Source organism: Chrysemys picta, chromosome 6, assembly GCF_011386835.1.
Source record: "Chrysemys picta bellii isolate R12L10 chromosome 6, ASM1138683v2, whole genome shotgun sequence".
Taxonomy (NCBI): domain Eukaryota; kingdom Metazoa; phylum Chordata; order Testudines; family Emydidae; genus Chrysemys; species Chrysemys picta.
Window position 1 is genome coordinate 34,945,820 of NC_088796.1, and position 144,179 is coordinate 35,089,998.

The 144,179-nt window shown below is 43.0% G+C and overlaps 1 protein-coding gene across 4 annotated transcripts; it reads right to left on the bottom strand.

Annotated features, from left to right (window-relative positions):
- Window positions 1-37,906: 37,906 nt before the first annotated feature.
- Window positions 37,907-98,889, bottom strand: ANKRD55 (ankyrin repeat domain 55). 4 transcript variants are annotated; one of them, XM_008172789.4, is made up of 11 exons: window positions 98,463-98,889; window positions 80,732-80,854; window positions 78,750-78,880; window positions 76,955-77,064; window positions 71,629-71,689; window positions 67,415-67,543; window positions 57,886-58,070; window positions 56,056-56,223; window positions 53,735-54,402; window positions 47,838-47,939; window positions 37,907-38,995 (listed from the first exon to the last, which is right to left on the bottom strand). In XM_008172789.4, exons 1-11 carry the CDS (start codon window positions 98,500-98,502, stop codon window positions 38,712-38,714), a joined length of 2,001 nt encoding a protein of 666 aa, XP_008171011.2. In that variant the 5' UTR covers window positions 98,503-98,889; the 3' UTR covers window positions 37,907-38,711. The 4 variants fall into 4 exon arrangements, with proteins under 4 accessions (XP_008171011.2, XP_042713472.2, XP_065455045.1 ...); XM_042857538.2 differs by having other exon boundaries at window positions 38,562-38,995; window positions 53,653-54,402; window positions 98,463-98,838; XM_065598973.1 differs by lacking the exon at window positions 37,907-38,995 and adding an exon at window positions 41,730-41,936 and having other exon boundaries at window positions 98,463-98,633.
- Window positions 98,890-144,179: the final 45,290 nt, after the last annotated feature.

A 144,179-nucleotide genomic window follows, 5' to 3' on the forward strand; every position in this document is an offset into this window, starting at 1 on the left:
TGACACGTTCTCTCTTGTGCCCCATACCTCTCCTGTACTAGTCTAGTGTTTTCCCTGCTTCGAGAATGCTGCCTTGCACAACGGGAGGTTTGCTTACATGAAGACAGCAGGATTAAGCGTGATTCTATGATTTTGCACTTCATTGATTTCCACCATCTCTGGCCTGAATGTGGCAATTGTTTAACAATGTACAGCCATGTACAGTCACTCAGCACCTGGCAAGATTAGGTCCTTAACACATAAGGACATGTGACCAGCATAAAAATACTCCGTGAATGTTAGAGATCAGAATGACATCCAATACAATTGTAGATGCAACTTTCAACTTTGCACAAAAAGTCAGTTAAATGACTGTGTACCTTACACTGAAGCTTTTCTGGTATCTGTCTCACACTCTAATTTCATAACATGCAGGTGTTTTTCCATGCAGTAAGTACTCTATGTACATACCATTTTGAACATAATTGTTTTTTCTATGCTGGAAAATGCACTGATGAATCTATTTAAGCATTTCCTGGAAGAGACGAGGGCTTATAAACTCAGCCAACAGAGAATATCACGCAGCCGTAATGGGCTACTTTAAACATTTGTTTTAATCAAAGTAACTGACAGGATGAAATTCAGCATCATGAAAATATCTAAACAAGAATGCATCTGTGTCCTTAAGATAGGCTGCCCTTTGGTGTTTTATAATGTACTGCATCCTTATATGGTGTAAATACTTTTCTTTCTGTGTCTCTGCTGTATCTTTACAGATATCTGCGATTTACAGTGGTCATTATGTAGCTGTTTTGGGCCATTTAAATACGTTTAAAAATATCTACATTCAAACGTACAGTTCTTTCAAAACTGCTACAGCATCTTCTGGTTCTTGATGCTGTTAGTGTTAAGATAATAAATGAGAAGTGTTCTCTGGCAGGTAGGATCTAATGCTAGTAGAGGAAATCTTTCCTGACCCCAGAAGTGATCAGCTTAGGCCATGAAACATGATATTTGATACTGCATGCCCATTTTTCAAAGGGACCACAACCCAGCCTCTAGTTTGCACACACATCATTTCCTTAAGCCATTTTTGCACATTATTAATTGTACACACAAATGTTAGAATTCATATGCAACAACTTTGAGCTTGATTTCTGCATACAAGTAGGATTTTCTGCATGCAAATGGATCATTTGTGTGCACAAAAATTGCTTCCCTGAGTAATTGTACACACAGAGTTGACCATGTACAAATAGAAGCCTTCTGACAATTTAGCTCAGAAAGACCTAGTGTTTAAAAGGAGAATTAGGGTAAATCCTGGTTTGCCATTGACTTTAATGGAAAACTAAGGGTGAAATTGTGGCCCCATCTTAATATAGGGCTACATGTAGTTGCAGTCTGACAACAGTAGGATGAAGAAATTTCACTTTAACAGACTTTTGGTTTTGGTTCCTTTAAAATCCCAAAATGTTGAATATAATATGGTTTTGCAGCTATTAAAAAGTGTGAGTTTTGAACAGCAATGATAAGAAGCCAGTGCCAATTCCTTTGTGAAAGGAATGTCAAGCAAAACAAGAATGTAGAGGTCCAATGACAGGATGCCACTACCTACCTCATTTGTTTACCTGCTGCTTGAATGGAAAGGAAACACTCCAAATAGATCCACTTCCTACGCTGGTGCTAAAAAAAGAATAGGTTGATAACAGCAAAGCAATTTTCTGACCAGGGGCCACATTTGTCATGTTTAAAAGAGAAACAAGCCCCAAACAACCAGATTACTGTATGGTGTGCAATAGTTAGCTTTGCAATTTCTGTTTTAGCAGTTTTAACAATCTTTGGATGAAGCAGGACTTTTAGATTATTTCTACAGAAAAAAAATCACTGTTCACTTTATTTTAAAACTGTAGTACATTTTCTGGAATATTTTCCTAAACATTTCTTAGATTGAAGCCCATTCTGTTTCTTCTTTTAAAACACCTGGGGCCTCAGTCAGCTTCCCAGTCATAAAGTAACTGCACACATGGGCCCAGCTCACTCTTGTGTGAAAAACAACTTTGTTTATCCAGTTATCAATGAAATCTGTTATTTTTATTAGGTGACTCTATGCCTTCTTGGAGTAACTCCTGCTTAGCCTACTTAGATAAATAAACGTGTTATTCCTACTCCTTAGTATAACAACTTATTTTTGAATTGCAAAGCACAGACAACACAGCCTGACACACATGAACATGTAGACAACTCCACACAAGAGACAGGGAGAGAAGGAGCTACTGGTGCTCTCCTAGGTTAAGATTAGGCAGGGCGCTCTTTTATAATAAGTTTGTACAGTGTCTAGTACAATGGGCACTTGCACTGGTGCTACTGTAAAACAAATAAAATAACAAGTGGATAATAATGCATATCTGCCTTTGTAAAATGCTTTGAGATCTACAGATGAAAGTACGATATAAATGCTAAGTATGCCTAATGCTGGTAGGGGAAAATCCTCCTGACCACAACAGTTATCAGATTATGCCATGGAGCATGAGATCTGATAATCTTATTATTTTAGCGTGTGCAGTGAAAGCTGTAAGTGTTATTATTAGTAACAGAATATATCCTATCCTGCCCTCCTTAGATAATGAAGGTCTTGAGGGGTGAAAGAAGCAAGGAAGAATAGATATTTTAAACCAAGGCAAAATACATTTAAATAAAAAAATTGAGTTAGCTAATTTTGTAAGTCTACAGTATTAATTTTTCTTTATAAACTCAAGGGTATAAAGCCAAATTATAGAGAAATTATTGTCTCTAGGCCTCATAGAGTCTATTAATTTTTCAATTTTAAGGACATTTTTTATTTTGCTAAGCCAGAGCACCAAACTAGGGGCTTGTGTTCACTACTAATTGTGACTAGCCATCTGGCAGATATTAGTAGATGTAGTTTCCCAAACTATAATTTATTTTAATTGCTATGACAACAAGGGCCCCTCTGTGGGCATCTCTTGTTTAAAAAAAAAAAAAAAACATTTCCAGTATGTCATCCCCATACTTACCCCAAAATAAATAAGGCTGTTATTTCCAGCAAATGTGGAGGAATGCTCTTTTCCTTCACATTCAGCAAATTTCCAAAGAATGCTGATGTCGGTTTCTGGCAGTAACAGAATAAGATACCACTGGAATAATATTTCGTAAGTTTTCTTTGACGGTTCCACATACTGATGAGCCAACGGCTGTTTCTGACTTAATGCTATTGACTCAGACTCATAGACTAAGGTCAGAAGGGACCATTATGATCATCTAGTCTGACCTCCCGCATGATGCAGGCCACAAAAGCTGACCCACCCCTTTCCCTTGAATCAGCTGTTCAAGTCCCCAAATCCTGTGATTTAAAGACTTCAAATCGCAGAGAATCCTCCAGCTAGCGACCCCCACCCCATGCTGCGGAGGAAGGCGAAAAACCTCTAGGGCCTCTGCCAATCTACCCTGGAGGAAAATTCCTTCCCGACCCCAAATATGGTGATCAGTAGAACCCCGAGCATGCAGGCAAGATTCTCCAGCCAGACCCTCATTGACCATTGATACTATTTACCAGCGATGGCACGCTGTTGATTAATTGACTAAAATCACGTTATCCCATCAAACCATCCTCTCCATAAACTTATCAAGCTTAATCTTAAAGCCAGAGAGGTCTTTCGCCCCCACTGTTTCCCTCGGAAGGCTGTTCCAAAATTTCACCCCTCTGATGGTTAGAGACCTTCGTCTAATTTCAAGCCTAAACTTCCCCACGGCCAGTTTATATCCATTCGTTCTCGTGTCCACATTAGTACTGAGCTGAAATAATTCCTCTCCCTCCCTGGTATTTATCCCTCTGATATATTTAAAGAGAGCAATCATATCCCCCCTCAGCCTTCTTTTGGTTAGGGTAAACAAACCGAGCTCCTCGAGTCTCCTTTCATACGACAGGTTTTCCATTCCCCTGATCATCCTAGTGGCCCTTCTCTGTACCCGTTCCAGTTTGAGTTCATCCTTTTTAAACATGGGAGACCAGAACTGCACACAGTACTCCAAATGAGGTCTCACCAGTGCCTTGTATAACGGAAGCAGCACCTCCTTATCCCTACTAGATATACCTCACCTAATGCATCCCAAGACCGCATTAGCTTTTTTCACAGCCACGTCACATTGCCGACTCATAGTCATCCTGCGGTCAACCAGGACTCCGAGGTCTTTCTCCTCTTCTGTTACTTCCAACTGATGCGTCCCCAGCTTATAACTAAAATTCTTGTTAGTCATCCCTAAATGCATCACCTTACACTTTTCACTATTAAATTTCATCCTATTTCTATTACTCCAATTTACAAAGTCATCCAAGTCTCCCTGCAGAATATCCCGATCCTTCTCCGAATTGGCAATACCTCCCAACTTTGTGTCATCTGCAAACTTTATCAGCCCACTCCTACATTTGGTTCCGAGGTCAGTAATAAATAGATTAAATAAAATGGGACCCAAAACCGAACCTTGAGAAACTCCACTGGTGACCTCCCTCCAACCTGACAGTTCACCTTTCAGTACGACCCGCTGCAGTCTCCCCTTTAACCAGTTCCTTATCCACCACTGGATTTTCATATCGATCCCCATCTTTTCCAATTTAACCAATAATTCCTCGTGCGGTACCGTATCAAACTCTTTACTGAAATCGAGGTATATTAGGTCCACCGCATTTCCCTTATCTAAAAAGTCTGTTATTTTCTCAAAGAAGGAGATCAGGTTGGTTTGGCACAATCTGCCTTTCGTAAAACCATGTTGTAATTTGTCGCAATTGCCATTGACCTCAAGGTCCTTAACTACTTTTTCCTTCAAAATTTTTTCCAGGACCTTGCATACTACAGATGTTAAACTAACTGGCCTGTAGTTACCTGGGTCACTTTTTTTCCCTTTCTTGAAAATAGGAACCACATTAGCTATTCTCCAGTCCAACAGTACCACCCCCGAGTTTATAGATTCATTAAAAATTATCGCTAACGGGCTTGCAATTTCTCGCGCCAGTTCCTTCAATATTCTCGGATGAAGATCATCCGGTCCGCCCGATTTAGTCCCGTTAAGGTGTTCAAGTTTGGCTTCTACCTCGGATACGGTAATGTCAATCCCCCCTCCTTTATTCCCCTCTGTCACGCTGCCACTATTCCTAAGCCCTTCATTAGCCTCATTAAAGATCGATGCAAAATATTCGTTTAGATATTGTGCCATGCCTAGATTATCCTTAATCTCCACTCCATCTACAGTCTTCAGCGGTCCCCCTTCTTTCTTTGTTTTCTTCCTATTTATATGGCTATAAAACCTCTTACTATTGGTTTTAATTCCCCTCGCAAGGTCCAACTCTACACGGCTTTTGGCCTTTCTCACTCCATCTCTACATGCTCTGACCTCAATAAGGTAGGTTTCCTTACTGATCCCTCCCCTCTTCCACTCTTTGTACGCTTTCTGTTTTTTCTTAATCACCCCTTTGAGACGCTCGCTCATCCAGCTCGGTCTAAATCTCTTGCCTACTAACAGTTTTCCCTTTCTCGGGATACCGGCCTCCGACAGCTCCTGCAACTTTAACTTAAAATAATCCCAGGAGCCATCTGCCTTTAGATCCATAAATATTTTAGCCCAATCCACTTCCCTAACCAGTCCCCTTAATTTATTAAAATTAGCCTTTTTGAAATTGTAAACCCTAGTCTCTGATTTAATTCTGTTAATCCTTCCATTTAGTTTAAATCGAATTAGCTCATGATCACTCGAGCCAAGGTTGTCCCCTACAACCATTTCCTCAACGAGGTCCTCACTACTCACCAAAACCAAATCTAAAATGGCCTCCCCCCTCGTCGGTTCAGCTACTACTTGATGAAGGAATTCATCAGCTAGCACGTCTAGGAACATCTGAGCCCTATTATTGTTACTAGCATTTGTTCCCCAATCTATATCCGGGAAGTTAAAGTCTCCCATGATTACACAGTTCCTATTAGTATTTACTTCCCTAAAAACATTAAATAGTTCTCTGTCCATATCCAGGGTAGATCCCGGCGGTCTATAGCACACCCCAAGCACTATCCCAAGGGAGGCTCTAGTAGTTCTTTTACCCAGTGTGAGTATTGCCCAGACAGACGCTGTCTTATCCATTCCATCAGTTAATATTTCTTTACAGTTTACCTCATTATTGACATACAATGCTACCCCCCCACCTTTACCTTTGTTCCGGTCGTTCCTAACTACTGTTCAGAAACTACTGCCTTATCCATCTCTTATGACTCACTTTTGAGCCAGACTGTGCTCTTAAGGCACAGATATGTGTTGGAAATGGTGTAGAGCCACTCACAATACCTCCTGGAGCAACTTGGTGCATAGAAGAACCCCCATTCCTATTATACTACCTATCAAGGCCATTTCTACATTAGCAAAAAGCATGTTAACCATGACCAGCAATCATGTTTTTTTTTTTAAACTCAGCTGTACCTGTCTACACGAACGACAAATTCATGTTCAACATTGTGCTACTTAAAACTGTTTTAAAAACACCATGTTTTTTCCTAGTGTAGACATGACTTAGAAAGGCAAATTGCACATTATGACTGAGACTATTTGCTATAGATTCTAGTGATTTAACATTAGACGCCAATAGTATGCTTTGCACTTCTATAGCATCTCAAAATCCTTTACCTATATTAGCTAAGAAAATCCCACAACACACACTCTGGTACAGTATGAATGTATGAATCACCACTATCACCACAAGATTAGAAAGCACCAGCTCTTTAAGTTTGCACAGCAATTCTACACAACCGTTTGGACCAGGCATTTTAAGTGTAGGATATCCAATTGAAACTGCAAAGGAATTTTGGCTGGTTGTAACTTGCTAAATTTGAATTTGGCAATGAGATAATCCAACACTCTTCTTCTGACTTTTAACTGGAAGGGGGGGGGGGGGGAGAGGGAGGAATCACCTTTATACTGCAATGCTGCTGAAAAGAAAAAAATGGAGCATTTCGATAAGCAGTTTGAAAACTGATTTAACCTCTTCCTTAGAGAGATTAGACCAGAGATATGGGTTTTCTTAGTTACCAAGTTAGTATATTCACAGTAAAGAAATATTGTGCTGAACCTAAGGCGTATGAGCAAGAAAGACAGTAGTAACACGTGTCTTATCTTTGTGGTTAAATACTTGTGGTAGCAGAAAGTCTGCTTTCCCAGATCTCTTCATCAGCCATTTCATTCAAATCAACAGTTCTAATCATCTGGGTAAATTCGCTGGCATTTAGAAAGCTGGCACAGGGCTCTCTGGCACACTTAAGTCCCATAGCAAATTTAAGGCTATGTCTATACTTGCAATTGAACGACAAAACTTTTGTCTTTCAGAGGTGTTAACCCCCCTGCACAGGGCCGGCTCCAGGCACCAGCCCACCAAGCTTGTGCTTGTGGCAGCACCTGGAGGGGGGCGGCGCGGTGCAGCGCTCCGGCTGCCGGGGAGAGCGGAGCCACAGTGGGCTCGCCACCCACCCCCCGGCGCTCTGGCCGCCAGGGAGAGCGGAGCCCCGACCAGGCTCGCCGCCCTCCTCCTGTGGCTCCAGCTGCCAGCGGAGCCGCGGCGGGCTCGCTGCCCTCCCCCAGCACTCCGGCTGGTCAGGGAGAGCGGCCCGCGGCCGGGCTCGGTGCCCTCCCCTGCTGCGCTGGCGGGAGGGGGTGTGTGTGGCAGGAGGCTTTTTTGCCTTGGGCGGCAAAAAAGCCAGAGCCAGCCCTGCCCCTGCACACACCCCGAAAGACAAAAGTTTTGCTGCGACAAACACCAGTGTGAACATGTTGTTGGCAGGAGTGCTCTCCTTCTGACAACAGAAATGCTGCTCTTTGGGAGTGGAAGTGTTTTGTCGGCAGGAGAGCCAACAAACAGCGGCTATGCTGCACGACTTTTAGCAGCACAGCTGTAGCAATGCAGCAATGTCGCTAAAAGCTGTGTAGTGTAGACATAGCCTAAGAAAAAGGCACTGTGGGTAGAGTGGCTGCTAATTAGGCTTCCGCAACCTCTCTAGATAAGGGAGGCCTAGACAGACAGAGAGGCCAACATGAAGATGGTATAGTTGGGTGGGGGGAGCCAAAGGACAGCCCATGGGAACTGTGATAATATTTCATGGTTTCCAACCTTCACGGGGGGGGGGGGGGAAGAAGCAGCTGCTATTCCAACCCATACTCTGGAGCAGTCGGTGTGGAAGGACTGCGTTGCTGTTCCTCAGGCTGCCTGCCATTCTCACACACACCTTTGGGCCTGGTCTACACTACGGGTTTAGGTCGACTTTAGCAGCGTTAAATCGCATTAAGCCTGGACACGTCCACACGACGAAGCCCTTTCTTTCGACTTAAAGGATCCTTTAAACCGGTTTCTTTACACCACCTTCGACGAGGGGATTAGCGATAAAATCGGCCTTAGCGGGTCAGAATTGGGGTAATGTGAATGGAATTCGACGTTATTGGCCTCCGGGAGCTATCCCACAGTGCTTCATTGTGACCGCTCTGGACAGCACTCTCAACTCAGATGCACTGACCAGGTAGACAGGAAAAGACCCGCGAACGTTTGAATTTCATTTCCTGTTTGCGCAGCGTGGAGAGCACAGGTGACCACGCAGAGCTCATCAGCACAGGTAACCGTGATGGAGTCCCAGGATCGCAAAAGAGCTCCAGCATGGACCGAACGGGAGGTACGGGATCTGCTCGCCATATGGGGAGATGAATCAGTGCTAGCTGAACTCCGTAGCAGTAAAAGAAATGGCAAAGTATTAGAAAAGGTCTCCAAGGCCATGAAGGACCGAGGCCATAACAGGGACACACAGCAGTGCCGCGTGAAAATTAAGGAGCTACGGCAAGCCTACCACAAAGCGAGAGAAGCAAACGGAAGGTCCGGGGCAGAGCCGCAAACTTGCCGCTTCTACGCGGAGCTGCATGCCATTCTAGGGGGTGCAGCCACCACTACCCCAACCGTGTGCTATGACTCCGTCAATGGAGAAACACACAGGGAAGAGGATTCGGGGAACGAGGAAGATGAGGATGGAGGTAATGTAGGTAGCTCACAGCAGCAAGGAAGCGGAGAAACCGGTTTCCCCAACAGCCAGGATATGTTTGTCACCCTGGACCTGGAACCAGTAACCCCTGAACTCACCCAAGACCCTGAGGGCACACAGGAGACCTCTGGTGAGTGTACCTTTGTAAATATTACACATGGTTTAAAAGCAAGCGTGTTTAATGATTAATTTGCCCTGGCAATCGCGGCCAGTACAGCTACTGGAAACTTCTGTTAACATGTATGGGGATGGAGCGGAAATCCTCCAGGGACATCTCCAGAAAGCTCTCCTTCATGTACTCCCAAAGCCTTTGCAAAAGGTTTCTGGGGAGGGCTGCCTTATCCCGTCTGCCATGGTAGGACACTTTAGCACGCCAGGCCAGTAGCATGTAGTCTGGAATCATTGCATAACAAAGCATGGCAGCGTATGGTCCTGGTGTTTGCTGGCATGCAGACAACATCCATTCCTTATCTCTCTCTGTTATCCTCAGGAGAGTGATATCATTCACCTGGTTGAAATGGGGTGATTTTATTAAGGGGACATTCAGAGGTGCCCGTTCCTGCTCTTCTGAACAGAAATGTTCCCCGCTGTTAACCACGCGGTGGGGGAAGGGGTGAAGTGATCATCCCAGAGAATCGGGTGTGTGTGTGTGGGGGGGGTGGTTTACTTGCGTTTGTGCTGCATGTTAACCCGGAAACCGCAGCCCCTCCTTTTACATTGAAAACCCATTTTAAATGGCCAACCCAATTCATCCTTGATATGGGAAATGCGCTGCTGTTTGAAACCATTCCCACATGTTAAGAAGGTTAAAAAAGCCAAAAGACTGTGGCTTACCATGGCTGCCTGCAAGCCGAAATCTGTTGCCTGGCACTGCGTGAGTGATCTCTCATACCAAACCGGCAGGCAGAGGAAAAATGTGACCTTGTAACGAAAGAGTGTACCCATTGTTCTCTAAAATGTGTTTTTTTTTTTTTAAAACCACCTCTCCCTTCTCCTCCACCAGTTGCAAATGTTTCTCCATGGCATTAAGGGGTAGGCTGTGTCCCCAAGGATCACGATAGGCATTTCAACATCCCCAACGGTTACTTTCTGGTCCAGGAAGAAAGTCCCTTCCTCCAGCTTTCGAAACAGACCAGAGTGCCTGAAGACGCGAGCATCATGTACCTTTCCCGGCCATCCCACGTTGATGTTGGTGAAACGTCCCTTGTGATCCACCAGGGCTTGCAGCAGCATTGAAAAGTACCCCTTGCGGTTTATGTACTCGGTGGCTTGGTGCTCCGGTGCCAAGATAGGGCTATGGGTTCCGTCTATGGCCCCACCACAGTTTGGGAATCCCATTTCAGCAAAACCATCCACTATTGCCTGCACGTTGCCCAGAGTCACTACCCTTGATATCACCAGGTCTTTCATTGCCCTGGCAACTTGGATCACAGCAGCCCCCACAGTAGATTTGCCCACTCCAAATTGATTCCCGACTGACCGGTAGCTGTCTGGCATTGCAAGCTTCCACAGGGCTATCGCCACTCGCTTCTCAACTGTGAGGGCTGCTCTCATCCTGGTATTCTGGCGCTTCAGGGCAGGGGAAAGCAAGTCACAAAGTTCCATGAAAGTGCCCTTACGCATGCGAAAGTTTCACAGCCACTGGGAATCGTCCCACACCTGCAACACGATGCGGTCCCACCAGTCTGTGCTTGTTTCCCGGGCCCAGAATCGGCGTTCCACGCCATGAACTTGCCCCAGTGACACCATGATTTCCACATTGCTGGGGCCTGTGCCTTGTGAGAGGTCTATGTCCATGTCAATTTCCTCATCACTCTCTTCGCCGCGCTGCAATCGCCTCCTCGGCTGGTCCGGGTTTCGCCTTGGCATGTCCTGGCTCTGCATATACTCCAGGACAATGCGCGTGGTGTTCATAGTGCTCATAATTGCCACGGTGATCTGAGCGGGCTCCATGATCCCAGTGCTAGCTATGGTGCCTGGTCTGAAAAAAGGCGCGAAACTAGTATCTGACGGACCAGGAGAAGGAGGGAGGGCCGAGTGACGACATGGCGTACAGGTACAGGGAATTAAAATCAAGAAAGGTGGCTGTGCATCAGGGAGAAACACAAACAACTGTCACACAGAATGGTCCCCCCAAAGATTAAACTGAAAAGCCTGGGTTTAGCGGGCCGTTGATTTCACGGAGGGAGGGGAAGCAAATGAATACAGAACAAATCTATTTTTTACATCTTAAGCTGGCAGCCGACGGTGCAGCATGACTGATAGCCTCTGCAGTACGATGACGATGGATACCAATCGTAATATACCATCTTCTACCAAAAGGAAAGGGGCTGCTGCTGTGTAGCAATGCAGCCCCACGTCTGCCAGCCCCACGTCTGCCAGCACCCAGATCGCCCTCGGCCTCTTCTGGGTGCTTAGCAGACAATACTGGGCAATTGGCAGAAAATAGTATACTACAACTGATAGCCATCATCATCGAGACAGTAGCATGTCTGCCCAGGTGCCCATGATTGACAGCCACTGCAGTACGACGACGACGGATACCAGTCGTAATATACCATCTTCTACCAAAGGGTAAGGGGCTGGTGCAATGCAGCCCCACGGCTGCCAGCCCCACGGCTATTAGTCATGCTACACCGTCTACCGCCAAAAGGCAGTTAGCAGCTGCTGCGTAGTAACAATGCAGTCCCACGTCTGCCGGCACCCAGAGGACATATGGTGACGGTGAGCTCAGCTGAGCTGAGCGGGCTCCATGCTTGCCGTGGTATGTTGTCTGCACAGGTAACCCAGGTAAAAAGGCGCGAATCTATTGTCTGCCGTTGCTGTGATGGAGGGGGAGGGGCCTGACGACATGTACCCAGAACCTCCCGCGACACTGTTTTGCATCATCCGGGCATTGGGATCTCAACCCAGAATTCCAATGGGTGGTGGAGACTGCGGGAACTGTGGGATAGCTACCCATAGTGCAATGCTCCGGAAGTCGACGCTAGCCTTGGTACTGTGGACGCGGTCCGCCGACTAAAGCACTTAGAGCATTTTATGTGGGGACACACACAATCGGCTGTATACAACCGATTTCTATAAAACCGGCTTCTATAAATTCGAACTAATTTCGTAGTGTAGACATACCCTTAGTTCCTGGCATGTAACCTGTTTTTTTTTCTTACTTGGAGGAGGGAGGGGTAAATTTCACTATGTGTAGGAATGTACCCTCTGTGTACAATCCACTTGACACCGCTGCTGAACACTTGCCACATTTTCTAGTTGGACTTAAAGCCTCAAACGGTTTGACAGGCAAACTTATTTCTGGAAGTATCAGGGTGCATAAAATCTATATCTGAGCATCTTTTATATAGATCCTAGAACTACACAGGCGATTTGGGTGAGGCCCAAATTGGAGTTTGTCCTTAAAAGAAAAAAAAATCAGTATTATTTGATGAACAAGGTGTTTTTCTCTCTATTTTCTACATGAAAAATATCAGAGCTTGTGGGTTCTACTTATAGTATTTCCTCTTTGTTTCTTGTAACCCTGCTCTTCAGTGCAAACAGCTCACAGAATTGCTGCCACAAGCATACCTAAAGTGTAGAAACAGGAAAGGTTTTTCTTTTTTGCTTCCTTTGACAGCGAAAGGTCAGGGTGCCTGGAGAGGTAAAAGGAGATGTGTGGCAGGGAGGAAAAAGAAGAGATTAAAACAAAACACCCTACAAAAGTCATGGACCCTACTAGCCTCAGGCCAAGCCTCCACTCAGTTGCTTTGCATCCCATGCCCAATCCCTTATTTTTCCCCCTCTACTTATGCCTTGATTCTACAATTTGATCCATACGGGCAGACTCTTTCAGTGTAGTCAATGGAGCTCTGCACTGGTGCAGAAGTCTGCTTGTATGAATGGATTGCAGAGTCAGGGCCTTTTACTGTAAACTCACTGGGCCAAGAACTTGTTTTCTTAGATGTCTGTAAGGTGCCTAACAAACTAGGAGTACTATTGCCCAATTCTTCAAAGCACTTAAGTACGTGATTAAATAGGTGATTAAGTCACATACATACATGATTAACTTCAAGTAAGTGCTTTGCTAAATGTGTGTATAAATAATAAAATAATATTCTAAATGTCTAAATTTAACCTAATTGATGTCACTTCTCATGATTATTTAATACCATCAATAGAACTACTAGATACAATCTAAATTATATAAAGACAGACAAGCATCTTCATGATAGCAGATAATGATGCTAGAGAGAGACCTGAGCCACAGAATTTGGATCAGATTCATTATTTTAAAGTAACATCTGGAATTAATACTGATAAGGGAGTAATTATTCAGAGTAGCTTAAGGAGGGAAGTAAAACAAAGAAATAGCTTGAAAATGAAAGAAGGAAAATTTGAGACACATTTATGGCCTATTCCAAAGCCCTTGTAGTCAGTTGAAAGACTCAGTGACTTCAGTGGGCTTTGAATCATACGCTTGGTCCTGGCACCCATTTGAAGCCAGAAGGAGATTTACTGAGTAAGGGATATAGAATCACTCCCTAGAATATTCTTAGCCACAAAGCCAGGCAGGGAGTGGAGTCATTTACCCAGGACAGAACGTTTAGAGGTCATTCTTAAAGAGCACAAGTGAGAAATAGATACAAAACCAAGAGAAATAGAATAGAGGAAGGGGGGGGGGTGGACTTAAATGGCCAAGGTCTCTTCCAGCCATAAAATCTATGATTCATTCATCCTAATTTGTCACTGAGGCAGGGGACATCTCTTCTGGCAAAAGGCAAACTTTGTACTTTTATTCACCAGAGGAATGCAGAAGAAAGGAATGGCAAGAAACATTATATAAAAAAATAGTTTAAATATCCTACAGCTCAGTGACATGAACACATAAATAATACTAATAACAAATACTAGTCTGCATCTTGAGGTCCTGGTGACATTAACAAAAAGAGGATTCCATCCCCTGCCTCCATGATTTCTACACGTTACGCTGGTAGCGGACCATATTGACCGTGCCTTGGATCCACACACAGCAGCTCTTCCAGGAGTTTTACAAACATTGATTGTAAGTTGCTTACAACATCTGGGACAAAGTCTTCAGCTCTGGTCTGCCTGAACCAGTGCAGTCTATAATGGCCTCATACCAGTGCGGACAGAAAACCACAGAAGTTGCAGCTGCATCAATTCAGCCAGTCTTCCTTATTCTATAGCACAATACAGTCCCTTCCATTTTGCAGATTACCCAGAAGGCCCTGCTCCTAGAAATAGTGCTGTGAATTCTAGGAGCTTCAGGAGTTTCCTGAAAGAATGGTGCAATTGCAGTTACAAGGGATGCTGTGCATGGGTGGATTAAAATGGTTTTGCCAAAATGTGAAGCTGTGTAGACATGCTAAGTCACTGCAAGAACAAGCATTGCAACAAACCGTGTCTTGCAAAGTGGGACATTGATTGCCCACTGTACATTCACTTCTGCAGTAGCGTCCTTATGAGGTGCTCAATCCATTATCATCATCCCTTTAAAAATTATTAATCTTTACAACAAGCCTGAGAGATTCAGGTACATATGAGGATTATATTTTAGCCACCTCTGGGATGGAACTCAGCAGTTGTGTAACAGCGCACATCAGCACTACAAATGTCATATACTTTAATGCAGGAGAGTGTAATTCAGGAAGCAGGGCCGGCTCTAACTTTTTTGCTGCCCCAAGCAGCAAAAACAACAAAAAAAAAGCGCCGCGCCGCCCCCCGCCGAGAGCCACGCCGCCGGAGGCCCCCCGCCGAGCGCCGCCGGAGCCCGCCCAGAGCGCCACGTCCCGCACCGCCCCCCCGCCGAGCACCACGCTGCCGGAGCCCGCCGTCCTCCCGCCGAGCCGCCGGAGCCCGCCCCCCCCGCTGAGTGCCGCGCCGCTGGAGCCCGCCCACCACCCCAAGATTGGCCTCCCCAAGCATGTGCTTGGTTGCCTGGTGCCTGGAGCCGGCCCCATCAGGAAGGCTTCTGGACTCTCATTCTCCAGGCCACTGGACTTTGGGAGAAAGCAAATACTAGTAAAGTTTTACATTCAGGGTCGGTAGGATGTCACCATGTGTGTCACCCTTGTTCACCATAGCAATGTGTTGTGACAAAGTTCCTCCTCTATCTTGGTGGGTCCTGCGCTTATTGGTGGATTTTCTTGCCTCAGAGATTCACCATGTCGGTTGGGGAACAGCCCAGAGACCTTCCCCTCTGGAAGAACCCACAGTCCAGGTCAATTGGGAGGTTTGTGGGGAACCCAGGCCCACCCTCTACTTCGGGTTCCAGCCCAGGGCCCTGTGGACTGCAGCTGTCTATAGTGCCTCCTGAAACAGCTGCATGACAGCTACAACTCCCTGGGCTACTTCCCCATGGCCTCCTCTAAACACCTTCTTATTCTCACCACAGGACCTTCCTCCTGGTGTCTGATAACGCTTGTGCTCCTCAGTCCTCCAGCAGCTCACTCTCAGCTCCTTGCACCTCTTGCTCCCAGCTCCTCTCACACACACCACAAACTGAAGTGAGCTCCTTTTTAAAGCCCAGGTGCCCTGATTAGCCTGCCTTAATTGATTCTAGCAGCTTCTTCCTAATTGGCTTCAGGTGTCCTAATTAGCCTGCCTGCCTTAACTGGTTCTAGCAGGTTCCTGATTACTCTAGTGCAGCCCCTGCTCTGGTCACTCAGGGAACAGACAACTACTCATCCAGTGACCAGTATATTTGTCCTCTACCAGACTCCTGTACCCCACTGGTCTGGGTCTGTCACAGTGTATAATGCGTAACAGGGTGGAAGCAAAGACTGTGTGGGAAATGGAGATAAAAGACCACATCCAGAGGTAAAATGAGTGGTGGTGTAAGCCAGGGTACATTCATGTATATCTTAAACACCAAGGGTTTGATTCCCATTTATACTAGGCCCCCGTGCACTGCCAGAGCACTGTAAAGGAGAGTTAGTGTAAATAAGGCTCAGATCAGATCTCCCAAGGGAGCCATGTAGCAGGGAAAACAAGGAACAGGCAGGTGTAAGAATGAGTAAGCAGGTCCCTGGTACTCTCACTAGTTCACCAAAATATAATTTAAACTACTACTTATGCCAACTCTGAACATTGCTCAAAGAAAAGAAAATACAGCTCAGAACAAAGCCCCGGAGAAGCTGTCGCACTTTGAGTTCCATTTCTCAGGCGCTGTTTTAGGAAGAAATGAGCAAATACTGCAATACATTCTCAGTGAATATACTCTGATTGGCTGGTAACCAGAGGCAGGTGGTGTAGCTATGCTCTCTGCCCCCTGTTGGGCATAGTCAGGCCCCAAAGAAACATTTATATTCATTTTATACTTAGACTCTTGAGGCTGACAGCTAACGGGCAATTCCACTCCCCCGTGCCCAGAAATCATTATCTGGGCCAGATGCTGGGAAGGTCTGCAGGGGAAAGCTGACAGGAATGCCATCCTCAGGCTGCTGAACAGCCATGGGATTGTGCCTCGTAAGCTACACCACTCTAAGAACTAGAGCAGTCTGTGTCCTTAGCACCCCATTCAATTGTAGAGAAGCACTGGAAGACCTGCCCATCACCAAATTCCCTTTGCCTATCCCAATTCAAGTCCCATACCTGCATATGGCTATACAGGGGTCACTCTTGCAGAGGGTCTCTCTGATCCCATCTCATCCCCTCTGCACAACGGAATGCCAGTGGTTCTCTGAAGTTTTCTGCACCTGCAAAGGCAGGGGCAGCCAGAGAGGAGTGAGTTGCAAAGATGACATTAGTACCCAGAAGCTCTCAGCTCACTGGCCTGTACTTAAATCACTAGACCACAGGCACCTTTCCCTTTTCTCTGTTCTAGATGAGAAAGAAACGGAAGGAAAGGAATGGAGAAAAAACAATTACTCACCTTCTCATAACTGTTGTTCTTCAAGATATGTTGTTCACATCCGTTCGAATCAGGTGTGCGCGCTGCGTGCACAGTCGTCTGAGAGTTTTCCCTTAGCAGCTCCCGTCGGGTCAGCTGTGGAGCCCCCTGGAGTGGCACCTTCATGGCACTCAATATATAACTCAGCTGACCCGATCCCCCTTCAGTTCCTTCTTGCCACCTACTCCGACAGAGGGGAAGGAGGGTGGGTATTGGAATGGACGTGAACAGCACATCTCAAAGAACAACAACTATGAGAAGGTGAGTAAGTGTTTTTTCTTCTTCGAGTGCTTGTTCACGTTGATTCCAATCAGGTGACTCACAAGCTCTCCCCCAGAGGTGGGGTCGGAGTTAAGGAATCGCTGACTGGAGCACCGTTCTGCCAAATGCTGCATCATCTCTGGAATTCTGGGTGATAGCATAGTGAGTGGTAAACATATGCACCGATGACCAGGTTGCTGCTCTGCAGATCTCCTGAATAGGGAACTGGGCCAGGAAAGCCGCTGACGAGGCTTGTGCCCTTGTGGAGTGTGCCGGAATAGCTGGGGCTGGGACCTTAGCCAGCTCGTAGCATGTGTGGATGCAGTCCGTGATCCAGGAAGAAATGCATTGGGAAGAGACTGGGAGCCCTTTCATTCGGTCTGCCACTGCAACGAACAGTTGGTTCAATTTCCTGAAAGGCTTAGTGTGCTCGATGTAGAATGCTAGTGCACGCCAGACATCCAGTGAGTGAAGTCTCTGCTCCTGTGCACAGGTATGAGGCTTAGGATAGAAGACTGGTAGAAAAATGTGTTGGCTAGTACAAAATTGGGACACCAGCTTGGGAAGGAAGGCTGGGTGAGGCCTGAGTTGCATCTTGTCCTTGTGGAAGATCATGTAGGGTGGGTTGAAAGTTAGTGCTTTTATCTCGGACACTCTCCTAGCCGATGTGATGGCGACCAGGAATGCCACCTTCCACGACAAATACAGAAGGGAGGAAGTCACCAATGGTTCAAAAGGGGACCCCATTAGTCTGGAGAGGACCAGATTAAGGACCCATGCAAGCACAGGTTGTCAAGTCTGTGGATATAACCTTTCCAGGCCCCTGAGGAAACACCGTACCACAGGGTTGGCAATCACGGAATTCCCCAACTCTCCCAGGTGGAAGGCCAAGATAACAGCAAGGTGTACCCTGATGGATGACCCTGCCAGGCCCTGTTTCAGATGCAGGAGGTACTCCAGGATGAGTGGTATAGGCGCCTGGAATGGAGGTGTGCAATGTTGGGCAAACCAGCAAGTGAACCTCTTCCACTTAGCTAGGTAAGTGACCCTGGTGGATGGTTTCTTACTGCCAAGGAGAACCTGCCTTACCGGTTCTGAGAACAGGAGCCCCCAGTGGGTTTAACCATGAAGCTTCCAAGCTGTGAGATGGAGGGAATGGAGTCTGGGTGGTGAAGGCGGCCATGGTCCTGGGTGATGAGATCTGGGTAAAGCAGTAGCAGGATAGGGGTGTCCACAGACAGCTCCAAAAACGTGGTGTACCAATGTTGGCATTGCCATGCTGGGGCCAACAAACTTATTTCTGTCTTGTCTCTGTAGATGTTGAGCAGTACCTTATGTATGTGTGGAACCGGTGGAAATGCATACACGAGGTGGTCCCCCAAGGATAGCATGAACGCATCTGAGATCAAGCCCAGGCTGTGTTTCTGGAAAGAGCAGAACATTGGGCACTTTCTGTTGCCCCATGTGGCAAACAGATCTACCTGGGGAAACCTCTACCTTTGGAAGATGGAATGTATGACATCCAGCCGGAGGTGATCCGCTAGTTCGTTCTGCACTCCCGGGAGATATGATGCCTCCAACTCCAGGTGAATGGAGTGGGCTATGCAGAACTCCCATAGTTGATGGCTTCCCGACATCGGGGGAGGAATGGGCTCCATCCTGTTTGTTGATGTAGAACATGGCAGTGGTGTTGTCGGTCATCACTGCCACGCACTGGCCTTGTAGTTGGGACTGGAAGGTCTGGCAGGCTAGTCGCACCACTCTGGGCTCCTTGATATTTATATGGAGTGAGAGCTCATCCTATGACCATAGGCCTTGTATTTGGAGATCTCTCAGGTGAGTCTCCAACCCAGAGTTGATGTGTCCATTACTAGGGACAGAGAGGGTTGTGGGCTGTTGAAGGGGACTCCCTCACACATTGACCGAGGGTCAAGCCACCATTGGAGAGTACTTGCTCTGACACAGTGACCACTGAGTCCCGGCTATTGTGCCCTGGGTGGAGACCAACACAAGCCACGCTTGGAGGGGTCTGAGCCTCAGTCTGGCATGTCGGACCACGTAAGTGCAGGCTGCCAAATGGCCGAGGAGACTCAGGCATCCCCTTGCTTAGTGGTCGGTTATTGCCTGAGGTTTTGAATAATGTCTGTTATGGCGTGGAACCGGGTCTCTGGCAGGAACGCCCTTGCCTGTACTGAGTCCAGTACTGCCCAGATGAATTCTATTCTTTGGGTCGGTGATAAGGTCGACTTGTTCACATTGAGGAGGAGTCCCAGTCTCTCGAAAGTGAATCAGACTTGAGAGTCTACCTGTTCTCTGGAGCGCCCCCTTATTAACCAGTCATCGAGGTAGGGATATTCCTGCACCTGCCTCCTGCGGAGGAAGGCTGGTACAACTGACATACACTTGGTGAACACTCGGGGAGCCATTGATAGACAGAATGGGAGGACTGTGAGCTGACAATGTTTGTGGTTGACCACAACCATAGGAACCGTCTGTGCACAGGCTGAATGGCTATGTGGAAGTACGCATCTTTCATGTCAAGCGCTGCCTTCCAGTCACCTGGATCCAGGGAAGGGAAACCATGTGGAACTTAAACTTTACCATGAACTGGTTGAGTCCTCACATGTCTAAAATAGGTCTGAGACCTCCCTTTGCCTTGGGGATTAGGAAATAATGGGGAGTAGAATCCCCTGCCCCATAGGTCCCGAAGAACCTCCTCCACTGCCCCTGTGGTGAGGAGTGATTGCACCTCCTGGATAAGGAGTTGCTTGTGAGAGAGGTCCCTGAAGAGGGACAGGGAAGGGGGGTGGGAGGGAGGAGAGGAGCAGAATTGGAGAGAATATCCCACCTCTACCATGTGAAGGACCCAGTAGTCTGATGTTATTTGGGACCACGCATGGTAGAAGTAGGATAGACGATTCATAAAACAAGGGGAAGGATCCGGTGCTGTGGCAGGTGCACAGTCCTCGGGCATCCCTTCAAAAGGCCTGCTTAGAGCCCAAGGAAGGTTTGGTCGGGCCCTGGCCCTGACCGGGGGTGCGATCATCTGCACCTGCCATTGCTACCCTTCATTCTATAGAAGTCCCATCTGGGTTGACGAGGGTAAGAACGCTGCTGTTGAGGCTGTGGTTTGAAGTGTTCACGCTGGGTTGCAGGGGTGTGCATACGTAGTGACTTCAAGGTAGCCCTGGGGGTCAGTCAGCTGTGCAGCTTGGAGTCCGTCTACTCCGAAAATAACCCTGTGCCCTCAAACAGCAGGTCCTGAAGGGTTTGCTGCACTTCAGGGGGCAGCCCAGACTCCTGCAGCCATGAATCCCTTCTCATGGCTAACCCCAATGACAAGGTGTGGGCGGCAGAGTCCGCTGCATCAAGGGAGGCTTGAAGAGAGGTTCGTGCCATCGCCTTCCCTTTGTCAACAATGGCTGTGATTCAGCCCTGGAGTCTGATGGAATTAGCTCCTTGAACTTCAACATGGAGGCCCACAAGTTGAAGTTGTATCTGCTGAGGACAGCTTGTTGGTTAGCTAAACTCAGCTGCAGGCCCCCCGTTGAGTAGACCTTTCTACCAAAAAGATCTCAACTTTTAGACTCGTTGGCTTTTGGAGTCAGTCCTTGCTGGCCCTGCCTCTGGCTGGCTGTCGGGGCTGTAGTTGTGGTTGTGTTGACGGTGTCCTGGACAGGCTGCGGGCCCTGTGCTGGCGTTGTTTCTGATCCCCAAGGCACCGGGCATCAAAGCAATCTTTATGTGGCTGGGGTGCTTGGGCATCAGAGGCTACTGACCGGGTGCCCCTGGAGAACGAGCCCTGGACCTGGTGATAAGCCCAGGGAGTCCAAAAGGGTCATTGAGGCTGTGGCTGCCAATGTGGAGGCCATGCTGCCGGTGCCTCAACTTTGCACCGATGCAACCTGCTGCGGCGTGATTAAAATGAGTCTGCGTCCGAGTCAGACGACACTGATCTAGATCGTGACGACCACGGCGGCACCAAGTGCTATTGAGCTGGGGACTGGTGCCGATGCTCCCGCGCCGGGGATCAGTGCCGAGGGGCCGATGATGGGGACCGGTGCCACTCCGCTGGTGCCGGAGACCAGTGCTGCTCCGTTGGTGCTGGAGACTGAGCCAGGGAACCATGCACTGGGTCCCGAGCTGGGGAACAGTGTCTCAGGAATGGTGAACCCGAGCGGTGCCGAGGTGAATGATGCTGTGCCGGGGAAGGTGATTGCCGCATCATGGTTGGCTTGCCCCTAGATGGCCCTGGGCATGGTGGTACTGGGCGCTTGTCCCTGATTGCCCCTCAGCCTCTGGCTGTCATTGCTATCAGGTCCCTGGCAGCTTTGAAAGTGTCCGAGCGGGCTGTGGACAGAGAGCAGATGCCATCAGAAGTTGTTTCAGACAGAAATCCCTCTCTTTCTTTGGAAAGACCATCAGATTTTGCACCTGTCTGTTTGGTGCTCTTCCCCCAGACTCTTAAGGTCCCGCAAGATTTAAACCCTTGGCCCCGAGGCATGCCCAGAGCCGAGAGGAGGTAAGGGATATGGGATGACCCTGCACCCAAACTACTATATACACTAAACTAACTACTAACTGAAATCGAGACTAGAAAACTACAAGTTAAATAAGAGAACTAAGGGAAGCACTTGCAAGGCAAGCGAATGCAGTTCCAACGTCTGTCACGGATGGTAAGAAGGAACTGAAGGGGGATTGGGTCGGCACAGTTATATATTGCGCACCATCAAGGCGCCACTCCAGGGGGCTCCACAGCTGACCCAATGGGAGCTACTAAGGGAAAACTTTTCTATGACTGCCCGTGGCTCGTGCACACCTGATTGGAATCAACATGAACAATCACTTGAAGAAGAACTCTTGTTATAAAAATAAACACACCTTTTACCAAATAGTGCATTTATGTAGCTTTTTCCCCCCTCTTTCAAATCTTTTTCTGTATCAATTTTTGGCATCCTCCTCTCCAGTTATAACACATCCAGAAATCACTGGGAACGTCACCATCCAATATTTTTAGTCCTAGCCCACCGAGACACTCAGTAATCATCACTGCAGCTGATCACACTGCAGGTAGGATAATCATAAAGATGTTAAGTGGAATGTACCAATATGATCACTGGCAAGAGGGGAGAGTGACACTAGTACAAATTACAATAAAAAGGAAAAATGACAAATCCTTCCCAGTGTAGGATGTTATGTGTCAATTTACTATTTGTGTTAGGAGGTAAAAGGCCAAACAAGCCACTTCACAGATGTAATAAAGAAATGTAATGGCAATAAGCAGAACAGGTGTCTCAATGGGGGAACAGCTAACTTCCTGATGAGCTATTTCAATAACCACACAATATGACCAGCATTAAGTGATTACCACAAAGGAACACCACTGTTTTCAGTCCAAGTTACAAGCAGGCAGTATAATTTTGATTATACAAGGCCAATCAGTAATGTGGGGTACAGAACTGGGAGTCATGTCTAGTCCTGGCTCTGCCACTGATCTGCTGTGTGACTTTGAACAAGTCACATCACCGCGGTTTCTTTTCCCACCCCTTATCTCTCTTGTCTATTGATTGTCAGTCTTTTGGAACAGGGAGTGTCTTTTATTATACTTATACAGAGCCTGCCTCAATGATGTCTTGATCTCAATTGGGTTTCCAGGCGCTACTGTAATTTAAATAGATAATTTTGTATCATACACTCACATTATATATATACACACACATATATGGCCAGTAGTGAAATCAGCATCTAATTGAACAAGCACTAATATGTTACGGGTGTATCTACATTACAGCTGCTACGGTGCTGCAGCTGTAGCCCCATAGCATAGAGGCTTTCTACATTGATGGAAGGTGATTTTCCAGCCATATAGTTAATCCACCTCTTTGAGAGGCGATAGCTAGGTCAATGGAATAATCCTTCCGTCAACCTGGCCATGTCATCTCCAGTGCTTAGGCTGACCTAACTACAGTGCTTGGCACAAAGTTTTTCACAAACCCAAGTGCCATAGCTAGGGTGATCTAATTTTTAAGTGTAGATAGGCCTATATATTAGTCTGCAGCATGGGAAGGCATGTGTATAGTTTGGTGCTATGCCAACTCTTGCCACAAGCTGTATTTCTGGAAACAGTGACTAATATGCAGGGTATTTCTTTTTATTGTGTAAACCAGTCACATGAGCTGCTCCCTAAATGGTTTATCTTCTGTAAACTCAAGTGCAACTTACTACTATGTGTCCTGTTGCTCTTGTACATTCCACAGCCTCATAAGCATAAATATTGGTGACCCTTGCTACATACAGGCAAGAGCTCCTGCCAATAAGAATTGTGGTGTCATTTTGATGGAATAAGTGGGTCCAGAGAGTCAAAGAGGTTATCACGACCTTGTCACTGTGCAACATTACACAGTTCTACATGGTTCAGGGTTTTAAATATAGAGACCTTGGCCTGCTTAGTCACATGGCAAATGCAATAGAAAATTCATGCCAAAGTTTGAAAATTTATTGATTAAGATACACAAGGATAAAAGAATAAAAAAACAAAACAATTCAATGCTTTTGAATGGTTATGCAAAGCCATCAAAACTTATCAAAATCCCTTTTTCAGAGGGAGGATATCAGTTACAGTCTCTTATTCTGTCAAACAGTCCTTCTTAGTGGGGAAGAAAGGGTTAGTTCTGTTGAATTTTGAGTTGACCACTGTGAACAGTCATTACTTTTCCTGCTTTTGACCCTCACTTGACTCACAGTGGAACACTCCAGAATACCATTCCAACACTCTTTTTGGTTTTTGGCACTTGAATGGTTTTTTGGTACTTCTGCTTGCCCCAGGCCAGGCAGCTCCTTTCCCCTCCCTGGCTGCAGAACATTCCCTGAACTGAGGGGGGGGGGGTTAGTGGTGGGTCAGTGTGGAAGGAGCTGGGGATGCTGCAGCTAGGACTAAGCAGAGGGATGTGAGGGCTGGAGCTGCTGGGAGCCTGGGGCAGAGCTGGGCAATGTCAGGAGCTGGGTAGTGAGGCCACCTGGACAGTGGACCTGCCCCCTGGGGAGCAGAAGCCAGGCACAGATAGGGAGGCAGGGATGGGATGGGCTCTCTGTCAGGCTGGGTTGTAGCTGGCCAGCCTAGTGGCTGGAACCAGATGTCAGGAATTGAAATCGTGGGTCAATCCAGTCAGGAACCAAGGACCAGAGTCAGAAGCCAGAAATTAGAAGCAGGGGACAAAGCCAAGTCAGAAACCAGCCTTTGGAGCCAGGAGATAAAGCCAAGGTCAGGAACCAAGGATCAGAAGCAGAAGACAAGCTGCATCAGAAACTAGGTATTGGAGCCAGGAAGTAGAGCCAAAGTCAGGAACTAGGTATCAGAAGCAATGCAAGTAAGCAAGATCTGTAGCAGCAGCTAGCTGAGGTTCCACCTATGTGCACAGACAAGTTTCCTGTAGCCTCCCTGGGCTGAAATAGTGTCTGGGCCAATCAGGAATGGCCTATCATTTGGGCCATCTGGGCGGTGGCACATCCTGCAATGTGTGGGGTCCTTAAGGCTCATGACCTGCCAAGTGTTTCTGCTACCAGGCCTTGTTAGATGGCAGTGTGGCAGTAGCTGCTGCCTAGGGAAGCTGCAGGCCTAGATTCTAGATCTGCTGCTCCTTGTCCTTTGCTGAGCCTCTCACTGCCCTGCATTCTAATACTTTTTTCCTTTAAGACCCCAGCACAGCTTATGACAAACCAGAGAGGCAAAAAGGGAGAAGAAATAGGATAGTAAAGGTGGTAGAAATATAGATTTTGCCATTGCTCTTGGGCAGCTGGTCAGTCACGGATGGTTGGTCTGGGCTGGCAGATTGGCCATGACAGCTGCCATTCTGGACCCTGGCTCACTTCCTAGGCTGGGACACTATCAGGCTGGTCTGGTTAGGTCCCTCTCCTTCACTGGTCATTCTCGGTCTGAGCTGAGATGGATGGCTGTTTTATCCCACTACACTGGAGACCTGTTGTGCAGTTGGTCTCAGGATCAGGTGAAAAGACAAGAAAGAGAGATGGACAGAAGGAAAACAGTGGGTGATGGAAAGGAACACATGAGGGAAGGGAAGACAGAGAAGCCTCTCACATATATTGGACTAGGGTCCTTGCTGGTCAGGCATCCTCATAAGTGTGCTGGTCTAGACATCCCACTGACCAAGGCTCAACAATATAGGATGAAATCTTTGGAGCAAAGCAGAGGCCTATTGCTCTTTCTCCAGGGAATCCTCCAGGAGTTCAGTCCCTATCCCAGAGTCTCTCTAAGGACCCCAAAAGGTTGTTGTTTGTGGGTAGATTAGCCCATCCCCTCATTATTTTGTCCACCAGTTAGGCCTAATTTTTGACAGACCCAATTTTGGTCCATTATTTCCTGATCAATTCTTTTCTTGTTTGCTAATCGTGATCTCAAAACGGTCCTTGGCTTCTATCATCAGACTATTCCAGTTTTCCTTTCTCCCTTTTAAATACCCTTTTCTATCATAATCTGGAGCATGAGAGCACAGTGAGATTGTAACATTTTATGAATTTCCACTCACTCTCCAACAGTTGAAGTAGGCACAAATCCTCCTAGGGTGCATGAGAGACATTCCTCCCCACCTCTCCCAGTTAGCTGTGTTGTGCTGGAGGGTGTTAATGGCTACTAACAAGTGAGTCTATGATCTATGGGCAATCATAGACCTCACTCGGTGTGCCTACCACTTTTCATTCAGGTTAAATGGAAGAAGCAATTAAGTTCCTTTATGGACTAAGATATCTGAAACCATTGCCCAAGGCATTGGACTACATGGGAAAGCCTGAGCAAGACTTAATTCAAAGAATAAGAAAGGTTTCCCTGGGGACTGATTGTAAATGCAGGGCACTAATTGGTTGCTGTGTGGGTGTGTCAGAAGCAGCAAGCAAGCAGAAAGTGACCAGAAAGCCAGGAAAAGGCCCAAGAAGCACTGGTAGTATGACCATGAGAGGGAGCAGAGACAACTCCTCAGTGCACAGGACTGGGTGGAAAACAAGGCTTGGATTTCTGAACAAGGAACCTACCTCTTAATTGGCTTTGTTTTCTGAGCATTTCGACACTCACCTAGTGTTCTTTTCCCAAGAATAATAATTAAAAAAAAAGAAAAGAAAAGAAGAAGAAGAAAAAAAGAAAGCACCAAGTGCTCTTGTTCAATGGTTTCTTACTAACCACACAAACAAGTTTAGACACCCTTGGAAATTTGCCAGTGAAGATTGGGAAACATGCACAAAAGATACAAAGAAAACAAACAAATGGAGACTAAGTTTTAATTTGTAAAAACACAGCCTGAACAAATAGAAGTGATTGGCTGCAGGTGGTATTCCAAACCCTGATTGTATAATTGTATAATCAAAGTTCTACTATTCTGGAACATGCTACTACATACAGCAGTTATTCTGACTTGTTCCTTTATTCCTGACCACGCTCCCTCTTGACCATATTCAGCAGAGTGCCTCTATAGCAGATGAGAGGGGAAAGAGATGGTTATATGGTGGAGAAGAATTTAACACACAACCATCTTCCCCTCCACCATATACCCACAATCTCCCTTTATGGAGTTAGGGACCTTCCGTTTCCCCTCTACTGGCTGTACATCGAGAATGACATATGCCTTTGGTGAACAAGTTCCATTAAAGAAAAAAGCTTACTAGCTCACTGGTAACTTAATCCAAATAAGTAAAAATAAAATGAAAGAGCTTATAGAGAAAGGAATATTTTAGATTTCCGGAGCTGGACTGAGTTAACTTATCTATAATAATTGGCTTTGTTTTCTGAGCATTTCGACACTCACCTAGTGTTCTTTTCCCAAGAATAATAATTAGAAAAAAAAAAAGAAAAGAAAACACCAACTGCTCTTGTTCAATGGTTTCTTACTAACCACACAAACAAGTTTAGACACCCTTGGAAATTTGCCAGTGAAGATTGGGAAACATGCACAAAAGATACAAAGAAAACAAACAAATGGAGACTAAGTTTTAATTTGTAAAAACACAGCCTGAACAAATAGAAGTGATTGGCTGCAGGTGGTATTCCAAACCCTGATGAGTGCTAAATTATTACAACTATTTGATGCTGCAGTTTGGTTGATTATGAGTTGTCACAATACATTTAATTAACACAGCTGATTAGTTATTCCTGGTTCTTAGCACCAAAGAATTAACACTACCCTTCCCACCAAGTACACAAATTCAATCATCTGGATGATCAATGCTGACTGCTTCCAAGTTTCTCAAGTGTATGGCATAAAAAAATTGAACTCTAATTTTTCCTGAGACGTACATAAGGCTAATTATGTGTTCTCCTAAAGATATCGCTATAATGTTTTTCCTAAGAGGACTTCTTGAGCTCGTTTCAAGGCCTGATTTCTGCTGTGCAGAAGACATTTCAAAAAGTTTTCAGTGTAAGTTGCTCATCTTGAATCTAGCATTGATTTTGTTAGTGACTGAGGAAGGGGTTTTCACCTGTAGCTCTGCCTTGTGTAAGGCTCTTAACTGAACAGAGATCTGATATGTTTAAGCTACAGAGTGACCTTTTTAAAAAAAAATAAAGAAAAGGAAAAAGAATTTGAAATACAAATTGACTTGAGAGACTGTAAATGTAACATGTCTTGCTTACACATAGGCTATACCAGAAAACAGAAAATACCGCATGGAATTGGGAATCTTACTCACACACACAAGTTAGAGCAAATTCTTCTGCTAACATTGAGACAGAGAAGCCACAGATGAACTACAGAGACTTGAGAAGCAGGGCACAGATGATTAATTAAATTAAGATTATATTAAGCTAATTGGAAATTCAAAAAAAGACGTGAACTGCATATCAACACAGAGGTTAGCACTATAAGGACTTTCTCCAGTACTTTATGAAAATATATCTATTAAAGGCAGTTTGATTTATAGATGAAAACAACCCCTACTTGTCCATCTCAAACTGAAACTGATGTTTTAAAATTCTGGTTAATACACAATAGTATTACAGAAATATTAGGTGCTTTAGCTGGGGTCTGGATGGCTGAGTATTGGTAATGGGATAACAAGCTTTTAAGTTTGGGTCACTCGTTGAAATCCAGCTCAGGCCACTAGTTACTAACAGTTATCATCTGATGACTATTTGGTGACCTCTATGAACCGAGTTGATGATTTCAGTTCAATTCTCAGAGGACAGTTGTATGCATAATTAGGGTTGGCACCCTGCTGGCAGTGTCATAAGAGCAGAACATGGAAACTGAACTAAGATCTTACCCCAGAGATGGTCCTTCCAATAAATCAGGGGTGAGACATTGCTGGGAAATTTGCTATACTGTTGCCTGAGCTGTAGATAAAAGATCTCATTGTCCAGTGCTGTTAATTTGGCACCTTGTATGAATGAAAACAATATGCCTATGTCCTTAAGAAGAGAGTGTGTTGGAGGTGGCAAATATACAATGTGATGATGAGCCGTGTCAGATTTGGTGTCTCCAGGATGGCAATGTGAAAAGACAGAGTTTTAGTTTGGAATTTGATTTTGATTTGGAGAATGGAAGTCTGGCTGTGAAGATGGTATAAAGACTGGGAAATAAAGCTATTCACTGGGTGAATGGCTGTTGCATCTCCTGACTGTGCCTTCACCTTGTGGCTAACAGTCACTGCATATTGATTTTATCCTTTGTTCGTTTTCTCCATAAGCTATTGTAATTGCTAGATGATAGGTTCAGGTGACACCCTCTTCTCACAGTTCCTCAGCCTGTCATTTTCTCCATAAAATCTTCAAGTGCATTCAACTTGCATATGCTTCGTACACAAATATTGTATCTAGTAGCAGAGGTGCCAACTTTCTAATTTCCCCTGGGGGTGCTAGACTCCCGTTCTGCCCCAGGCCCTGCCCCCACTTCACCCCTTCCCCAAGGCCCCACCCCACCCCTTCCCATCCTGTTCCGCCCCCACAGCGCACCCTGCCCTTGCTGTGCCTCTTCCTGCCCCTCCCCCTACCACCTCCTGCACGCCACTGAGCAGCTGATCATGGCAAGTGGGAGGCGCTGGGGGAGATGGGAAGGAGTTGATTAGCAGGGCTGCCGGTGGGTGCTGAAGTGTGTGCTCTAGCCCCAGAGCACCCATGGAGTCAGCGCCTATGTGGCAAGGAGTTGGTAGGGGAACCCAGGCCTGCCCACTCCACTGGATTCCAGCTCAGGGCCCTCAAGCTACACAAGAAGGACCAGGATTTGCCAACTCTGACAGTGACTTCCTTTCCCCGGGCCTCTGCAGCTCTCCAGCTTGTTGGTCTGTTTCTGGAGTGTTGTCCTTGGGCGGCTCCCTAGCAGTCTGCCAACAGAAGTTCCTTCCTCAAGCATGCTCACGCCTCTAGTAGCCACCTCACCCCTCTGCTTCTGAGCCCTTTTATCCTCCTGCCGTGAGGCTGTGAATCAGCAGTGGCCAGCAGTGCCTATATTAACCCTTTGGTTGCTGGGCTACCCCATGACAGGCATTTTTTGCCAAAAAGGTTTTGTCCAAAAATTCCTGACCAGCTTTACTTTTTATCTGTCTGTCAGAGGCAATGAGCCTGAGGAACTATCCCAAGTATAATAGAAGAGGTGGTGCTGGAATTCTCCATGGTTGTTTCTTCCAAAGGGTTCAGAGAAGATGCAGCTGCAAGTCTTGACTCACTAGTTCTTTCACATCCTTTCTTCGACACTGATTATTACAAACCATGCATCAGGAATAGTATGGGGAAAGGTCTGAGTTATGCTTTAAAATAGTTGTAGTAGAACAGCAGCATGTGAGATAGAATTGCACAATAACCACAACTCTGGGGGTAAGAGCTGATCCTGCAACAGGCTCAAGTTTGGAAAAAAGGGAACTAAAAGCAGATGTTACTTAGCAGTAACAAATCTGATCATATACTAGAGGGAAGCTGAGCTGTGGAACAAGTTCTTCCACATATTATGTTCCCCTAGGGAGCCAGTAAGATTTCTGAGTAGAAATTCGCATGCAGATATCCAGCTTTAACTGTCCTGGCGGCAGTAGGGCATAGACATGTGTCTTGTGAGAGAGTTGCACGATAGAGCCAGTTTTCTTAATGGATGTCCTGCAAGGTTTAAAGCCATAACTCCTTCTCAGCCCTGCAAGACTTCAGGGAGAATTTCTTGGAAACTGGCAGCTCAGTCTTGGTTTTTGAGAACTCTCCCCCATGTTGGTTGTTTTATGGAAGGGAAACATTTTTTCTTCTTCTTCACATGATGGTTAGCAATAAAGAGAATAACCAAGCGCAGAATGGAACTGGCTGTTACAAACTATGACCTTATGGTCTAGGACAATGTCTGTCAACTGCTTCTGGTTGGTGACCCCTTATTTGAAGTAAAAAATGTTCACGATCCTCTTACATTTACTATAAAAGTAGAAGTCAAGAATATAGCAATGATAACAATAAGCCTATATATGAGTGTTTCGAGTGGTTGACAGAGAATACTTGGCCTTTAAGAATAAGTGTGTGTGGGCAGTGGAGAAGCGAGATTTTCTTTACTTTAGATTGTATTAAAATGTTCAATACCTTGCGACCTCTCTGATCACCTTATGGGACCCCCCCTTGGAGGTCTTGACCCACTGGTTGAAAAACACCAATCTAGGAAGTCATGAAGTCTTGTTTTCCATGGTAATAGTATTTTGAGAAAATAAGGAGGTAGATTTATTAATTGAAAAGGGACCAAGGTAAGAAATCATAATTGTGTTCCAGAGCCTTGAGAGCCCCTCACAATTCCAAACATGTAATAAACGGTGTCAGCTGCCTTCTTGGTTGAACCACGTGTGTCTCAAATAAAAGATGGGTTAGGTCCTATCCCCCCAATACTCCACAAAGGGGGCATGCAAGCCTTAACCCTGCAAATGGTTTTACCTGGTGTTGGGGAATCCCTTGGTGGTGGCATAACCAGCTCTAACCCCCTCTCTCTCCATCTCTCTGGCAGAGAGGACATGTGTGCCCAGGAGGTGCTGGCATATGTAGAATGCCGCAGTGCTCCCATGGTCCTTGAGTAACATAATGGCCTATGAGGGCCATTAGTTGCTGGCATAAATATAGGCATTTTGAGGCAGTTCTGATTTACATTGGTTAGTTCTTGGGAATATCAGGGATGTTCTCCCTTCTGCTCACTTTTAGGGCTTTGTGCTGAGTGCAGTGTGGCCCTATGATTCAGAAATGGTAACCTTAATTAAACTTCTCCACTCGGATAGCACAACCTCAGTACTGCCAATGAATAGTGCTCTCACTTGCAAAAGAATGAAGTATATCTGTGAGAAAAAGACCCTAGGGACAGTGATAAAAGATTATATAGCTTTCTAAGCTACTGTGGTATGTGATTCCTCATGTGTACTGAAAAATAGCCACACTGAAAATGGAAAAAGGACATACTTGGAAAACTGTGGAGAGACATTAGACACGTCTATTTTTTCAAGAGAATCTGAAACCGCAAACTATGAATACATTCTACACTATGACTTTTAAAGATGTTCAGCTACTACCCAGTAAGGGCACCAGACACAGAACACCATAAGTGTTTGTAAGAGTTCCATGGACAAAGCAGAACTGCCCCTTAATTGGGTACATGAAGAAATTTTAACAGTGGGAAACTTTGTCTGTAGAAGTATGTCTTTTTAGTGTGACTTAAGCTTTTGCTAGTGTGATTTTAAGATCTTTTTAATAGTCTTCTCTTCCCCTTATTTATATGGGGCTCATCTACAAAACATAGATCCAATACTTTGTAATTTTTCAATTGTAGCAAAATCCTCTTGTACCTCAGAAAGTTTTCCCTCTTCATACCTTTCAACATGCAGCCTTATTTTGGAAGGTTTTTTTAGCATATAAGAAATCAAATTATGTTCCAGGTGAGCCAAAGCTTCAGCAATAACAGGTGTGTTGCATCGTAAAGTCACCTCCTGGAACTAGCATCAGAAGGATGAATGACTAATTTAGGTCCTGGTCCTGCAAGCTGCCTGTTTTAAAAGCATATTTCAATGTGGTTGAAATGAAGTTACTACAAAACCAACTTAGAACATGATTTGTCCAGCCTTGTATGGAGGGAAGTCAAGCCATGTAATAAACCAGCTTTTCTCCAACTGTATTTGAAACATATTTAATTACAGGGGTCTATCCATGCCAGAGGAACTTGCAGGATTGAAAACACTTTTGATTATTTTCCTCAGATCTGTTTTCCTTTACTTTTGCTCGTAAGTGCAAGAGGCAGAGCAGTTTGATTTTGTGGTTAGGCATTCAAGATTAAGATCTAAATCTGGTTCTGATGTAGGAAACCTGGTGCAGGAGACAGTCTAGTTCAAGGGCTACATGTCCAGTATAAAGGGCATCCTTCCAGTGCAGGGGAGAATGGATCAGTGTGGGCCATTGTAGTACAGGCGAGTCTTATCTTATGCAGGGGTTCCGTTCCGCAGTTAGCACATAAAGCGAAAACCACGTATAGTCAAAATTACATTGAGCTGAATGGCAGGCAAAATCACCCACACTACAGGTACAGTATTAAAATTGTTATTTTTTTTTTAAATTTCTTTTGCCTACTGTGTAAAGCTGAAATCGCGCATGTTAAATACGTGTAAGATGCAACAGACCTGTACATTGCAATATGCTGGTCACGGGATGACCACTCACCGTTGGACTGGCTTCTCCTCCTAGTACTCCGAGGATTACTCAAGGCTGATGCCCTGTCTGCAATTTGCATACCATCACTCTGTCACTGCTATCCACCTGTGGCCCCTCTTGCAGTCTCAGAAACAACAGTGATCTTTCTGTGGCTCAGCCCTCTGGCCACGTCACTGTCTGCATTCCCCCCTTGCAGGAGAGGTTTAGCTCCTCAACAGCCCTAGGCAGTCTTCCCACCCACTACCTCGGTACCATTTGCCCAGTGGCTGGCAGGGGAACCTCTCGGAGTTCTAGCCCAAGGACCCTCAGCTCAACAGTCTGGGCCTTCTCTCTCTGACCTCATTGCTCTATCTCTGGGCTGCTTCCTGCCACTAGTTCCCCTTTTCTGGGCCTACTAGTTCCCTAAAGCCTCCTCCCTCTTCCCAAGGAGCAATTGCAGTTTCCACTCACTCTTTCCTTTTCCCAACAGCCCCTTCTTCTTTCAGCTCCTGGACTTTATAGACCACGCACATTCCTGCCCAGCTGAGTCTCCTTAATCAGCTGCCTAATGGGTTAATTGGTCTAGCTGGTCTGTATTAAGCTCTGCAGGGTGAGTATGGAGTAGTCCCCCCATCATAATGCATATGGCTGCTCCTCTAAGCCTATCTATATTCAGGTTAGTGCAAAGCATAAGGCAATCAATATCAAGGTTCCAACATTTCAGAAATGACTTGTCTACTATGAAGGCACAATTAGAATGCTCCAGTGTTGTGGGAGTAGTAAGCTTGGAGTTGTAGGACACTTCTATAGCAATAAAAAACAAGTATAGCTGATAAACTGCAACCTTTAGTTTGGACTTTTCCCACAGACAATGCTGAGCCTTCATATGAGCAAAGATATCATGCCAGAGCCATCGTGTGAGCCTGTGATAGGCAGGGTAGGAAGCACTCCATGGGAGTGGCAGGAAGGTTTGTGGTAGTATAGACCTTAGCTGCTGGCGATAGGGCCCTGGTGGGCCTCGGTTTCCCTACCAGCCACTGAATGAGTGGCACAATCTGGGCAGTGAACTTGACGACTGTCTGGGTTTGTTTGCTCTAGTCACTGAGGGAGTGGCTCAGCCAGGGCAGAGGACTTAAGGATTTCCTGGGATGGTGAGGAAGACTGTGGTAAGACCCTGGAAGAGGAGGCCTATTGTGAATTGGCCGGAAGACTAAGCCATGAAGACAAGGTGTGGTAGCTCCTGAAGAGCAAGTGGGGGGCCAGAGAGTGAGGTGACAGGCTGAGGAACTGTGAGAAGAGGGTGTCGGGGTGCCAGAGCTAATCCCTAGATATGGCCAGAGAGAGGTGCTCCTGTGGTGCATAAAGGATTCTGTGACACCATCTTTAAACGTGGTTCAACAGCAGTTGTAGCAAAACTGGTCTAGCAGCAGTCTGGGTCCAGCTCATAGAAGGTTGGCAGAACCATATTCTAAACTGGTTTTGCTGCAACCTAATTTCAGCCATGCAGAAATGTGATTTTTAAAACACATTTCCGCAGCCACAGAAGAGAGCAACCTAGTGAAATCCTAAGTAATCTAACTTACTTTTTTAGGTATTATAGTATGTTCACTACTATGGTAACTGAAGACTTTTGAACGAGCATTCATTCCCCCAAATACCATAATTTTTTTTTTATTTTTATTTTTTTTTACATCAGGCTATGAGAGGATAGTTGTACAAACATCATTTTACACATGAACATTTTTTTTCTTTAAACAATCATGACTCCAGTTAAAACCTCCTGCACAATATAGTGGAAAGGTGGAACTCTGCATATGGGGGTAAATATATTACTGGGCGGGGGCAACGGATGAAATACTTAGGCAGATTGGAGTGCATCTTATTTTCAAAGGAAAACGTGTTTGAGAGGAGTCAGTCTTTGGTTCTACAAATCTATTATAAGTGTAAGAATATGTTGAATGTAAACTGTTACAGTATGTAAATGCATTTGACCATATTGTATTTTGGTTGGTAAATATTCCATACGTGTATACATTCATTCCCAGATCCCTGCACTGGGCCAAACTCTCCTCTGAGTGATACTGCTGCAACACCCAAATAGTTATATTGGTGTAACCGACAGGAGAACTTGTCCAAGTCATTTTAACCATTAAATAAATAAAACCAGTTGTGCCTGCCTCCTCAGGCATTTCTTGGCAGCTAATAATCAATTGTGTTAACCTTAAATACTCTGTCTCGTCATTATTTTCCAGGAAAACTCAGGCCACAATGACCTCTTGGGGTTGGGGTAATTACTGGTTCATTTATTATCTTATATACAGTATTCTCAAATGAACAATGTGTTCCCAGTCAAAAGAGAGAGATTGTAAACTTGTCTTTTTATTTATTTACTGCACTGTTATTACTAGCTTTCATTGCCAAAGAGGTCATGATAGTTCCTGGTGAGATTGCTTCTGAGAATAACATTCAGTGCTTTCTCAGGACATGTTCTGGATGTTTTCACGTTCAATGTTTGGTTTACTGTCAATTGTATAATTATCAGAACCTCATGGAAACACATCAAAATACCATTTCAAAAATGTATATGACCCTGATTCAGGAAAGCACCTACATAAGTCCATCTCTATTCAGGGAAGAACTTAAGCATATGCTTAATTTAAAGTATGTGCTTTGCATTTACATCCTGAAATGGGATGCTTTCCTGATTTGTGGATCATCAGAAAAGAAAAATGATCTTTTTGGGAAAAAGCATACAGTGTGAAAATGTCAATTGGCTGAGGTTGCCTGACTAGCATACAAAACACTGTACATTATTATAGTGAGGATGTGTGATACAGTGCTATTATAGAGACTAACAAATTTATTTGAGCATAAGCTTTCGTGGGCTAAAACCCACTTCATTGGATGCATGGAGTGGAAAATACAGTAGGAAGATATATATACACAGAGGACATGAAAAAATGGGTGTCGCCATACTAACTGTAATGAGAGAAAGCTTATGCTCAAATAAATTTGTTAGTCTCTAAGGTGCCACAAGTACTCCTCGTTCCTTTTGCTGATACAGACTAACATGACTCCCATTCTGAAACCTGATTGTTATTATAGTGAGCAATGGTGCTTCCAGCTTCAAATCACTCCTACTTGAATTCTACATATTTTGGATTTTATGTGGTCTTTGGAAGAAAGTATTTTCTTTGATCTAGACCTCTTTTCAGCAGAAAATGGCTGGCAACATTAGTTCATTACTCAGCTTTGTCTGTGCAAGACTGATAAAACCTTTATGGAGAGGTACATTTGTTACCTGATACTTTATTTTCTGGGAATGACCCGACCCCTAACCCAAGCTTGGTCGTGCTGTCTCACGCTTCTTAGAATATTGGAGGCAGTTCAGACTTGTCCAGGGGTCTATTGGCTGTGCCCCATATCCACATGAGTACTCCCAAAGCTGTAAGGAAACATTCCATTCTTATTAGTAGATTATATATAATGTTTTAGGTAGTAATGCTTTTTAATCTGAAGAGATCACTTCACAGATACCTGAAGAACTTGTCTTAGGTGGGGAAGGCTAAGCAAGTGGTTAGTCCAGAAAAGAAACAATACTACTTTATTCACATTTACAGGTAATACATTTTCCATTCTGGATCCTGACCTCTCTCCCAGTCTCTAGATGAAGGCAATCCAGGGCCCTAGAGACACCATTATATGGGGCTGCTGTGACCTTGCCCCCACGTGGAATTGTAGAGAAAAACTACATAACAGCTACCTGCTGGACTGGTAGGCGGCCAGACACCACTTCTCTATGGGCAGCCTAGGGTTCTCATCCTCCCAGGACAGGCAGTGGCAACAGCTGGGAGGAGACACTTCCCCCTGGAGTAGGGGCTGAGTCCCCATTCCTCTCAAGAGCAGCAGGGGCAGTGGCAGAAGGATTCCCCTTGCTTTCCAGAGAGGCAAAGGCCTTGCATGGGGCTCCTTCTCTCTGGGAGAAGGAGCAGAGTCCCTCTCCCTGCAAGCCAATAGGCATCTACTTCTTTCATCCTGCAAAGGACAAGAGTGGCAACAGGGGGTCATTACATACTTACCCGAAGAGCCGGGGTGTATCTGCTTCAGTGAATGTTTGGTGAACCAGGCCACACACAGTGCCCCTTTCAGGCTGGCCTTAGAGTTCACACCCCATTGAGAGGCAGGGGCAGTTCATATGTCTCAGAGCTATTGTTTCAGGCAGCGTGCATACAGAGGCAGACATCACTCTGGTAACACCTGGATCACCTTCTCAAACTTTCTGTGCAACTACGAGGGCTAGAAACTTACTTTTTTCATGAAAGCTTCGGTTCTGATGTAATAACATCGCTCCAGGAGAGTGGGTCTTGACACTGTCATGTTCACATCTGTAGAGCTTTATACACGTTCATAGATGGCCAAGTGGTAGGTTTGCAGATTTCCTCTGTAGTGGCTGCCACCCTTTTTGCCTAGGAGGCTGTTGTGCAATGCATTGAGTGGGCTCTGCATCCTTGTGGAATTGGTTTACCATTGACTGAGTGTGCTTCGGTGATACAGCTTTTTATCCACCTAGCTACAGAGGATTTGGATGCTTTCAGGCCCATGCATTTAGGGCCTGATATTTGGATCAGGTGCTTAGGTGCAAGCACAGGAATAAGGAACCCATTTATGTGAGTTCTTTCCCCTCTACTTTCCAAGAACAGTTCTTGACTGTTAAGTGTCCTGAGACAAAAAACTGCTGTGCTGGATTTGGCCTCTACTGTGAGGTAATTAAGAAAGAATCATGTAGCTAATAAAACATGTATCTAGAACTACTTGGGAGTGCTTATTCCATTCTCATTGGCAGGGTGGGATTTGGAGCTAATCAACCCACGTATTTTACTGGAAATGGAGAAGTAGATTGTAAGCTGAAGACTGTAATATGGGAAAGTAATGACAAGAGCACCCTGAAGCAATCATATCCTGACTAACTCTGACAGCCTCCAATGAAGTACAGTGTTAGAAAATGTTTTGCAGAAGACCATAGAGCATACCCCCATATAATGCAACTCAAATTACTGTTGATTAAAAGGCTTTCAGTTTTGATTTTTTTTAATTTGTAGATCAGAAGGATTAAATTGATGAAATAACAGCTAATAACACCGATCTGATTGAATTATCCTTGTTATATGAAAATAATAGTGTCTTGTTATTGAAGAATATAAAGTATTAAGTAAATCAGATACATAAATCAATCTGTGCAATCAGCAAACATTTTGAAAGGCCTGTGGTATGTCCCTGTCTGTCCTGCAAAGATTTGTTTTTTGTATTACATTTTTTTTGGCATGTGGAGATCACAAAAATCACAAATTCACAGTGTAGAAAATGTGTTAGAAATAAATTGGAAAATAACAGCTGATTTACCAAAACTGATGTTTCTTTAGAGTTCAGAATTTTAGTTTTAAAAAAAATTGGTTTTCAGCATCAGAGCCTTTGCTTTGTGAACTACAGTAAAACCTCACAAACTTACGTTTCACTTATCCAAACATCTTATGACTCTCACACAAATCCTGGCATTCTAGCCCTACTTCTCAGCAAAGATTTAATAGCACAGTGTTGTAGTGGGGTTGTGTGTTATTAGGGTCTCCTTTCACAAAATATACTACAGTATATTCACTACTTACTATCAAATTAATAATAAATTAAAATGACACTAAAAATGTCAACGCAATGTACAAAATACTGTGTGTGATGCAGTATCCTTGCTTTTTAAATTGTTTAATCATTAACAGTCTAGTTCACATCAGCTTTCATTAGTGTGAATTAGCGAGGTTCTACTGTATAATAAATAATCTTGTAATAAAAAGCTTAGAAATATTTCCATCTATGTGTTTGAGGCCAGCAAGATGAGCTAATTTTCACTGTCTGATTTGCTGGAAGATTTCTTAAAGTATTCCACTGTGAGAGTGGACCCCTTCTGGCTCGGGATAGCAGGCAGGACACGGCTTGTTCTGAGAGAGTCCCCCGATAGAACTGGTAAGAAGGAATGCAGTGAATGACTTTGAGAAAGTCCTCCTCTCTGGGATTTGGAGGTAAGTGCTGGTGGGAGTATAGATGTGCCAGTCCTTAAGGAGTTTAAAGACAGAGACTTTGACTTCTTGACACCCTGAGAAACTTCAGTAGGTGGTAGCTGGACTGAGGAAAAAAGAGAAAAAGAGTGCCCAGAAAGTCAGAAACAAATTCTATAATGTGTCAGTTTGTCACTTTCTTATTCTTGTACGTTTATCTTGTATCATGTGCACTTAAATTGAACCCATGAAACTTAGGGTAGGTCTACACTTACCTCCGGGTCTGGCGGTAAGCAATCGATCTTCTGGGATCGATTCCGGAAGTGCTCGCCGTCGACGCCGGTACTCCAGCTTGGCGAGAGGAGTACGCGGCATCGACGGGGGAGCCTGCCTGCCGCATCTGGACCCGCGGTAAGTTCGAATTAAGGTACTTCGAATTCAGCTACGTTATTAACATAGCTGAATTTGCGTACCTTAGTTCGAAGTGGGGGGGTTAGTGTGAACCAGGCCTTAGAAACAGTATAAAAAACGAGCAAAGAATTACTAAAGTAATTTAAAGCATATCCTGGCAGAACTAATCATGAGTGGAAATACTTTTCTTTGTGATAAAACAATGCCAATGACAGATGATTTACAAGGAGTTTTCCGTGCTCTGTGAGCCTGCATAGCTTCACTTTTGATAATCACTGAAACACATGGATACATATCCAAAACTTATCTGAACATGAATCTTCATGACTCCCTCCCTTCCTTTGATAGTTCTTCAATTCTTTGCTCCTTCCTCGCAACCCACCTGATCGGGATTTTCTTTGAACAAGTTTAAAATAAATTTTACAAGCCAACAAGGAGGAGATTCTCCTCTCTTAATCTGATGTAAATCTGGTGTAATACCACTGAAAACAATGGAATTAATCTAGATGTAGATTGATTGACTGGGGTCACCAAATGAAATTAATAGGCGGCAGGTTTAAAACAAACAAAAGGAAGTATTTCTTCACACAACACACAGTCAACTTGTGGAACTCTTTGCCAGAGGATGTTGTGAAGGCCAAAACTATAGCAGGGTTCAAAAAAGAACTAGATAAATTCATAGAGGATGGGGCCATCAATGGCTATTACCCATGATGGGCAGGAATGGGGTGTCTAGCCTCTGTTTGCCAGAAGCTGGGAATGTGTAACAGGACATGCATCACTTGATGATTACCTGTTCTGTTCATTCCCTCTGGGGCACCTGGGACTGACCACTGTTGGAAGATAGGATACTGGGCTTCGTGGACCTTTGGTCTGATCCAGTATAGCCATTCTAATTATTTAACAGAGGAGAATTTGGAGCAATTGTTGTTAGAATCAACAGGTCACATCCTTAGCTGGTGTCAGTTGAGTATCTTCACTGAAGTCAATAGAGCTATGGCAATTTATGTCCACTGAGGATCTTGTCCTACAAGTCCACTTTAAACAATCTTTGAATTTACCTGTTAAGAGTAGATTTGCTGTATATGAAACACTGTAGAATCCATATTTACTGATTAATTGTACCTTTAGAAAGAACAGCAGATCAAAAAATGTGCAGACAAAAGAGTGGCCTGTTTGTTACACATCTAAATCTATTGCACTTTAAAAAAAATGTTTATTTAGGATATTTTAATAGGTTTACAAATCCTAGCCATATAAATATTAGAGACAATACAATAAATGTTACGACAGTGAGCTTTGGTTTGGCAAAACATGTTATTGTTGGATCTCTCTACTTAACATTGTAACATGCATCACACACACTGAGTGAGCATCTTTACACTATCCATGACATATTGTTTCTAGTGATTTATTGAATTATATTTAACAAAACAGGCATGTCTACTGAATGTTAATAAAAAAAATTATCTGGTGTGCTTTTTTTGTAGAGGTGAATGTACTTTGAGTATTGAATAAAGGTAACCAATACCATGGGAAAGTGAGCCAGTTAAAGCTAGTTTTGAGTTCTAATTAAATTAGAAAAGCTTTTTTGATGAATAGCTGGTCAACTGTTTGTACTCCATGGCCTTTTCAGTCTTCAGACTTTCTGATTCATAATTTGGGTAAAAACCTGGAATGTTTTCAATGGGGGAAAAGGGCTTTATTTTATCTTTAGCTCTATCCCAACCTATAGAGGAGTCTTCACTTAAGGATGAGTATAAATTTCTGGAGGGCGTGTTTTTGTTTTTTAATTGGTCCATGGTAGCCCAGCAATGTTTATACTGCTCCAATTTTCTTGTTAAGTAAAAGACCCGGTGTTTGGCTGGGTTAGAGTGCTCTCAATCTACTACTGCTTTGAGCGGGCTGGCTTGCTAGTGCCACAGAATATTTCTAATAGCTAATCCACCTTGTTCAATGGGTTGAAAGAAAGTATCTGCACTCACATTTGATCTTTTCTTATTCCATATAAATTCTAACACCATCCTCTGTATTTCTGCTAGGCTTTTTATCCAGGATGACTACAGGAAGACTTTGAAAAAAGAAAGATATCCTTGGCAAAATGTTCATTTTGACTGTGACTACTTCTCCCAACCAAGAAATGGCATACTTTCCCCAGCACTCCAGATCTCTTTTCATTTGCTGAAGTAGAGATTTTATATTTAAATTATAAAGCTCTTCTAGAGATGTGAATTCCCAGATATCTTTGTGAGTCTTTCTTTGGGTGCCCAAAATCATAAGCCACTGTTACCCCACTACTTCAGTGAGCGAGAGCTTTACTGGAGCTTAAACTGCATGTGTCCACTCCTTGCCACACCATTCTGCCTGTCTCACCAGCAAACTCCTTGAGACTCTGCCAGTCTTAAACTTGTGTGATAGGTGGCGCTCACTGGCAGTGCCACTAAGTGGTTAGGATGATAGGTCTCTACTTGCCCCAGTTCCAATGTCTCTCACTGGCTACGGTCATGTCCTCTGGTGGTCTGCTTCTGCTGGGTGTCCACTCGACCCTCTGGTCAGGTCATCCATAGCTGTAGATCATCCAGGGGACTGGGCTTGGCATTCAGTACCCCAGAGGGCACCCCCCTCGCTGGGCTCATAGATCTGTAGTCTGTGATACTCTGGAATGAGCATATTGAGGCCTCAGTGTTCCAGTGGCCAGGCATGTGGTCACCATATAATTTTCTGACAGCCTTATTGCATCAGTTGATGTCTCAGGCCTATGTCACAACACTCACCCATGTCTGCCAGCTGGGAGAATCTGCGTGAATTGCTTGAGCAAGACCTGCTCAACTGCAGCCACAGCCAACAATGTTCTTTAAGGCTCTGAGCCACTGCTTGAGGCTGGGATCCCGGTGGAAAGTGCTGCTGGTGGGTCTCAGCCATGATATCAAAGATGTCTAAAATGGCTGCCTTGACCCATGCATAGTCTTGCACATCTATGGCATCGAGGCTCTGATATGCTGCTTGAGTTGTCCCGGTAAGATAAGGTGCCCGCAAAACAGCCCAGAGTTCAGATGGCCATTGAGCTGCTGCCATGATCTTCTCAAAACTAGTAAGGAAAGCATCAGAGTTGTCCCCAGACATCTTACCAGAAGATTTGGGGTTGGGGCAGGGTTTGGGGTCCTGGACGCAAGATTTGCGCTTGCCCCTGGTGGTTGTGAAAGGGTCACCACCTGCTGGACCAGGTGGTGTTGCTGCTCTAACTGTTGTGCCATCAGCTCCTGGTTGAGCTGCTGCTGCTGTCATTGTGGTGCTTACTGCTGTTGCTGGGTAGCCATTTAAGTTGGAACATCTGATTCTGTTAATGCTGGCTGTCCATCAGCCACCTCAACAGTTTGTCTATATCCATGATTTTTTTCTTTCTTTCTTTCAAGGCTTTACTGCAGACCTGTGATGAGTGCCCGCCTTTTCCACCAAGTTGTGAAGGGTGGCTCACTGGTGATGTTGCCTAGTGGTTAAGATACTAGGCCTTTACTTACCTCACCTCCAAAATCTCCCACTGGCTACTGTCATGTCCTGGAGAGGCCTGCCTTTTGGTGGGTGTTGACCTGACCTTCTGAGGTCAACACATCCAGAGGAGCATTCACTCATTTCTTAAGAGGACAGCACTAATCTCAACATTTGCAGATTGTTATTCACCTAAGTGAAATTCACACCAGTGCAAAGGGTCTGCAGAAGGCCCTAAACACCAAGAAAGACCCACTTAAACCCTTAACTAAAAGTGTAAGTGGTTTAGAGAACCTTGCACAGGCCTGCTGTGCTGTGGTGATTTCACCACCAAGCATCAGAAGCCACTACATAGTAACATTCTTTCAAACAGTCAAGATGAGGTGGCCAGAAGTCAAGCCCTGTTTGTCTGTCGGATCCTGAATAATGCAAACCTCCCTCTAGGACAGTAGATTTCAAACTTTTTTTCTGGGGACCCAGTTGAAGAAAATTGTTGATGCCCGTGACCCAATGGACCTGGTGATAAGGGGTTTGGGGTGTGGGAGGGGCTCAAGGCTCAGGGCTAGGGCAGAGGATTGGGGTGAGGGCTGCAGGGTGGGGCCGGGAATGAGGGGTTCAGGGTGTGGGAGGGGGCTCTGGGCTGGGGCAGGGAGTTGGGGTATGGGAGGGGGTCAGGGCTCTGGGCTGGGGGTGCAGGTTCTGGGGTGGGGCCCAGGATGAGGAGTTTGGGGTGCAGGAAGGGGTTCCGGGTTGGGGAATGCTCAGGGCTGGGGCAGGGAATTGGGGTGCGGGGTTGGGGCACAGGCTTACCTCTGGTGGCTCCCGATCAGTGGTGTAGCCAGGGTGTAGGGCAGGCTTCCTGCCTGTCCCCTGGCACCGCGGACAATGCTGCACTCCGGAAGTGGCCAGCAGCAGGTCCGGCTCCATGGCAGGGGCATGCAAGCGGCTCCATACGGCTCTTGCCCGCAGGCACCGCCTCCACTGGCCAAAGGGAGTGCAGAGCTGGTGCTTGGGGTGGGGGCAGCGTGTGGAGCCCCGGGGCCCCCTGCCTAGAAGCCGGACCTGCTGCTGGCCACTTCCGGGGCGCAGTGCGGTGTTGGAACAGGTAGGCACTAGCCTGCCTTAGCTGGGCAGCACCCCTGGAGGGACAGGGCAGGGTCAGTTCTAAGGAAAAGAAAAAGACTCCAGCAGCAACTCTATGCCTGTCCAGCCCTGCGTTCCTCAATACTCAAGTATGACTACTGTGAACTGCTCGTGTCTGCAGAGACAAGAGGAAGATTGTCAGAGAGGTGGTGCCCAGGGGATGCTAGAAGAAAAACTGCAGAGTGAGGACAAAGGCATCATAGGTAAGACTTGGAAGGAGAATGTATCAGGATTAGTCATGACAAAATGAAATAATACAGGTTGGAAAGGCAAGGGTTGGGGAAATATTTGGAACAGTGACTGGCACTTCCATAAGTTAAAAGTTGAGATTTAGATTTACATTTAGATTTAGATTTCACTTAAAGCAGAGATTCAACCACTTTGTTACACATGAAGAAAGTGAGAGTAGAGGACTAACCTTTCAAAGATACCTTTTTCAAAATGGCCACTGACTCACATTTTTCTCAATGAGACTGATGCCAACCTGCCCTCAAAGAAGATGGCGGCCTGAGTCCACAACTTCCCTGAGTGCAGCTTGGCTTCACTCTCATTGAGAAAAATGGGAGGCAGTGGTCATTTTGAAGGAGGGTTTCTTTGCAAAGGGCATTTTTAGCCTCCTCCCACTGAGACCAATAGGAGATGGCAGCTATTCTGAAAGAGGAGAGTTCTTTGTGAAATTCTCTATAGTAGAACATTATTCTTCAGCCCATGTTGATGAAGAAACTTTCAGTTATAAAGAATAATGGCAAAAATCACCATTATTCCTATTTTCAAAATTGACCTGTTGAACCAGATCTACTCATATTTATATTTAAGAGGTGAGAATTTCACCACAGTTCTAGCCCCTTTATGCCACATGAAAGGGCCAGAGCAGTATAAGGGGGCCTTAAAAGCCCAACATTTTGCCAGGGGAGAACTCCTCCATTGCAGGAGCTGTGAAAGTCAGCCCTAAGGCTGTCTTCTTAGGACCTTTTTGCAAGCCCTTGGTTTAGGAGGTATATACCAGGGGCAGGAAGGGTGTGTTGGGGGTGGGACAGCAGCACTGAACACTGCAGAGATTTCAGGCCAACAGGGCAGCCATAGGAGGTTAAAAGAATGAGGAGTACTTGTGGCTTAGTACCTTAGAGACTAACCTCTCCAGCTCCCAGAAGAAGCCCAAGATTGGGAGGTCAAAATGATGGCTTAAAGCCAGCCTAGTACCTCCTCCCACCGTTTGTTTTTCTTTTCTTATGTTCTTGCTTCAGTGCTACTTATAAACTTTTTTCTAAAAGGTATTTTTAAACTTGTTTTAAGGCAAATACATCTTCCTTTTTTTGCTTCACTTCCTTTTTTTGAGGGGATGTATTTTTTCTGTTTACATTCATAGAGGTTTCAGTTCTCTTTCTAATTATTTTTATACTTTTATTGTGTTTTCTTTCACCCTTTTATTCTACGTATTTAGCACTTGTTTCAATTTAATTAAAAAATCATGGAATCTTGTCTTTTCTATTTGAATCCTAACATTCTTACTCAGGTAAACTTCCCTGGGAGTAAAACTTCAGGAGTGGAAACCTAGATCTATTGAAATCAATTTGATTTCAGTAGATCTATGTTTCCACTCTTGAAGTTTTGCTCCCAGGGAAGTTTACCTGAGTAAGATAAACCCCAACAGTATTGGATTTCACCCATCATATTTAAGTTTTTCTCTGCTGTTTTCTACAGCAAGTGAAACATTTAAATCAGTTTTGCAAACAGAAAAAAGCTTTTCTTTTTATTATTTGTATCTGCCCTAAGAAAGATGATACCCTGTATATGGCACTGCTGCTAAACATTAGTACCTCACACCTCTATCTGTCAAGTATCAGAGGGGTAGCAGTGTTAGTCTGGATCTGTAAAAGCACCAAAGAGTCCTGTGGTACCTTATAGACTAACAGACATATTGGAGCATGAGCTTTCGTGGGTGAATACCCACTTCATCGGATGCATGTCATGTAGGTATTCACCCACGAAAGCTCATGCTCCAATACGTCTGTTAGTCTATAAGGTGCCACAGGACTCTTTGCTACCTCTACCTGTGATGCTTAACAGTAATATGCTGTTTGTAGCTGAAAATACCCTTGTTGCTTGTGTGAATTATTAAGTCTACATAAATACCGATGACTATGAAATCCACCGTTGAAAGTTATACCTAACAGTATGCTAATTGGGGATGAGCAGAGAATATTTAAACATCAGAGGTTAAAATTAAAGAGACAACTTGAAGCTCTGGTTCTGCAAGTAGCTAAAGAATTTTGCCTTGACGACATGGAGTGTCACTTAAGCATTCTTCATGTCTTCACTTCAAAAGAGAAGAGGTGAACATTAGTTTCTCTTTTACTTTCTAGACAACAGCAGAGTTCAGGGTTCTGTTTTCCTATCACCCTGGCTGGAAACATCATTAATGTGCAGATCAGTGTAAGGAGTCCAGCTTCCTTTATTTTGTTGTTGTTAGCAATGTGGTCAACTTCAGCTGCAGACACATAGATTCCGAAATGGTAGAACTCAGGTCCTAATGGGCAAGAAGCCTTTTGCTTAGCTCTAAAATGTTGGTGTTGTAGGATGGTGGTTTGTGCTTTTGTAAATGGCAAACCCACAAATCCTCATTCAAAACAGATGTATGGACTTGGAGCTTAATGGAGCACAGAAATGTGAGACCATGCTACTGTGCTGAGAGTGGGGCTGGCATTGGTTGTGTCACACACCGAGTGCCTCACCGTGTCTGGCTCCAGCTAAAGCTCTGACACTGGCCTATGGTCTTCCTCCTCTGTCCTGACTTTTTAAACATTCTCTCCCCTGCTGGTGCTGATAACTGGGGCAGGGACGTGCTCTCTTTGCTCTTGCAGCAGCTTTCTTGGGGTTGTCATGGGAATGAAGAGGAACTGGCTGGCAGTCTACAGCAAGAGAGGCCCTCACTATCTTCCTGCTCCTCTTGATTACAGCAGAAGCTACCAAGACAGCCATAATTGCAAGCACTGAGCCGTTGAGAATGAGTGAAGGCAACTGTCACCAGCTTCCTGTGAAGGAGGAGACAGCCTCAAGTTCCACCTCCCATCCTTTCACTTGCCGATAGGATTGTGAGTCTTTGGCCCATAAACTGTACACATTTGTAGCTGTCTATGATGAAATAGTGACCCAAATTACCTAGCAGCTCCGACACCCTGGTAATGTGCACACTGTCAAAATCTAGACACCTAGGTTACTGTAGACAAACTAATGCTTTGAAAGGTCTGTTGTAGCAATATATAATACATCACATTAGACTGAATATGGGGATATAAAGTTATATGCTCTTGCTTAAGATCAAGTCTAAGCACCAGACCATAATACAGAGTAAAAGATCAGCACAGATCACCTTCTCACTTGTGCACCGTCTTTCTCTCAAGAAAACGACTTGGTGTGTGGTTGGCACCCAAAGTTCGAGATCTAATTCTCTTTCCTGCCATGATCACAGACAAGGACATATGGGAGATGATGGATTTCTTTCATATTATCTATAGTAGAGCCGTTGTGTATCCATATTTTTATCGCACACATCAAGCATTGCTCCAAAATGCACCAAGCAGGATACATGTTCACTTTTCAGTGGCACTGTACCTATCATAAGGGTCTACAGCACATTGTATATATATCCCTGCTCTTCAGTAGTAAAACACTGCTTTGGAGTATCTAGGAAGGGCTGCTACCAGAGTGGTACAAGGCACTTTCACTTCTACTGGAGGCTGCGCATACTACATCTGCAACATATTTCAGCCCCTGCTATCCTAGAATTAAATTCTCCTATATGATAATGCTGATAACTGCTGCTAGACCAATTATATCAAACACATCTGGGATAAAAAAAAAACAAGCCCAATGCAAATGCTTTACAGATTCACATAGGAGTGCTACAGTAATTTAGATGCTCTACTTACTTTTCTGAACACAGTGGTCTGGTATGGGAGCTAGATTGTTCCGTACAGGAGTAAGGTCTTTTACTTTGGGTCGGTCTAGGGACATCTGTTGAAAACTTTTCCCTGTGATAGAAAAATATATACATACTATATGTACTTGGAAATAATATGGAGCATGACAGTACTCTACTTGCTGGTAGACTAACAACTTCTGTGTTAATATTCAGAAATGGGTACCTTCATGTCTACAGAAAACCAACTGAAAATGGCTAGACAGAAGGTCAGTGGTGATTGCTGATATTTATTTATTTACATTCATTTATAAAAATGAGTTCACATCATTAAGTTGTGCACATAGAAAGTCTACATAACAATATGACCTTGTTACTGTCACTCTGGTTCCCATTCTCTCATATTGTGCGTAACACTCATTTGTATTGTCTTGTTTAAAACTGGCCCAAAATTGTGTAACTAGATCCACATAGGAAGCCAATAGGGCTCAACACTTCCGTGTGCGTCCATCCGTAGTATACACAGTTTGCTGTTCTCACTTCTGAAATGAGGCATTGAAGTCTGTGTTTCTTAGTTACTCTCCTCTATGTAGACAAGTGTAATTCATCTCACCAGTCCTGGACCAAAGGCCTGATTCAAAGCCCACTGAAAGCAATGGGGATCTGTCCACTGGCTTCTATGGGCTTTGGATCAGGGCAAAATAGCTTTGCTAAAATATGAAGAACACCTGTGGAAATCAGAGATTTTGCCCCATCACTAGAGTCTAAATGCCGATGAACTCCCTAGACCTGCTTTTCCTTTTGTTCGCATTCTGTTTAGTCCCTAATACTTGTGCCAAACGGCTGTAAAATGCTGTCACTATCTTACATCCTCTTTGCACTGGGATAAATGACTACATAAGCTTCAAGGTAGCAGAGAATGTCCATCTGCTTCCATTACTATAGTCAAGTTGTGTTTGCTGTGTTGCGATGCTTTAAATTGGAAACTGTTGGTTTTGCTTAATTTGTATGTATGCATATGAGATTGACTGTTGGATTTTGTTATTTCTTGAAAGAAAAGGACTTATTTCATAAATGGGGTAGTGTGGTGAAATAATGGCAATAGAGTATAATTATATGCTTTGATATGTATGACTGGGATACAATGGATGTGTTATTCCTTGACTTTAGCAAGGCTTTTGATACAGTCTCCTACAGTATTCTTGCCAGCAAGTTAAAGAAGTATGTGCTGGATGAATGGACTATAAGGTGGATAGAAAGCTGGCTAGCTCATCGGGCTCAACAGGTAGTGATCAATGGCTCCATGTCTAGTTGGCAGCCGATATCAAACGGAGTGCCCCAAACGTCAGTCCTGGGGCCGGTTTTGTTCAACATCTTCATTAATGATCTGGAGGATGGCGTGGATTGCACCCTCAGCAAGTTTGCAGATGACACTAAATTGGGAGGACTGGTAGATACGCTGGAGGGTAGGGATAGGATACAGAGGGACCTAGACGAATTAGAGGATTGGGACAAAAGAAATCTGATGAAGTTCAACAAGGACAAGTGCAGAGTCCTGCACTTAGGATGGAAGAATCCCATGCACTGCTACAGATTAGGGACTGAGTGGCTAGGCAGCAGTTCTGCAGAAAAGGACCTAGGGGTTACAGTGGACAAGAAGCTGGATATGGGTCAACAGTGTGCCCTTGTTACCAAGAAGGCTAATGGCATTTTGGGCTGTATAAGTAGGAGCATTGCTAGCAGTTCGAGGGACGTGATCATTCCCCTCTATTTGGCATTGGTGAGGCCTCATCTGGAGTACTGTGTCCAATTTTGGGCCCCACACTACAAGAAGGATGTGGAAAAATTGGAAAGAGTTGAGCAGAAGGCAACAAAAATGATTAGGGGGCTGGTGCACATGACTTAGGAGGAGAGGCTGAGGGAACTGGGATTATTTAGTCTGCAGATGAGAGGAATGAGGGGGGATTTGATAGCTGCTTTCAAGTACCTGAAAGGGGGTTCCAAAGAGGATGGATCTAGACTGTTCTCAGTGGTAGCAGATGACAGAACAAGGAATAATGGTCTCAAGTTGCAGTGGGGGAGGTTTAGGTGGGATATTAGGAAAAACTTTTTCACTAGGATGGTGGTAAAGCACTGGAATGGTTTACCTAGGGAGGTGGTGGAATCTCCTTCCTTAGAGGTTTTTAAGGTCAGGCTTGACAAAGCCCTGGCTGGGATGATTTAGTTGGGGATTGGTCCTGCTGTGAGCAGGGGGGTGGACTAGATGACCTCCTGAGGTCCCTTCCAACCCTAATATTCTAATCCTTGTTGTTGGTTAAAAGGTCTGGAATAAAGTGGATGTATATCGGTATGCAGAGAGAATTTCTCTTCCCCCAAATATTTAATTTGGCCCAAAGTACATTGATGGCATTTGTTTTTGTATGGGGTAGTAAGGATATGCTGTTTTGATTGCAAAATGCTGTAATCTTTGCTGGCATTTTATTACATTGCGAGTTTTATGAAAGCTGGCACTGCTGCTGTGTTGTTGCTATTTGCACCCCATTTACAAATGGGCACATGATCCCTCCAGTGGGGTTTCATGTAGCACAGAAATAACTTCTGATACATACATGCTCTAATAAATTTGTTAGTCTCTAAGGTGCCACAAGTACTCCTGTTCTTTCTGATACATAGGATATCATAAATTACCCCTTAGCTTTGAAAAGGGGAGCAGGTCATACAGATCAGCTATTGCCAGTTCCTTGCCCTCTCTGCCAAAACATGCTCCCTTTTTTATTATTAGCCCATTTTTTAGATTACCTACCATGGCACTCAAGATGTACTAGGTGCTGTACAAACACATAACAAGGTATAGCCTTGTGCCTGATGGCTTAGCAATATACACAACAAATAAATGAACGATAAAGAAGGGCGAGAGATGATTCCATGGTGGTGGGAAACATCTTGTGCACCTGCCTTTCCACCCCATACAGGGGTTCCCTTTCCGTAATTTATCTCCTTTCTGTTCCACAGAGTGGATGAAGGGTTGTGTCTGTTTTACAAAGGGATATACTGGCAAGGCTCATTTAAGCAAAATGTTCTGTATTGCTGATGCCAACTCAATGCTACAGTTGACAGGAGTTTCTGCTGCAATATTGCCAATGCTTTTTGGGATAGTTGATCATCCTTGTTCTACAAAGGTCACACACTGATGGAGACAATCCAAGATAAAGTGTTTTTTCTCCAAATTTGCGCCAGTGGTAAGATGGTAAGGTTCAAAATGCCCAATGCTACCAACACCAAACTCACTTGACATTTATTCAAAGGGCAATCAGTAGATAGATCAGCCGAGCTTTCATTTCTAAGAGTATAAAAAAACCACACAAAAAATCCCGTTTCATGACAGATGTCTCAGTAGCATTAGCATAAAATATAGTTCTAAATTTTAGCAAAGATAACTCCATATAAGGGCTTAAATGCTGAATTTCAGCTGAGATAATGACTTGCAAATTAACTTGTTACTAAAAAACCCCCCCCCAAATGACTGATAACCATAATTCTGTACTATATTTTCAGTGTATAGGAAGTTATATGTAGCAACCACTGTCAGTACTGAAAATGGAGGAAAAGAATATTAACATTTAATTACTATAAAGAGCCAAATGTCTGTCTCTCTCTCTAAACCCTACCCCCTGTGCAAGATGAAGTAAATGGGCTTTATGAAAGGGCCTCCCCTATATCAAGCCCAGCTGTCTGGTGGGGAACCTTAATTTACTTCCAAACCTCTACAATTCTGCAGGCAGGGAAATGCTGTGAAAGCTACAGAGGACTAAAAAGCCAGAGCTAAAGTAAGAGCCATGAGTCTCTGAATTCATAAAGTAAATGGAGTGTTAATAACAGGGATTCAGGTGTCCCTAATTACAGCAGCAGACAGATTTTAGACAACACACACAGCTCTTTTCTATCATCATATCTTAAGACAATACCTGGGCTATGCAATATATTCCCATCAACTAGCGAGCTGCCCTTGTTTTATTCATTTCAATGGATGTCCTCTCTTCTAGCTTATGGGAATCTTCTTATTGTTGGAAAATTTTCTTTGTTAAAGAGCAGCTGAGCCTGTATACAGACTACTGAACTCTCACAGTGCTCCAGCTTTATTTAGTAAGTTAATTTTCCAACTGTAATTTGTAAATTGCAAACCATTAGAGATAAGGGGATACATTCTTCCCTTCGATACACAAAGAGAGCTCCCACCATAATGAGTTAACTGTTTCCTGTAGGTTCCATACTTGGGCCATGATCCTGCAAGCAGACCCATGCAGGAAGACCTTTACACCTGGAAGTTAATGGGGTCTCTATGTGGATACAAGTGTCCACTGTGCAGATTCATTTGCAGGATTGGGGTTTTAAGACACAGAAAACTCTTGGAAAGATAGCAATTAGATGATCCTGTCTGTGCCTCCATCTCTCCCTCCCTCCAGCATAGTAGGATTGACCTTTACCATATTACACCTTCTTAAGAAAAGCCAACAATGTAGATTTAAATTACTTAAGTGACAGGGCTTTCATCATTTCCCCAGTAAAACTACTCCACAGTCAACAGACAATTCCTTTGGGGAATGTTTCCAAATATACAGCCTCCGTTTTCCTTTATTCAGTTTTATCCCATTTCTCTTAGTGAAAACCTCTTGCATGATCCTAAACGATTCCTCAGCCTCCTTGGTAGCTATTTACACTTGGGTTGCAAAAAAGTCCGACAGGATTTGTTTCATACGGGTTGTGTGAGGTGAACCCTGATGAATTCAATCTAGAGGTGATTGCATCACATCAATCACAGCTAGTTCCCTGGAGTCTTGGGTGCATTTAGTGAGAAGGATGGCAAAGGGGAAGGTGGGGAAAAAACATCTAGGCAGAGATCTAGGGTCCCAGACTGTGTGAACTTAATCAGCCAAGGTCTGTCAAACTTTTAGGGACCTGGCTCTACTTAACCCCCTACAAATAATTTCTAGCCCTTATTTTCACAGCATCAGTTATTCTGAAATTATCTTGTCTACAGAATCTCTATTACAAATGTAATGAAAGTTCAGCTACTGTGCAGTAAGTAGCTTAGTGGATTGTTCAGTTTTCACTGCTATGCAGGAGGCAGCCACGGCTCAATAGTGATGCATCTGACCAGTTAGGAGTAGGTGTCAGAAAGGAGTCCTTGCCAGTCCTCCTTGAACTGAAGAGTAGTGGGCTCTGACATGGTCCCCCAGCAGCACCGGTGGTAGATACAAATACTTAAATTACATCTATTCTTGGAATTGGTGTACAAATGTGGGTGTGTGTGTTTAATTTTCAGTTAGCATCTAGATATTATGATGGTTGGTGCACTACAAGATCCCACTTTGGGAAGGTACATAAGCATGTGCTGAAATTGAAGCATGCGAGAAGTACAATTGGGAATTAAGTTAAAATTGCTCGTATGCTTAAATTATTTCCTGAACCAGAGCCTGACAGACAGATTCATGAAGAGACAGACGTGAATCAAAACATGGGATCCCAAACTGCCAAACATCAGCTCCAAATTCACTTCAGAACCTTGTAGCTCAGACTCATCTTTCGTTTCATTATCATTACAGAACAGCTTACAAAATACTAGGTAAAAGCATTTACTCTCTCAGTAAATTTAGCAACTTTAATTCAGCACTGAAGACAACATAAACTTGAACACAGCACATATAACTGAAGTGCTGAAAAGACAATATATTAACTAAAAATCTCTTAAGATGCTGTTTTGGGAATCCTACTGCATACAGGAAGAATAAACTAAAAAAATTAGAAATATCAGCACTCAGACTTACCTATATTTCCAACATGCCCCTATCCAACCTGCCATGTCTGTAGAGATTAGATGATACGGGGGATATTGAACAAAGAAATTACCTGATGGAGAACTAGGCAGATAGGGAAGGTGGGGAGGGCACAAAAGCACATGGCTGGATCTTTCAGAGAGCAAACCATCTATCAGTTTATCTGAAGAAGTTGCAGTACAGACTTTATACGAGAGTATTTGGTTAGCATCTGTGTTCCAAGGATTGTCTGATAAAGTCTGGCAGCTACTTCTGTGATCTAACAAGTCATGTTCACTTCTACTTTTCTGAGATCTGTGTGCAAAATGGTAGGCATTAGCACCCAAGGAGACACTTGAAGTTGCACTCTGGGAAGTTGTTAGAAAAGAATTGCCTATAGTAATGGGGGGGAGACTTTGTGTTCTTATTGGAGGAAGTCCATTACACTCTGGCTGCTTCTTTTCTGATATGAGGTACTTCTGGGTGTCTGTGCTCCTTCTTTTAAAGTCAACAGTGGACATACATTCCTCGGAGTTGTCTTTACAGTTTGTGTCCATAATGCAATCAAACGTAGTGATAATGTCATCAACTTCCGAGGTCTCTTCCCTTTGATATCTGTCTCTGCCTTTGTCTTTCTGGTTTGTTTTCTGATCATCTTTCTTCTTTTTGCAGGAGAAGATTTGGTTAAGCATACTGAATCTTGCTTCCTTCTTTAGGATTTTATTGTTCTGTGAAGGAGGGTGATGGACTGGCTCCGATCTACTAGAAAATAATAAACAAATAAATATGAGAACAGAAAGTGGAAATCCTTCAGAGTTTTTGTACAAATGTACTGAATCTTAAAAGAAATCTTGCCTGTCTTAGCACACAAAATGAAGACTGTCATATCCAGAAGAAACTGCAGGAGTAATTTAAGTAGGTTGAATGGTATTGCCAAAACTGGAATGTAAAGGACACTTATGATCAAAAAAGAAACTAAGAATGGTGCCTTCTGACTCAACTGATCTGCTTTTTGTGTGTATTCAGAGTACATTAGATGGTGATGCATTTGCCAAAAATAACAGAGCTTAACTCAAATGCAAGGCTGAATTTGCAGGGCAATTTTGGAAATTTGGTCTGGAATCTTTGAGACACTAATAGATTTGGAACCTGGGATGCCAATTTTGCGGGCAGTTTTCAGAGTATAAATGCACTTTATGCCAGTACACTGGGACTCCTTTTAACAAGAAAAAATGCATTGGGATCTTGAAAGACAAAGCGGCCTTTGTTTTATGTCAAATTTGAAAGCTGGTATTTCCAACTGCACAGCAATCGCTAGCACCACGTGAGGGGCAATGGTTCAGCATCGACCAGAGAGAAAAAAAGCGACCATTAAATCAGTACCATTTTACTGTACCCCAGCTCTTTCCTTGGAGGTCACTCATCCAAGGGCCGGGCAGACCTCACGCAGTTTTGGGAGCTCTATCAAGATCATAGTATGCAGTGGTCTGGCCTCAGCAGGTTTTACAGGAGGCTGCTGCTGCTGCTGGCTAAATATCAACTTCTAGAGGTTGCTCAGGAAGTAGAGTTTGCAGCAGCCTCAAAGATCATTTGAAGTTCATCTTACCCTTTGTAACGCAGGAAATAATACTGACTGTTGACTGGAAAGAAAGGGGCAGGATAAAGAAATGTAACAAAAGTCTAAAAAAAAAAAATCAGCATGATAGCTTTCACTCTTTATAAGTGAGTTTTCTACCAGTGAAGAAGAACCTAAATGAACAAAATTGGGGCCATTGATAAAAGGAAAAATAATTCGTAAAGAGACCAATAATAAAGCCTCTTTAATAGAAGAGGTTTAGAAAAGTGAAAACATGTACACAGCAAGGCACAGAACTAATCATAGACAAAAACATTACGACAAGGGTGAAAACTATTTTAAAGTTATGGGTATGAAAGCTTATATTATTAGCCATTTGAAACACGACTATTATATTTAGTGGGGCAAATTCTGCCGTAGTTACATGAACCAATGGTGGTTACATGAACACATAGCTAACCTCCATGAGCTTCAACAGAAGGCAGATATTTGAGGGCAAAAATTGTCCCATCACATGTATTTTGTGCAGGAGACATTGCTGTATTGATTTACAACTAAATTCATGTTTGATTTGTTCTGAACCCTATATTTATTGTTCTGAACCCTACCTGAGACAGGTCATTCATTAGTTGATTGACTTTACCATTGGTATTTATAGTGAAGAATTTGAACCAAGCATTGTATAGGAACTGCAGATTAATTTCAGTAGTTTCGCGGCTCTTGCATTCTTCAGTAGCATTCAGCGAGAAGGAAATGTCATTTCTTTCCTACTGATATACTGTTCTAGCAAGTGACCTGCTGGCAAAAGCAAGAGGTTCTTTGATTTCTTGTTCCTTTACCTGTTCTCCTGAGAGAGCAGCTTGATGCACGCTGTGTGCCCACAGTACATTGCATATGTCAGAGGAGTGTTTTCATTGATGTCCCGAGAGCTGCTATCTATCCCCAGCTGCAGCAGCGTCTGTACACAGTCAGCTTTCCCTGCTGCTGCAGCCCAGTGTAGAGGCGTCCTAGGGAAAATATGGAACAAATTAATGACCCAGTGAGAACTATTTCAGTACTACCTAGCCTGCATCTTCACAGAGTGTATCATCTAGCGCTCTCAATGATGTGGTGGTAAAAATGCCTCTGGTTGATCTACATTAACACTCCATGATTGCTAGCACTGGTGGATCTGAACTAGGGAAAGAATTGCCTAAAATTCCCAGAGCAGAGTTTGAAGAAAAGTTTTCTAGTCTCCATTGTCTGGTGGCAACTCCTTCCCACCTCTGCATTGGACCCAGCTGTGAGGATGTAGGGGAAAGGATGCTCTCTCTAGCCACAGAGCAGTAGTGGAGCTACTCCGCAACTGCTACTTCATCCATCAGATTACAGTAGCTTCTTTTGCTGCTGTGTTCCATTACATAGTGGACGAGGACCAGCAGGAGACCCATATAGAGGCAGATCCATTTTCTAAATCAAGCTGTCCTGATCCTTTCTTGTGTAGGGGAACCTATTTGATTTTCTGCAACCAGAAACCTCTGAAGTCACAGTGGAAGAAGCATTATTTGGGCCTAGTGTATAGAAAATAATATTTGGCCTCAAAATTTTAACATTACACAGAAAAACCACTGCTTATATTTCTGAAATTGAAATAAGCTGCAAGGTACAGAACATGCCAGATAAGAAAGATTGTGAATGACAATAGGTGAATAAAAGAGGAAGTGTGTGAACATGGTGCAACCCATTGATTTCAGATGAGTGTAAAGGGAACAGAATTGAAAGGACAGCTAATGAGGGCTTATAAGGTATTGTCCAGTCTCCAAAATGATATCTCTTAAAGGAAAATGTGAGGGAATTTAATAGAAAAATGTTTTCCCATTTGCATATTGAAGATTTTTAGGGTAACATCTATAGAACCCTGTTGGTTTAATCTCTATTAAGTTTTATAGGACTTTTCCATAAAGGATTAAATGTGTAAATCCTAAAGGAGCAATCCTGCTCCCATTGAAGCTAGTGAGACTTTTGACATTGACTTCATGGGGAATAGGATAGGCCCATAATTGGATTAAGTCTGAGAGCTGTTACTGACAGCCCTCAGGTTCTACTCTTACTGAACTCAATGCTAAAACTCCCATAGACTTTGATGGATGCAGGATTGGGATCCTAAACAGTAAAACGGAGGAATCTTCTACATGTACAATACAATGGTGCAAAGTGCTTCCTGTGAGAATGGGAGATGAGGTTCTCAGCATCTTGAAAATCAGGCTCTAACATCTTAGCATACTAAGGGTGAAAGCCTGCACCCAGTAAAGTCAACGGGAGTTTTGTCATTGACTTCAATGGGGCCAGGGCTTCACCCCAAGTCGTAGGTTCTTGTTCTGGTATTTTGGAAGGAATGCCTAATTTTAGTGAATCAAATAGTAACAAGCCCGTGTGTATAATCACCTTCTTTTCCTTCCAAAAATATAGTGTAAAAAACCATTTACATGAGTCAGCAGTTGTATAAATATTATGGACTGATTTCCAGACTCACTAAGCACACATAATTCTCAGAAAATTCAGTTAAATTAAATAGGTCATGGCCTGTAGAACAGGAAATATGATAATTAACAGACATTCTTAGCCTCAGGTAACACAATGGGACTTAGAGCAGGGGGTTTCCAGCACTTTCAGTACATTTCCATGGGTACCTGTCATCCACATCAAGGGCCTGCAGATTGCACTCCGGGACTCTAGCCAGCTCGCTGATAATGTCACTGTAACCGGCAGCAGCAGCAATGTGCATACACGTCTTCCCGTTCTCATCGTCATAGTTTATTATCGATGAACCCTGGTGATGGTTCAGAATGATGGAACACAGAATCCTGTTTCCACTCTGGAAAACAAGCAAGGGGAAGAGAAACATTTAACAATGAAGCACATGTTTTGCTGCACTGTCTATCCTTGGGAGGAATAAATACAACAATGGCATTTGCTGTTTATTTCAGATTTGAGAATTCCTGCCCCTCCCAAAATTGTTTGGGCTGTGAGTTTCTTAGAATGCTTCTGGGCATTGTAGAAATAACAAATAAGGTCTCACAATAGAAAAATCCAAAGAAAGACAGCATATAAACGTATATGAATACTTTCTCAGAAATGTTTCGATTTTTATGAAACACAGAATTTAGAGGGATACAAGCATATATATATGCATGTGTCCCTTTGAAGAGCATTTACATTCTCCTCTATGTTTTTAATCAAGACTATACAAAGTAGTATAAGTCCCCAGACTGGCTTAGGCTCTGTTATTCCCTTCTCTCTGTTCCACACTGGGGATCTTAACTTGGGACTGAATTCTGCACCCCCTCATCATGGTGAGTTGTACTTATGCAAATAGTTCCACTGACTTCAATGGGATTACAATTGTAAGTACTGCTCAGCAAGAGTAAGGGACAGAAAGTTGGACCTTTGATGGTTACTCTGTTTTACAACCTTGTTTTTGTTCCATGCAATGGTACTTCATAAGCTTCTAAATAAACTGGAAAAATGCCAATTGATAATGTGGTAATAAACTGATGGCCACATTGAAATCCAAATATACAATATCCACTGGCTTCCTGTTATCTGCCAAATCAGTAACTGCATCAAAGATAACAAACCTGAGCAATGTGTTGATTGGAATCTTTTCTCCCTTAAAATATTTCTGAACATGTAATCCAATTGGCCAGTGGTTTTCCAATTTTTCCTCCTTAAAAATAGAGGGGTGCTGGGGCTCAGGGCTTTAGCTACAAGGGGAGTGCCGGTTTCAGCCCGAGTGCTCCCCCCACAGCTAAAGCCCCGAGCCCTGGTGTGGGTCTCCCCCCATCCCGGTGAAGCAGGGAGCAGAGCCGTGAAGAGCCCTGAGCCCTTGCGCCCCTGAGGGGCTGAAGCCGGGATTGGAGCCATGGGGCTGAAGCCCCAATCACGGCGCTCCCCCCAGGTCTAAAGTGCTGAGCCCCAGTGCTCCAACAGGGCGGAAGCCCTGAGCCTCCACCCTGAGAGTCAGAAGCCCCGTCTTCCCCTCCCTGCCCTGAGCCCTGACTCCCCCCACCCGGCAGCTGCAGCACCAACCCCCCATGTGGCTGAAGTCCATAACCTCTTCTTCAGAGTTACGGAACATTTCAGAGTTATGGAAAACCTCCATTCCGGAAGTGTCCATAACTCTGAGGTTCTACTGTATATCCTTTGTGCTTTCCAAAGACTACCAAATGACCAAGGACTCCTTGAGGAAAAGCTGTTTGGCTGAAGTGTTGGTTTGTCCCCATCTTTGTTGTAAGTATTGTTCAAATAAAAGTTGTATGAATGACATTGTCTATTTGACACCTTAAATGTATATGGAAATTTCTGTAAAGAGTGCACAGGGTTTATCAAGTACTATGATTATGACTAAAACTAGTTGCGATCTTTCCCCCTTTTAGCATAGTATTATATCAACTGGTTTCTGTGGATGAGTTACTGATATGGTTTTAACGAATGAGCTTGCTCCTGTGGGTTCTTTATTCTGTACTAGAAGAAGCAGAATTTTCCATTATTTTTGTTGTTGAGGATTCATTTGTTGGTACCCTAGGAAAAGATGAATCATGCATGCTGCATTTTGATAAGATATAGAAAATTAAAACATATGTGGGCATGCAAAAGGTGTGGGGGCATGCCTCTTACTCATGTTCTGGCATTCAGCGAGGGGGTTACACACAGATCATCTGCTAGGAAGATGTCTGTTAATCATCTGTTATTCACCTGTTGTTTCTATCACATGGCCCCATCCCATTACAACTGAACACCCTGGCATACCTTAAATTGTCAGTGGCTCATCTAAGGGTTAGATTACAGCTGGCCCTGCGTGTGTACTCTCTGGATTACTGTTACCATCGGTAGTGCTAGACATGTTACAGGGCACATGGAGGTGTCATGACCCCATTCCTCTTCCACAGTAGCTGGTGGACTGGAAAAGTGACATGGCATGTCTTCCATTGAAGGGCTTGCACTTAGGGGGGAAATCATCTAAGCTCTGGTTAGTTGTTTTGATGATCTGATTATGCTAGTGAGTTTTTAGCTGAATATTAGCATCCAAAGCAGTGGACAAGCCCTTTTGTTTATTATAAATTGAAATAAATAAGTGTGTATATGCAAAGGTAGAGGCCAATTTTTGAAAAGTCCCTGTAAGAACAGATGTAAATAACTTTTATTTACTTAAATCCTCCTTATTTGCAATTCTTTATTATTCACTTTTTGAATATCAACAGCCCAACCATCCAGCCCTCACTTCTATGGAAAAAAACCTATCCATGTCAGAAGTCCCTTTCACGTCAATGGGAGGACCCTATTTGCATGAGGAAAGATTACTGATGTGAGTACATTGAAGAATGAGGGACTGGAGGGTGAGGCTTGATTCTGATTTTTTTAAAGTAGAAATTTTCTTTGAAGTTTCACAAAGTTAAATAGTCACCACCCCCTCCTTAGGCATTCCTGGGAAAACACATGAAACCAGCAGACAGCAAATGAAGTTTAAAAATGAGAAAGCTGTCTGAAACTCTACTTAGCAAAGAGTTACCGGTTACACACCTTATCCAAACCTAATCCAGCAACACACACAGGGCTAGACCATGGCCCTAAAGGAAACACCCACTGTGAACTAGGAAACTGTTTTCTTTAGTATACCTTGGGAGGGAGGGAGGGAGGGATCGCCTCTCCCCAAAGAAACCAGGGGTCTCCAAGATCCTCCTGAATCATGGGATTCAGGAGGGACTCAGGGCCATCCATATGCAGATCCTGCACTTCTGCATTGCCACGGGTGGCTTTGCCTCCAGTCTGTGCTGCCAGCTATTCCCCCTGAAGGGGTTCCCCAGCACATAGGGGGCTCATCAGGCCATATTAACTTTCCTCAAGGGCAGTCTGTGGGAGATGGAGGGTGGGGAGAATGATATTTTCTCTGCCTAATGCTCCCACCTCCCAGAGCCTGCCTACTCCCTCCACCTTCTCTATATGGAAATCCCCCAAGCCAAGGGAGAGTCTTCTGTGGAGCCTAGTGGGAGAGAAAAGAATACTGCTGAAGAGGCACCCAAGATCCTTCTACAAACAAAGGGCGCCGTTACCCGCAGCTCCAAAGGGTACAGTCTTGTTCTCAGAGAGCCTGAACTTAAATTAACATCTCAGTAAGTAGGACTAAGAAAAGCTGTCAAGTCTTTCCATATAAATCCAAACAAATAATCTACGATTTCATCATACAACATGTACTAATGAAAGTTTAATTGTTGCCAAGGAGCAAATGTTTCTGGGCACAAGTTTGATAAACTTAGCATCATTCAAATAAAATGAACTTACGCTGCACTAGATCAGGAGTGGTTTTGTTTTGTTTTTTAAACGTGAATTCTTTTTATTTCCCTTCTGATTTTTGAGTCTTTAGAGTTCATGTTTTCCAACTTCTCTCTGCAACCCTGTAGCCTAGAAACTTTTTTTTAAAAAATGGAAGCTGAGATTTTCATATAATTACCTGACTCCAGGAGCTGAAGCTTTAAGAAAAAGACCAAATACTGTGAAACTGTTTGTAAAAGTCCTGAGAATTGGCAACACAGCACAGTGAGGAAACCTTTTTAAGGTGTTTCTAGAACCTTTGTCACTGCAGTATTTAAGTGGCAGCATTATCTGGGATTTAGAACATTTTAAAGAAATTACATTTGGTCTCAACTTTAGTAAACAGACTTTCATGATGCAACTAAGTTTCCTTCTGGTTACAAAGATTATTGCTTGTTTGACTGAAAGGGGAAAAACAGCTTCTGAGGCTTTGATTAAATAGAGCAAGTGAAACTAAAGGTCTGACAGGACCGGGTGTTCACTCACGTACAGACATTCTCCTGTGTTTGTGCTAAAATCACATGCAAAGCTCCTAGTGAAGCCAAGGAGAAGAGTGTACACATATGCAAGGGAAGTATTTGACTCTAAGTAGGTACACAGTTTGGCACCTGATAGACAGTTCCACTACATGGAAGTAGCTGTGCTAACGTGTTTGAATGGTAGGCCCAGTTCAACACCACTTGTTCAGCGGTATGAACTGGAGTATTTTCATGTGTGAAAGCTGGAGTTGTGTTGTATGAGAGAGATGAGAGGTTTGGGGGGGCAGCAGGGATCTCTAGAGCAATTTTGGCTATCTCGGGGGGAGTGCATGCTGGAGCAGGGGCTCTCACCACCCTTTTTTATGGTGCAGTGAGCATTACCTTACTGAATTGGGCCAGGTGCATGGAGGTACCATGGTTCCGCCTCACCCCACCAAGTCGTCAGAATTCAACGGACTGTAGCTGGTGCCTTGTGTCCTGTATTGCTCCCATGCAGGACCAGATACAGCCTGCCCCCAGCTTCCTGACTTTCAGTTTCTAGGTACTTTTGTTGCATAAATGAAAATACTTTGGGCCTGATTAACTACTGTGGCCTGCCTCCATTAGAGCTGTATACACTGACGCAGCAACACTGATGGAGCTGAACCAGTGCAAACCCCTTGCGCACATCTGCTACACAGGTGTAAACTGTGACTTGCTCTAACATCTTACTCTAGTTTCAAAGGAGTTGTTTTTTTACTCTGATGCAGCATGTCTACAATAAGGGCTTACACTAGGGCAGCTACATCACTGTTGCTCTTCCTGTACAACCAACTACTGTTTGAGGCAAGGCCTGTCTGGTTCTCTAGTGTCACACAGGCCTGGAACTCTGGCAGGGAAATCATCAGATGCACAAACTCTTTTTGTTTGCACCTTGCCAAGTACTAAACATGTATTCTTTGAAACTGTAGGCAGAGGAAGTGTATTGATCTCCCACCCACACACAATAACTGTAATGGGGCATGATGGTGTAATGGTGTATATTTTAGCAAGATCTACCCACGCTGCCTCTTTTCTGTGCCTTCTGGAACAGGTTTCTTTACAATGCCTCATGTTTCATCTGCTGCTTTCCCAGGAAAGAAAGCACAAGTCCCTATTCAGCTGAAAACAGCTCCTGCAGCTGCTGGCTCTGGGAGTTCTCTAGGCCTCTTGTGCTCTGCAGATATTTAGCGCAGCTCTTACAGGAAAAATATCCCTGCTTCAGCAGCTCCAGAAGTGGTTACTAGACCTCCCTTGCCACTGCCGCCTCCACAGCACAGTCCTGGGACTCCACCTCTGGGCTCTTGTGAAAAAGTTTGGGGGTATTTTCAGAGTTCCCCAGATCTCAGACTGTGGCAATGAGTCTAAGCACGTGTCTGTAAGCTGGCAGGAGCATAAGACAGGCCAAAGCCTTATCCTGCCTGGCAGCAGTTATTAGCCTCTATCTGCCCTTATATTGACAGGGAGGTAGAGAGAAACAGCTGTCAGATACTTTTCCCTGGCTAAGCTCAAGTCAGAGAAGAACACTAAGGCCTGGTTTACACTACACAGTTTGGTGGATGTAAGCAGGGCTGGCTTTAGCAGGTGCGGGGCCTCACGCCGGGACGTGAATTGTCTCGTGCCCCCTCCCACCCCAACTCTGCCTCAGCCCCGCCCCCTCCCTGCCCCATTGGATTCCTCCCCAAATCCCGATCCTGGCCCCGCCCCCACTGCCCCATTGGATCCCTCCCCAAATCCCCGCCCTGGCCCCATGTCTTCCTCAAGCACGCTACATTCCTCCTCCTCACCCCTTCATCCCAGGCTTGCGCTGATCAACTGTATGGCAGCGCAAGCGCTGGAGGGAGGGGGGAGAAGCAGGACACGGCTTTTTTTTCCCCCCGCTCCGCTGGCAGTCCCGGACATTGCGGGGCCCTCTTAGGTGTGGGGCCCCATTCTGGGGAATTGGCCGAATTGGCTTAAAGCCGGCCCTGGATGCAAGGCAGCTTATGTTGACTTAATTATGTCAGTGTCTACACTACAGCCTTGTTCCGCTGAGGTTATTGCCCTACTACACCGACAAACATACATGACATACACAAGAAGTGCAGGGCTTATGTCAGTGTAGTTAGGGTGTTTCAGTGTCTACCTTACATCAGGTGTCTTGTCAATTTCATGGCTCCATACTGCTGCCAGGAGGCTCCCCACTGAGGGAGGTGAGAAGCCTGGGCAGCTGTCCCCCTCCCCCGCTCCCGCCAAGAGCTGGGTGGGGCAACTGAGCGCCAGGTGGGAGGGTTCTTAGCCCACCAAACTGCCCTCTTCAGTCAGAGGAAGTGCTCCTGGTGAGGACATGCATCACTGACAGAAGGAGGGAAGCATGGACAGCCACTGCAGTAATTACTATGCTGACTTTAAGTCGACCTAACATAGGTCAATTTAGGGCTGTAGTGTAGCCATGTCTAAGAGCCTATGCCTGGTCCAGATATTTAAACCTGCCCATCCTTCTTCACTCCACACCCCCAAGAAGTAAAGCCTGCGAACCAGTCGGGTTCACTAACAGAAATTTCACAGAACAAATCACACAGTGAAACAACACTTATTCCCTCTGCTCTCCGGCAGGCAGAAAAGTAATCCAGCTGTGAGTGGGTGACTTGAAAGAAGCAAGAGCAGGGATTTGTTAACCACAGGAAACTGAGGGTTTATTTGCACCATTCAACCTCCCATGTTTTCCCAAAACATGCATTGCACATTTGTTGTTCTGAGAGGAAGGTGTGGGGGGATATGGACTGAGTAGGTATGTCTACACTGCACACTAAGCTGGGGCATCCACACACAAATCAATCTGACTTGGGTCAGCAACTGCTCAGGACACAGGTCCCAGGACCCTGCAAATGGGGTGGTTCAAAGCCCAAGTCCCAGTGAGACTCAGGTCCAACCCCTGTCATTTTGCAGAGTACACCCAGGTCAAGCTGCAGACTGAAGCCAGGTCTGGGTAGTGCAGTATGAATACATTAGCATGGCTGAGAGACCTGGGTTCAGCAATTGTAAACCCACGTTTAGAATGCAGTGTGGACGATCAAGCATGGGCTTGGAAACACCAAGTCCACAAACCTGGGTCCCACAGACCCGGGCTTAGTGTGCAGTGTAGACATACCCAATAAGGCTTCCACTTTGCCATTCTTTTGACTAGCTTGGCCCTCACCAAGCTTGAATGCAGGACCCTCCAGAGCTTGCATGGTACAGAATTTCAGAAATTTTCAGCTGGATGGAACCTACACTGGAGCAAATGTACAAGAATTATTTAATAACTATTAGAAGAGATCCCTTTGAAATACCAAGGCAAAATCTATACGACCCAATATAGTTTTGAAATGATCAGAAAAATATGAAATCAGAGAGGAAGTGTAGTTGAAAGTAATGATACGTATGGAGGCCACACCTGAATTCTATTCCAGACAAAAACGTTTTGATATATTTTAAGCATGGTAGAGTTCAGACCAAAAATGTGAGAATGGGGATGTTTAGTCACAGTGTATCTTCTCCTTGCAATTTGTGTTTTCTGTTTATAGGGTGACTAGATGTCCCGATTTTATAGGGACAGTCCCGAGTTTTGGGTCTTTCTTATATAGGCTCCTATTACCCCCCACCCTCTGACCTGATTTGTCACACTTGCTGTCTGGTCACCCTATCTGTTTATATGATACAGAGATGTTTTGAATACTTACTATAACTGTCACTGTAAATCAATAAAAATGTACAGTAAAAGCTTTGTCATCAGGCATGTTGGGGAATGGGGGGTGCCAGTTGGTCAAAAATTCTGGTTAACTCAGAGTTATACTTACCAATGGAGGGAGTTTGGGTGTGGGAGAGGGCTCAGGCACAGAAGGGGGTGTGGGACACGGACTCTGGGATGGAGTTTGGGTGTGGGAGGGGGCTCGGGGCAGGGATATGGGAGGGGTTTCAGGGTGCTGGATCCAAGCGGTGCTCACCTCAGGTGACTCCCTGCAAATGACGACATGTCCCTGCTGCTCCTAGGTGGAGGCCTGGTCAGGGAGCTCTGCGCGCTGCCTCAGCCCGCAGGCGCCGCCCCCACAGCTCCTATTGGCCATGGTTCCTGGGCAATGGGAGCTGCGGAGCCAGCACTTATGGCAGGGGCAGCCGCAGTGCACAGATACCCAGTGGCTGTTCCTCTGCCTAGGAGCAGCAGGGACATATTGCTGCTTCCAGGGAGCCACGCGGAGCCAGGAAGGGAGCCTGCTGGCCCTGCACGAAGCGGACTTTTAATGGTCTGGTCAGTGGTGCTGACCGGAGCCATCAGGGTCCCTTTTTGACCAGGATTCCAGTCAAAAACTGGACACCTGGCAACCCTATGAAGATTTGTATAGGGAGATATCAAATGCCAATTTCTAGAGCTTTCCGATTGGTAAAGTGCTGGATAACACAGCTTTTATTGTACTTAGATAACTGTAATGTAACCTGCAGACAGAACTCATATTTAGCATTAAAAAGTTATCTGAAGCAAAGTACATGCAGGACACTTACTTAAACAGTATTATAGATGATACCATATCAATTGCTTAACATGATGCATCCTAAGGAAACCATTCACTTTTCTATAGGCTATTATTAATTATTATTTTAAGTATTACTGTAGTGCCTAGTCATGTCTGATATTTTCTATCTTTAATGAGTCCCTCAGTAATTTCTTAGCTGTTGTACATTTGGGGGAGCATTTGTGATGGGTAGTAGAGACCCTATGAGGTCCCAAAAGAGGCTCCCTGATTGCCCCATATAGCAATGATTTGTTTATAACTTGATAGGAAGAGTTACACTCTACTTAATGAAGTTAGGATTTCCACAGGATGAGAGCTTCAAGCTTTTAGAACACTGTCCTGTAACAACAATATTTGCCATTTTATACTACATGTATGTTATTTTATTCTCAGTGGTCTGGAGTCACTGGTTTACAGCCCAGTTCTGACAGGTGTGGAGCACTCTGGCCCTGATCCATCAAAAACAGGCATGTCCTTAATGCTCAGCACGGGACTAGTTCCAGGGACATAAATGCTTTGCTGGATCAGGGCAAGAGAGCTCAGCACCTTGCAGCATCAAGCCCATATTTAATATTTGTTAATAAAAATGGTGTTTTGCCATAGGAAACATGGGTTGGAGCCTCAGCCAGTATAAACTGGCACAGCTCCACTGGCTTTGAGCAATGCAGGCCAGTTTACACAGCTGGGGATTCCCGCCCTAGGTCTTTCCAACTTTCCAACTGAAATTCTTCTTTAGTTCTGATGTCCCATGACTTAGAATTGCAAACAATCAATCATTGTAATGCACATGGAGTATTATTAAAATATTGGTAGAGGGCCCTCACCTGTACTGCCCAGTGAAGAGCTGTTTTAAAGTCTTTGTCCACCAGAGTTGGATCTGCTCCTTTCTGCAGTAGGGTTTGCACATGCTGGGGCCGATTGTGGAAAGCAGCCCAGTGAAGTGCAGTCATTCCCTTAATAAACAAATAAATAAAAATCACAATCCAAGACAGTAAAGAATTATCGTTCACAGGAAGATTTAAAACTTCAAAGGATTTAATTTTCCTTTTAATTAGAGATGAGTTGGACAAATTTGGAGATCAATCTGGAGTGGGGAAATCCACCTTTTTAGGATTGAATAATTTGAAGCAGTTTCTGGCTTAATGGGGTTGTATCAAAAAAAGAAGTGGCCAATAAAAAAAATTGACTACTATAGAAGACTGATATAAAAGAGGCATGTATCTAATATTTGTAAATGTTTATAGCTTGCTTATATTATAAGTAATACATCAGTCAGAAGTATAATAGGTTACTCATAGGTTAAGGTTTCATACAGTTTCCAATAGAAAGCCCTTTTTAGGCTTGTATTTTATCACAATGCAACAGGCCTTATCTCTAACTCACAATAATTACTATGGGCTAGATTCTCAGCTGGTGTAAAGCAGTCTAGCCCCACTGATTTCAGTTTGTGCCAGCTGAGAAAGTGGGCCAATTATTTTAATAGTAATCTCAAAATAAAAACACATCACAGGCACCATTTTGAAAGAGAACAAAAAAACAAAACGAACGGAGAACTTGATTCTCTGCTCTAGCCAAGCTGTCCTTATACAGTGCAAACTGGTCTTAGCAGACCAAGAAACCACCTTGTATGTGCACATTAATCAGCATCAAAAGCAAGTCCACATGCACACTTTAAATCTATGTTACACACTTTTCCTATCAAGTTATCTAAGCAACATCAGTCTTAAGAAACATAATATAAGCACCATTTTTATTTGGTGGTTTGTTATACACCCACCTTGCAGGCATCAATGACTACACAATGTGTGGAAATCAGTTCCATTGTTTCTTTTAGTTTCCAAGAGGGTAAAAACCCAAATCATGTAGAATAGAAGCGAAATTAAAACTTCAAATAAAACTCCACAAATTAGAATACAAGCTCCCTAGGGAAAAGACCTGTCATTTGTTTTGCCTGTATGATGCCATTCGTGTGTACAGAAACGCTTGCCAAAAAAGTCCAAATTCCTTAACATTAGTTTCTCTCGGCTCATCAGGTATGGGCAGGGGTTGGGAAGTCCAAATATAAATAGGGAGGCGACAGCAGTCAAACCAGGTTTTGGTTATTTTGGTTTTGCAAGACTTCATCATTGGGGTTTTGTTTTTTGTAAAAATAAAAACAAGCGTTAAATCCAGCCCCATTTAAGTTAATGGGAGTTTTTCCATAGACTTCAATGGTGCCAGGAGTTCACCCCAGGGACCTGACACTGCTGATGGACACTGAAAATCCTGGGACTCTTGACCTGAGGCTCTACAGCAGTGTTTTCCACCCTGAGAAGTAAGTATGAAGCTAGTTCCGGGGAACAACGAGTCAGTGACCAGGGCAAGCTCCTGGACTCCAAATCAGCCTCCTCTCATCCATCTGCTGATAAAAGTGGTAGGTGTCCACTTGAAAAGTTACCCACCTCCCAGCTCCCATTTTGGTCCCTAATGAGCAGGCCTGCAGACAGCAGCTCACATACCTAAACTTCTTTGCTGCTGTCTGTGTCCCCTCCAAAGGTGGCATGTCATGTATTATTAGAAAACTAATAACTCCCTGATCATTAATATTTGCATGTGATGTACATACAATAAACCCACCAAGGAATTTACAGATATGTGCTGGAAATATGTTCTGAAAATGTATTTGTCGACCAGTGCCAGTTCCAGACAAAGAAATGCGCTTGAATGAGTCTCCAGTATAAATTAAGCAAGGTGTGATCAAAGACAAAGAAAAGCACATTGCCACGCAAGTTAAACAAAGCCATCAGGAGAGCAAGTGGGGACAGATAATCACTTTATAACCTTGACAGGGGTTGGAAACTGCACCCTCAGGAAGCCTTCCTGAGGAATTGTGTGCCTCTGATTTTTGTTCAGCTGCCCTGCTTCTGGGGGGATTTTCGATACACATCATCTCCTGGCAGCCTCCACTGAAAGGCCTTAGAGATAGCCACAGTCATAGAAACAGTGCAGCTGACAGCTGTATTTCTTACTATTTAATGTGGTTTTTTTGGGGGGGGGGGAGAGGTGGTTTTATAAAGTTACGGAAAAACTTGAGTGTTTTCCTTTAAATTGGGCAATAGCTAGGAGAAGAGCTTGCTTAGTGCAAACAAACTCTGAGCACATTTCCAAGCAAATATGAATAACCAGGGGTCTAGTACAGAGCCTTCAACCAAATATTGATGCCAAGTGGTGTTTAATATACTTCTGACCCTGGAGATTTTAGGTTGAACGTGGTAACACGTACAGAGAAAGTGTTGAGGATTCCAAGTGTCCTTCATGGTTCACATTAAGTTTTAATTCTGTGCAACTCGCTGACAATATAACCCCACATTTTCAACATAGGGCCAAATCCTAGGTCCTGTTCAGGCTGTTGTAAGTCCCATATAGCCAAGTAAATAGGCTCTGCAAACCACAGTGCAAATGGGCACGAAGTACAAGGCAGGAAGGAAATTTGCAAGTTAGTGCCCTTCAGCAATGTCCTCAAGCTGCTGCCAGGCTGGAAGACACACAGTTGAAACAATGCACCGGATACTCTGTTGTGTTCTGGCTCCTTTGTGCTGAATGGATGGAGCTGGTAAGCAGCCAGATGTGGCAAACTGTGAGTTCCTCTGGTGTGGGATGTGGAGCCAGCATATCTAATCCATCTCCCTGGCACAGGGATATATTTAGTTGGTGTATGATTAAGGACCATAGCAATCTGGCATAAAATGGTTGCTGTAACCTACAACAGGGCTTCAGGCAGATCTCCCAAGAACCATCTGCCTGATAGTGAGATGCTCAGTGAAGCAGAGAATCTGTCTAACTTGAAAATAAGCAAAGAAATCCCTATCTTGGCAGGTGAGGTAGGAAGGATGTACAGGGAAACATAACTGCTGGCATGTGGAGGGAGTGGGTTTATCGGCCCAGATTCCATTTGCATCTGCCAGCTCCATTTGAGAGTAGTCAGCCAGGAGATCTATGGTGAGGCAATCCACCATGTATATAAACGGTGAAAAATGAAACCGGCTTCTGTAAAGTGCTCTGAGGCCATTAGATGAGAGGTGCTAGCTCAATGCAAAATATTATAATTAGGGCTGTCAAGCGATTAAAAAAATTAATTGCAGTTAATCGCAGTTTTAATCGCACTGTTAAAGAATAGAATACCCATTTATTTAAATATTTTTGGATGTTTTCCATATTTTCAAATATATTGATTTCAATTACAACACAGAATACAAAGTGTACAGTGCTCCCTTTATATTATTTTTATTACAAATATTTGCACTGTAAAAAAGATAAATAGTATTTTTCAATTCAACTCATACGAGTACTGTAGTGCAATCTCTATCATGAAAGTTGAACTTACAAATGTAGAATTATTATTTTTACATAACTCCCTTCAGCTGAGTGAGTCCTCGACTTGGTATGCAGTGGGCCAGGGAAGGAGGGAGGGAGGGACGGGGAAGGCTGATGCAGGGAGCGTGGGCTCGCCAGGCCATTATTCTCTATGACAGCATTTTATCAAACTTTTTGTGCTGGCGACCCTGTTTGGACAAAAAAAATATATATTTTTTGACCCTCCCCACTAGAAAAAATTGTGACCCCCCTTACCTTCAACCCCCCCCCCCCTCAGGGCACAGGGCTTCCCCACTTCAGGGTGTGGGTTCTGGGCTTCAGTTGCTCTTGGGGCTCCAGCCCCTCTCGGATGCAGGGCTCCAGCTCAGCTTGGGGCTTCAGCCCCCTTCACTGCCCCCAAGCTGTGGGCTGGAGCTTCAGCCCTCCCCCGACCCTAGCTGTCACCCCCAGGCTGTGGGCTGGGGCTTCAGGCCCCCTCCTGTGGTGGATGCCTCCCTCCCCACCCAGAGGAATGTGATTAATGCTTTAATTTTGTTTTCAGTTAATCGCAGGCGTTAATTGCGATTGACAACCCTAATTATAATTTACTATAATAAAATCAGTAGTTCTGTGGACACATTTTAGGTGACAGGGAAGCATATTACCTGCTGCATGGGACCATTACAGCTGGTGCATGTTTACTCACCTCATTGTCCCGATGATTAATGTCACTTAGATGCGATTGCTGCAGCAGCACTGTTAGAAGCCTGTGGAAGCAAAGATATATTTAAAATGCTACATTCGAGGCTAAAACTGGATGAGAGGTTTAGAGAAACAGAACCCCCAATTGAAAGCAAAATTAATAGCAATGATGGATGTGAACCAGAACCCCAGATCTGGTACGTGTTCATGTTTGAAAGCCAAACCCAGATCCAGTTCTGAAGTTTGTGGCTTACTCTATGTCTAACTAAAACCAAAACACAAACTCAACACTTGGAATCAGAGGTCACCTCTACACAAGTGCAAAAGCAGAAACAATCAGGAATAATTCCAGTGCTAGTTTCCAAAATAGTAAATGGGCATTAATATATCAGAATGTAGTGAATGCCTGAGCCATTTTTATAGCCTAGAAATCAATAGAACTATTCATTGTGATCCTGTTTTAAAGTTTTAAACAAACATAAATGCAAATTTATTACCTTCCTATTTCACTTTTGTATTCTTTGATTAACAAGCCCCTATATGCACACACACACAGAGACAGGGTTAGATTACGGGTCACAGTCTCTCTGTTGGGAGTAAGGCAATTATTATGCCATAAACCGGAGTTTATGGAGCACTACATCGGTTTACTTTTGTAGAGAAGTAGAGTATAAACACTCCCATGTTGTGGAGGGAATAGTTAGAACTATTACAAGCGAGATGTTGGTTTTTCAGGTTATGGAGCCCTGAAATTGACAAGACAGCCAACAGCTGACGTAAGTAACATAGGGTACGTATACACTACCCGCTGGATCGGCGCGTAACGATTGATCTATCGGGGATCGATTTATCGCTTATAGTGTAGACGCGATAAATCGATCCCCAATCGCTCTCCCATTGACTGCTGAACTCCAGCTCGGCAAGAGGCGGAAGCAAAGTCAACGGGGGAGCCACGGCAATCGACCCCGTGCCGTGAGGACGCGAGATAAGTTGAACTAAGATACGCAACTTCAGCTACAAGAATAGCGTAGCTGAAGTTGGCGTATCTTAGGTCGATTCCCCCCCTCCCCCAGTGTAGGCCAGGCCATAGTGTCTACACAGACACTGCGTCACCCTAACTACACCGACATAAGCCCTACGCATCTCATGGAGGTGGAGTTATTATGTTTATATAGTAGGGCACTTACATCAGCAGGACTAGGCAGTAGTGCGTACACAGACATAATCGGGTTGACATAAGCTGCCTTACATTGACCTAACTGTACAGTGTAGACCAGGCTGTAGGTGGAGCAATGTTTTATAACCTGAAAGATTTTGCCCCAGGATTTTCATAATCACCCTTCAATTACTGCAGTTAACTCTGAAAATAGTCTGAAGTCACTAGATTTGGAAGAGGCAAAATTATGTTTTAAAGAAGGGCGCTGAGCATTCATTAAAGTGTGGAGATGGCAGGGCTATCCAAACAATCTTGTCACAACCTTATATCTTGTATCAGAATCAGCCAACATAGACCCTTATGCCAGAGTAGAATCCATGTGACACTGGCAGACGGAAGGGTCTGTGCTACCAGAAGCCCATTGTCAGATTGGGACCATAATGCTCACCCAAGGCATGGTGAGTTATGTGAGAGTACTTGCTCCCCCTTCAAACAAAATACAAGAGAAAGGCTCTTCTCTCCTTTGAAATCTTTTACTCCACTTCTTAGCTGGGCAATCCTGAATTGCTTACAGTATATTTTCTGCATCACGTTGCCCTAGAATGTGTTCTATTAGTCTTAGGTTTAACAGAAGACAGGCTATGTAACTAAAGCAATAAATACATGTCCAAAATTAGAACATTAGTTATTTCATACCATTCTATAAACACCATTTGATAAATTCAAAGCCTATCATTCTTCTACAGTATTCCTGTGGTATACCTCATGCTCATCTGAAAACAGGTAAAGCTCAGGTGGATGTATGATTAACTTTAGCAGTATGGATTGCAAAAATATAGCCAACTGTGACCCTGCAGCAGCATCTCACTCCTGTCTCTTTTCTAGCCACAAACCACCCAGAGACCTTCTTCTGGTCAAACACCTTGTGCAATTCATTCACAGTCTTCTTCTCACCACCTTTATACATGGTTGCAGGTCTATATTTACAATAGCATACACACCTCCAGTCAGTCAGTTCCAGACTCAGACCCTAACAGGCCCACCAGTATCTTCCTTCCCCCTGAGCACATCCTTCTTGTGCCTTTTCTACCTCTTGGGTAATGGGCTAATTAGCCTTTGGGGCTCTTCTCGGCCCATCCCAATCTATCAATTACTAGGCACAGCTTTTCCTCTCAGGTTTACTCCATGGCAATGTAATTGGTGATCCAGTGATCAGAGAGCTGGTACAGATGCTGTCGCCCAGAGCTCTGCCACACAAACCTATAATGAAATGCAGTCCTGCCATTTATTTAGCTGTTTGTGCATTAAGCCAGAAAAAAATCATTCTGCAGTCATGGATTGCAAGCTATTAGACAGTACAACTGTTTTAAAGATGCTGCATTTGAAACTGCTTAGTGATCATTTGCAGAAGTTACAATTCTCCAAGGGGGCAAAAAAAATGATTTGCTCGGAAGTGACGTACCAACGTGGCAGAACTAGGGTATAACACCCCCAGATTCTTTTCTAACCAGATACTCTCTTCCAAAGTATTAAATCAATTAAAAATATTCTTCTGCCAATGCAACACCAGGGCCTGGACTCAGACTGGTATGATCACTAAAAAGCAAACGGGTGTTACAGCCCTTTCCTGAGGCATGCAGCCAATTGCATAGTCAGGCCATGTTATAATGGACTTAAAAGTCAGGTCATTTTGAGATTGCTGCAGGCCTGAATCTTACCTGTTCTGGGCCTTAAAGGGTGTAGATTTTTTTTTTTTTTTTTTTGGTGGGAAGCAGAGGAAACATTTTTGCAGTAAACTGATATAAGTAATAAAACCCCAGACTGACAGCTCAGAAGTTTGGTATGTTAAAATAAGTCCAGGTGGAAATGGATTAGCGGGTAGAAAGAAGGAGAGGTGATCAAAAGGTGCTTGATAAATTCATCTATCACATGGCTCTGTAATTTGTTACATAGTTCCACAAATTAACACAGGATGTAATCGACGAAATTAGTGTGAGTGTGTGTGTGTGTGTGTGTAAATATACATACAACCCCCCCCAACGCTGAAATTCTGCAACCACACAGATGAGCTGTGCTAATTTTAACTACACATGTAGCATGTGGAGAGTCAGCAGGGTCCTTTTATCCCATTTCTCACTGAAGGCTCAGCCACTCTACAAAACACGTATTGAAGTTTAAAAACTTGCCAGCCCTTGTGCCTGAAGTGTTTAAATGGACTGATTACAGCCTGTCGATTTCAGTGCGGTCTGTGTGCTGCTAACTATTCCTCCAGCGCATTGACTCATAACAATGGGCTGCCAGTTCTTAGACTCAGGTGAGGAAGCACTTCATAATTAGCCACTGCATTTTGTCTTCCTTTCAAATCTAAATAGTTGGCAGAGAGCAAAAATGAGTACAAAGGAAAATTTCACTAATGGGTATGGCACTCCAACTGTGCCTTCTGGTAACAGGGCAATCATATCCAGAACTAATTTCGTTGACTTGGGCTAATAAGACAGAAGAAAAAGAGCTGAGCAGCTGGCACACTCCTGTGTGGAGCAAAGGTCTGCTTGTTTCCATGGGGACTGTGAAAAAACTTCAGGGAACTCTGTGTGCTGCTGTTAAAGTAAATTACTGTTTCCTTTCTAATATCTGCATGTGCAGCGTTGCACAAACATAGCCTTTTCTCTTCGGAGGCTTTGTGTAATGATAATGCACTCTTGCTCTGAAACCTTCCAACTGTACCATCCAAGTGATGCATGAAAAACAATTATGAAGGTGCAAAATTAATATATACGGAGACATTATAGACTGTCACAATACTCACCTGTAACTTGAACATCAAGTTACAGCTTTGCTGCTTCAGACGTGTCAAACCGCCACTAAGTTCTATGGGTTTCTTGCAACTTACATTTTCAGCCAGCCTCTTTCAGCTACCCATAAATGATTTACTCAGGAGAGATTTTGCATGAATTTGATCAGCTTATATAAATCAGGACTTGAAAGGCTTTAAGAAGCATTCCTGTTCACAAAGGAAACTATGATACAAATAGCACATTTGCTTGTGACTTGCTTTGGAGAACTGCCCTTCAGACTTTTTGATACATCTTTAGTAACAGTTGTCAAAAATCAACTGTACTACATCTTACCTGATCCTTTAGAACTACTTTCCATAGGATGGACCAAATCTTAACAGAGTTGGTCTTTTGGACAACTTTCCTCCCATTCATAATCCCACAGGTTGCCTCCCCTCCCAATAATAAACTATTATATTCAAAACAATAATATAAATACATCATATTATAAATATATTATATATACATGTTATATAACAGAAACGTGTTCTATGACTGGGGCTCCAGGGCACTATATTAATACTAATAAATTATAATAATAATACAAATATTTATTATTTAATGCCATTAACATCATCCATATAATATTGTGGCAGCTGTAGCAATTACTTACATGAGAAAGTAACATTAGGAAAATATTTAATACATTTTTAGCTGTCTTTTAATGTAGTTGGAAACAAGGAGGAGCCAGAACCATGTGACCAGCCACCGCTCCATTAACCATGAGCAAGAACCACATTTTGGGAACCTCTGCTTTAGCATATAACCTATAACATTTAATTTATATAATATGCAGTGGACATAGAGTGCAGGGCAACTGCTTTTGTGACTCCTGTTGGGAGACCTACATTTGTAAATAATGCTGAAGCCTGAGTTAAAGAAGACGACCCTGAACACTGGCACCAAGTTAGCTAGGGAAAATACAGCATTGAACTATCATGGGAACAAATTTCCTGTGGCATTTCTAGTATAGAGGACGGCTTGATCACGTTGGTGGTGATTGTTCACTGTGGGAAATCTGGAGCTTCAGCCTCCATTCTGAGTTCCATTGCTTTTGTGAGGTTTAAATCAGATTCTTCACCCTGCCTGAACATGTTCCTGTAAAACAAGTGCAGCACAAAGAGCCCTAGACTTAGGTCTAAAGTCCCAATAGCCTCTTCATTTAAATGTATGATAATCACCAGATGAAATAGCAAATCACAAGAGTAATTGCCACAGCTAGCTTGCCTGCCTACGCTGCCTCCAATCAGTCAATCTCCATGGTCTTTTGGTGACTATGTACCGGACCAAGGAGATGTTTTACCCAAATAAGCAAACGCCCTTTTAATATGGGGGCTTACCTCACATTAGGCTCTGCGGTAGCAGCATGCAGTGGCAGTCTCCCATTTTTATCAGGTATGTTCTGCTTGGCACCATTTCGGAGCAGACTGACACAGCCTTCAAGCCACCCCTAGGAAAGAAAGTACTGAAGGTCAAAGAGGAATGGAGAAGATTTGGGGCCAGATCCTCAGCTGGTGTAATTCTGTTTACACCAGCTGAGGATGTGTCCCTTGGTTTCAGAAAAACATCCTGTTAGGGCTTCAAAGATGGTTCATGTTTGGTTCAAGTCCTGGATTGGTCCATCCATCCATTGCTGTAATTAAACTTTTTAGTTCCACTGCATTTTGGCCTTTCTTTGGCTGTGGTGGGGCTGGAGGGCTGTTTTAAGATTTGCAGTAGACATGGCACTGAAAATGTTGCTAATTGCTGTTGTACTAGAAAGTCTTATGTACGTTCCTGCATATGGATTTTAATTAAATGGGAGTCAGCCAAGAGCCTGAGCATTTGATCTCATTTTCTTTATAAGAGGTTACCACAGGTAGTAAATCGATATGAAAAGCCTGAGAATTGGAGTTATTTTAGGTTTTGCTTTCAGCAATTCCTTTTTGTTTTAGCAAGTGGCTTTTTACAGAGTTGAAATAGAAGTGTTATACTGAAAATGGCACCATCATTTATGGGGACTGGTCACTGACAGGAGTAAAATGCTGCACTGTCACCTTCAAAAACAAACCAAAACAAATGAACACTCTGGTTCTCACTGAGCAAAGTATTTTGGCATGTGCTTGAGTCCAAAGGAAGTCAAACGTGCTTAAGTGCTTTTCTCAAACTGGGGCCTCTGCAGGGTCACTCCCCTGCAGCTCAAGTCATCTGCCTGCCAAGCATGAGCAGTATTTCCTGGGGAGAGATGGAATGAGGGAATTAAAGCACTCTTGTGTTGCCCACTGATCAAAGTTTTGTTGCAGGGAAGTTTGCAAACTAAGCTAATTCCAGCACTCAGTTGCATTCATGCACACATGCAATCCCATTGAAGTCAATCCTCTGGGCAGACATCACACCCAGATTCTCACTAGGTCTCAGACTACATACAGCATAGAAACCACCACTCACAAATTTAAATCACATGTAGCACACTCACATAAGGCTCATGGATCTGAAATTTCCCCATGCATCCAAGTCTCTTACTCTCGTTGTCTATTTAACGCTAACCACGGGAGTATATTACAATGATTCACTCTCCCTACCCCAGGCACCTGATTAAATTGCAAAGGATCGTGAGCCTAATCCTTAGGACATCCATGGGGGTTTTAGCCTATGTAAATTTTGTGGCACTGGTCACGCTATAATTTAATTAACCTTTTGGGGTGGGAAAGCAAATTGTCATCCTATCTCTGTTTAGCCTTAGAGACCATAAGGATAAGAAGTTCAGCTAAAATGGGGGAACTCTGAAGCCATGAGGCCAGCCTGAGTGACTGGAATGTTTTCCAGTCATTTATTTTTTTCAACAGATGTTTTTTCCCCCTTCAGGAAAAGAGGAAGGGAAAACACAGCATGTTACTAATCACGGGATTTTTTGAAAATATCTGGCAAAGGAAATATCTATTCTTGAAAACAACACGCATATTTAATATGTTTGAACCGATTGCCCATTCTGATACTTTAGACACATTTTCTAGCTGAAAATGTCACAGTGAAGCACTGTTCTTTGCACAGCTCTCTAGGACCACACAAGTCTTATTCTTATTCTCAGAAGAAGTCTTTATTACTTCACCCTCTTGCCCTCCCAAAGTGCTCTGTAACAGACGGAAGTCTTGGTACCATATATGTTGCAAGAGATAAACTGGTGCGTCCACAGGCATCTTGAGTATTAATATTTGCTCCCATCTTCAACAGCAATTTCACTGTATCGACTTGGCGTCCCGAAACAGCATGCATCAAGGGGGTACAACCTTGGGGGGAAATAGATACTAATTAATTAAATAGATTTTAAGTGATTATAAGTGATAGCAAACAGATCAAAGTAGATTACCATAAGAAATAAAACAAAACCGCAATCTAAGCCTAATGTACTAGTTAGGATTTGAATCACGCAGTGTCTCATCCAGTTAGATAGTACAAGCAGGTTAGCTTTTGCATATACAGGCAAGCTTCCTTCTTTCCTGCCTGGGACCAGTATTTCCCCTGCCCCCCGCCCCCCCTCCCGCCCCCCCCAGTTCGTTACTTTTTCTTCTAGTACTTTCAAGTGTTGTATTGTAGGGAGAGTGAGATCCAGTCATGATGATACATCTCCCTTTTATATCTTCTTCCAACTTGCTGGAAAGCTCTTTTGCTGTGACCTGGGTCAAACATTTCCCATTGTGTAGGGCTATCTCTGAGAGGTTTCTATTGTACACAGTTCCTGGGGTAATCCTGGTGCTTGTGTGTATTTCCACAATAAGCCATCAACATTATTTTGCCTTTTTATTGCTATACCTGAAAGGCTGCTTGGGGTGTTCTCAACCTCACAACATGTTTCAGTAACACATACATAGCCAAACTTCATAACTTCACATACAATGATAGCATATACAATCCAATGATATATTAATGTCTCACAGATCAAGACTTTTAGAATAATACCTCACAAGGCATACTTTGTCTAAAACGTATCATAATTATATGACAATGGTGAATATGGGGGTGCCAGGGTGTCACACAGATTATCTCAGTTACATCAGTGTGTGAATCCATTTCAACCGAGTTACTCTGGAGTTGAAATGTAATGATTAGTCTACTGCAGGCAGTTAGACACCCTGACTTTATTCTTCTGCTTTAGGAGCTGGAAGATCAAAAGGCTCTCGTCTTGATTTTACTGAGATCCAGGGAACGATTTGAAGATAATACAAGGATCCCAATTTCTGAATCTAGATTTTACAACCAGTTTTCTGAAACAGACACAGATATCTGCAGGGGTTTGTGTTTTTTTTTAATGATTGGGAACCCTGCAACTTTCATGCTAATCCTGGGAAAATGCCACTGTGGTAAAAACTAGACTCTTGATTGAACACAAAATACTTCAAGGGACAAGCTTTCAAAGATCTCTGGTTCAGATTCACTTGGAAAATACATGCCTGTAAAGACAACCAAGTAACTGCATGCACTCAGATGGCACCATGTCAGGCATGGCATGAGAACCTGAATAGAAAAAAGTATGCAGCTTCAAGCATAAAACAGGTAACTAATTATACATGCAATTGCTCTTTTGGCAAGAAACTGCATATGTTACCATTTTATTAATTGTCTGTTTGTACCTGTGCCCATATTCAGCAAGCACAAATAACTGCTGGTGTCCACTTTTTAAAATTTGGCCAAATGAGTCTTTAAGATGTCCACAAATACATATAATTTGGATTTGACTAGAATAAATGATTTCTCCATCCTTCCCTGAAATTTCAGCAACTTTCCAGTATTTCTCTTCCTATGACAAACAATATAAATTCATGGCAGAGGACTTTGTGTCTCATGTCCACTGTCTGATACACGGGATATTTTTATTTATAGGTAAATAAACAAACTTGTAAGGAGGAAGAACAATATTATTTTATAGCCATCCAGGGACATCCAAAAAGCATATTCCCAATGGATATCCCAAAGAAAATACCAATTTCCCATTCTACTGCTCATAAAGGGGAAAACTAGATCTAATTCTACTTACGCTGTTTCACTAATTTTTAAAGTCAATATTAAAAATGGAAAAAAGATGATAGCTCAATCACATATTGTATTGATTAACCCATTGGGAACAGTCTAAACGGTTTTACCCTCGCTGTCGCAGCATTCTAATATTGAAGGATCTTCACGAATCACTGCAGTTAGTGTGTTGACGTCGCCATTAGCAGCTGCTTGGTAAACCACAGTCAGGTCAATTTCTTCTGCCGAATCACCTAGAGACAGACACATTTGAGTAAGTATGTGGGGAAACTCTACAAATGATGAATGGTGAAAATAATCCCATTTATTTTCATGAGGCTGGGTTGACCACATAACTCATGAGAGGTCCAACCAAAAACAGATCCAGCCAATATGATGTTGCATTTGGTCATCTGAATCATGTTCTTCAATGTCAACAGCCTCCTACGAGTTCTCAGACAGAGTCACTGAGAAGTATGCACAAGCAATTTCCTGACGGGGCTAGGTTTCTGACTCAACTCATGAAAGCCATATTAATTGCACAGAATCAAGTCTGGAGTGAGAAACACTAAGTTGTAAAAAAAGAAACCCATCAATTAAGTTATGACAAATTTCTCAAAAGATTAGCAGCCACGTATGTATGTATGAATGATATAATGTAAGTTAAGGATACAGATATTTTCAGTTTCTTTATTACCTCACCACAAAACATGAAGTGGAGACTATGCACTTGTTTCCTCTGAAGTATTCTGAATCTCCTCCAGGAAATATAAATGTTTGCAATTTCGACGTTGGTTTTAAAGGCAAATAGTATTTAAAACAAGGAAGTGTAAACTGGCTGGTGAAGATCAATGAGAACTGTATAATCCTCATTTTCTCTTTGCATTCTATAGTGCCAGGTGGTACAAAAATGCTGATTTAAAACTGAAGTAACATATTCCGACAGGTGATCCTGATGATAGTTTGCAAACTGACATGGACATTGGTCCAATTTAAAATAAGCTTCCCTGAGGGGTGAAGGTGGGGTGGCTGGTGAAGAAAGCATTGGAGCCATCTCTGCCAGAATGCATCAGTGCAGAGTTCACCTGTACAGGGGCTATGACACTGGCGATCTCCAGCTGCTTTAAGGCCACTTTGTACCATGGCCATGCAGAGTGGTCTTAGTTTGCTGGAGAATCCAGCCAAGTACCATACAGTACTTCTGTAACTCCCAGGGATGTGAGACTTAGTTGTTTGTAAAGCAACTCTGTTGCAACACTCTGCACTATTTAACTGCACTTAAAAATGAAAGAATAAAAAGTATGGATTAACATATCTTCCTTGCACAATCTAATACTGAAGAATGAAATCCTGTTTGCTCCGAAACTTTACTTTGCAAATTACCACAAGTGATGTAAAGTTACACTGGAAGCTAACCACAAGCAGGGCTTTGCACCTAATATTTTCAAATAATCAGACCATTTGTCTGTTATATCATAAGTAACCAGCTATAGTCGTCAAACACAAAAAAATTTGCTTCCAGGGTTCTCTTGATTGTGCTCCATGTATCATTTTATTCTAGCAGCTGGGTTTTTAATTCTGTTTCAGAAAGGCTCGTAAATAGAGTCTACCCTTACCAAAGTGAATGGTTGGTCATTACTTTGCCTATGCCTGCATTTGGATTTCATGCAACCGTAAGTCCTGCTTACATATTACTGCCATGCATAGAAGGTTGTGTGCCTGGCAAGGAAAAAGTAAAAAGCAAAAAACAATCATGGGTTCACTAGAGAAATTACTTAATTTAGCCAAGTGCAATCCTTCAGAAAAAAATATTTTTTAAATTAATCATCAACATCAACTCATAGAGAAGGCAAACAAAAAGGCCTCTATGGTTACTCAGGGATAACAGCTTGGTCAGAGGAAAAGTCCAGGAGTCTCATTTCAGAGGAGGTTACACTAGTTTTATTAACAGTTACAGAAGACCAAGTGCAAAGCAGTTGCTTATTAGCAATAGTTGAGTTCTGCTTCAATTACAACAAACTTCACCAGTCAAAACGTTTTGAAAATGCAGGTGAAAGTCTCTTTTCATCTAATTTACTCCTTCATTTCTGGGAATCTTATTTGTTTTCATGTTGGGATTCTTTTGGAATTTATCTATAATTTCACTGGTGGCCCTTATTCCAAAAGGCAGCTTTGTCTCACTAGACAGAGGTTGCAGTCTCTGTGACATCTATTACTGAACCATGAGCACACTCTTCTGAGCCTTCTGTATCAATGATGAGGAAAAATAATGTCCAAGTAAATTTCAGTAACAATGAAAACAAAGTAAAAAATTTCATGTTTTTAATACAGTATTATATAAGCTTAAAACTAAAAATACTCCTAATTCATCATACCATGATGAGATTTTCAAGTGTGTTGTAATCCAAAAGTGTATCGACATAGTTGAAAGTCACTGAATCTGTGACATTGTCACTCCACTCCCAGAAATAGTTAAAAAAATTCAGCTATCTGTACAAGAGAAAAAGTAAATGATCGATGGGCATAGTCTCTCTCTCTCTCTCTCTCTCTCTCACACACACATTCATTTTGGTGAGAATGTGGCCTATTATCTGAATAAATAAAAATTATGATTAACTCCCGTATTATTATACGTTACATTTTCAAGGTTAGGCGTGGGTGTCTAACATGGCATATTAGTATGTGCTTTATTTATATACACAAACAAGTTCTTTTCATGCCCACATAGCCAGTAGGTGCCTATCTGTCCATGTGCATGTGCAAATACCTTATTTGTGTATTCACACTGAATATTTGCAAATGAGTTGAAGGGTACATGTGCGATTGCTTGGTCCTAACTTTGAAAATCCCATCCAATATCTTCCCTCAGCCACCTGCCAAATCTACACTGCATGAGATGGCACAAACACCAGTTGGAGCCTGAAGTTGTGAAGAATATTCCCAGTTTACATACGTTGCATATATGTTGCTTATAGGGCAAATTACTAGAATACTTCCAAGGTGTGAACATGTAACTCATTTCATCAGCAAAAACAACACCATTTAAGTAACGTGCCAACGAGTCAATTTTAAGTCTTTTTTTAAGGAAAGAAGTAGTTTAAGAGCAAAATTGCTTCATGATAAAGCTAACTTAAAAAGCTAAATAAGTGAGTTCCTCACTGAAAGTTATTTCACTTAACACTGACATGAATTCATCTGAGCCTTCTGTCATTTTGGTAACTTCTTCTCTTCTCCCATTATCTCTGGTATTCAGCCTGTACGCATGAGAGAGGGAGAATGAGAACAGACTGGCTAGACTATATAGTGCATGTGATATTGCCTGATTTGAGGGCTGTAAAACAGCCATTGTTCTTTCTTGAACTCAGACTCAGACTTTAAGGCGACAAGGAACCATCATGAGCCTGACCTCCTAAACATTGCACAGATCTTCACCTACCCACTCCTGTAATAGACCTATAACCTCTGGCTGTGTTACTGAAGTCCTTAGATATTGAGTTAAAGACTTAAAGTTACATAAAATCCACCATTACCCTTGTTCAAACCAGCAAGTGCTTGTGTCCCACGCTGCAGAGGAAGGGAAAAAAAATAGGGTCTCTGCCATTCTGACCTGGGGAAAATTCCTTCTCGACCCCAAATATGGTGATCAGTTGCACCATGAGCACATCAGCTAGATCCACCAACCAGACATCTGGGAAAGAATTCTCTGTAGTAATTCAGAGCCCTCCCCATCTTCAGACATTGGAGGTATTTGCTAATATTTGTGGAGGGACAATATACCATTATAGGCAACCTCATCATACCATCGCCTCCAGAAACTTATCAAGCTCAGTCTGAAAACAAGTTAGGTTTTTTGCCCCCACTACTCCCCTTGGACAGCTCCAGAAGGTTCCAGAAGGTCCCCTTGGAAGGTTCCAGAACTTCTCTTCTGATAGTTACAATCCTTTTTCTAGTTTCAAGCCTAAATTTATTAATGGCCAATTTATATTCATTTGTTCTTGTGTCAACATTGGCCCTTAACTTAAAAAATTCCTCTCCCTTCTCCCCAGTGTTTATCCCATTGATGAATTTATACATCCTCTCAGTCTTCGTTTGGTTAGGCTAAATATGCCAAATACCGTAAATCGCCTCTCATAAGGTAGATTCTCCATTCCTTTGATCAGCCTAGTAGCCCTTCTCTGCACCTGTCCCTGTTGGAATTAATCTTTCTTAAACATAGGAGACCAGAACTGCACACAGTATTCCAGATGAGATTTCACCAGTGCCTCATATAATGATAATAATATTTCTATATCTCTACTGGAAGTACCTTGCCAGATGCATCCTAGTATTGCATTAGTCTTTTTCACAGTCGCATCACATTGGCAGCTCATAGTCATCCTGTCATTGACCAATACACCCAGGTCTTTCTCCTCTGCAGTCGCTTCCAACTTATACATTCTCAGTTTATAGCAGAAATTCTTGTTGTTAGTTCCTTGTACCTGCAGGGATCAGGTGTCACTGGCCCTGTGGCAGCCTCTTCGGCCCTACTCCTATGGACCTGCTCTCTTATTCACCAGCTGGGAGTGCTGGAGCTGTCCCCAGGCAAGAGCCATTCAGCAGCACGATGGCCTCCCCAATTGCTAGGGGCTTGCCCTCCTCCTCACAGTACTAACCAGGGGTGTCTTCTCTCCCCTGCCAGGTCCTCAGCCTTCCCTGCACCTTGTGCCTGCAGGGTTCAGGTGTCAGTCACCCTGTGGCCATGCAGGGAGCCCTCTGCAGCTCCGTTGTCATGGCCCTGCTCACTCGTTCACCAGCTAGAGTATGGGCAAAAAAAGTTCAGAAGGGGATGATCTCCCCGATAGCTGGGAGCTTGTCCTCCTCCTTGCAGTCCTGACAGAGATCTTTGCTCTGCTGGGCCAGGACCGTAGCCTCCCCTCACCCTGTGCCTGGGTATCTTGGGCCCCTTGGCCATGCAGGGAGCCCCCTGCAGCCCTGCCCTAACCCTAACTCCAGCCCTATCCTCCTTAGTTTCTAGCACCTGTAAAAATAAAAATAGTTAAAAACTGAAACCAAATCTATATTAATCGTCAACATTGAAAAACAAAAACAAAAAACAACCCCAAACCCAACCTCCCCCAAATTCTGCCAACCCTACTTATAATGTAATAAATGTTGCTAGGTAACACTTTACGTCTTCAAGTACAACACCCCTCAAAGCCTCACAACACATCTGTGAAGTAGATTATTATTATTATTTCTATTTTACAGAAGGGGGCACTAAGGCAAAGGGGGCCGGGACATTTATGCTTAGAAAGGATTACAGGATGGGTCCAGAAAAACCAGGTCGTTTGCCCAAGCCCACAGATGGCATTGGTTCCAATGCTAATGAAAAATAAGCATGTCCTCCACTGGCCATGAGTAATTCTTACAGACAAATTATCTCTTTGTGCATTTCAGAGGTTTTACTGGGTGCCTATTAAAGAGCCACATGGGGTATATTTCCTAGTAGTTAGAGTTTCTTTCACTTCAACTAATCTGCTTTTGAAAGTGTACTAGATCTAATTATTATTACCCAAACTTCTGACATATCTAAGTAATCTTTCATGCGGCACAGTGAATGGCAATTTCATTTTGCATGTTAGCAAAATTGCTGGGAAATGAAGATGAGCATTTATGAAGCTCTAGCATTAAGATGTTAAATTGGACTCTGAATGTATTTTCAATTTTAATCTCCTTCTTCAGCGCTCAGTAGCATCAACATGTCTCAGGCTGTTTCAGAATTTCCTTTGCAGTCCCCTATCATTTATTGACACAATGATTAAGGATGTTTCTGTATTTTCTTTATGATCTCATACTGAGTTTTTAAATAAACTTTAAAAGAGTGTAAGCCTGAGAGTGAACTGCTTTTACAATAGCAAAAAAGTGTGTGTGAACATGTCTTTCTGAACCTGCTCTCCAACACAGTTCAAATATTAAATAAAAATATTATATACAGTCCAAACTCATCCCCTTAATGCAGTCTATTTTTATTACCATAGAAGTTAATAATAAGATAAAGTTCAGCTCAAACTTTCTCTCTCCTTCTAGGGTTCCTCCATTCAACCTGTGTAGCTCCCACCCTAGAGCTTCTATGTCTAGAAAGCCCTCCCCCCCTTCCCTTATATCTGGTAGGGTAAGGAGCCATCTTTCTCAGTAAGTCAACAGAACTCTCCTACCCTTTCTCCACAGGCTCACACCTGCTATTATGGTGTGATGTTTTAGGTAAATGCTGCTGGCCTGTTACAGTCTGGTCTTTAAGGTGTGTCTACACTACAGCTGGGAACAAGACTCCCAGACTAGGTAGACAGACTCAAGCTAGCAGGCCTTGAGCTAGCATGCTAAAAATAGCAGTGTGGACACTCACTTTGGGCTCTCAAGCCCACCTGATCCCTTAGGCTTCAGAGCCTGAGCTCCAGCCCGAGTCACAATGTCCACACTGCTATTTTTGATGCACTAGCTCAAGCCAAGCCAGTGTAAGTCTCTCTATCTGGGCTCGGAGGCTTGCTCCCAACAGCAACATAGACATACCCCTGGCACAACAAAGTAGCCGCTTCAGGCCTTATGCTCAGTTACACTACCAGAGTGACATAAGCTGACCAGCTACCTTAAGGCCCATTAGTGTAACTGAGGGTCAGGCCCTTAGTTCTTTAGAGTGAAGTTTGATAGGCCACTGGACTACAATGTGAGCAAAGGAAGGTGACAGAAAAGTGATGTTTAAGTAACGTGAATGGGAGGAGTTGACCAATGGAAAGGGAATCTAAGTTAAGGGTGGCACGGCCTTACGCACATAATTTTCTGGGCTAACATAATTACATTTGAAAATTGTTTGTAGGCTAAAAAAGTCCAAGCAGCTTTAAAGAAGCCTGTTCAAACCAACAATTATTATTATTTCCTGGATGGATACGTGATAAAACGTCTTTAAAATAATTTGCCATACAAGTCCAATCCATGATCCTATGTGGTCTCGGCTCTGTTCCCATTAGCTCCACATTATAATTTCCCATCCAGCATAATTCCGCACACATGACCTTCTCTCCTTAGGAAACAATAATCGTTCTTATTTTTAAAACTTGGCTACCATGGAGACTGAATCAACCCTCACCCTGAGAAAAGTTAGTCTGTCACACTCAGGGTTAGTGCTTATAGTCTTGGTAGATTTAGACAGCTGACATGAAATCTGCCTCCAAAAATACAGACCCTCCCATTCCATTACTGTTAAACTGAGACTGAAGCACAGGCTGTTTTTCTTTCAGTTAGTCTCTTAAATTGCACATTTTAAACAACTTATAAATAAAAATTGATAATTTTACTTTAAAATCCAGTTAGTAGTGGAAAAGGAATGTTCTGGGGTTGGTAAGTAGATATTGAGCCTTTGATCTGTAGGTCACAGCTTTCAAGATAGCTGGGATCAGAAGTGACTAAGAGCCATTACTGTTTGATGGATGCTCAGCAGCCTACCAGTATGTGAAATAATGGCAGTGGTTTCAGGTCAGTGTCCAATAATAGACAGATTTCCACATTACGCAAACCACTATCACAACTGGTAATCTTGGCAGAGAGGCCAAGACTTGATTGTGTCGTGGAGATTAGTTCTAATCTCTTACTCCAAGAGGAGTATCCGTTGCATTAGGTTTGAGGCAAATTGGCAGGGCAGAGAGGTGATGCTTATGTTACTGGTACCCCTGCTGTATCTATTCTGCAGCTAGTCGGGGAATTCTGTCTTGAGTGCTGTCAGTGGGAGTCTTTCACAGTTATAAATGGTTGGAAACTTTTTGGGGATGGCAAGGGGAAGAAATTGATGGAACAAGGGAGCAGGATCAATTTTTTGTGGGAGGATAACTAATGAAATTGGGGTATTTGTAGCCTGGGTGCTCACCTGGGATTTTAAAATTGCATACACTTTGCATATGCAAGTTTTATGCAAAAATCCTCAAGCTTTATACAATGTAGGCAGGCCTACTCTTGGCAGAGACATGGAGTGATCCATCTAGAAAAGGAAGCCAAATTCTCTAGTCCTTGAGTATGTGAGGCACTTACTCTGCCACAGAGCAATAAAATGAAAGCAATAGAACATTAATATTTAAGTTACAGCAGGTGGCTCTTAGATGCACTTTCCCACATAAGAAAAACAAAAACAAACCTTCCTATCCACAATAACCTAACCTTGCCATCCCAATCCCCATAGCAACATCATAGCAACCTCCTTCCCACCCCAGGAGAGCCAGAGAAATATTCAGTGACACTCTCTCCCCTTTTTCCCCCTCCAAAAAATATTGACTCTACTGCTGTCAGTGGCATAGGGCTCTTCATAAGATTTACATAGCCCAAAGCTAGTAAATCCTAGCACAAGGCATGGGGATAGGTGGGGAATCCTTAACCAATAACAGGAATGACTAAATGAGCATATTATGTATTCCTAACTGCATCGAAGCCATAATATATCATTTGACACACATTTTAATGAATGCTAATTCCATTGATTTGATTTCAGAAACTTTTGCATCACAGACAAGTTGAACTATAAATGCTCTCTTTGCTAAGCTCACCTAATTTCTTTTTGCAGACATGTCACCAGGGCCGGCTCCAGGGTTTTGGCCGCCCCAAGCAGCCAAACAAACAAACAAAAAAGCCGCGATCGCGATCTGCGGCGGCAATCCAGCGGAAGGTCCTTCGCTCTGAGCAGGAATGAGGGACCGTCAGCCGAATTGCCGCCGAACAGCTGGACGTGACGCCCCTCTCCGAAGTGGCCGCCCCAAGCACCTGCTTGGTAAGCTGGTGCCTGGAGCCGGCTCTGCATGTCACTAGGAGGTAACTGACAGACTGAGAAATTGTGTCAAAACGGGGACTAATACCGCAGTCAGTTAACATATCACCCTTTTCATCTCCCTTTGTAAGTTGTTTACAGTACCAGCTTGTGGATTTTTATTGTACGTTTGGGGTCACATCCTCAGCTGGAGTAAACAGACTGTGATGGCGCAACACCAATTTACCCCAGCAGCGGAGCAGGTCCTCTGCATTCAAGTGTCTTTACCTAACTTAATTTGCTTTCTCACTATTCTGTTAAAAACACCAATAAATGCCACATTTGTTTCAACTAAGCTGACTGTTAGGCTGTTTTATCTGGGAAATTACTGTCTGGCACTGCTGAATGGAAGCTGTCACTCATCTTCTGGGAAGCACAAAAGGCACGTATGGGTCAAGTGGTAGGAGAAGCCTGTAGTGTGGCTATACATAGCACTGCCACAGAAAGATCTGCAGGTACCATTGTGGGCAAAGAGCCAAATGATGTATGGCTACAGGATGCTGTCATAATTACAAATCTGTGTTTAGTTTTTTAAAAAAACCCACTTCTAGTATATCTTTAATGTTCAGGAAAAAGGAATGTTAAAAGTTGACATTTCTGTTCAGCATTTCTGAAATATGTAGTAGTGTTCCACAAGGATATAATTTCTTTCAAGACATTAAATACTAGCAGTTTGTTCTGAAAGGAGGTGTATAAAATACATATAATATGATCTTAATGTAGTGTTTTACAAGGAATGTGTTATGTGCATGTGATCTTTTTGTTAGACTAGACTTTAGCTGTTAGCATCCACAAAGAATTGCTGGAGCTAAATGTATATGATCTTACTGACAACAAGACATTTATACATTATTAATTACAGTATTATTATTAGTGATTGTAAAACAGGAAAGTTGAAAATCCAGGTGTTACATGTTCAATGTTGTGAAGAATTATGTATTTTTATTATTTGCTTTCCCCACCATCAATAAGATGCTGCTTGGTCTCCTCATAAAGACCACCAGTGTCTGGCAGATAGTGAAGTATGTCATATCAGGCTCACTTCACAGCAATTCAACATGAACAACAGTGCTTAGCAACAAGCGTCCATCTCCCCAGCCCTTTGATGCTTGAAGTAATGGGACATGCTTTCCTTTCTGGCTGTACTGTGATAACCTGTTTCATGAATGTTAGTATTCTCTTTGGCCCTCCAGCAACAGCTAATTAATACTCAAGTAACAGCATGTAGTGTATGAATACAGAATTCGGAAATCACTTAATTCTCTTATTTTATGGATTTGATTATTTAAAACATCCTTGTGTTATTCAGACCTGTGAGTTAGCAACATAAGAAAGAACAACTTATTAATGTAGAGACCAATTGTATAGATTCAGAAAAAATGGGACTTTGTCTCGATACATTTGGATAAAGAATGCTAAGATAGCTCAAATAATACCTCTCTGCTTTTCCCCTCCCTCTTCCTGCCCCTTCTCCCCCAGTTCCCTTCTCTCCTTCCCTGCTTTTTTTTTTTTGTATTATTGTTACCACCACCCTAACATGTTATGTCTGTGTAACATTTTCCAATTTTATATTGACTGGTCTCACAACTTTGACAAGTTGCATAATTTTATTGATATCCTGTGAAATGTGGGGCATTTGTTAACATATACAAGTTGTGGGCCTTTTTGTTATTGTTGTATTTTTTATTGTTTGTTTCTTTATGAAAATAAATAAAAACACACCCCAACAAAACCATCACTGGTTGTGCCAGAGTAGGGACATGACAATTTCAATCCAGAAAGATATAATTCTTGTTGCAGAGTCCAGAAACTACATGCTGTACTTTGGGATTGTCATTTTGAAAGTGAATTATACCTAGAAGACAGGAGTGCAATATTTGATTCTCTGCTCCATTAGAGAACCCCCCAAAGTCCTGAACCTAAACATGATGTTTATTCACCATCATATTGTTCATGTAGTTTCTGTGTTCAGTCTTTTCCCTCCTCTCCCAAGTCTCTGTTTTTCTTATTTAGACTAGAAGCTCTTTGGGACTGGTGCTCACTCGCTTGTACTGTACCTACAGCAATGGGACTCTGATCTTGGTTGGTTAATGGTGCTGCCATAATACAAATAAATTATAATAAGCATTACGATCTGAGGGAAAGACAGCAGGATTTTCAAAGCCCAAATATTACATGCAACAATATGTCATTCTGAGACAATCTAACAGAGTGTACTGTTAATGGAGTATCAGGTTCTTTTTAGTTGACGGCCCCACTGGCCCATTACCAGGTAGTGCCCCCTCCATCCCACATGGATAACCCAGATGTAAGCGGGGGAATGGTCCCGCTATTGTGGGGAAATTTCCTGACTTCTGCACTACCCCGGTGAGGTGGGCTAGCGAAAGGATCTGAGTCCCCGCTCCCACTTCCTTTACCCAGAGGCCTCCCTGCCCTTGAGGGCTCCCCTTCCACTCTCCTGTCTGGCTGAGTCCTCGTAACCCCAACAAGGCTGGGCCCAGGATTCCTGGGGGGCTCGACCCCCAACCCTGCTGTGGTCACCTAGGACAGGGGCTAGGGTGTCCCCACTCCGGGGTACTCTCTCTGCACTGGGCACCTCCCTGACCCACTGATTATTCCATACAATTTAAAGCAAATACAAGTTGTTTAATTAACAATTAATCTAAAGAAAAGAACAAGGAAAAATGGGAAAGGTTAAAGGAAAACACATCACCCCGCTCTGTGGCAGGGAACATCACAACCAGTGTCTCTGGAATGTCAGGGCAGGTCACAGTCTGCTTCTTGTAGGTCCCAGGCCTCCTTCTCAGGCCCAGGCCGTGCTGCAGAGACGCTGTGGGTTGGACACTTGCAATGGTGGTGGCCACACACCTCCGGGCTTTGAGTGGTGGGACCCTTCTTCCCAGAGTCAGCCCCCCGTAGGGTTAAGGTCCCCCTCCCGGTCTGGCCTGCAAGGGCCCTTGTCTGGGGGTGTCTTTCTGTGCTGGGCCCTTTGCCCAGGTTCCCCCTTGGCTGGCCCCACGTGCTCACCACACCTGGCTCTGTGGCTGCAGCTCTGCTCCCAGCACAGGATCTGCTCTCCCTGGGCTGCGTCTCTGGCTCTGTGGCTGCACCTCTGCTCCCAGCACAGGATCTGCTCTCCCCGGGGTGCGTCTCTGGCTCTGTGGCTGCAGCTCTGCTCCCAGCACAGGATCTGCTCTCCCCGGGCTGCGTCTCTGGCTCTGTGGCTGCACCTCTGCTCCCAGCACAGGATCTGCTCTCCCTAGGCTGCGTCTCTGGCTCTGCGGCTGCACCTCTGCTCCCAGCACAGGATCTGCTCTCCCTGGGCTGCGTCTCTGGCTCTGCGGCTGCAGCTCTGCTCCTAGCACAGGATCTGCTCTCCCTGGGCTGCATCTCTGGCTCTGGATCTGGCACGGTTCTGCTCTCCAGCTCAGCTTGGGCCCCTGCTCTCTCCTTAGCTCGGCCCCACTCAGTCTGACTCAGGCCATTCCAGTTCACACGGAGGACGGGACCCCCTCTGGCCTCCTGACTCCCTGATTAGCCTGCCCGCCCTGTCAATCAGGCTCATCTGGAGCATTGGCCTCTTCCCATGGTTCCTGGGGACTGTCAGTCTGAGGCTCCTGATTTGCCATCGACCCTTCCCCTTTTAGTGCTGGGAGCTAGCCAACCAAAACACCCCCACTGAATGTTAGTAAGGGGGCAACAGTCCCCTTACACAGAGATCATCTTAGGAGCTGCAGGAGCTTAAACAACACTTAACCTAATGGTTCACAGACTTTTAATGGGACACTTTCCCTCCTATGCTTGGTAAATAAACTGGAAATGTCAATCTGTCTATTTCAGTGTTATCCCTCCCACCAGGTGGCACCCCGGACAGGGGCGGGGTCCAACCTGTCACATGCACGCCTTACTCTTTATCTCATTTTACATTCCAGGCTTGTCTTATTCATTGTTAATGGTGTCCAAGGTGTTCCCCTTATTTTAGCTAGTACCAACATTCTGTTTCCAGCCTGCTAATTTATTTACCTCCCTAATCATCTCCCTCAAGAAATGAGGCCCCACCCATGTCCAATTACTTATGTCAAGCCAGGCTTACATTCCACTGCTTTTCTTTTTTTTATATTAGCATTCGTTTCATTTACATTATATTCCTGTCTTTCTGGGCTTTCTTTTTTAAGTTCACTACCCAGCGACACGTTCCCAAGACTGGTAGCTGTAATCATTTGAACCACCATTGATACCAGGCTCAAAATACAAACCAGGCGGTGCTAGCTCACCTCCTCCAGTATAGTTCTCCAGGGTGTAATCCCACATTATAAACTTGCTCTGCCTTTAAAGCATCCTTCTGTAATTTGCTTTCATTATAATATAAAAAACGGGTACAAAATGTAAAAAAATCTTTCCATTTATTACCACAGGAGATTTGGGTGTGAAATAGAATATAGGCCAATTAAAATAGCATTCCCTGGGTCTGTATCAGAAGTGGCCCTCTTTAGGCACCACATAAAACTTATCACCAGCATAGGCAGTTTTTACTTTACCAACCTCTCAGCATCTCAACTGTACTGTGAAATTTGGAGACTGTTCCCCCAGAGTGAAGCCACATGCCAGCAACTCTGTTTGTAAGACATTACACCTGCACATGCAAGTGTCCTCCAGGTGCAAACAGCAGTACAAGCCTGGCACTTTCCAGACCTTGCATTGTCTTACAACAGTATTTGAGGAGGGAAAACAAATTTCTTCCACGTTGTTACAGTGATTTCACATTTATCTTCATAGTATTGGGCCCTCATTAATTTTCTTACCCTGCACCAACTTGTGTCACCTCTTGTGCCAAATTTTTAGCTTTTCTGTTGGGATAAAAGAGCGCATGTTTTCTTGCTCCCATAGCATTTAAGGCTGCTTTTACTTTGTATAGCACAGTGGTTCTCAACCTGTTTATCATTGTGGGCCGCAGGCTGAGAACCACTGCATGCCCCTCCCACCCCCACCCCTCCACAATCCCTGCGGGGCTAAAGCAGAGCCCTGGGTGCTGGGTCGGGCAGTCAAGACCCAGACCCTCGCGTGGGACTGGGCAGCTGAACCCTGTGCCCTGCAGCAGGGCCAGGGGCCAGACTCCCACGTGGAGCTGGGCATCCGGAATGCGGGACACCCCTCCCCTGCGCGGGGCCGGACTCGGACCCTACAGCGTGGGGCCAGACAGCTGGAGCCTGGGACCTCGCTGTGCAGGGCCAAGGGGCCAGCAGCCAGACCCTGGGACCCCGAGGCGTGGGGCTGGACAGACTGGACCCTGCAGCGCAGGGACGGGTGGCTGTACCATGGGACCGCCCCCGTGTGGGGCCTGGCGGCCAGGCCGGGTAACTGGCAGCTGGAGCCTGACCCTGGAATCCCGCTGCATGGGGCTGGGCAGCTGGAGCCCAGAACCCTGCCACGCGGGGGCCGGGCAGCCTGACCCGGACAGCTAGCAGCTGGACCAGGACCCCGCATCACAGGGCCAGGCGGCCGGACCCCAGGACCCCATCGTGCAGGCCCAGGCGGGCCGCATCTGGATCTGGATCTCCCACCCCCAACAACGGGCTGGGTAGCTGGAACTGACCCCTGAGCTGAACCCCTGGGGGTGCTGCAGTATCCCAGCAAAACTCTAAATCCCAGCGCGCCCCCCACAACCTACCCACAGACCCACTCTCTCCTGCCCCCTGAAGTACTCACCAGCCCCCTGCTGGGAGTAGCGCTCCTGCAGGCTGCCTTACTCTCTGTCCCTCCTCCCCTCAGACAGCCCCGCCCCTGCCAGACCAGCAAATTTTGATATTTTTTTAAGCACACAGCTGGGCCACATGTGGCCCACAGGCTGAGAACCGCTGATATAGCATGTATTGCCCACATACTACATGTACTGTTATTATTAGAACATCTATTAAATAGGTGTTTTGTTAAATTTTGTGGTCCCTTGCTATGTTGTAAACAATTTAGTAAGAGAGACCAAATAAATCTTTTAATTTTGCTTGGCTTAGCCTTGTCAGCTGAGCCTTTGAACTGTCTTCTTTTTTAAAATGGTTTTACATGCCTGACATTATCCTTTTGTAAATTGCAAATTATAAGCAAATACCATTTAATTTTCTTAAATATAAAAATTGAAGTTTAAAAATTAACAAGTTAAAAAACCCAAAAACAAGTGAGCACATTTTGGCTTGCGCCCTGATAACTGCAATGTTTTATTTTACTGCTGTCTTTAACGCCCTTATTTTAATTCTGTGGCTCGGCTAGCAGAAGCTTTAGTAAGCTGATTGCTACACTGAAATATGTGACAGGCAGTATTTTTTTTAAAACTTACTAGGTGTTCCCTTCCCACCCCCCTTTTTTTTTGCTTTTAGTTATTTTTTTTACAACTGTACCCAGGTTACACCTCCCCGCCCCCGATAGTATATTCGGAAGCAGTTAATCCATATTGGAAATTTCAGTGGCATTCAAAGGATCTCAGCAGATCATAACCTTTTCCTTACAAGGCAGGCTTTAGATGTAAGATCACAATCAAGGTATAGAATGTCACACTGCGTCATGGCACCAGTATGTTGGAGTAGCCTCTGAGACCTTTTCCACTCGGGAGTCTGTTGGGGTGAATTCTGAAAATTTATGTACTCAGTAGCCTCCCAGACCTAATCACCGAGGTTTCTTTATTAGCATATACTCAAACTACACCTGAGTTAATCAGGCTAAGTGTAGGGGGTAAGTACAGGGCATACCACACCTCCAAAGTTACAAAACAAACTTCTTCCACACTTCCACATTACACTGCATTTACTATACCTTGCATTACACGTTTTGGGACTGGCTTGGTTACTTTGTAGGAACCAATCCCTGTACAGCGTGCTCCGTCCATGCACAATTTACTCTTTACCTCATTTATATTCCAGGCTTATTTTATCCATTGTTATCTTGTCCATTGTAAATGATGTTCCCTCTTATCTTAGCTACTACAGATATTCTATGTCCAGCCTCCTGAGCTCTCAAAACTAGGTGACTGGGCAACAAAATGGCAGATGAAATTTAGTGTTGATAAATGCAAAGTAATGCACACTGGAAAACATAATCCCAACTATACTATAAAATCATGGGATCTAAATTAGCGGTTACCACTCAAGAAAGAGATCTTGGCGTCATTGTGGATAGTTCTCTGAAAATGGCCACTCAATGTGCAGCGGCAATCAAAAAAGCAAACAGAATGTTGGGAATCATCAAGAAAGCAATAGATGATAAGACAGAAAATATCATATTGCCTCTATATAAATCCATGGTACCTTGAATACTGCGTGCAGATGTGGTCACCCCATCTCAAAAAAGATATATTGGAATTGGAAAAGGTTCAGAAAAGGGCAACAAAAATTATTAGGGGTATGGAACGGCTGCCGTATGAGGAGAGATTAATAAGACTGGGATTTTTCAGCTTGGAAAAGAGACGACTAAGGGGGGATATGATCGAGGTCTATAAAATCGTGACTGGTGTGGAGAAAGTAAATAAGGAATTGCTATTTACTCATTCTCATAAAACAAGAACTAGGGGTCATCAAATGAAATTAATAGGCAGCAGGTTTAAAACAAACAAAAGGAAGTATTTCTTAACATAACGCACAGTCAACCTGTTGAACTGTTTGCCAGAGGATGTTGTGAAGGCCAAGACTATAACAGAGTTCAAAAAAGAACTAGATAAATTCATAGAGGATAGTCTATCAATGGCTATTAGCCATGATGGGCAGGGGTGGTGTCCCTACCCTCAGTTTGCCAGAAGCTGGGAATGAGCGACAGGGAAAGGATCACTCAATGATTACCTGTTCATTCCCTCTGGGGCACCTGGTATTGGCCACTGTCGGAATACAAGATACTGAGCTAGATTGACCTTTGGTCTGACCGAGTATGGCCATTCTTATGCTCTAATCCTATAGAACACTTTAAGAGAAAAACTCAAATCAAAATGGATCCAGAAAATGACCGTGACAAAACTGGGTTTTGCACAGTCACTGATTCCCATTGCAACTTGATGCATATGTATCTGATTTATATCAATTTATTCACAAATACCAGAATGGGATGCTGATGTGTTAAAGAGACTAAACAAGCAGTATTCTTGGTGCACCACTTGCATTTTGAAGAATTTTGATATTAGCCTTTTCACATACGCAGCAAGCCACAACCTTTTGTTTTAGGGCCAACTCTGCTTTATCAGCATGTACACCTTGCAGGTGCATACTGGTGACTGGGAAGATTGCACATAAGTCATTTTGGGGCTTTGTAAATGGATAGAGATTTGATGTAACATAGTTTAAACAATGAAAATTTCCTGCTTTGTGAATAAAGGGGAATATAGAGAATATAGAATTTTAGTGAATTAAGCAAGAAAGAATGTAAATTATATTCGATACATCATAGCCCCCACACCAACAAATAAAATTCAAATAATCTAACTACAAAATAGATAACTAAGATCCATCTATATTTCCATAGCAACCTATTCCTGTAGAAAATGTATCATTGCGTTAGGGCTTATTTTAGATATCTTATGTTAAGACACCGTAATATTTGTGTAGTACATCTAAAGATTTCCTGAAGATAAATCACTTGTCAGTGTGTATTTCTTTTACTATTTACAGTTTATAATTCCAAAATTCATTAATTTAATTAGGAAAATGGGTACTTAGTTTTGTACAAGTCAAATACATTAAACTAGAACCAGTTAAAAATGTGGTAACAACTGTTGTATATACAAATCTCAAAGCTGACCTTAAAAAAAATGCTGTCATTCTTCCTGATGAATTCATTGCTTTATTTTTAAAGCAATACTAGTAGGCAGAAATATCTGTCCTTAACACAGATGGAAGAAGGTCCCTTTTGTACAGACACAGTGAAGCAACATATGATAAACATATAAGAAATTCACATTAGACCAGACCTCCACCATAAAATATGAGGCATTGATTTACCAGCCAAAACCATACAATTTCAACAGGCATACTGGGACCAATGGCTTTTGAAATTAGTAGCAAGTGACTTACCTTTGTGCTGATCAAACACCGATGAGGTACTAAAATCCATTGTAGTCTATCTCATTATTTACTGTTAGACCAGGCAAATACCATCTCCGTGGTTTCCAGGGAAGAATCCCATATATTATAGTAAACAATATATGCAATGATAGCTGTCACCAATCTTCTTGTTTGATAATTAAATTTGCTTTACGGCTGCAGATTGTTGTCAAGGCAAAGACATTGTCACTCACATAATGAGAATGGTATATTCTGTTAGTTAAGGACCCTGTTAAAAAGACGTCTCCAGAAATGATCTAATTGAGCTTTTAGGTCTTGAAAAAACACTAGCTTAAGAGGGCAAGCTGTCTATGATCAGGCCTGAGAAAGACACTGCAGATCACCCAGCATCAGCAACAAGAATGCTGGCTTTAAACAAACAGAAATCTCAATGAGTGAATGAGGATTCACTATGGCAAACAGAGCATGTGCAAAACTGCCAATGCAATTTGGATGCTGGATGTACTCATTTTAGAAGCCAAACGGCATATGCTGTGTTCACAGACAATGCTGTCTTAATTGACTATTATATAAATATTGTAGTAGGCATACATTCTGTAGTTTATTAATTAATCAGCCACCCACCTATTTAACTGAGTGAGTTTTGAATAGCATGAAGAACATAAATAAAAGGGAGTGACGTTTATTGCTGTATTTAATAGATAAGGTTTAAAAGTTCAATATAACTGTTCTCAGTAACTACAGTCAGTTGCAATAGAAGTCCTTTTTAATGTAAACATGTTTGGTGTGTTTTAGGCAGTGTTTTAATGAGATATTCCAATGCAACTTGTAATATACACATTTTATATTTACTCTCCTAGTCCTATGTCCAAGCCAAAGGAGAGGGAGTCCAGTTGTAGGCCTGTTACTCTGACATCAGTTCTGGGCAAGATAATGGAGAGGCTGATATGGGACTTGATTAATAAAGAATTTAAATGAGGGTAATATAATTAGTACTAATACACAAGGACTATGGAAAGTAGACCCCATCAAACTAACTTGATACTTTCTTTGAAGAGATTACAATGTAAACGTGTTGATATAATATATTTAGACTTCTGTAATCTATTTGACTTGATACTACACGTTTTGATTAAAAAAACCTAGATAGATATAAAATTAACATGGCACATATTAAATAGATTAAAATCTGGAAAGGTCTCAAAATGTAATTGTAAACAGGGAATCATCATTGAACAGTGTTTCTAGTGGAATCCCACTGGGATTTGTTCTTGGTCTTACATTATTTAACCTTTTTATTAATGATTTGGAAGAAAACACAAAATCATCACTGACAAAAATTGGGGGAATGGTAAATAATGAAGAGGACAAGTCACTCATACAGAGTGTTCTGGATGACACGGTAAGATGGCCACAAACAAACTACGCATTTTAATATGGCTAAATATAAAGATATATATTTAGGTACAAAGAATGTAAGCCCTACTTACAGGATGGGGGACTCTATTCTCGGAAGCAGTGACTTAAAAGGTTTGGAGGTTGTGGGGGATGAACATGAGCTCCCAGTGTGATTCTTTGGTCAAAAGGGCTAATGTGATCTTGGGAGGCATAAACAAGGGGAATCTCAAGTAGGAGGAGAGAGGTTATTTTACCTCTGTATTTGGCACAGGTGCAACCACTGCTGGAATACTGTGTTCAGTTCTGGTGTCCACAATTCAAGAAGGATATTAATAAATTTGAGAGGGTTCAGAGAAGAGCCCTGAGCATGTGTAAAGGATTAGAAAACAAGTCTATTACTAAAAGGTTTAAGGAGCTCAATCTGTTTAGCTTAACAAAGAGAAGGGGTGACTTGATTATAGTCTATAAATATCTCCAGGGGGAACAAATATTTAATAAATATTCTCTAGGAGAGAAAGGTATAACTTGCTCAAATCGCTGGAAGTTGAAGCTAGACAATTCAGACTGGAAATAAGGCATATATTTTTTAAAAGTGTGTTGCGGGTCATACATGCCCCATCCATTTTTGGGATGGGGCACGGGGTCATTAGAGGCCCGTGGACAAGTCTGCGCAACCCCTCTTGTCTCAGAGTGATGTGTCCTAACAGCCAAAGTCACTCTATGTGTCCTCTCTATCAGGGCTGTGCAGCCTAGCAGCCAGGGTGGGCGGCGGCCAGGATAGGGGGTGCCAAGCCAGGGCCCTGTCGGTGGTGGGGTTGCCCACCACCAGCTCGGTGGGGATCCAGCCAAAATACACCAAGCTGGTTTCAAACCACCTCCCTGCAAAGCCTCCCTGGGTTACTTCCTATCCACTTCTCTGCAGCTTGTGGTCTCATGGTCCCCCTGGGCTCTCCTCCCTCTGTGGCATTTGGAACCTGGACATCCTGGGTCGCTGCAATCTGGCTGGCCTCTGCGTCGTGGAGTGTGAGCGATCCTTCAGCAGGAGTCTACAGCACACCTCCTTCCTCTCTGGTGGTCAGCCCCAAATGAACTGGGCGGCTCCCTTTTATACCTGCCCTCCAGCCAGAGCATACCTAGCAGGGTCAAAGGGGCGGCACCTCCTTGGCCCAAAGAGAAGAATTAACCCCTGCAGTCCCAGTGTGTTCTCTGTCACACAGTGAGGCTATGGCTACATGGTGCTTTACAGCACTGCAACTTTCTAGCTCAGGGGTGTGAAAAAACACCTCTCTGAGCGCAGCAAGTTACAGCGCTGTAAAGCTCCAGTGTAAACAGTGCCCCAGTGCTGTAAGCTAATCTCCTCGGGGAGATGGAGTACCTGCAGCGCTGGGAGAGCTCTCTCCCAGAGCTGGCACTGCAACCACACTCGCACTTCAAAGCGCTGCTACGGGAGCACTCCCGCAGCAGCGCTTTGGAGTTTCGAGTATAGCCATGCCCTAAGGGTAATTGGAATAGCTTACCAAAGGTCATGGGGAATCTGCCATCACTGACAATATTTAAACCAAGAGTGGATGTTTTTTCTAAACGATATGCCCTAGGAATTATTTTGTGGAAGTTCTAAGGCCTGTGTTATATATTTTTCTGCAGGACCTGTGCCTGGCTGCCTCCTTCAGTGTGCAGGTTGGTCTCTGTGCAATGTATGAGACAAAAGCCCTTCAGATCATTGCATTACACTGGTCAATGTCTAGTTGCAATTACCACTGTGTAAGTATGATCAAATGGATTTACTTTGAATTTACTTTGGCCTCATGAGAACACAATTGGCCCAGCAAAGGACAGAGAGTTGTGGTTGATGCAGGAACCTATTCAGTGAACAGCAAGGGCAAAAATAAGTTCACTGAGCACCATCTAACCTGTACAATGAATGAGTTAGGGGTCCTACTCAATTAAAAAGCTGAGCAGTGCTGACACAGGGGATAGGGAAAAGCTGTCAGAAAGCCAAATCTAGTTCCCTGATTCTCCATCAACCCTGTTCTGGTATGTCTCAGAGCAGAGGTGGAAAAAGGGGTTTTTGTTTTTGCCGGTGGGTACTTTTGAAGAGATGTGTATATTTGAGAGGGATACTCTGCCAGTTTGGGGGAGGGGAGGCTATTTTCAGCATATTTAGACACTTCTTTCATATTCTAGTTATTAAATGTCTATCATTGATATTTTAATAATGATTAAATTGTTATGAACTACATAATTACATTATCATGAATTACAGTATATTAAAATCATTGCAATCACCTACAAGGGGTCTTCACTAACATTTCAGTTTAAAGACGTGTCTCACTGTAGCTTTCTGGATGATACTGTCAGCAATCTTATTTACATCCAGTTCCCTGGTATTATCTTGATGCATGTTAAGGACAGCTACATTATTCAGTTGCGTCTGTCCCATCGATGACTGAAGATAATTTTTACATCTTCTGAAGTTAGTGAATGAGTTCAGGATGATATGGGCACAATGAGAAGGATTCTTATAAATTTGCAGTATCTTGGAAGCATTGTGCTTCCAGAGTACTGCAAGTGACTCCAAGATCTCTTTCTTGATGAGTAACAGCTAATTTAGGCCCCATCATTTTGTATATATAGTTGGGATTATATTTTGCCATGTGCATTTCTTTGCATTTAACATTGAATTTTATCTGTCATTTTGTTACCAAGTCACCCAGTTTTGTGAGATCCCTTTGTAACTCTTTGCAGTCTGTTTTGGATTTTAACTATTTTGAGTAATTTTGTATAATCTGAAAATTTTGCCACCTCACTGTTAACCCCTTTTTCCAGATCATTTATGAATATGTTGAAGAGCACTGGTCCCTGTACAAGCCCCTCCTGGGACACCACTATTTATTTCTCTCCATTCTAAAAATGGACCATTTATTCCTACCCTTTGTTTCCTATCTTTTAACTAGAGTGTCTGGGAGTGCTTTCAGGATCATCTAATGATCCTTAATTTAATGCAATGACAAACCTTTTGTTATCTTAAGCACCCTGACTCTCTTTATAAACAAACTCCCTGCCCCAAGGATGGAAGTTGGTAGCAGCACAGAACTCACCACATTCCACACTCAAGGTCTGAGCACCCACTATTTTTTTCCTTGGGTGCTTGAGCCACAAAGCACCCACAGAGCCAGTGTCTATGAATCAGAGAAGCCTAGAGAAACTCACATTAGTGGTGGATCAGTGAGGCATAGCTCTGCTCTGCCTGACCTTGATTGCTCTATATCCCCATCATGCCCAGCTTTCCATTAGAGTTTTCTCCTCCACAAGAAGATTCCGTGCTGGCTGGCTAAGTGGTGAAAAGGAGCTGGATCACACCAGAGACTCTGGTGCAAAGACTGGATCATTATGTTCACCCACAGGGCACAGTTAAGACTGTGTAGGGCAACCTTAACACTGGTGTTTCCTAACTTGATTGCTTCCTTTGCATTTTTAACATAATGTAGTTTTATTATTTAATAGTTGCAAACATTGCTTCGCTGCGAAGAACCTACTGTGGATGTAATAAGACTTGTCAAACATTCAGAAACTCCAATGTTAAAATTTGAGTCTGAATCCAAACTGCCTAAAATTCAGCGCTGTTAAGCTACAACAAGCAATTTGAGAGACAGAATACACCTCAAAATTCCAGGCCACTTCTGAAGTTCTCTAACATTTGAAGGTGTTCAGATCCAGAGCACTGGTTTGCATAAAGAAACCTTGTTGTGGTATTTTGATGTCAAAGTTTTGACTTATTTATACTGCTCTCTTTCCTTGACTGCCAATGTATTCATACAGGGAATTTTCACTCTATTTTCTTTGAATAAGCTCAGGCTTATTTATATTGCAGTAGCTTTCCCTATGCACTAGGCATTGCATCTAGACACAAGAACAGAGTCTATTCTGTATAGATTCTTGTATTGCCCTCATCACTGTAGTATCTGAGTCCCTTCCAGTAGTCACGCAATATAAAAAGAACAGGAGTACTTTTGGCACCTTAGACACTAACAAATTTATTCGAGCATAAACTTTTGTGGGCTACATCTGAAGAAGTGGGCTGTAGCCCACGAAAGCTTATGCCCAAATAAATTTGTTAGTCTCTAAGGTGCCACAAGTACTCCTGTTCTTTTTGCGGATACAGACTAACACGGGTGCTACTCTGAAACCTAGCAATATAAAAGTAAAGGTTCAAAGTGATATTAGGTTGATATTAGATACATAGAGTGTAAGCTCCATCTTTCCATTATCTGTGTGTATAGTGGAACCAATAGATGCTACTGCAAAACAGGAAATAGCTTTTGTTGATTACATTTGTTGTTCCCATCCCTTCTCCTAATCCTCCCTCCTCTCTGTCTTGATACCCGATGGCCTCACCTACCCCCAACAGTCACTGGGAGTCTTGTCCTCCCACCCATCCTCTTCCCTGAATGGATGGTTTGGAGGGCATCTATATATTCCTAATTTTAATAGTTACCCTGAGGACAAGAGACTCTGTAGAGCATATGGCCATTGACTGACTGACAACATTCCCTTGAAGTAGGGAGATAAACCTATATAAGCCTTTTAGAGAGAAAATTAGTTTTGGGATCCCATAAAAGGCACAAGAAAGACTCCTTATAGCAGCATAGGATTTTACTTGGTGATTAAAACCAGCATGTAGGGATTAGGATTGACCTGGGCCCTGCCGCATCCTCCACCCCCCCACCCCCCGAACGTTCCTGTGCGCCCCACAGTTTAGAGACCATGGCAACAGATGGTAACTAATAGGGAGATGTTTCTGTACAGTTTTCCATAGCTTTGTAGTTTGAATCCAAGTTTTAAAACTGACTATGAATGAAAGATGCACCGTCGAAGAAAGACCATTAACTTCACATACAAATTCTACATATGAACATTCAACTACATGCTTCTGAAACCTAAATTAGTTTCTGTTTGAGTATAGAGCCAGGAGACAATCACTTTGTGCGTCTGGCTGGACAAATCAGTCATTCTTAGAGCAGGACAATATTTTGTGTTCTAAACTATTAACAAAAGGGGCTTTTGGGGGGAAATTTTTCTCTTTCAGTATTCTGATTTAAAAAAACAAAAAACAAAAAAACACACCACTTACCACCTCACTTTTTTCCCCTTTTCCTCCTCCCACCATTTCTTCCATTGTGCCGCTAGAAAAGGGGGTGGGGGTGGGGGGGAAGAAAACCACCACAAAGTTCAGTGTATTCTTTTTGTTAAAAAGTCTCAACACTTGGTAATTTTTCATGAAAACTGTTTGAAATACAAGATTTTTTTGTGCAGCTTTAGCCATTATGTTGCCTTCTAAAGCTGTAGAGTCAGAGGAGTTGATGGTTGATACAGAACAAGGAGTGAAAGAGTAGCAATTGGTGCAAGACAGCTGGCAATCAGAGAACATGAGGGTTCCATGGTTAAGCATGCAAGTCAGGAAGTGACAAAGGTAACAGTAGTCTCCCATGTGTGGATAAGTATTACGATAGGGCTTGATTACTGACTCAATCCAAGTCGGCCTTGTGGCTCCCTGATCTGAACATGTAGCTGAGGCTCAGAAGAAAATCTCAAAGTATGTCTACACTGCACCTGAGAGTGCGCCTCCCAGCCTGGGAAGACAGACTTGTGCTAGGTTGACTCAAGCTAGTGTGCTAAAAATAGCAGTGTGGACATTGCGGCACCTTGGACTAGTGACCAAAACTTGGACCGAAGGGTCAAATGGGCTTGAGAGCCCACGCTGCCACCTGAGTCATAACATCCACGTGGCTATTTTTAGTCCACTAGCTTGAGCGGAACTAGTACGAGTCTGTTTTAGGGTTGCTAACCCTCCAGGATTGTCCTGGAATCTCCGAGATTAATCTTTTTAATTAAAGATTGTCACGTGATGTAACCTCCAGGAATACATCCAACCAAAATTGGCAACCCTAGTCTGTCTACCCAGGCTGGCTCCTAGTTGCGGACCAGACACATCCAAAGAGCTTGGCTTGTTTAGTCTAGCAAAACAAAGGCTGAGAGGGGATATGATTGCTCTGTAGAAATACATCAGAGGGTTAAATACCTGAAAGGGAGAAGACCTATTTAAGCTAAAGGACAATCTTGGCACAAGAACAAATGGATATAAACTGGCCATGAATAAGTTCAGGCTGGAAATGAGAAGAGGGTTTCTAACCATCAGAGGAGTGACATTCTGTAATCAGCAGGAGCAGTGGGGGCCATCAGTTAGTTTTCAGATGGAGCTCGAGACATTTATGAATGGGATTATATAATGGGGCTGCCTGCAATAGCAAGTGCCTGGACTTGATGACCCAGGAGGACCCTTCCAGTGTGGTAAAGCACCAAGCTTTGAGGAGACCGAAGTGAAATGTAAAAAGCCGGAAAGCAAGTGATGGTGAGTTACATGTGCTGGATGGTTTGGGAAAAGGAGATCTATCCTAAAGATTGGAGAAGAGGTGTCATCTATCGATTCCCTAAAAAGGGGGAGCAGTTTATTTGTGATACCTGGAGAGAGGTGACACACCTATTTGTACCTGGCAATAAAAAGTGTTTTGCATTATCATTTTGAATAGGATGAAAACTGCTGTTGACAAAGTACTCAGAGAAGCAGCAGCTTGACTTTGATCTGGTAGGTTATATTCAGACCAGATTTTCACCTTGAGAAGACTTACTGAGAACTGCTGGTATTCAGGGCTTAAGATGGTTTTTAACTTCCTTGATTTTAGAAAAGCATTTAATATAGTGTCTACAGAGAAACCCTCTGGAAGATCCCCTGAGACACTGTGGAATTCCAGCAAAAAGATTTTTAATTTAGTATAAAATTTCGAGGACAAATCTGCAGGTTGAAGCAGGACAGAGTGGAGACACAGAACGTTTAAATTGTTAGTGGCATAAGGCAAGGTTGCATACTATCCCCACTTCTCTTCTGCATTGCCATAGACTGCGGCTGCCAAGGACACTGGTATTGTTTGGGCGAGAAAGAAGCTGAGAGACTTGATTTTGAGATGACACAAACATATTGGATACTAACTTGGATGGAATGAAAGGCTTTTTATGACCATAAAACCAGAAGCTGCTAAAGTGGGACTTCATATGAATGTGCAGAAGACCCAAGACCATGGAGACCAAGAATGCTGTCAACACTGGTGGATGTGAGATTAATGGAGAAGATTAGGAAAAAGTTGATGACTTTGTCTATCTTGGAAGTACAATAGCGGATAGTGGCCAGCTCACTAAAGTGAAGGTAAGAACTGGTAAAGCCTCTTGATATTTTCCCATTTGTCAAATATCTGGAAGAGTAAGAAGATAGATCTACACACTAAAATTAGATTGTATAATTCTATTGTCCTTCCAACACTACTGTATGACTAAAAAAGTAGAAGTAGCCAACAAGAAGCTGAATGCATTCCACTAGCATTGTTTAAGAAAAATCTTGGGAATTCATTGGCGAAAAAAGTGTAACTAATGTGGAAGTGCTGCACTACATGGGTCAGCAGTAGGGTTGCCAGGCATCTGTATTTTGACCAGAACGCCTGGTCAAAAAGGGACCCTGGCAGCTCCGGTCGGCACCACCGACTGGGCCATTAAAAGCCCAGGGCTAAGGCGGGCTCCCTGCGGCTCCCAGAAGCAGCCGCCGTGTCCCTGCGGCCCCTAAACACACGGGCAGCCAGGGAGGCTTCATACGCTGCCCCTGCCCTGAGTGCCAGCTCCACAGCTCCCATTGGCCGGAAACTTAGACCAACTGGAGCTGCAGAGGCAGTGCTTGTGAGTGTGAGGGCAGTGCGCTGAGGCTCCCTGGCCGCCCATATACCTAGGGGCCGTAGGGACCTGGCGGCCAATTCCTGGGAGCCGCGCTAAGCACCACCCAGACCCCCCACACACCCCAACCCCCTGCTCCAGCCTGGAGCCCCCTCCTACACCCCAAACCCCTTATCCCTTGCCCCACCCCAGAGCCCGCATCCCCAGCCCAAGCCCTCACCCGCTCCTGCACCCCAACCCCCTGCCCCAACCTGGAGCCCTCTCCTGCACCCAAACCCCTCATCCCCAACCCCACCCCAGAGCAAGCCCTCACCCCCTCCCACACCCCAGCCCCCCTGCCTGGTGAAAGTAGGTGAGAGCATGGGAGAGCGAGTGATGGGGGGAGGGAGGAAGCGAGCACGGGGTAGGGCCTCAGAAGGGGCAGGATGTTTGGTTTTGTGCTATTGGAAAGTTGGCAACCCTAGTCAGCAGACTGGACTCAATAATTAGACAAAGACAGCTGTAGTGTTTTGGCCATGTCATCAGGCAATCCTGTGACAGCAGCACAAGATATGACTGAGACAGGATACTACCTGGAGGACAAAGAATGACCTATTGAAGGATGATCAAAAATGATGCTCCCATCATGGATACAACTCACAATGGAGTCAAACATCTTGCTCTGGATAGACAGCAGTGGGAAAATGGATTGCTTCATGTACCACTAGGAGATTCTAAGTTCCAGTCCTATGTATGCTCCTCTACTAAACAGTTAATGATAAAAAAAAGTGACCAGAGAAGTAAAGAATGAAGCCAATTTTGGATCTTGAGATATAGCAGATGAAATATAAAATAATCAGACTAGAGCAGAAAGAAATTTTTCAGTCAACCGGTTTATTTGCCAAATAAGGCAGTTTCTGGACAACCAAAACTATTCACTAAATTTTATTCAAGAACCGTTTAGGATGAATTAAAAATGTTTTTTTAAGAGTCAAAACACAGATCATTTTGACCATTTGGAAACAAAACGTTTTTACTCTGTTTTGAAGTGATAAGGGTTAGAAATTTAGCTAGATTGCTTTAATTTTTTTTAAAAAGGTAAAAACCAAATGATTTTTGGGGGGGCGGTGTTCATATTTTGTCATGTGAAACAAGAGTTCAGTTTCGGTTTGAACTAAAAATGGTGGTTTTTCCCCCCGCAGATTTTTCATTTGGCCACCGATATACAGGGCCACATCCTGGTCCTACTGAATCAGTCTGAATTATGCCATTGACTTCAGCGGGACTAGGATTTGGCACAGTATGTTTGTTACATTGCCAAGATTCTATTAGACGGTAACATAACACAGTCAACACTGCAATTCCTCTCAACGATTTATAGCAGTAGTGTAATGCTGCCAAATTCCACTAGATGGTGAACTTTGATCACTTTGCCTCTTCTCATTGTGGAATGGGACACTTAGATGGTTTAACCTGGGAAGTGTGAAAATCCAAATGGGCAAAACTAAACAGAGAACAGGGAGTGCTAGGTTGAAAGAAATTGTCAGAAGAAACCTAGGAATGGGTTTTACCATCACTGTAGTTAATCCATCTCCCCAAGAGGCTTTTGCCAGGGTGATGGAAGAATTCTCCTGTTGACCTAGCTGCATCTACATCGGAGGTTAGATCTCTAATTACAGTGCTCAGGGCAGGAAATTTTTCACTGCCTTGAATGATGTAGGTAGGTTGATAAGAACATAAAGAATGGCCATACTGGGTCAGACCAAAGGTCCATCTAGCCCAGTATCCTGTCTTCCAACAGTGGCCAATGCCAGGTGCCCCAGAGGGAATGAACAGAACAGGTAATCATCAAGTGATCCATTCCCTGTCGCTCATTCCCAGCTTCTGGCTAACAGAGGCTAGGTACATCATCCCTGCCCATCCTGGCTAATAGCCATTGATGGAACTATCTTCCATGAATTTATCTAGTTCTTTTTTAATTATGCCCAACATTCTGTTCACATTTTTGACTGCCACTGCATATTGAGTGGATGATTTCAGAGAACTATCCACAATGACACCAAGATCTCTTTCTTGAGTGGTAACAGCTAATTTAGACCCCATAATTTTATATGTATAGTTCGGATTAAGTTTTCCAATGTGCATTACTTTGCATTTATCAACATTGAATTTCATCTGCCATTTTGTTGCCCAGTCACCTAGTTATGAGAGATCCTTTTGTAGCTCTTTGCAGTCTGCCTGGGACTTAACTATCTTGAGTAGTTTTGTATCATCTGCAAATTTTGCCACCTCACTGTTTACCCACTTTTCCAGATCATTTATGAATATGTTGAACAGCACTGGTCCCAGTACAGACCCTGGGGGACACCACTATTTACCTCTCTCCATTCTGAAAACCGGCTATTTATTCCTACCTTTTAACCAGTTACCACTCCATGAAAGGACCTTCCCTCTTATCCCATTACTTTGTTTAAAAGCCTTTGGTGAGGGACCTTGTCAAAGGCTCTCTTAAAATCTAAGCACATTATATCCACTGGATCCCTCTTGTCTGGATGCTTGTCGACCCCCTCAAAGAATTCTAGTAGATTGGTGATGCAAGATTTCCCTTTACCAAAACCATATTGACTCTTCCCCAACAAATTATGTTTATCTAGGCGTCTGACAATTTTGTTCTTCACTATAATTTCAACCAGTTTGCCCGGTACTGAAGTCAGGCTTACTGGCCTGTAATTGCTGGGATCACGTCTGGAGTCCTTTTTAAAAATTGGCATCACATTACTATCCTCTACTCATGTGGAAATGAAGCTGATTTAAACAATAGGTTACAGACTACAGTTAGTAGTTCGGCAATTTTACATTTGAGTTCCTTCAAAACTCTTGGGTGAATACCATCTGGTCCTGGTGACGTATTACTGTTTAATTTATCAATTTGTTCCAAAACGCTAATGGAACTCTAATGACACCTCAATCTGGGACCGTTCCTCAGATTTGTCAACTAAAAAGAATGATCAGGTTTGGGAATCTCCCTCACATCTTGAGCCATGAAGACCGATGCAAAGAATTAATTTTGTTTCTCCGCAGTGGCCTTATCGTCCTTGAGTGCTCCTTTAACATCTCAATCATCCAGTTGCTCCACTGGTAGTTTAGCAGGCTTCCTGCTTCTGAGGTACTTAAATCCTAGTGAGGAAAATAGAAAGGAGCATAAACTCTGGCAAATGAAGTGTAAAAATTATAATTAGGAAGGCCAAGAAAGAATTTGAAGTACAGCTAGCCAAAGACTCAAAGTAATAGCAACATATTTTTAACGTCCACCTTTTAAAGGATGCCTTTTTCCTCTGTCAAGGCTGCTTCCCCACTCTGAACTTTAGGGTACAAATGTGGGGGCCTGCATGAAAATTTCTAAGCTTAACTACCAGCTTAGATCTGGTCCGCTGCCACCATCCCAAAGCTAATTCCCTTCCCTGGGTAGCCTTGAGAGACCTTCACCAATTCCCTGGTGAATACAGATCCAAACCCCTTGGATCTTAAAACAAGGAGAAATTAACCATCCCCCTCCTTTCTCCCACCAACTCCTGGTGGATCAAGATCCAAACCCCTTGGATCTTAAAACAAGGAGAAATTAACCATCCCCCCTCATTCCTCCCACCAATTCCTGGTGGATCAAGATCCAACCCCCTTGGATCTAAAAACAAGGAAAAATCAATCAGGTTCTTAAAAAGAAGGCTTTTAATTAAAGAAAAAGGTAAAAATCCTCTCTGTAAAATCAGGATGGGAAAATAACTTTACAGGGTAATCAAACTTAAAGAGCTCAGAGGACCCCCCTCTAGCCTTAGGTTCAAAGTACAGCAAACAGAGATAAACACTCTAGCAAAAGGTACATTTACAAGTTGAGAAAACAAAGATAAACTAACACGCCTTGCCTGGCTGTTTACTTACAAGTTTGAAATATGAGAGACTTGTTCAGAAAGATTTGGAGAACCTGGATTGATGTCTGGTCCCTCTCAGTCCCAAGAGCGAACGACTTCCCAAACAAAGAGCACAAAACAAAAGCCTTCCCCACCCTCCAAGATTTGAAAGTATCTTGTCCCCTTATTGGTCCTTTGGGTCAGATTCCAGCCAGGTTACCTGAGCTTCTTAACCCCTTACAGGTAAAAGGATTTTGGAGTCTCTGGCCAGGAGGGATTTTATAGTACTGTACCCAGGAGAGCGGTTACCCTTCCCTTTATAGTTATGACAGCCTCTCGCTGCTTCTTTTACTTTGTTGTTTAGCTACAGTGTCACTTTTTTGGTTCTCTTATTATGTTTTTTAATTTGGGGTATACATTTAAGTTGAGCCTCTATTATGGGGTCTTTAAAAAGTTTCCATGCAGCTTGCAGGGATTTCATTTTTGGCGCTGTACCTTTTAATTTCTGTTTCACTAACTTCCTCATATTTGTGTAGTCCCCTTTCTGAAATTAAATGCTACAGTGTTGGGCTGGCATGGTGTTTTCCCTGCAACAGGGATGTTATAATTTAAATTATATTATGGTCACTATTACCAAGCGGTCCAGCTATATTCACCTCTTGGACCAGATCCTGTGCTCCACCAAGGACTAAATCAAGAATTGCCTCTCCTCTTGTGGGTTCCAGGACTAGCTGCTCCAAGAAGCAGTCATTTAAGATGTCAAGAAACTTCATCTCTGCATCCCGTCTGAGGTGACGTGTACCCAGTCAATATGGGGATAGTTGAAATCTCCCATTATTCCTGAGTTTTTTTTATTTTAATAGCCTCTCTAATCTCCCTGACCATATCACAGTCACTATCACCATCCTGGTCAGGTGATCGGTAATATATCTCTACTTCTATATTCTTATTATTAGAGCATGGAATTACTATCCATAGAAATTCTATAGTACAGCTTGGTTCATTTAGGATTTTTACTTAATTTAATTCTACGCTTGCCCCCTCCCCAAATCACGATGTAATTTTGAAGTGTAGACCAGGCCTAGGTGTTCATCTAAGTCTGCTCCTATGCAGCTTTGCTTATATGACTGGCAAATAGTGATCAAATCCATTCAGACATTGGCCTCGACAGTAATAGAAATGCAACAGCGGGTCCTGTGGCACCTTTAAGACTAACAGAAGTATTGGGAGCATACGCTTTCGTGGGTAAGAACCTCACTTCTTCAGATGCATTCTTAATTTTTAATTATATTTGCAGCTGCAAACATATCCCAATCTAAACAGGTTTTTCTTTTTAATTTTGCAAAAAGTTTTACCTTTTATGTAAATAAACCTAAATTCTCACTGGTTTTAGCCGTATCCCAGTATCTTCCACTCCATTCAAACTGGCTTCATAAGATAGAGATGAAGACCCTGGCACATTCCCAATTACTGGTGCCAGGAGCACTGCTAGACAAGGGTAGAAGGCACTCTCTAGATTGTCATATGTCAGGCAAAGGGAAAAAATTCATTTAGATGCATCTGAAGAAGTGAGGTTCTTACCCACGAAAGCTTATGCTCCCAATACTTCTGTTAGTCTTAAAGGTGCCACAGGACCCTCTGTTGCTTTTTACAGATTCAGACTAACACGGCTACCCCTCTGATACTTGAGTAATAGAAATGTAATTATACGCAAATGCAAATATTAGCTCTAGCCATCAACTGCTACACTATATTGGGTACAAATAAGATTTCCTAGAATACCAGTCATGAAGGCTCATGTTTTTAAACAACATTTGTAGTAAAGATTTCTGTTTCATGCTGCTGTGGTTATTATGTTAGCACTCCAGTAGTTCCAGGCCTTTGGAATGAATTTTTTCACACAGTTCTAAACCAAAACCAAAAGGGTTTTGTACAGTATACAGAGACTGTATACAACGACCAGGCAGCAGCATCTATTTGTTAGTATAAAACATAACAAATTAGTTTGACTTTTCAGTCTTTGATCCCTATCCCATAGTTCATAAACTCAAACATAAAAACCTGTGTGGAAGCAGATGAAAGTCAAATGATATAAGCCTAATAATTTCTTGTTTAACTTTGCTTTTTACATGGTTAGTCCATGTTTAACTAGGTAAATATCAGATTTATAAAGGCATATAACACTCCCCCATACATGGATGTTTCTTAATCCATGTTAAATTTGTGATCAAATATATTTTACATTTCAAAGCAAGTGCTTCCCTAAGCCCCAAATATGAGAACAAGTAAGCTGATTAGAAACTGTGGCCTGACTGCATCACAAAGGGCCTAGCACTGCATTCCTTGCACACCCAGAACTCTGACTGAGCTCAGACCTTAGTTCATTAATTTGTCTTTTGATCAGTTGCCTTCTGTTCCTATCTTCTCATATAAATGGCTCTGACACCTCTGGTTTGTCACAACCACAGCGCACTTTGTGTTTTATTAATCATCCTCTTACAGCCCCATGCAACAATTCTATTTACAATGTTATATAATCATAAGAGGGGGCAGAGCTCTCCCTTTGCCCTGGCTATGCTGACCTTTCTCCCTCTCGCTGTGCACTTCCTTCCTGTACTTCTTTTCTACTCTTGCAATTAACAGGCTAATTAGCTTCTTAGCCCTTCCCAGTCTAGTAATTAGCCACTCCCATCCCTCAATCAGATCCTCTCCAGGGAACTAACTGGATTTACAGTGACCAGAGTGCTGGTTCAACTGCTGGTTCTCAGCACTCGGTCAATCAGAAAGGCATTACGTGTACTACCAGTAACTGGGCACAGTAGATCTGCACATTTTATTATTGCATTTATATTGTAGTGTTCGATTTAATCCTGTGCATGTATCCACAAAACTCAAACCACAAGGAGAATATTTAACCCTGCTGACTGAACAGAATCAACATGGGCACACACAGGAGGAACTAAAAGATGAAGCATTTGAAGTAGTTTCAGAACAAACAAAATGGAAGAAAAGTAAAATGTGACTGATCAGCCACTAAGTATCCCAAATTGCTATTATACCTGTAGCAGTGCTTTGTGATGCAGTTATCAAGAGTTGATGCAATTCCAGATGCTGAGTGCACATGAAGTCCACATTTAATATGGCTCTGAAAGAGGCAATTAATTATGGTGATTTTAGGTATTACTTTGATGTAGCACAAATCATATAGACAGTTCCCCAAGGGCTTTGTTATCTACGTATGAACTCACCTGTCCAGCTGTATCACTGGAATTATTATTTATATGACTATAGCACCTAGAGGCCTAAGCCAAGACCAGGACTCTACTGTACAAACACTGAGGTGAAGTGACTTGCCTATAGTCACACAGCAGGCCAGTGGGAAAACAGACTAGAACCTACATCTGCCTGAGTGCCAGGCCAGTGCTATCCATTGGACTTATCTTGCAAGGGGTTAACACCTTTACTCGTCTGACTTTGTTTACTGCGAATACAGGCAGATAATTCACAATAAACAGTTTATTTGGTGAATTTGTCTTTGTGTGTTAGCTGTCCAAGACTGCTTCAATGGGTAAATATTCATCTGCAGATTCTCAAATGGAGACTCAGTCTGTTCTGCTCTGTGTGGATTAGTTACACATCATATGGAATTGTTTCTCCCTTCACTGGAGAACTTAAATAATTAACCAAACAGAGGACATGTAAGATTCCCAGTTTGAAATTTGCACACTTGGTGGTTAGTTGCACAATTCAGTGTGTGCGCTCAGTGAAAATGCAAGCATACAAGCTTAAAGTGTGCTTCTCAAGAAAATCTACACTAGGGCTGATGGTAGAGAGAAGAATGATGGTCTTCGGGTGAGGTGCTGGACTGGGAATTTAGGAGATCTAAGTTTAATAAATAAATGTATGGAGATATGCCTATCTCATAGAACTGGAAGGGACCCTGAAACATCAAGTCCAGCCCCCTGCCTTCACTAGCAGGACTAAGTACTGATTTTTGCCCCAGATTCCTAAGTGCCCCCCTTGAGGATTGAACTTACAGCCCTCAGTTTACCAGGCCAATGTGCAAACCACCGAGCTATCCCTCCCACCTCTGCCGCTAGCCTTATGGGTGACCTTGGGAAAGTCACATAAGCCCTGTTCCTGCAGTTTACCAGGAGCAGGCAGACCACTGTGTGTGCATGCAGCCTGTTGATGTCAGGATCAAGGCCTTAATCTCTGTGAGCTTTTTGGGTCAGGACCCCAACAATTACACCACCATGAAATTTCAGATTTAATTAGCTGAAATCATGAAATTTATTATTTTTAAATTCCTATGACCTTGAAATGGACCGTGAATTTGGTAGGTCCCTAAGTACAAGTCATAGACTGGTCACAGGCCTTGAATTTTTGTTTATTGCCCGTGACCTGTCCATGACTTTTACTAAAAATATTCATGACTAAATTGTAGCCTGAATGATGAAATACCATGTAAACGGTGTGTGAGAGAGATATTTGGAATATTCGGGTCACCTTGTACTTACTAAAGCCAGATTCTGCAGGACTCTTATATGGGTATCCAGCAGTTGGGGAGCGCAAGAGCAGCCTCAACCCCTTGTGCAATGTTTATAAGGGCAGGGAGACCTGGAGTACCCGTGTTAAGAAGAAAAAAAAAAAAAAAGCAGGAACAGCTCCCTCTTTATTCTCATAGGCACTTCAGAAAGTATGGGAGTGTGTGGCCATGACTCCACTCATCTCAGCATTTGGCCACAGAGGGAGTGGGAATCTAAACCTTGTGAGCATAGCAGAAGAATGCTGCCTCTGTATAATGGGGAGCTCTCAAAGGCATTGTTCCTTCTAGGGTACTGTGGCTCTGCACAGCCCCACATACAGGACTATGTCCATATGACATAACCAACCCCTAAGCTAGGGCTTTGGAACTCTGCAGCTTGAACTGAGGCAATAATTAGTTTGTCATTTTATGGAGCCAGAGTACCTGATCAGAATAGCAGTGCTGCATGGCCCAGTGCAATATTTAAGTGCAAAGTACGTCGCATTGGATTAAGTTTTATGTGGCACACTAGGTGACACATGAAACTGCAAATCTTCCTCCCAAATCCAGAGTCTGCATTAGCAGTGATGCTCAAGATATATCACACTAACACATCCTTTTCTGGCAAAACTGCCAGTCTTCTGTTTTCAATAGAAAGAGAAACATTTCTCACTTTGATCAACAAAAATTAAAGTAAAGCATGTACTGGACAGGATGAGAGAGAAAACAAGTGTTAGGAAAGATAACGGTGAGATTTTACTCCCTTAGGAACAATGCAAAACAAACATGTACTTTTCTGCAAGTGTCTTGTTCAGGGGAAATACTCTTGCAATGTTTATTGAATTAAAGCAGCATTAAGGACTGAAAGGTCCAGTAACTAAAACAGAATATTCACTGCTCAATAGAACTGTGTGCCTGAGATCCTCAGATGCAGGACACTCTAGTGGCCAGCTGGTGTCAGAGATGCTCCTTGTCTGACTAAGAAAAGTCACTGTGACTTGCTCATTTTGCCAAGTGTAGATCCATCCTAAGAGCTAAATTCTGCTGACAAGACACCCAGGCTGCTCTCCCAATTGGCTGCTGATCAGTGTGTGAGCGAGGCAGTGGGAACATGAATCTCAGTAAATATATCAGACTGTCAGAGGGGTTCTCATTTGCTTGGAGAACACATGGTTAATATTCTGTCAAAAGTTGACCCCATATTTTTGGGTAAGATTTAAAGCATATGTTGCCTTGTTCTGGCTGCCAAATACAGAACAGGCTCTTGAGCGATATTCCATCCTAGAACCACACAAAGTATCTTCCTAATTAGGAGACATATTCTGAAGCACATTTATGTTTATGATGGAAAATCAGAGAGATAAGAGATCATCAATGCTGGTTCTCCCTCCCTTCCCCCCCCCCCCCCCCCCCCGCGCCCGCAGTTGATTATCTCAGACAATTCTGCGATATCCCCTATTGTGGATACTTAATCTAGTCACATTTATGATCACCTGTTGAGTTTCTCACTAAATAGTAACTGTGATACAGATAGCATCAGAGCACATCCCAAGCATGTCTGCTTGTAGCTCAGCTGCCAAGCACACCCTTCTTACTACACACTATTTGAAGCACCTGCTGTGTGCAAATCACATGACTTCCTGAGCGGAGCAAAACAAGAGTCTCAAATAACACTGATCATTTAACTCTTTAGGAGAGAAGACCATGAAGAGTAGGTGCCAAAGGAAAGCTTTTTAAATCACATGCTAAACATGTATTACTGAAGTGTCAGGCACGCTCCACCTGCTTTTTGATTGTACTATGCTACTGCGAGTCATGCAGGCATTTCTGCTTCATCTTTGTTTTAAACAGGGGTAGGCAACCTATGGCACACATGCCAAAGGTGGCATGCAAGCTGATTTTCATTGGCACTCACACTGCCTGAGTCCTGGCCACTGGTCCAGGGGGCTCTGCATTTTAATTTAATTTTAAATGAAGCTTCTTAAACATTTTAAAAACCTTATTTACTTTATGTACAACAATAGTTTAGTTATATATTATAGACTTATAGAACGATCTTCTAAAAACGTTAAAATGTATTACTGGCACGCGAAACCTTAAATTAGAGTGAATAAATGAAGATTCGGCACACCACTTCTGAAAGGTTGCCGACCCCTGTTTTAAAGGGAACAAAGCAAGGAGTGATCTGGCCCTTCACTCTCCCCCTCTCCATGTAGGTCAAGCTATGTAACTTGTGCCTCAATCTTTCAGAGTATTGATGTAGTGTTAAGGTATAACAGCAATTAACAGAAAGGCAGTGAAAGCAGAAAGAGAAGAATCTGAGTGTAGCCTGGTATGAAGGAAGGCATGACTGTTATCTCACTAGTTCATTGACTCTGAAAAACCACCACAAAAAGAGATGACTTTGCAAGACAAGCCTTTGGACAGCACTGAAAGAAACATACAAGATAGCATGAATGTCTATTTAAATGGTAGTGTCACTTACTAGTCCTAGTAGTATTTAAAGTTTCTTAAGCAGATTTTTAATCTTTACTTTGTGGAACAATTGCATTCCTACAGAATAGTAGCTCATTCTTTTCTTTAACTGGGTAACAATTATGAAGATTATAATCCCAAATTATTAATTACCACATTATTTGGGGGAGGAATGAGGCTGTGTGTATGGGAGAAAACATGAGAGACTAACTTTATTACTAATAGTTCAAGTTATAAACTCAAGGCTAATTTTTATGGATTAGATCTGGTGGGTTTTTTTTTTTTTTAATTCTAAGAAAAAGATGCTTGGATTTGAGGTGCATCAACATTAGGGGCGCTGTCCAGAAGTAGTAAAGAAACTGATTTGTACATACTTTTGCTGTTTAAAGACTTTAGTCTGGTTTGATGAGATTGTGGAGTCATTAGTTATTCGCAAGTATTCTGGCAGCCATGTGACCAGATAATCTTGTTTGTGAAACTTTCATGATTCACAAACTAATCTTAACATGAATTAATATCTAGTTATCTTAATTTTGAATCGGCAATGTGTTATTTGTTGTCCACTACCTTTTCCTGTCATACTTTACTGCTTTCAGAGTGAAACTATGCCAGAAAAAAATGCCCACATATTCTGAAATCAGAGTGTCCGCATGGGGAAGTTATACCAGCATAGCTAGAGTGGTATAATATACAGGTGCATCCGAAGAAGTGAGGTTTTTACTCATGAAAGCTTATGCCCAAATAAATCTGTTAGTCTTTAAGGTGCCACCAGACTCCTTGTTGTTTTTGTAGATACAGACTAACATGGCTACCCCCTGATACTTGACATAATATACAGGTATACTTCTGCCAGTAAATTTCCCATGTTGTCAATCCCTTAGATGAGCAATCAAGCAATTTAAAGAGAATTTTTCATGAATAGTTATTTGTAGGTTTTGAAGGAATACCTGTCAGCCTAGTAAAGGAGAGGGTAGTAAAATTAGGATCAGCCAAAAATATTTTCATTAATTAGAAGAGGGCTAATTTTGCAATGAATATTATTTGTAATCTAGTATTGAATCAACTCTAACTCGTATTACTTACAAACACGCACACAGTCTTTAACTGGATGTTAAGTTTGATTCTTTTCATAAACTTTCCTATAAAGATTGCAATGAATGTAGAAACTCAAACAAATGCCTTTTATTAAACAAAGATAATAGAGAGCCATATACTGAACTTTCTTACATCACAGCAAATTTATAATTTATAATCAGGATGGAGCAGCTTGCAACAACTCTAGCAGAATTCTACCTCCACTGAGAGAAGTTGTAGAAAGGATGATGTCCTGCCTTGGCCAAGTGCCTCCCAACTTCTGTGGTAGAAAGCAACAGTTTAAATCTGACCTCTCTCACTCTGGTCTCTCAATGGCCATCTTCCCCTTCTAACACCAAGGATTCTTTCCTCAGAACTGTAAATTTTTAACAGTGAGGCGGATTAATCACTGGAACAATTTACCAAGGTCATGGTGGATTCTCTATCATGGGTGATTTTAAAATCAAAATTGGATGTTTAATTCTGAGAGCAAGTCTTTTAGCAATTCTGGGGAAGTTCTATGGCCTGTGTTATACTAGAGGTCAGACTAGTTTATAGTGTCTTGGCACAGTCGCATAAATCTCCCGCAATAAGCTTTCCTTAAAGAGCTGAGGATCACACTAGGGGCACTGGAACATGCACAAACACCGCAGTGACCACTGCACCATTATGTAGCCAGATACTATTTGTTGGCGTGAATTTGGTTCTTGGAAAGAGGCTGGACTAATTGTTTTCAGTACTGAAGTGCTCAGCTGTCTCTGCAGAGCAGGTACAGTGCAGGTAGTAGCAATATACAGAACTAGTACAGTGCAGATAATAGCAATAAGCGCTACTCATCGGTTTACCTAACCTCCTTACAGGGACAGGGTTCAATCTCTTCCCCAACAAGTACTTGTCTTCTTTGCGGAGATTGGCTGTCAGGATACAAATTAATATCAATTAGTGATGTGGACAGTTGTCCAGTAGGAACAACAGTGACTCCACCAACTCATTTCTCATAGGCCACCAAACAGTTATCAGATAGCAATGACTTGCAGTCACTACCGAGCTTGTTTAGATTTGATCTGGTGACCTAGAGGTGAAAGGTTCTGTATGCCATTACCAGTCCCCCAATGCATTCCAGTTCCCCACATGCTTTTTAAAACCATCTGTTGTCAGTGCTTTTTTAAAGAATTCGAAGAATGAGAAATAAAGGCTGTTCCATATTCATCAGGAACTCAGTTATGTCATGAAACTGACATGCGTCTTAAGATGCACATAGTCTAAGGTATACTACTTTGAAGTTTAGATTTAATGGAACACTCTGAGAAATGAAGTTCCACATCAGGTTTGGTGCAGTTGCATTTTCTCTGCCAAACTTTTACAAATGAGAATCAGAAGTGAGGAAAACTACAAAAAGACCCTCAAAAGGAATAATTCTCTGATTAGGGAATAGAAAACAGATGTTTCATCAGTGCTTTGATAGGTGACTGAAAAGGTCAGTATAGCTCTCAGCCAGAGCTTGTACAAGAGCTGCTTAAATACAGTGGACAAATCCATCCTGGCACAAATTCATGGATATCAGTGGAGTTCACTGGGGGTGAATTTAGTCCAACAACTAACAAATCATCTGAAAAGGCAGTAACAAAATATTGCACACAATAGCTGTCAGTGCTATGATCAGATGTCTCAGCAGGTTTACTCTTCCTGCAGTAGAAGGGTACTCAAGCGAAGGGAGAAGATAAGGTTCTCCGACTTGGAAAGCAGATAGAAAGCTCAGCATACATAAGACTGCTTGGCAAAGATCAGCAAACAGCAGCTTACAGGAAGGCCATTTCCTTTGCAACCTTGCTGCCATGGTTTGGTGCAAGGATGATTAGCATGTCACTGTTCAGGAGGGGGAAGAGGTGGGGGCCAAAGACCAGTGGAAATTCTATCAGAAGCACAGGAAATGAGAATGAGGACCAAAGTTTCAATATGCCAAAGGGGTGTGCCTGAAGTTCCACTCAGAGTTTCTCCCCTATATAGCCTGCTTGATTTTGCTTCACCGAAAGAAGTCCAGCCCAGAACAGCCCTCCCTATACAGAATGGTTCTTGCTCTACATTTGTTGCTGAGATGTCAGCAATGCAAGACACCATTCCTCTCCTGCTCTGACTTGGGGCTATAGACAAATCCTCCCCAACATAGGGGTGAAGATTCAAAGAACATTAACTTCTCTTCCCCTGAGCCAGCAACTATCAGAGTAGTAAAGGGAAAGCTCCAACCTCCAAGAGAGCACAGCCAGAAGCAGAGCAAGTGGTGACCAGATGTCACTGTGCCAAACACGGAGCTGGAAAGCACCTCTTTAGGATACATTGCAGAGCAAAGTGAGTATAGCCTCAGCTGCAAAGAGTAGAAAGAGATGTAGCATGAGTGCATTAAGGGATACTGCACTGGCAGAGTTGTCATTTTAGTTGTTCTACAGAAGTAGCAATGTGGTAATATACCTAGCATCCCAGGCAATATTCCTCTCTACAAAATAAGCAGGTCCAATAACCAAGGTGATAGGCATATAAATATAATAGCTAGATTAGATACAATAATGTACCAACTGTCGAAGGCGGAGTATAAAATACTACTGAAGACCGTAGGCACTGTAGTTGCCTGAATAGCTACTGCATAACCGGTCTCTAAATGATTATTATTTTTACAGTGCTAACTTTTAAGATCCCTTGAATGTAAAAAGGCACTATTTTACGGTCTGAGAAGGACAACTAAAAATTGCAGTCCTGTGAAACTGTTTTAGCCACACACTGTCATTTGTTGTTGGCTGCACATTTTAATCAGGATTATGAAGTCTAATGAGATTATCTAGATAATACTGCTAAGTTAATTAGGGTGGCCTATCCACTGGACTCTTTCTGAAGGGGATGGTGGTGGAGCAGAATGATTTGGAAGAAAAGAGGCTCTATCAGAATAGGGTCAAAGGGTATGGGCTTGAATGCAAACATGGAACATACATGGCAATGTTTTTTTTTAAAGCAATGGATTAAAAATAGATGGAAGGATGAAAAAAGTAATATTTACAGGAAAAATTCTATCCACTGAATTTTGAAGCAGAGGTGGGTTGTATGGGCAGTAAGTGGAATAATAGGAAGAAAGCTTATTCATAGAAGAAACATAAAATGTCAATAATTTGTTGTTTTAAGTTTGAGGCAGATCCACGCTGCATAGCTCCAAAATATTTAGTAATGTTCTACCTATTGTGTCCCGCTTATACTTCCTATCTATTTTAGGATTTTCCATAGGACCTAACTCCAGAATTATTTCACACTTCCCAAGAAGCCAAAACCTAAAGGGATCCAGGTCCTTTACTTACCAGTAAAAGCAAAGACAACAATTAGAAATAGTGGGATGAAACTGAACAAAGTAAAATTTAGGCAATCTGGAATTTTTTCCTAGCAAAGATCTATGAGACTACAAAATAGTCTGATGGAAGCCTGAAGGTCACTTAAAACTAAACAGGAAAAGATACTCTGAAATATATTGTAGAGAACATTCCTGAACTGACAGAGGGAGGGACAAGATGATAGAAAATAAAAGATGGAAAAAAATCTAGTTTCTATAATCTGTGATAAGACATAGGAAAACATGCTGTATGGAGCGAGGCCAGTATTTATAAGCACAGGCACTAACAGTTTGGATCAAGTTTAAAGCAATATACATAATCAATCATAGGGAGCTGTTCCAGAGCTCTGAGAGATGATGCAAAAGAGTTTAGGAAATTATTTGTTGGATAGACAGGTTGTGGGTTAGGGGCAGGGACTATCTACTACTCTGTGTTGGTACAGAGCCTAGCATAATGGGGTCCAATCTCAGTTGGTTCCTAGACAATATTGTAATAAACCATTACTGATCCTAGTGAGTGCCCACCCCTTCCTGGCTACCCACAGACCTGCTGTGAGTTGAAGCCACTGCCACTCTGGATCCCTGGGGTGTTTCAAGCTCCTGGAGCCTGGATGGAGTCCAGACAGTGCCCCACTTTCAGGATCACTAGGCACCCCTCCATAGACCTAATGTCTGGCACTCCCCACCTCAGCATTGGAACCCACTGTCCAGCCACCAAGCCCCTTGGGCACACTTAAACACACCCCAGCACTCCATCCAAAGTTGTGAAGCTTCTGGTAACTTCACATTACTCCCAACTCCCATCCCTTCAGACAAGAGGAGGAAGTGTCTTCTCCCAGCTAGAGCAAACCCATTGTCCCAAGGTGTGCTATTTTGACTAGATCATTATTGACTGCTGATCACTCACCACTGTCTCTGCCAGGCCAGAGACATGACACAACCTTGCTAACCCCCTTTCAAGAACAAACCCTAGTGTACTTGTGTACTCCTGCTCTGATGTTCTGGTACCCCACTTCTAGACTGAACATTTTAGTACTCTGCATTGGTAGATGCAACCCAGTTTAAAAGACTGATGTCTATGAGAGCCCTAGGATGGATTTGGGGATGACCTTTGGTACACTTTTAGCATACATGGAGGTTCTTTTATATGTTTTTTTCTGTAAATGCTTTTGCCCTAAGATTAAATGGTTTGCTTTGTGAAAGTTGGCTGGTAATTGGCATATACTGTATTATCCCCTGAAGAAAGAGTTAAACACAGATGCCAGACACTGATCAGACCTGCTGGGAAATTGTAGTGAGGTCTAGAAGGACTCCAAGCCTAAAACCCCCCATCTGAAGGGAGGGACACATGAATCTCCACCCTTAGAGAAACAGGTGGACAGCCTAAAATCTTAAGTGGGTGCTCTCAAGGAAGACTGTGTGTCAAAGGTGCAGTTAATCCTGAAACTGTGACAAACATGATTATTAATAAATAATGGAGTACTATTACCCACCTATTGATAGGAGAGTCCCAAACTGTACTAATTATGACCAAAACCTGCATTTGGATCATAGAAAACTCTGTGTAGACACTTCATTTAAAATCAGAATCTGTGAAAAAAATTGGGCAAGATATAAAAGATTCACAATGGAGACACGCATTATCTCCTCAGCACCACAAGATAACATGATTGTGTTATCACGTCATGGGAATTAACACTTTCAGCTGCCAAGGAAAAAATATGGCTTCTGGTTACTGAATGCTGGCATTCCATGACCTGCAAAATTGCAGGCTATGACGTGCTGGGCTGGAAGTTAATACATACGCTCATTATACTTTTGCTTCCAGCTGCAGTGCAGAAACAACCATAGTGGGAGAACTGAGCCACCCACTCAGCCTGGATAGACAGACTTGAGCTAGTATGCTAAAAAATAGCAGTGTGGCTCCGGATCAAAAGCTGAGGGACCTGAGAGCCCGAGCCACAGCGTCCACACTGCTATTGTTTGCATGCTAGCTCAAGCCCCACTGGCACAGTATTTTCTCCTAGGCGCTATGAATGCTGCAATTACTAATATCCAGACTAATTTGTATCACAACATTCTGTAGCCCAAGTTTTTTGTAAGATCTTTTTATTAATGCTTTTCCTCTACAAAAATGTTAACATACATAAGAGAAAAACAGAATCAAGGAGAAAATATTTCGATACAGTCACCTCTATGAAAGCGATCAAGAAATATTGATGAATTGGTGATTAGCCACAGCATAGTAACTAAATTAATACAGGCTTCCAGGCTATATATTTACATTGGAAGGAGATTCTGCATTTATAGGGTAAGATTTTTAAAAGCAGCCTAACTCTGCTCCCATTGACATCAGAGAGAGCACAGTTAGGCCAATACGGAGGACTTTTGAATATCCCACTGTCTATGGCAGTAAGGTAACGTAATGGGCTTCCCAACCTCTCTCTGAAACATCAAGTTTTGACCATTGAAGGCAGCAGCATTAAGGACTAAGAGTCTCAACTGGCATGATGTTCATTGGGTGTCCTGATACCTGTCTCCTTGTTACATCTTCTGCTTCAAGATTCAGCATCAGGAGTCACAAGTTAGTTATTGAAACAGTCGCTCAGTTCTTAACCGTTTCTGGGTATTTAGTTTGGGTCATCGTGCCCTATTTCAAACCTTGTGAGCTACAAGAGTATTTCACTTCCTGCTCATGTCCATTTATCTAACATACATTGCTACAAATAATTCATGGAGGAGTACAGAGGGCCCTGGCTTCTGATAAGTGTTTGAAGTATGATCCTACCTTTACATTTATATTTCAATAACAGTGAATTTTAGGTTTCTTAATGACTATCCATTGTCTAGTTCTTATTTTTCGAGTAAGAACAATTGCAGAATCAAATACATTTCTGCAGTAATGAGATTTAGGAGCATTTTCCCCAACTTTGCTATTGCGATGTAGCCTACAGCAGTGGTTTTCAAGCTTTTGTCCCTGGGGACCCAGTTGAAGAAAATTGTTGATGCCCGTGACCCAACGGAGCTGGTCATGAGGGGTTTGGGAGGGGCTCAGGGTTGGGGTGCAGGGGTGAGGGCTGCAGGGTAGGGCCAGGAATGAGGGGTTCAGAGTGTGGGAGGGGGCTCTAGGCTGGGGATGAGGGGTTTGGGGTGCAGGAGGGGCTCAGGGTTGAGGTGTGTGTGTCTGTCTGTCCCTGTGTAGCTGCTGCACAGACATCCCGCAGCTGCCACATTTTAGAGTGAGAGGGAGAGTCCTTAAGTTCACTCAAAAGCTGCAGCTGGTGCAGAATGCAGGTTATTTAGTGATGCCACTCCCACAGGCTTGTCAAGAGAAGTATGGGGCCCTGTTACATCATGTTTGTTGGGACGGTACCCCTCCCATTTCTTTATTGACATAGATGGTATATGTTTTGGGGAGCCCCCTGAACGCAGGGTCTCATTACAATTGTCTCTCCTCCCCAGCTGTCCCCACCCCATCAGTCCTGGGCCAGTTGTCATGAGTTCCCTATTGCTGAAGCTTTTAGATCTGAAGTCTCTACTGATTTCCAGTCATTTTCTGGCCGCAATACAGGACACTGATTGTGACCGTGAATTTTAAGTGATGGTTGTGTTTCAGGGCATGGTGTATGGCCCATCTATTTTATCAGCCTTATGTCGGAGTTAAGTGAAAGGAAAATATTTTAACTGAACTCAGGCGGGGGATCCTTTGTTCATTTATTTGTTGGTGTGTTTTGCATTGATTTTGTAACCTGGCACATGCCCGAACAGTTCTGAGCCAGAGCAAATTTAAAATTTCATGATACATAAATAAAAGTTATTGCACAAAGAATGCGAGCTGGTCACTAGCATTAACATTTCCGTATGATTAATGGAACCACAACCACCTTACTAGCCTCTGTAACAGTCTCCATGCTTGAGCCAGGGCTTCTGCTCTCCTTTCCCCCTGTCCTGACTTTGATTTACTACTAGCTACTATCAGATCTCTACCCTTCTGTGCAATTGCAGAGGAGATTGTTTTGGCTGGAATTAGACAGGCCCAGATGGTACTAGAATGCTCAACACCTGCTGCAAATCCTTTAGTTATTATCTCTGCAACAGCTTTATGTACGTCTTTTAGCGGTTTGTTCAGTGGAGGAGGGGAAGATTCCCTGCCCAGCTCCAAGTGAATAGAAGCTTGGGCTATTTTTCCCTGTGCTTCACAGACATACTATATTCAGCTCAATAAATCACACATGATGGGAAACCATAGACCTGTTGTAACTCCACCGACTTCCACTGAGTTACTTCTTTTATACATTAGTGTTAGCAAGATCAAAGTCATGCCCCTGGTCCCATCAGAAATATTCCACTCAGCTCCTTATCTTCCAAAGTCTAAAATATATTTAGATGGGTTATTTTTCCTTTCTTTCTCCATTGCTAAGACTAGTGTAGCTCATGTGAGTAGCTATCCCTCAGATAAAAGTTCTCTAAAATAAAATCCCCCCTCCATGTAAATTAGCTTAAATAATAAAAAATACTTCCCTTACATCCTTCCTAGAACAGTTTTTGGTTCTTTGGGCTTGGTTTGGCCTGAACTTTTCTACTAGCTGCCATGAACACAATCAATGCTGCTACGTCTCAGGCAGAGGTGAACTGAAATGTCTGCCAGGCGGCTATGCTGGGATGTCAGACACAGATCAGCTAAGTAGCAGAGGCTTGTGTTCTGAGGCAAAGGAAATCCCCTATTTCAGACTCCCCATTATGCCAGCTCCTCTAGGGCTGATACAGACTTATAGTCAAAACAAATAGAACTCAAAATGTCTGCTTTGCTCAAGGTCTCCAGACACAGCAGGTTTGGTGGCACCTGGAGTTATTCTATTTGAAGGACATAGATAAGATTCCTTCTTTCCAAAAATATATATATTGAGCAGGTCAGATCCTCAGCTGGTGCAAATCAGCATAGCTCCACTGAAGTCAATTGTGCAGTGACAATTTACACCAAACAAAAATCTGGCTCAGCATGTCTAGATACCTAAGGTTTTATGCAAAATAATTATGCAAGACACATCTGGACTGAATAACTAGTCCAAAAGGAACAGGCTGTCTCCCATCCATTTCAACCTCATTCTGTACACATTTGCTGATTACTGGCTTTTTGCTGATTTAGAAACAAATTCACATTACTAACTAGCAAAAGAAAGGGGCACAAGATTAGGAGAGCAGGACGCGCTTTCAGGGCATCTGTTACATGTTACAGTACACACTGTCTGATCCCTGGCTAGCTGATCCAAATGTCTAATTGCTGGAGACAGCACAAACAAGTTTTAATCAATAAATACAGAAAAGCATTAACAGAATCTTTGGCGCAAACAGAACTCCAATTCCATCAGAAGATAGTTATTGTCTGGATTTTGCTTCCCACCACATAAAATACTGTGTGAAATGGTGGAAAACCTTGTACATTTGGAGTGATGATAATACATTGACTAAGAAACACTAAAATAAGCTGGAGGTAAGTTATTGACCATGAAATTATTATTTTTGATAATGTTACAAATATTTTCTGGGGAAAATATATTCTCTCTATTGTACTTTTGATAGTTTAATATTCTCTTATATGTAATAGATGCTAAGTGTATATTTATAAATAGTGCAATGCTATCGCAGGTGCCATGTAGGTGGCGCTGTTACATATAGTCTTCCTAGTTCTCAGTGTGCAAGCAAATGTTCAGACATGCTGTGTTGTTCGTTTTGGATGTGGAAGGGTCTGTGTTGAGATGGTGGTGTTGCCCTTGAAGAGGGAGCTGTGCGAGCAGCAGGAGAGTATGCTGCCTGTGGTGGTCTCTGACTGGAGAACGTTTTTAAGGCAGTTCTGCTTTCTGGGAACAGGACACCAATTAGTCTGAAATTCCCAATTGCCTTGCAAGCTCTCTGCTCCAGAATGGATGGATATGTGTAAATAAAACATGTTGCACTCAGAATGTACCCAGACTTCACATCACTGATTTCTCCTCCATTCGGAAGCCAACCAGCAAAGCCTCAAACATCTGCTACTGCTGGTTAGATGAGTGACACTGGTGTAAGCAAAAGGGGAACCATGCTACAACACTGCCCATTTTGCTGATATTTTAATGGGATACAGTGTGCTATATTTTAAGTTAGTTTAGTTAAGGGTGCTGGAGCAATACTTTAGATAGAAATATAGTGTGACAAAACAGGACTCATGTAAAAAATACATCCCTATGTGAAATCAAACCAGATCCTACTGAAATGTCACTATTAAAATACATACAGGAGTGTAATGGTCCCTCCCTCTCGGGTTCGGAGGGAGTAGGATTGCCACCTGTCCGCTTTTTACATAGACAGTCTGTTTTTTGGCTTCTGTGTCCAGGTGCCATTTAGGGTTTCCAGGGGTGCCTGATTTTTGGGGACCCAGCAACCTTAAATGGCACCCAAACCAAAAGTCCAGTTACTGCAGGGTGGATGTGGCACCGGGTCACTGACCCGCGCCAGCCCCTGCTCACCCAGGGCCACCTCCTACCTGCAGGCAGGCTTCTTGAGACAATCCAGCAAGCAACGGGGGGAGGGAGGAGAGGAGTGACGGGGCCGAGCTTTGGAGGGGGGGGGGGGTCGTGGCATCCTCTCCAGCAACTCCTTGAAGCCTTCTGGCTTCCCAGTTAGTAGGGCGCTGATCTGCTTGGCTGCTGGTCTGGGATCTGCTTGAGGGGTTGGCTCCCTAAAGGAAATGTCCACCTCCTTCCCTGGTCCAGCCCCACTGAGTTACAGAGCCCTCCCTTTACATGCTGTCCCACCTTGGTACTTCTGGTGAGCAGGGCAGGGCGTGTTACTGTGGACTTCAATGGGAGATTGCTTGAGTCAGGATCGAGTAAAGACTGAATACATACTCATTGTGGATATTAAATTTTTACCACTCTAAAGGCATGATCCAGCGCCAGTCAATGGAAAGACCCCCATACACAGCTCCAACTCATTAAGTCAAAGTCATCAATAAAAAAAATTGAAAAGGCAACAAACTTGGGAACTGAACCCTGAGGTAATTCTAGTGATTGTTAAATGCTCTAGTGACATCAGGGAATTCTCTCCACATTGCATCATGCTAGTGACTTACCTCTTGTGACCTGTTGCCATTTACAGGCACTTTTGCTTACACATATTTTAATCTATTGGTGCTATTGTTTCAGTCTGACGAAAGCCCGTCAAGACACGATTTAGGCTCCATGAAGACTTGTTAGCTGAATGGATTTATGGCTTAACAACTGAAAACCCAGTGAACTGTTGCAGGCTGACAGGTTTGAAGCTTGTTAGCGAACCATATTAAGACAGTCCACTGGAAGGGTACTGGTGACTTTCCAGAACAGCTTGTAAAGAGTTACTTTGCATTTAGCAAGGTCCTGAGCACATGGTCAAAACTAAGCCAGCACAGACCGTATGGAAGATTGTTTTTTCTAACCACCAGCACACAGGCTTACCTTTTCTTTGGCTATGTCTACACTTGCAGAGTTTTTGCGCTGGCAGTTTCACTGGTAATAGGGAACACTGGTCTACAATTTTTGAGAAGTCGTCTGCTTCAGAGATAACATGTGCTATTTATTATGTATTTTGATGTGCTGAATTCAAATATGACAATTAAAACAACTGATTGGCTACAGTTTAAGATATTTAAGTTTTTATATTTTATGTCTATGTATATTGTGTAGATAGAATTTTAATTATAAATTGTAAACCTAGGTCTTTTCATGTGTTTATGGTTGCTTTACATGATAATATGTCACCTGTCCTGTTTATGTAAAAATCACTTTAAAAATCAGCAAAAGGGTTATATAAATAACATTTATTATGAAACAAAAGGCAAAAAACTATGTACATAGTTTAGTCCTATTCAGTGTCTACTTGGCGCTTCTTGGCTTGTCTCTTGTATTCATTAAATGGAGCATCTCTTGTCACTGTCCAGCAATAGTCTGCAAGCATTGATGGGCTCCATTTGCCCTGATAGCGTTTCTCCATTGTTGCAATGTCCTGGTCGCCGTGCTCATTGCTCGCCGTGCTCATCGCCCACTGCTCCGCAGTTCGGTGGAAAAAAATCTAGATGAGAGTGCAAAAAATGTATCTTTAGTGACATGTTGCAACCAAGGCTTTTGTATGCCTTGAGGAGGTTTTCCACCAACGACCTGTAGTTGTCTGCCTTGTTGTTTCTGAGAAAATTTATTGCCACTAACTGGAAGGCTTTCCATGCCGTCTTTGCCTTGCCACGCAGTGCATGGTCAAATGCATCATCTCGAAGAAGTTCACGAATCTGAGGACCAACAAAGACACCTTCCTTTATCTTAGCTTCACTTAACCTTGGAAATTTTCCACGGAGGTACTTGAAAGCTGCTTGTGTTTTGTCAATGGCCTTGACAAAGTTCTTCATCAGACCTACCTTGATGTGTAAGGGTGGTAACAAAATCTTCCTTGATTCAACAAGTGGTGGATGCTGAACACTTTTCCTCCCAGGCTCCAATGACTGTCGGAGTGGCCAATCTTTCTTGATGTAGTGGGAATCTCTTGCACGACTATCCCATTCACAGAGAAAACAGCACTACTTTGTGTATCCAGTCTGCAGACCAAGCAAGAGAGCAACAACCTTCAAATCGCCACAAAGCTGCCACTGATGTTGGTCATAGTTTATGCACCTCAAAAGTTGTTTCATGTTCTCATAGGTTTCCTTCATATGGACTGCATGACCAACTGGAATTGATGGCAAAATATTGCCATTGTGCAGTAAAACAGCTTTAAGACTCGTCTTCGATGAATCAATGAACAGTCTCCACTCATCTGGATCGTGAACGATGTTGAGGGCTGCCATCACACCATCCATGTTGTTGCAGGCTACAAGATCACCTTCCATGAAGAAGAACAGGACAAGATCCTTTTGATGGTCACGGAACATGGAAACCCTAACATCACCTGCCAGGAGATTCCACTGCTGTAGTCTGGAGTCCAACAGCTCTGCCTTACTCTTGGGTAGTTCCAAATCCCTGACAAGGTCATTGAGTTCACCTTGTGTTATGAGGTGTGGTTCAGAGGAGGAGGATGGGAGAAAATGTGGGTCCTGTGACATTGATGGTTCAGGACCAGAAGTTTCATCCTCTTCCTTGTCTGACTCAAGTGAGAATGATTCTGGTGCATCAGGAATCGGCAGTCCTTCTCTGTGGGGTACTGGGCGTATAGCTGATGGAATGTTTGGATAATGCACAGTCCACTTTTTCTTCTTTGACACACCTTTCCCAACTGGAGGCACCATGCAGAAGTAACAATTGCTGGTATGACCTCTCTCCAAATCATTGGCCCTGCAAAAGGCATAGATTTCCTTTTCCTGTTCAACCACTGGCGAAGATTTGTTGCACAAGTGTTGCAGCATACGTGTGGGGCCCACCTCTTGTCCTGATCTCCAATTTTGCAGCCAAAATAAAGGTGATGGGCTTTCTTAACCATAGTGGTTATACTGCACTTTTGTGATGCAAAAGTCACTTCACCACAAACATAGCAGAAGTTATCTGCACTGTTCACACAAGTATGAGGCATCTCTGCTCACTTTGGCTAAACAGAAATGTGTTCCTTTGCAAAATCAAACACTGACAAATAAGAGAGCACGACACTGTATGATTTCTAGAGCTGATATAGGGCAATTTGTTCACCAGAGTGATGTAAGCTTCGTTATGATTGCATCATCCATGACTTCTAGGAATAACATGATGCAATTCATATCATGTATGACATAATACCAGCTTCAGATTGCATCATTCATTGTTTTGCCTAAAAAGCAAGTACTGTCCAAACCCAGTCATAGATTTATTCATAGATCCAGTCAAAGATGTATTTTAGTCATTTCTGGTTTAAATTGAGATCCCTTCCCTTTATAACTCACTTATCCTCCGCCATTCCCAAGTCAAGGGTCGTATATACTGACCCAATAGCATATCTTGAAAACTAGAGCCAATCAACAATTTTAAGCATCATTTTCGTTCTCAGTGACCCGGAATTAGTAAAGTTTGACTACATTTATTTCAGAAGCATTTTGGCTGTAGAACAGTGGAACCGGTAAAGAGAAAAGAGCTGGTTTGTGTTCACTTACTTCCACAGGCATCATTTGCAGCATTTCTATCGCCACTGAGGGCAGCTATCTACAGGGCAGCTCTCTCCATTTTGAGGCTAGGTCTTGTGGAAGGGGGGAGGGGTAATCATGGGGCATCCTGGGTCCCTGCACACAGATCAGCTCCAGTAGCTCAGCACTGCTCCAAGCAGGGGATCATGTGGAGCAGGCATCGTCACCTGGCCAGATAAGTGAGCACTTGCCAAGAAAACAGGAAGGGAGTTTCAAAGTTCCCGGGGCTTTACAGGGGAGGGGCGGATGTCTGTTTACCTGGCATCAGAGCAGCAGAGCTGCTGGCCAGAGTGGTCATAGGCACTGTGGGATATCCTCTGGAGGCTAAAAGCTGTGTAAACAGGAAGAACGTGTCTTCACTTGCACATCACCACAAAAATATCACTAGTAAGAGCTAGACAGCTCTCGTGGAGGTGGTTTTCTGTTTGTGGTGAAACTTCTGAGTTTCACCGCAAAAAGTCATTGGCAAGTGCAGATGCTCCCACGGTTTTTGTGCAAAAAAGGGACTTTTTGCACTTTAAATGGAAAGTGTAGACATGCCCTTTGTCATAAGGGGATTACGCTGTAAAAAGACCACAATCTGAACAGTCCCTGTAGCCTGACTTGTGCCTGACCCACCCTGAAAGCCACCTGTTTCTTAAGGTTCAGAAGAAAATTACATTTAGCTGCCATTGGGATAGGCACCCCAGATTAGATTAGAAAGAGAGAAAGAAACTGTTTGCCATAGTCACTATATTGGGCTTCTGCTTAGTGGAACTTGTATGCAGTGAATACAAAGAGGGGCAGATTTAGTTAACAGCAATTCTTGATGTAGCCTGATGTGTTCTAGTCACTATAGTACTAACATGCATCAGAAATGTCTGATTTTAATTAGTTTTAAGTTGAGGTGTTTTAGGGGAAAGGACAATACAACATATATAGTCTGTAAGATGAATAGATAAAGAAAAAAAGCCACTAAAATGGTTTTTTTGGGGTGGGGGGAGAAGAAGGGGAAATGTGTAGCCAATGCACCTAGTGATTACAAATATTTCTCTCTCTCATGCAGTTGCTAAATTGGTAACACCATGAACGCGTTCTTGTAGATCACAAAAAAGCACTACCACAATAAGTTATTATATACACACTATTCACAGAACTTGGCTGATACTTAGGTCCTTCATTCCAGCTCTGGATCTATCCTCTTCAGCTTAAAGAGCTATTACAACTCTGTTTATTTAAAAAAAAAATAGATTAATGGTACCCCTCCTGTTTTTTCAGCAACAGACTTCATTCTGTCTAGTGTGAGTCATTAAAAGTGCAGGCCTAGTTGCCCTAGCTGCAAGATCAAAGATGTAAAATTATTCACGTTTGACATAAACCAGCTGCCACATTTTAGCCAAAAGGTCCATTTGATATAGTGTTTTTTTTCTTCAATCTACATAGCAATACTGATAAAAATACAGAATGCTGTAGATAAGAGAAAAAATCAAAAGGCTGTGGTTTTTGTTCAAGCAGTACTCTGCTCTGGTTTGTTACAACAAGAAAACAGCCGTAGAGACACAGGAAGAAACACTGGTTCCCAGCTGGCTTTTAGACTGCTTTTCATCTTCTGTCAATTACAATGGATTAAATATAAGCATATCCCTTAAGACAGTGGTTTGTAACTTCTTTTCTGCCACCACTACACATTGAGACAGCCTCCCACCTCTGTGTGCCGAACATTCTCCTTCCCCTCCCCTTCAAATACCTACTTAAAAAAAACACATTTCATTCAGGAAGCCCAACCCTGGGCTCATTTCAGTGGGCCATTTGTCTGCTTTGCACTATCTGGTGGTACAGAGAAAGTGCTAGAGTAGTGTGTGCATGTAGGGCTAAAGCTGCCCCTTCACAGTGGGTGTGCATGAGAGAGTGAGATGGCCTGGGCAGGGGCTCTCAAACGTTTTTGGCTGGGCCTTCCTTTGAAAATATTTTAGGCTGTGATGACCCCATGCACCTAAAAAGTGACAACCCTCCCATATTATGCCGCCCTTACTTCTGCACTGCTGCTGACGGCAGTGCTGCCTTCAGAGCTGGGTGCCTGGCCAGCAGCCACTGCTCTCCAGCCACCCAGCTCTGACAGCAGTGCAGAAGTAAGGATAAAAATACTGCAATCCCCTCCCCTCACCCCAATATACACACAATAGTCTTGTGACTGACTCCCTTTTGGGTCAGGACCCCTAGGGGTTTACAAGATGGGATTGAGGCTGGTTGGTTGGGCTGTGTGAGAAAGCTTGCATCTCTATTTGAATAGTGTACCCATTCCATAGATAAACAAAGGCTTCAGGCTGTCCCTCCAACCCTTTTCCATCAACACTCATGCTTTTAAACATTCAGAAGAAACCAGTTTACCAGCATGTCTACTATCAGCATTTCTTAATTCATCGGACTTAACAAAAAAAAAAATCTACAGTATTGAACCTGCTTTTGGCATGACTAAACTACCGGGGTAGGAAGGGAACCTAAAGATTAACTCTTTTAATGTTCTCCATGTGCCTGTGGGTCATACATTGCCCTAGATCTATGTTTAACTCCCTTTGACCTTATCCAAAGGTCAAGGGTAGAGTTTAGCCAACAGTGCAGACAGGCAGCACTCACAGGCCCTGAGGTATATACTATATTAGTCTGAGTTTGTATTCAAGTGGACACCCTGTGCATCACAGGGGTTATGTTATTTTATCCTGTTCCACATGCCTGAAAAAAATACAACAGCTGAGACCCTGCATATATATGAAATATATACTAAATATGCATTTCAGAAAGAATATGTGTTTAATTTGCGATGGGGCTGACCCCAAAGAGGATCCAAGCATTAATGGGGAAGAGGGAGGAGAATGGATTGACATCTGTATGCAAATATTGCAGCTGCCTCTGAACTCTGTGATAAGGCAAACAGACCACCCCTGCTCTTAACACGGTTAGTCTTAAAAGACATCCTAAATCCAGAACCAGTGTTTCACTCTGGGGTATTAGTTCAGGCCCTCGTGTAGTACTGTACATAACGTACCTCCTAGAAGCCAGATCTCATTCTGCGGTAAGGAGTAAAGATATGGTAAAAACCATGCTGAAAGGTAGCTTTTGTTCTGCATCACTATGGGCAGGCTTGGACAGATTCGATCTTTATTGGCAAATGTCAGTAAACAATGTGTGCATATGGTGATTTCATTGCATACATACACAAACCTATGAAAAAAATATTTCCAGATAGGGAGAGTACAAAAATTCTGCTTAAGAACTTTGATTTAAGGATATTTACTTTGTATATTTTGTCTGGTGATGTTGACAAATTTATGTTTTAACAGTTATAGACCTTTAAATTTCTGAACTTCAACATCTACTGTCATTAAACAATTATTGTCTGACACCCCCTCCCCATAATTTCCCTCAACTGTGAAAGTTAAACAAAAAACAGATAATTTTTTTTAAAAAGGTTGAAAATAAATGGATATCTGTTGAAATTATAAAATAAAAATTGAATTCTGCCAAGCCAAACTATGGGCTAGCCAGACACTTGGATTACATGCCTGTGCAAGAGAACAAGAGAGAGTAAGAATTTCCCCCGTACACAGACACCCTCTTGTACACTTTATGAGCTACCCAGATCTTGCATCCAGGTGCACAGGAGTAAGTGGGGCTACTTGCTTGATAACTCTTCCAGGAGCAAGTAGATGGGGAATGGGTAGAGCCTGGCTCCACTTCCCTCATACTCACTCACCAGAGTAGCTAAGGCAGCACAAAGGAGGTGGGTAGTAAATTACTGCTAATATCGGCCAGTAGTAATCAGGGGTTGTCAATAGGTTGACCGTGGGCCAAATCCAGACCACCAGACTCTTTTGAACAGACCCTGAAATCTTTTGACTTACTTATCATTGTTATCTTTGGAGTCTGTACCTTGACTATACCTTGACCAAGAAATTTGGACTACCGTTGCAGTAAATGAATACTTTCTGTGAGCAAGGAGGAAATAGGGGGGGAAATGCAACTCAGGATGTGTTTGTCAGTCACAGTGCTTCCCAATGCTATTTATGAGGAGATGCACTTTATGTGCTACCCCTTGCTTAGTGCTCTGCCTAGAATCACAATCTGCCCTTTATGATTTCCATTGCAAACACATCAGGTTCTGCACATTAACAGCATGAAGCACTCTTCAATAGTATGATGGGGTGGAAAGCACCTACAGATCCTATTAAAAAGTTAGATATCGGCCTTTATAGGGCAGTATCAATTAATAAAATTGGAGCTTGACAGGGAAACTGGAAGAAATACAGTAAAGAAGATATACGGTTCTTCATTTACTTTCTTGGGATTCCCATATGTCTGATTTTAATGTCTCCACAGTGTGTCAGGCATATATATACCCCTGACGTGAGGCTTCCTGGCAGGCACACTCCCATGGGCTATGATGATTTGCACACAAAGACTAATCTACAAGCAAGACAATCCAAGGTCTTCACAACAGGGATGTCAGAGAGACTCACCAATTCTCCTCCACTTGCTACTGGCCAGCTCCTTTTTGCTCTCTCTAAGCCTTATCTTTTGTTTGGATCTCTTCAATTTGGATTCAGGCCTATTTTAGGCGGTTTTTGACAGATTCCTTACATGTGATGTTTTGTAGCTCTTCCATAACTGTCCCATGTGGCAAAATAATGAGTGCTCCATACATTTATGGTCTCAAAATGCTTTGCTTATTTTTAAAACATTTGAAACTATGTAATATATTTCAGTAATTTAAGGCTATTTAGAATATACTAGGGCCAGGGTTGAAACCTCCTTGCAAGTTTGTCCCTGTTAAATACTACTTTTTAAAAAGGTCGTCTGCTTTCAGTCTGGGTGAACATAATTTATTGACACTGACAAGAGCTCTGCTATGGATCAAAGACTGTGTTGTTCATAATTTTCTTAGGCAGACCGTTATTAGTTCATAGACTTCAAGGCCAGAAGAGACCATCATGATCATCTAGTCTGATCTCCTGCATATCGCCACAGAACCTCACCTACCCACCCCTGTAATAGGCCCCTAAACCTCTGGCTGAATTACTGAAGTCCTCAAATCATGATTTAAAGTCTTCAAGTTACAGAGAATCCACTGTTTACTCTAGTTTAAACCTGCAAGTGACCTGTGCTGCAGGCTGTAGATGAAGGCGAAACCCCCCCATTGTCTCAGCCAATCTGACCAGATGGAGAATTCCTTCCTAACACCAAATATGGCAATCAGATGAACCCTAAGCATGTTGGCAAGACCCACTAGCCAGACACCCAGGAAAGAATTCTCTGTAGTAACTCAGAGCCCTTCCCATCTAGAGTCCTATCTCTAGCGTTTGGGGATATTTGCTACTAGCAGTTGCAGATGAGACACAGGCAGTTTCAACATACCATTCCCTCTATAAACTTACCAAGCTCAGTCTTGAAGCCAGTTAGGTTTTTTGGCCCCACTTTTCCCCTTGGAAGGCTGTTCCAGAACTTCACTCCTCCAATAGTTAGAAACATTTGTCTAATTTCAAGCCTAAACTTGTTGATGGCCAGTTTATATCCATTTGTTCTTGTGTCAACATTGGTGCTTAACTTAAATAACTCCTCTCTCCTCCTTGATATTTATCCCTCTGATGTATTTATAGAGAGCAATCACATCTCCCCTCAGCCTTCCTTTGGTTAGGCTAAACAAGGCAAGCTCTTTGAGTCTCCTCTCAGAAGGTAGGTTTTCCTTCCCTCTGATCATCTTAGTAGCACTTTTCTGCACCTTTTTCAGTTTGAATTCATCTTTCTTAAACATGGGAGACCAGAATTGCACACAGTATTCCAGATGAGGTCTCACCAGTGCCTTGCATAATGGTACTAACACTTCCCTGGCTTTACTGGAAATACCTCACCTGATGCATCCTAGGACTGCATTAGCCTTTTTCATGGCCTCATCACATTGGAGGCTCAGTCATCCTGTGATCAACCAATACACTCAGGTCTTTCTTCTCTTCTGTCATTTCCAACTGATAAGTCCCCACCTTGTATCAAAAATGCTTTTTGTTAGTCCCTACGTGCATGACCTTAGACTTTGCACTATTACATTTCATCCCATTTCTATTATTCCAGTTTTCAAATCATCCATATCTTTTTGTAGGATATTCTGGTCCTCTTCCGTATTGGCAATAGCTCCCAATTTGGTATCATCCACAAGTTTTATTAGCACACTCCCACTTTTTGAGCCAAGGTCATTAATAAAAATGTTAAATAAGATTAGTCCCAAGACTGATCCCTGAGGAACTCCACTAGTAACCTTCCTCCAGCCTGACTGTTCACCTTTTAGTATGACGCACTGCAATCTCCCCTTTAACCAGTTCCTTATCCACTTTTCAATTCTCAAATTGGAGCAGATGGGGATTAACATAGTTCCAAATGAGAAATTATTAGTTATCAAATTCCTTACTGAAATGCAGGTAAATTAGATCTACTGCATCTCCTTTGTCTAAAATAAATAAATAAAAATCAGTTATCTTCTTAAAGAAGGAGATCATGTTGGTCTGGCATGATACCCTCTGTAAAACCATGTTGTATTTTAGCCCAATTACTATTCACCTCTATGTCCTTAACTACATTCTTTTTCAAAATTTGTTCCAAGACCTTGCATAAAATTGAGGTCAAACTAACAGGCCAGTAGTTTCCCAGATCACCTCCCCCTCCCACCCCCTTCTTAAAAATAGGTACTATATTAGCAATTCTCCAGTCATAGGGTATGACCACAGAGTTTATGGATTCATTAAAAATCCTTGCTATTGGGCTTGCAATTTCATGTGCCAGTTCCTTTAATATTCTTGGATGGAGATTATCCAGGTCCCTGATTTAGTCCCATTAAGCTGTTTGAGTTTGACTCCCACCTCAGATGTGGTACTTTCCACTTTCATAGCCTGATTTTCAATAACCATTCTGCCACTACCCCAAAGTTCTTCATTACTCTTATTAAAAACGGAGGCAAAACATTCAGCCATGCCTAGATTATCTTGAATCTCCTCTCCATCCTCAGTGTTTAGCAGTCCCATTTTTTTCTTTCCTTGTTTTCTTTTTATTTATATGGCTATAGAACCTTTTACTGCTGGTTTTCCAATGCCCCCCCTGCACATTCTGATTTTCAAGAGGTAGCTTTCCTTGCTGATCCTTCCCATCTTCCATTCCTTTAAGGCTCTTTCTCTTAATAACCTGTTTGAGATGCTTGCTCATCCAGTTTGGTCTGCAACCCTACTCATTTTCTCCCCCTTTTTGGGTGGAAGCATCATATAGCTTCCGCAACTTTGACTTTAAATTAATTTAAGCCTCCTCCACCTTCAAATCCTCGAGTTCTTCAGTCCAGTCCACTTCCCTCACTAATTCTCTTAATTTTTTTAAGGTTTGCCCTTTTAAAATCAAGGACCCTAGTTGCAGATCTATTTTTGTTTATCCTTCCCTTTAGTTTAAATTGAATTAGCTCATGAGCACTTGAACCAAGGTTGTCCCCTACAACCAATTCTTCTGAGGACATCAATATTAAATCTAAAATGGCATCACCTCTTGTTGGGTTGGTGACTATTTGGTGAAGAAATCTGTCAGCTACCACATCAAGGAAGGTCTGCGCCCTTACATTATTAATAACACTTGTCCTCCAATCTATAGCTGGGAAATTAAAGTCTCCCATAAATACTACTAGGAATTGTGTGATTATTTCATTAAAAATATTAAAGAGGTTTCTATCCATACAAGGTAGCTCTGGTCTGGTCTTTCATAGCACATCCAATCTACCTGAAACAAAGCAGTACTGGGAAATCGTTATTCTGTGGGCCATCCATAGAAAGTGGTTGCCAGCTCTTGAATAAGGCCTTTGTCTCCATGTCAGATTGCCCTGATTGTGCCAACATTGGTTTGGTGATTAAGCCTTACCAGAAAAATTGCTTCAGAGGTGGTTAAGATCACAGCATGGAATACATATGAACTTTGCAATATAAAATAAAAAATAAATTAGGAGCACCTCCACTTTCCTCACATCCATTGGCTTAAGTGGACTTTGGATCAGACCCTGTATCTTTCATTTTCTATCTGCATAGTGGTTTTGAGCTTTCTTAACACATACACAATACAGACACAACAGTGTCTCTGTACATTTCACTGGCTGAATCACATAATACTTTGATGATAGCTACACTGTGAGAATAGTTTGTGATGCAAACAGAAGAGAAATTCCAATTTGCAAACTGTACATGCTCCCCACAATTTTTTTTTAAATTAAAAAGGATGGAGTTGAGGCCTAAAAACAAGAATTAAATCTTCCCACAGTGCCCTTATCTCAGTCTACATTAAATAAGATATCCTCCTTTCTCCAGGATGCCCAACAGGGCTCCCAAGATGCCTGTACTTGAATGTATGCAGAAGAGTAGATGCAGCACGACACTTCAAAAACGTCCACATGCTTCAATGGAAAATACAGACACCTAAAACATCAGTGAAAAGGACCATGATTTACAGTAAGATGAGCTACATCTCGTATCTGAGGGCTTGTCTTCACTACCGGGGAGATCAAAGTTGCTGCAGTAGATGCAGTGGGTGTCGATTTAGTGGGTCTAGTGAAGATCCACTAAATCGGGGTAGTCAATTATTTTTTGTCAAGATTCAAATTTCTTGGTCAAGGTGTAGTTAAGGTCCAGACTCCAGGGTAACATCTTTTCACACCGCAATAACAATAATGATAATAAGTAAATAAAAAGATTTCACAGTCTGTTAAAAAAAAATAGTGTGTGGCGGTCCAGATTTGGCCTGTGGTCCGCCTTTTGACTACCCCTGCGCTAAATTGATGGCAGAGTGCTCTCTGGTTGACCCTAGTACTCCAGCTCCGAGAACAGTAAGGTAAGTCAACTAGAGAGCATCTCCCATCGATGCAGCGCAGTGAAGACACTGTGGTAAGTCAACCTAAGGTACGTCGACTTAGCATAATTTAGGTCAACTTACCCCGGTAGCATAGACAAGGCCTGAGTCCAAGAAGAGCACTGGTAAAAGTGAAAGAACATGCATTTACCCTAGAAAGCTTCAGTTTACAGGGCAGTGGACATGAAAAAAAATGGGAAGGAAATTCCCAGCTGAATGTAGATCATTTGGATGAAGAAAAGTTGACTGTAAACATGCAGTTGAATTCACAGCTTTAAAAGTTCAAGAGGTACTAGCATGGGTGACAAGGGTTGGTCACTAAAGATAGGTCTACGCTATGAGCTAGGGATGTGATTCCCTGCTTATGCACACATACTTGCGTTCTCTCTCATCAAGCTAGTGGGAGTATAAATAGCAGTGTAGTTGCAGTAGCATGGGTAGCAGAGTCATGGGGTTGAGCTGTGCTGAGTACATACCCACCGGTGTAGGTGGGTTTATACTCAGCATGGCTCAGCCCTGCCTCTGCTTCTGATGATCCTGCTGTCCTGCTATTTATACTTGCACTAGCTCGATGAGAGCTAGCGTGGGTAGGTGCACACAAGCAAGGGAAAAAACAAAATCACATCCTTAGCTTATAGTGTGCATATAGCCTGTATTTCTGTCATTTTCTTGGTGCCGGTCTTGGGATCTGATTTGCAGAAGTGCTGGGTACCCACAGCTGCAACTGAAGTCAATGGGAGCTGTGCTTTGAACGTATAAAGTGTTATAAAATACTAAGTGCTCTGAAAAAAAATCAGGTTCTAGGTGTCTCAAACTGAGCATCCAAAATTAGTGGATACATTTGACCTTAATCTCTGTGTCTCAGATCCCCATATGCAAATTGGGATAACAGAAGACGCTCACCTTACAGGGCTGTTGTGAAAATAAATTCATTAATGTGTGTGAAGTACTCAGGTACTATAATGAGTTCATGGAAAAGCCTGTGAAGAAATTAATAATTCCAAACCCTGCTCTGAGAATGAATAGCGAGCAGTAATTAAGGCATAGGGGCACACATTAAACAATGAGGAGAAAGCAGAATATTGAATAGCTTCTCCTTAACTGAGCCCCATCCATCCTGTGCACGAAATGAGGCAGGGTCCTGTGGAAATAATAGCATGTTGTCATGTAATTAAAGACTATCATAATCCATACACACAAGGGAGTTGAATTAAAGTTGCATAGGCAACCTTAATTTTGGCATTTCTTAACTTTTGTTAACTTTGCAATTTAATTGTGTTCTCTTAACATCTTTGTCTGTGTGAGAGATATTCTTAGCTTGTAAAAATACCACTTATAGACTTGCACAGGAAATATGGATGCTAAGTGTTTTTCCAAATGGAGAAATTTCTGTTGAATGTGATCTTTATTTTTCTTCTTTATGTTTACTTGTTTTTCTTTGAGATCTGTGCATTTCCATCTAATTCTGCAGTGATAAATAATGGTCAAAAGCCCCCATAAGAATTTCTAAATGCATTTTGTTTCAACCTCTCATGAGAGTCTGTGCTCTTCCTTCTATATTGCTTCCCCAACTCTGCCTATACTGTTTATAATAAAACATAGCTGCTAGAAATGATGATGATGATGAAGGAAGATAAAAGGGGTTCTACAAAGGACTGTTTATATTTCTTGTCAGATCATTTTTCAAAAGGAAAAAGACCTACATCAAGCTATAAAATGAAGTGTTGTTCACTGCTTGGTGGGGCCTGTAAGTTCAAAAACAATCGACTTGGTTTTAACCCCTTCACTTCTGAATTTAGATTTCCTTGGGAGCTCCACATTTGAGATTAGTTCAATTGGATATTAAAGCTGTACCAGGCATCAGCTATGCTAGAGAAGTTTGGTTATAAACTTGCCACATCATTACTATTTTCTGTATCTAGAAAATTTTGTAACATTTTTCTTTCAAATTATTTTTATTATTCTCCTACTAATACAGCTAATCCTTTCAAACTGTCTAGTTTCTGTCCCTCTAGGCCAGTGGCCAAGGAACCTGGCGCTGCCCTTCATAACCAGTTAGACCTTCCCTTGTTCTTTCTGTTTGATTTTTAAACACTGGCATTTTTAAGGGCACCAGATTTGCGCAGGACAAGGGAGAAAATTATGAAACTAAGGCTCTTAAACCACTCTCTCTGCTGGAGGCAATGTAGAG

Coding starts and splice junctions, on each gene's coding strand:
- ANKRD55 (XM_008172789.4), bottom strand. CDS start 98,502: ATGGATTTTAGTACCTCATCGGTGTTTGATCAGCACAAAG. Junction 78,881..80,731: donor AGAATGCTGCGACAGCGAGG/GTAAAACCGTTT, acceptor TTTCCCCCCAAG/GTTGTACCCCCTTGATGCAT. Junction 67,544..71,628: donor TTAATCATCGGGACAATGAG/GTGAGTAAACAT, acceptor TTGTTTATTAAG/GGAATGACTGCACTTCACTG.